At 40.3% G+C, this 142766-nt stretch overlaps 2 protein-coding genes across 5 annotated transcripts; one reads left to right on the forward strand and one right to left on the reverse strand.

The window, feature by feature from the left end:
- Positions 1-23030: 23030 nt before the first annotated feature.
- Ndufaf5 (NADH:ubiquinone oxidoreductase complex assembly factor 5) lies at positions 23031-56034 on the reverse strand. 4 transcript variants are annotated; one of them, XM_041670895.1, is made up of 11 exons: positions 55782-56034; positions 52656-52696; positions 48569-48632; positions 44073-44120; positions 42004-42107; positions 39945-39984; positions 38622-38732; positions 34448-34508; positions 24530-24613; positions 24130-24212; positions 23031-23974 (listed from the first exon to the last, which is right to left on the reverse strand). In XM_041670895.1, the coding sequence occupies exons 1-11, from the start codon at positions 55998-56000 to the stop codon at positions 23885-23887; spliced, it is 945 nt and encodes a 314-aa protein (XP_041526829.1). In that variant the 5' UTR covers positions 56001-56034; the 3' UTR covers positions 23031-23884. The 4 variants fall into 4 exon arrangements, 3 of the variants coding, with proteins under 3 accessions (XP_041526829.1, XP_041526828.1, XP_041526830.1); XM_041670894.1 differs by having other exon boundaries at positions 38622-38819; XR_005976055.1 differs by lacking the exon at positions 23031-23974 and adding an exon at positions 27796-27891 and having other exon boundaries at positions 24166-24212; positions 38622-38819.
- A 154-nt stretch (positions 56035-56188) lies between these two features.
- On the forward strand, positions 56189-100690 carry Esf1 (ESF1 nucleolar pre-rRNA processing protein homolog). The gene is made up of 14 exons (XM_041670449.1): positions 56189-56256; positions 57596-58276; positions 60733-61064; positions 64830-64943; positions 65484-65584; positions 66337-66489; positions 67463-67577; positions 68277-68424; positions 73681-73839; positions 82854-82975; positions 88588-88675; positions 96272-96348; positions 97898-98044; positions 100208-100690. The coding sequence occupies exons 2-14, from the start codon at positions 57637-57639 to the stop codon at positions 100499-100501; spliced, it is 2490 nt and encodes an 829-aa protein (XP_041526383.1). The 5' UTR covers positions 56189-56256; positions 57596-57636; the 3' UTR covers positions 100502-100690.
- The last annotated feature ends 42076 nt before the right edge of the window (positions 100691-142766 follow it).

Below are 142766 nucleotides of genomic sequence, written 5' to 3' on the forward strand. Positions count from 1 at the left end.
GGATCCCAACAGGCAAGTCGGGAACCTAAGACTAGGCAGGGGGATTGGTGGATGAGGAGAAGCCAATAGGCCCATGACCTCTGTTGAAGGCTAGGCTTGAATCCTAGCTTTATACCTTTCTAGCTGTTTTTGAAATCTTTTAGCTTCAGTTTCCTGATGTGCAAGACAAGAGGGCAAAAATACCTATCTTAGACAGTTGACATGAGACTTAAATGAAATAAGGAATGCAAACAAAGTAGCAAAAGTCTTGCACCTAGGAGGTACATCATAAATGATAGGGGAGCTGGTTCAGCAATTAAGAGCACTCACCTGCTCTTCTGGAGGACCCTGGTTCAATTTCCAGCACCTACATGGAAGCTCACAATTATCTGTAACTGCAGTCCCAGGGGTTGTGACACCCTCTTTTGACCTCCATGGGCACTGCTTGAACACAATGCACAGACATACAAGCAGGCAAAACACCCACATACTTAAAAATAAAGGTAATTTAAAAAAACAAACAAGTAAGTGGTAGCTTTGAATATCCTTTTGAAACTCAAACGTGAAGAAGCAAGGTACAGTGTGTACTTCTGTGGTCACAGCACTTGGAAGTTGCAGCCAATCTGGTATGAATAGTGAGAGCAAGGCCATCGTAGACAACATAAAGGGAGCCTATTTAAAGCACAAAAGCAAACACAAACAAAACCTCAGATGACTCAGAATGGGGTGAGGGAAGACGAGTTGGTAATCACCATGGCCTCTGTGCCGTGACTGTCCAGCCAAAGTGCTGAGAACCAGTAAGAAAAAATCCGTTTGGGTCCTTTATAATTCAACACAGTCACAAGAGTTTGTTGTTATAAATGGTGTGGAGAAAAATACAGATAAGAGAACCTAGGAAAAACATGAAAAGCAGGCTTAAAAACTAGCAGTTTACAAGTCATCAAAATGTCCATTTCTGGGCCTTTTTTCTGGTTCTACCACTGGAGAGAGGGCAGCTTCAAGATGACTGACCAAGGGAGAAAGAGCCTCTCTCTGGAAAGCCACTGACATTTCCCCACCATGGCAAAGTAGCATTTTGTACTCTTCAGTTCATTATTTAGCAGAGAGCATACAGACTCACAAGCAAGGATACAGAGACTCTTAATAGAATCCAAGAGAAATGTAACAATGTTCAGTCACTGTCTTCTTGACAGCAGGCAAATCGGATCAGGATTATAAGCCCTGAGCAAGCCCAGGTCATCTTAGAACCAAGAAAAGCCACGATTTGCTTAGCCACATCAGTCACAGGACTGCTATGGGGCCTGGAAATCAGCAAGCTAAAATAGAGTCACCACAGCCAGCACAAAGGCAGCTGAGACTTGGCAAATGTGCTGGCCTAGGGTGAACGAGAGTAAGGACAATCAGCTTATACAAAGATCTCAAACCAAATGAGAGGAGGGATGGATGTGGTAAGAGGGGAATGGCCTCACTCCTGAGAGCCTCATGTGGCACAAACATTTCAAATTTACTTAGTCTCCCATCATTTAGCTTCCCCAACGTGTCGACCAGGGATTTCTGTGTTAAGTAGTTTATCTGGAGGGGATGTCAAGAGAAACAGGCAAGAAGGAAACACCAGAGTGGGTATCAAGGGGACCACATCTGGCCACTGGAGTTCAGGGCAGCTTTCTGGTAGGTTGGGTAGAGCATGTACTTTCTAGCTATTCCTGCCGAAGGAGCAAGGAAGGTAAGTTTTTATAGACAAGATGTCATTATTGATGGGTCTTTTGGAGAACAGTAATTGCCTGAACTCCCACATGGACGGTAGTGCCCTAGACACAGCTCTTGGGCCAGTGGTTCTCAACCTTCCCATTGCTGCCACTCTTTAGCACAGCCCCTCATGTTGCCGTGACCCCCAACCATTAAATTATTTTGTTGATACTTCATAACTGTAATTTTGCTACTGTGATGAATCATAATGTAAATCTCTGATATGCAGGGTATCTGATAGGTGACCCCTGTGAAAGGGTCATTCTACCCCTCCCCCAAAGAAGATCTTGACCCGCAGGTTGAGGATCCCTGCCTTGGACCAACAGGATGCAAGTAGTCAAATTATCAGTTTCACTTTCAAAGCACTGTGAGGCCTGGGAGGATGGAGACGGGACAACTGCTTTCTGCTCTTCTCACTCCTCCAATCCAATGATCCACTGAGCATTTCCTGTGTCCCAGATTCCCTGCCAAGAACCTGAGAAATCGGTATGAGTCCTATCTGGTCTTCATCCTCGGGAAGCTTGCAATGTATGTTGTAGGAGAGAGAAAACCCAACGGTCAGCACATCCACCATGCGACAAGCATTTTCTCGAGTTAGCCACCTTCATCCTTCGGACAGTCTGTGAAGTGAGCTTTTTTTCTTCCTGTTCTATGGACACGTGGAACGATGATCAGCTTTCTGTTTTCAGATAGCGCAAATCAGATCAGCAGCTGTAGGGTCTGGGACACAGCTCTATGCTGCTGCCACCTGCAGCCTGAGGAGTTATTTTAAGAGCCCTCCATTCAGAAGCTGTCAGGAATCCCAACTTCACAGAAAAGAATTTCAGGAGTCAGTATGAAGCAGAGTTAGAACTTATTCAAACAGATTTTTAACATGAATTTAAGTTCAAGTGTTAAGAGTGTAGATGTGAGCTCCCTCTGGGGTTGCCTCTCATTGTTTTTACACAGCCACATATGTGATTTTGTGGATTCTGAATCCCTGTCTTCAAAGTAACTAAGGACTTGAATGGGGTCATGGGATCCTTGTTGGGGTGTGCTGAATAGGATTAGAGCTGATAAGGATATCATAGATCACAGGGTTCATAGGAAAAGGTGTTTTATTGTAAACAAAAGTCTTATGAGATCCCTTGAAAATACCAGAAAAAGGAAAAAAAAAAAAGTCACACATTCTAAGGCCTTAGCATGGTTTACTGCTATTTTAACATTATTAACTTGAAATTATCTCTGTATAATAATATCATCCACACATAGAAAAGCTTCAGAGGAAATGCTGCTAATTGTGCTGATATGCTTGATTTCCAAATGATGAGAGCTCTCCTTCCCTTCCTGTGATTCCTTAGTTTCCCCTTTTTTCTATCCTCACAGCCACTAGCAGAGGGTGTTTAAAGCAGAATTCTTGTATTCCAGTGCTACCCAGTGAATGAGTTCTGCCCCTGGGAGAAACGCTGGGCCCAGCAGAATGGACTGACCAATGTAAACAAGATGTCTAGAGAAAACACAGCTAGTCGTTTGTAGCCTGGAACCTTGACAGAGGGGGACAGGGGTGTGGCGAATAGCCAGTCCTACCCTGTTAGCTTCCATTCCCCATTTCTCCCATCCCTAGCTCTTTCATGGTTGAAGGAAACAGGGACAGAGAAAGGATGGCTTAAGGACAGGAACTATTTTCCTAAACTGGCACAGGAACTTCTAAGCATAGATTCACCATGTAGGCTCTCATGATTCTCCACTGGGAACCTAGTGTCTAGGATTTTCTCAAAGCAAAGACCAAGGAAAAGATTTGACTAATAGAGGTCTCTCACCCCCATGGTTAGGCTTAGTCCTGTTTTAATCATTTATGGACACTGTGAATGGAAGTGTTTTCCCAATTTCTTCCTTAGCACAATTGTTACTAGTATTTGGGGAAAAAAAAAATGCTGACCTTTCCATGTTGTTATCCGCCCTGCTTCTCTGCTGAAAGGAGAAGTTTGCATCCTTACCCCGGTGCTGGTAGAAAGGCATCTGGCTCCACGGGCAGTCTGGTCTCTCTGGCTTTCATTTGCTTTTGTTCTGTCCTCTGGCACATGGCCTCACCCTCCCTGCTATTAGGCTGTGCCACACGCAAATCCATTATGACCTCTGTTCCAAACGTTATATCGCTGATCCAGATCCCCCACCACCTCAAGAAAGCTTCTTCCAAAGGGGAACTTTATCAGCTCCTTTCTACAGACTGCTAAGCAGTTTTCTTTCTTGTATTTGTTTTCTAGCAGAAAGGTGGCAGATTAAGCGCTCTCAACTGCTCCCGTAGAACCTTTCTTAGACCCTTCAGGGGAGAGCTGTCTGTCTTTTTACAGTGGAAAATGCAACAGTGATCAGAAACTTCTAAAAACATTTGCTGTCACCCTCCCACTTCAGGACTTCACACCTGTCACTCATAAGCAACTCTAGCCCAGGACATCCAGACTCCCAGATTACAAAGAGGGGGCATCTGGCTCCTTTCCTTAACTCTGACTTAGGTCTCAACCAAACTAAGACCCGAGTTGTCCTGTTGCACTGCCCAGAAGTCCTTGACAGTTTCAGGCTGAGGTGTGAGCTGTGGCTGAGCAGCACTGAATGACTCTGACCTTAGAAACAAGAGCAGCACTATGGTTTTGGTCACGTAACCGCTCCATTTTCTAGTTCACTTAGGAAGTTGAGAGTGTTGGATGAGTTTACAAAGCCACAAACACTGTGCAAGTACACAGCTTCACCTCTGAACGAAGAAGGGCCTCCCTGCTCAAAGTAGGCTGAAGAGAAAATTCTATTGGAGCCCAAAGAACTTGTGCTTATGTCCCAACTGAAAACCTAACTGTAGGTTTATAGTGGCTCACAAATATAGAACTAGACTACTTTGTTCACAAAAGGAATGTAAGGTATTTGAGAATTTAATTTACTTGTTTGTTTGTTTTGAAATTTAGAAGTAACCCACTGGAGATGGGGAGAGGTCAGAAATAAAATGGAGGCAGAGTGGGGGAGGAACACTTGGGTATCATGCTGAGTTTTGCTTCCTGAGGAGCCATATGCTTCCCCACCAATTGTCTTCCCTTCAATCCTTGCTTGACCAGAACAAATTATTTTTCCCACAGAGTTATTTTGCTTATACATGATTGACACAGGAAAATTATCCACCTCCTCTAGACACATCTTTTTTTGAAGTAAAAGTATCAACCCACATTAAAAATAAATGTGCCATTCTAACAATAGTAGGTTACTAACGAAAAAAAGCATGAAACTAAAAATAGTGATTCCAGCAGAGGCAACAAGAGAAACAGGTGGTGCTGGCTGGCCTTTCTAGAAGGAAAACACAACTGAAGCCTGCAGTTTCCAGATTTTGAGCCTCAATAGCTTCTCTGGAGAAACCAGAATTAAACAACATGAACAACCTCCAGTTAAGGACTCCATAGCTCAGAGAGTAGATTAGCAACTTTACCACCAGCCTTTCTCATTCTCTTTTGTCTTTCTTTTTTCCCTTTTTAAGATAGGATATAGCTGTAGATCCCAAGTTGTCTTAGTGTTCTGTGCCTCAGCCTCTAAAGGGCTGAGTTTACAGGAACACGTACATCACCATTTCCTGCTCTTCGTCTATCCTGCTATCATGTTACCATCAAAAATAATTTTCACTGTTATGGCGTCTGTTTTCACTTTTGCACGTTTTGTTTCCTTGTTTGTTTGTTTTGTTTTTAGAGACAGGCTTTCTCTGTGTTGCTTTGGAGACTGTCCTGGAACTCGACTGTAGACCAAGCTGGCCTTGACATACAGAGATCCACCTGCCTCTGCTTCCCAAGTGCTGGGATTAAAGGTGTGTTCTACCACTGCCTGGCTCACTTTTGCACTTTCAAAAGTATTAAAATGAGCAAAAATTAAACTTTACAATTTTCTTTAGAAAAATCTTTCTTAAAAAAAACACATTTTGAGTCATTGTAGTATAAATAACTAAATATAAAAGAAGAAAAATAAAGAGAGGAAGGGAGAAAGAAAGGCATCATTTTTCCACTTTATTTGTTCATTATTTAGAATGGAATGTGCATTCTTGATTGTGATCTGTAAGCAGAGTTTTCCTGTCCCAGCAGTCACCTCCAAATAACAGACATGGAGACTTAATATGAATTATAAATGCTCAGTCAATGGCTCAGACTTGTTACTAGCTAACTCTTACATTGAAATTAACCCACAATTCTTATTTATGCTTTGCCACATAGGTTGATACCTTTTCTCAGTACAGCTTGTCCATCTTGCTTCTCTTGGCATCTGCTGGCTACTCCATCTGACTCCACCTTTCTTCCCAGCATTCTGTTTGGCTCTCCCCCTAACCTTATCTTGTCCAGCAATTGTTCAGTCTTCATTAAACCAATCATAGTAACATATATTCACACAGTGTAAAGGACTATTGCCCATTTCTCCCTTTTGTCTAATTAAAAAGAAAGGTTTTAACATTATCATAATAATATTATATACCAAAAAAACAGCTATCAAGTAAAAATTACAGTAACAATATTCAGACCATTTGTATTTGTGAAACTTATAGAAAATACTCTATTACTTATCTCACCTTTGTGATTCTAAAGGGGTTGTCTTTTCCTTCTCTTTGTTTTGTTCTATTTCAATGTGTTTGTTTTTGTTTTATCTCATTACATTTTGTTATTATCCCTTAGATTCTTGTTTGCTTTCTAATAAAAGGCAGAAAGGGGGTGGACTCAGATGGGAAGGGAGGTGGGAAGGAACTGGGAGGAGTCGAGGGAGGAAAATTGTGATGAGAATATACTGTATGAAAAAAAACCTATTTCAATTTCTGGGAAAGAAAGACAATATCGAGGAAATAAACAAACCGATAGAAATATAAGGCTATTGATAACTACACCATTTACATAAGTTATAATAGAATAAGCCCTCTAAAGACCCAATATATACTGTATAACGGGTGTTTCAAATCAATGAAGAATTAGGATTTTTTTTTTGTTTGTATTGGGTAGCTTGCTAGGAAAAAAAAATCAAAGCTTTACCTCATAAACTACATTAAATTCTAGAGAGGCAAAGATGTAAACATGATAAACTTTAGCAAAGAGACATACATTAAGTTCAAAGATACAAAATATTAAAAGAAAATACGATTATTCTAACAGTAACCAAAGCAGCAAAAATAGTGGTACTGATGCCAGGCAAAATATTTTACATTAAGAAAAAGGAATAGAGGTGTAGTTCAGGGATAAAGCAATTGTCCAGCGCATACAAGGTCCTGGCTTGACCCCAGCACTGAACAAAAAGTGACACAGAGAAAGAAGGGCTTTTAGAGTGAAAGGAACAACTTCTCAGGAAGCTAAGATTATAACATACAATACCAAATACATGAAGAAACATCTGGCAGGATTAAAGGGAGAGACAATCCACCAATAATAACCACTTTCAGTAGCTGATCATAATTGGACTAACACTACAAACCAACTAGACACAGCAGGTATCTATTAGGACATCCCTCCCAACAACAGAACTGTGGGAAATGCTCTGTCAATTTCTCAAAATATTTAAGAATATTTTATATGTATGGGCATTATGAGGCCATGAAATACTCTAATATTTCATATTATTAATGGTTCTACAGCTCTGTGAATATATTAAAATCCACTCAATCTTTTCTTACAAAGGGAAAATTTATGTTATGGAAATTAAAGCTGTTATAAAATAAACAGATGGGGACAATATTACAGTCCTCACATTTGTTAGGGCTGGTGGAATATGACTTATTTTATTGTTAAATTTTAATTTTTTTATTATAGTCAAAGAAAAGGGATGTTGAGACAACATGGAAGGAACATGCTAGCTCCTTACTCTCTGTAGTACAGATTAATGGTGTTCAATAAAACATTGCCCATGCTCCCCTAAGCTTCTCCTTGATGAGTGTATTGATCTCATGTGACTAATTCAGGCCAATGAACTGTGAAAGTGATTTCTGGCACTTCTAGGAGGCCAGGGCAGTCCAAAGCTGTTTATGGTTCCTTAATCTTCCTTTCCCTGACAAGAAGGCCTTGGAAACCAAAGGGAAAGATGGCTATAGTACTGGACAAAGGGAGTGAGGCACCAAAGGAAAAAAACAATATTAATTACTCTAATTTGATAGAATGTGTTGGCATAGAACTATCAGGAATAGCCAGTGGGCTTGCTTGTTGGCACACACCTACACTCTCAGCACACTGACTGTGGAGGAAGGGCATGATCAGGTTTAAGATCAGCTTGGGCTACACAAGAGTTCAAGGCCTGCCTGAGCTAGCTAGCATGCTCCTGCCTAAAGAAAACCTAAAGGCTAAGGATTTCCTCACCTCAGCATGTGCTAGGTCCTGGCTTCAAACCTGAGCATGGGGTGGTGGTAGAAAAACTGGGAAAAAAAATAAAATAATGTTTAAGATCCTAGAATGGGGTAATAATTTGTAAGTACAAATCAGTAGAAGTCATTGCTAGGACAAAGTGAGTAGCAACAAAGTGAAGAACGCTATAACCTAAAAAACAAGAAACAAGGAGGAAAACATCTGGAATAGATGTGCCCAATACTTAAGGTCTATTCTACCTCAAATCACCACAGGGGGAAAAAATGGTGTAGGGTCTACTTAAAACCTAGCCAACAGTTATTTATTCTACTATTTATAGGCCCTGTGCATATACCACTCACCCTCTCCTTGATCATGCAAGCGACATCATGTTTCTTTGTACAAGGGGGCAGGTGGTGGAGGGCTGGAGTGATAGTGACTTCTGGACAACTGCTAAAACCATGAGCTCGGGGCAACCGTGACAAGACAGTCAGTAGTCCAGCACCTGAGCCCCCACCCTTAGCTGGGGGACTACTGACAGAGCAGAGAGTAAACGTCCTTTTTCTTTAGGATCTGGACCCTGGTCGGGTGACCATGCCCCAGTGGATGGTCCCACACCCACGCACTCATAGGACTCGGTGGTTAATAGATAAAAAACAAAAAACAAAGGACATGAAGCTGGGAGGGAATCAGGATGAGGAGAACTGGGGAGAGCTGGAGGGAAAATAGGGATAAACATGATCAAAAGATATTATATGCATGTCCTAGTTAGGGTTCTAGTGCAATGAAACACCAGGACCAAAAGCAAGTTCATCGTTGAAGGAAGCTAAAACAGGAATCTGGAGCAGCAGTTGATACAGAGAGGCCAGGGAGAGGTGCTGCTTATTGGTTTGCTCATCATGACTTGCTCAACCTGCTTTCTTATAGAATTACTCAGGCTATCAAGAGACTTGATGCCCATCACAGACCTGAAACTATTTAGTAATGGAATGATAAAGTCACAACTACCTTGAGTCAGTTTTCTTGTGAATTAGGAATATCGTGTCTCACCTTCACCACAGATTCAAATGGGGTACACCTGAGTATCACTTTCACGGAGACATGGCAATTCAAGATGCTGCAGAGAGGCCCATGAGTTGATGGGTGGCTATGTCGCACCGCAGGAGGAGCAGAGTCTGCATGTCTGACTAACATCCTGACACTGGCTAGAATCTCCCTTTCTCATAATTGTCAATACACCACGAATACTATTTATTTTAGCAAAGATTCCCAATAGCTTCATATCTGCTGCAAACTCAAGCTCACAGTTGTGCGAAACTAAGCTAACTATGCCCAGGGGCATCCAAGACAACTGTCTCTCCCAAGTGGTTCCACTAAAAGCTCTTTGTTTAGGGTATCTACAGCCTAGTTTCCTCCTCTCAAAAATGAAAATATTTGTGGGGGATGACTCAGCAGGCAACGTGCTAACCACACAATAGTGGGGATCCAAGTCTGGATCCTTAGAACCTCTGAAAGCTGAGTGAGTGTGGCCCTCAGCACACTGGGAGATGGAAACAAACGGGACTCCCAGGAAGCTGGCTGGCTAGACAAATCAGCAAGCCCTGGCACCAGGAAGACACTCAGCCTTAATATATGAAGTGGAGAGGGATGGAGGAGATCCAGAGTCAGCCCCTTGCCTCCACATGCGCACATACACAGCCGTACACACATACGCCAACAGAAACAGAATCAAAGCCGGCCGACGGTGATGTAAGCCTTTAATCCCAGGATTTGGGAGGCTTAGGTTGGTGGATCTCTTGAGTTCAAGGTCCTTCTGGTCTCCTAAACTAGTTCCAGGACAACCAGGGCTACACAGAGAAACCTTGTCTAGAAAAATCAAAACAAAACAAACAAACAATAAGAAACAAACATATGCGAATACACCTCAGACACATGTCGATTTAATCTCTGTATTTATCACCTTTTGTTCCTGTGACCAAAACAAAACAAAACTAAAACCCAAAACAACAAGAAAACTTGAGATAAGCAATAGAGAAGATGATTTTCTCACACAGTTTCAGTTTTTGTCTGAAGCAGAGAGCAGAGCACAGCAACGTGACAAAGGAAAGAGAAGAAGAGGCCAGGAACAAGGTTCATCTCAACCCCTCCCTCTCTAGGTAGGCCCTAGAGAGCCACAGCCTGCACCCACCCCCCAGCCAGTCAGGATCCAGTCACTTCCCCGAAGCCCCATTGCTGACAGTCAAGCCTCAGGAGACAGCACATTTCAGATTCAAATCATAACATAAAACTTTAATGTCAATTAACCTGACGACCCGTCAGGAGCAAGTCACACTTTGAGCAGAAATGAGCAGAAATTCATGACTTCAAGAAGAGGTCCAAAGCACACCAACTTCCCTAACATGGTGGGAAGGGGGGAATGGGCCTGGGGCAGGGTCTAATGGCTTAGGGAAAGCTCTAAAACTGGGAGGTGCCAACAAGGAAAGAAAAGCCCAAGGGGCACTGTTCACACTCCAGCAATATCCCAAGCAGACAGAACAATATTGCTGCATACAAAATGCAGAGAAATGAACAGGGCTTGGGAAGCCCCTGTGGGCTGGAGATGTGCTCAAGTGGTAGAGTGCTTGCCTAGCATGTTGGGAGTCCTGAATCCTTATCCTCAACCAGGTGTGGTACGGCATGCTTGTAATACCAACACTCACGAAGCCAGAGAATCAGAAACTCAAAGTCATTCTCAACTGCCTATTGAGTTTGACACCCATGTTCCACAAACATATCGCAGAGTGGACTTCCCATGTCTGGGTGAGTCCTTCCCTGTGCATCTGATAAAGTATGCGGAGGGAAAACTAGACGTTTTTGGTCCCAAATAACTTTTTCAAGCAGTTGTCCCATTAAGCAATGATGGGCACCCTTTCCAGAAGGATCGAGATCGTCTAGGATGATCCGTGGGGATTAGTAGGAAATGGTACAAAGCCAGAACTCACACCCTAGACTCCCCAATCAGTAACTGAGATGGATACCAGAAAGACAACCCCCGCCCCTCTCTGGTTTTTCGAAATAGGGTTTCTCTGTGTACCAGTCCTAGCTGTCCTGTATGGTGAGCCCACAAGTATTACACAGCCATTGTACAGCTGACAGACCAATAGGCAGACCCATGGGATGTCCATATGTACACATTCACATGGAGAACCTGTTCAGCAGAGCTGCGGAAACACTTGTCTTTTGGATAAGTCACTGTCAGTTCTGTAGAAATCTTGTGAAATCATGACATTTCTCCCTTCTATAAATAATATCCCAGCAGTGAAAACCTGACTTTTTCTGTAGGGCGACCGGATACCTTTCCCCACACCATGATGCCTGGTGTGAAAGCATTCACGCAGTCAAATTTTTATTTTCATAGCCAACATCTACATAAATCTAGTCCCCCACAACTTGTCGTTATTGACAGTCTCAAACAGCAGACTCAGGAAGGTGTAATCTACTGGTCTTCTGCTCTGTCTTAACGTTAAAACTGCTAATATTATGTATTTACCCTTAGTTTCAATTAACATAGGATCATAGCCCAGGAAATGAACTGTTTATACAGGGAAAAGGCCTGAGTCACTAAAACTAGTTTTAGAGAGAAAAATTCTCACTTGGGCACCCTACTGGAGTCAAAAGTCCCCAATAGAGATTTCTTTTAACTCCATCAGCTAGACGCTAATGCAAATCAAGCCCACAAGTTGCTATGGCTACCAATGCTGTGTTCCCATCTGCCAGGGAGCTTCACAGCCATGCCTCTGAGACGTAAGGCACCTCCCTGCGGGTTTTTTTCTTGTGATTCTGTGAAATGTGTATTTGATATTATTGTTACCACCTATGGGAATGCTAACTTGTCTGCATGCCTATATAACCTGAAAGCTATGTGGAGAACGGCCCTTCTTTTTTCCTTCCCTTTCCCATTTTTCTTCATCGTCCAAGGAATAAAAAAACATACAGAAAGAACGTCAGTAAGTTTGTTCTACCCCTCAGATTCCTTTCCTCAACCAGTTTTCGACTGCCAAAGAGAATCTTAGCTGGACCCCGAGGGGGTGCTGAGGCTGGAACTCAAGGCTCTCCATAGCCCTGGAACTCACTTTGTAGACCACGCTGGTCTCGAACTCACTGAGATCAGCCTGCCGTTGCCTCCCAAGTGCTGCAGTTAAAGTCATGGGCCACCACCGCCCAGCTAAAAGACAACTTCTTGAGAAAGAGAAGCTGGGTTTGGGGTTCACACATGTAAACAGGAGTCTGGGTTCTTTTTCAAGTCAATCAATAAAAGGCAACCTCAATGATACCCAAAGGTTTCTTGACTCTAAGTCTATTTTGGGGAAGGAGTATATTTCTTTGCAACAAGAAAAAATTAGAACTAGTCACAGGAATATGAAAAGGGAATTGTTGAGCGCCATGGAAGCTTCTCAGCATTTTTTCCTGTGGAAATCACCAATCCCCTATACCCTGGCATAGGGTATATATATACTCTCTCTTCCCTACCCTGGCAACCAGAACATGACACAGGTCACCCAGATCTCAACAAGAGCTCGCTGTCACTCTGTTGAGAAGGAATGCATGACCAGCAACTTCCAACTTTTTTTTCTGGTTTTTTGATGCAGGGTCTCTTTGTAGCTTTGGTGCCTGTCCTGGACAGGCATGGACAAAGCGTGAACAGCTTACTGAGGGCAGAGGGTGGGGGGACCAATGTTCTTCCACACCTCAGAAAACTGGGTGTCCCAGTCCAGAGAAACTGGGACTACCCTGAATGTCCCAGAGCCAGGGCAGGATTGTGATGGATTAAGGACTCCTGCAACCCTGAATAGGAAGGTGACCATAGAGGAGGGGTCTAAAGGTCTCAGATACCCCATTGAGCAGTAAATCACATCCCAGCTGAGGGGCTAAGGAATGGGGCCTTCCCAGCAGGTAGCATGGATACTGCACCTAGATCCACTCAGGGACAGACACCTGCAGCAGGCAGCCAAGATGGATTTTATTTTTGTGTTTTGTTTTGATACAGGATCTCACAGTATAGCCCAGACTGCTCTAGAATCCCACTATATAGTCCAAGCAGCACTGAACTCATGGCACTCCTCCTGCCTTAGCTTCCTTGGTGCTGGAATAGCTCACACCTGGCTTGAACTTGGTTCTTAATCAAATGTCAAGCTACTGTTCCATAGGAAAACAGGTAGGTTCGTTTTTCATATAATTAAAGATATTAAAACAGCAATAGTATGCTAAATATAAACTGTAATAAACATAAGTGTATAGTGAGACATATATGTGCTTCCCATTTATTCATTGTGTATAGTATATACACATGTTCATGGTTCATGTAGGAGTGTGTGTGTGTGTGTGTGTGTGTGTGTGTGTGTGTGCATGCGCACATGCGTATGTGCATATGTGCCCATGTGCATGTGCCAGAGGAGCTCTTTGATTCTGATAGGCTGGCTGGCGAGCAAGCCTCAGTGACCTCCTGTCTCCATGCTTCTCCCACAGTGCTGGGTTACAGAAGACATGAGAGCTAGGGATCCGAACTCAGGTCTTCGTGTTTGCATACTGACTATCAAGAAGCCATCTCCTCAAGCCCTGTTCGGTTTTTGAACACTCAGCAGTTACTATACACATGCCAGCTTTTTACTACTGTGCTGAAGAAGGTGAGATAAGCAACTTCTGGGGAAGATTTGTTGGCGCACCTTTTGGAAGTTTCACACTATGCTTGATTGGAGCTATGGTTTGGGGGTCTACGGTGAGACAGCATCAGGTGAGGAGTCTGCAGTGAAGACAGCTATTCATTTCACAGCAACCAGGAAGCAAATGACAGGAAGGTGTGTAAGAGCCCAATATGTCCTTAAGGACATGTCCCAAGTGACCTTAATTCCTTACATTAAACTATGCTTCCTAAAGGTTACATACCATCCAAGAGTGCCATTATCTAGAGACCAAGCTTTCAACCCAAGAGCCTCTGGGACACATTTAAGATCAATCTTTGTGCTCCTTTATGTTGCAGTTGGGAATTTAATCAATTACTAAATGACAAACTTGTCCATACCCACTTTTCCTCTCTCAATGCAGTGTAAACGCCTCTTTCATAGTAAGCCCCCTCACATAACACACATCACAGAGCACGCAGTTCATCTCACTGACTGCTGTGCGCACACCACACAAACACGGCAATGCTAGAGGACAGCTTTGTAGAGCTGGTTCTCTACCTTTCTATGCCATGAGGCTCCAACCCAGGTCACCAGGCTTTCATAGCACAAAGGGCCATCTCGCCAGCACAACACACATACCTTATTACCAACCCAGCAGCAGCTAGTCCTTCAAGATTCCCAGATGTAGGCTGTGGGGGCAGCCAGTGATAGAGTGCTTGCCTAGCAGGAGAACTGGGGTTCCAACCCCAGCACTGTTTTACCAAGCAACTGATTGAAGTTTCTAACACCTTAAATAAAGGAGTCAAAACTAGGTTTTTGTGATTCTGTTTCCCTTCTCGAAGAAACCTTATTCTTCTGTAAGGTCTGTATCTTTTAAAACTCCTGGAAGCCAAAGTAACCAATATTTCTGGGCATAGGTGACAGGCAAGAGTTTTGGTATTGGGTTGTGTCCTTTGCAACACACACCAGTCTATCATGACCTGCAACATGAACACTTGAATGAACACGTGCAGCGTGAGAGGTGACCCTGGGTTTATGAACTCTATCTTGAGAGGTCTGAAATGAGCACCCCCTAGGGACCCCAACAAAGTTCACTTACCATTCCTTTCCCCACTCTGCCGTTGAGCTGGGTAAATGTGCCAAGGTTGTGCCAAGGGAGCTAAAGCACCTGCCTTTCCACTTCTGTACTACCAGCTCAGTACTGCCAACAGCAAGTCCCTTTCTGGAGGACACGGCTTTCTCAACTGCAAAGTGCAACTGCTCTAGTATCTTATGACTCAAATTTCAAATGCTTGCAGGGTAGCTTCTCAGATGAGAAATTAAGGTCTACAAAATACGGGGAAAATACTTTTAAGACCCACTTGTGGCAAGAATAGCACTGTTTGAATTCTTACCTTTTTTTCTATTTGGTACTCAGTGAATTTCATCTAGCATGTATGCCTGTTTTGATACAATATCTGCTTCCTATTTTGTGTGTTGGGTGTGTGCTTGTGTAAAAAAGACTATTCTAATTTTTATTTCATTCATCAGAAAATATTTGCTAAAGATGAAAATGATTCATCATCACCTTATTAAAGCATTTCTGCAATATGCAAGCCTTGTTTAGATTTTGCAGAGAAGCAAAAGAAATGTCTGAGGTCATGTGATTTAGTCTTCTCATAAAAGGAAGCAGGAAAGGGAAGTGTGTATCTGGTGAGAATTGTGTATCTGCAGGTAGATGACCTTGCAGCCAAACCCAACAAACCTGAATCCCATAAGGTGGCAGGAGAAAACCAACTTGCAAAAGCTGTCCTCTGAGCACTAACCACACCTGTGCCCCACTTACCTAACTTTTATATAAAAATGAAGCCAGGTAGAATGGTGTAAGACTCTAATCCCAGCACCAGAGGTATAAGCAGGAGGATCAAGAGTTTAAGGCTTCCTTAGCTACGCAGTGAGATGGTGGCTAGCCTGGGCTATATCAATATATCAAAATCACAATACTTCAAAAATAAATAACTCAGTGATTCACATAGTACCTAACTACTTATTAACCGGGCATCTAGCATGAACAGGAAGCAATTTCATGGAAGACCAATGGGCATCATAAGAACAATCAATTTATTTTTGAAAATATCTTTAAAACTTTCTAGATGAGAGCTAACATGTCACAATTACTACATGCCAGGCACTGTTCTAACTAGACAGACTCACTCATTTGATCCTCACAAGTCTTCCTAGGAGAACACCGTGCCACTATCCTGATTTTACAGAAGAGGAAACTGAGGTCAGGTCACTCACTCGAGACCCAGGTCTTAGCAATTGTGCTGTCTTATGGAAGGATCAAGTCTGTAGGTGGAGATTCTAACAACTGAACATTGAATCTCCCAGAATGATTCAAATTATTTAACAAGCCTCTACAACACCTGACACCACTGTGCTGAGTGAGGATTTCCTAAAGCAAATTTATGGTTTTGATAAGAGTATGGAAGACTGGGTGTGGCAAAGGGAGGGCTTTCTTGAGACTTACAGAGGTTCTATGAAACAGTCACAGGTAAGGTAGCCACTAAATTTTGCTTAACTCAAATGTGCCAACCATACTTACCTCTGAGAATCCTCTCACCCTCATGCCAATCCACACCTTTCTTTATAGTGCTTACTACTAGCCTATGTTAAGGCAGGCAGAGCATTTAATGAGCCTGGGCTTTCTAGGCTAGAAATGACAAACATCATGCTATTCTCTGCTATGTTGTGCACTAACATTTCTAAAGTTTGTTTCAGTGTTATGTAACTTATCGGTGTCAACTACATAATGATAGAAGGGAATTCAGTGGGAAGGCCTGACTTCAGAAGCCAGACTAATCTTAACTGCCATTCTGCAAGGGCATTTGGTGTAGAATGACAGCTAGATACCTTCCTGGACTTGAGATGTACACTATCCTATAATGTGATGCTCCTTCAGTTTGGCTACAAATTCTGCTTTGACCTCAAAATCCTACTATCTTGATCTCTAGGGTGAGTCCCCTCACCTCAGCATACGTCTCCTCCTAGTCCCAACAACTGTGTTGTAACCATGCACATCCAACTACTGTTTTCCTCGATACTCAGATTTCTGAGGCAACAGTCCATCTTTAATTCCAGCTGAGTGGCTGATCTTAGAACTCACAGCTAAATGTGCCTGATACTGCTGTGTTCATTTGAGTTCCAGTGTTTGTATTCATTCTATCTCTGTGCTACTAGAACTACGGGTGTGATAGCAATGTCGGTGTAGGAGGTGAACATTTAGCTGAAGATGTCAGACTAACTTTACAAACAGGAAACTATGCAGAAAGGACAAAGTAACACAACTTCAAATCAGGGTAGGAAAATCGAAAAGAAATTGGGTTGGATTGAAAAAACAATTGAGCTGAGAGTACATGGGACCTAGAAAGTGGCAGGCAGAAAAATATGCAGGGACCAAGATTCTGAAACAGGATGGCCAGGTGTATGCCAAGGACACAATCCTCTCCCTAGTTCTTAACTCATAACTGGCTAGGGTGCACAGAGTCTTTGCCACCAAGACCTAAACCAAAGAAAAACCAGGAGAAAAATGAACTTACCACAACAATTTTATTTTGGCCTGTGGTTTTAGAGGCTTTAGTTCCATGGATGCATGGCCCTGCTGCTTTAGGCAGCCTCACATGGAAAAGGCAATCAGAAACCTATGTTGAAAGGGGCCGCTTGTTTGTCCTGACTGCCCAGTCCGAAAATAATCACACAGAAACTGTATTCATTAAATCACTGCTTGGCCTATTAGCTCTAGCTTATTGGCTAACTTTTACATCTTAATTTAACCCATTTCTATTAATCTGTATATCACCACTAGGTGGTGGCCTACCAGTGAAGTTTCAGCACATCTACCTCCGGCCACGGATCCATGGCATCTAGAGGCCTTTCTTCTAGCATTCTGTTTAGTTTTCCCCATTTAGCTCTGTTCCCCTATTAACCAATGAAAGAAACACATAGACAGAACCTCCTACACCAACCTTATGCTGACAGAAATCAAAAAAGATTCCAATGTGCTTTTCAAAGCCACACCCCTAATGACTTATGTTCTTTCCATAGGGTCCCACATTCTAAATGTCCCATCACCAACTAAGAGAACCATAAATAGGACTAAGCCTTCAACATATTTACCTGTAGAGGTCATTCAAGATCCAAACTGTAGCAGGTGGGTAGGAAGATATAAAGAGTCTGGAGGCTCATGTTCTTGTCCTCCACAAGGTGGCAGACGTGACTTATTGTGAACTTGACTGGATTTAGAATCACCTAGGAGACATAATTCTAGGCATGTGTATGTTGGGTAAGACAAGATCCACTGGTTAGTTAGGGTTTCTCTTGTTGAGAAGAGACACCATAACCACAACAATTCTTATTTTAAGAAAACAAACATTTAATTAGGGTGATGGCCAATTATCATCATGGTGGGGAGCATGGTAGTATGCACAGCGATATACTTCCTCCAACAAAGTCACACCTCCTTATAGTACCATTTCCTTTGGGGGCCATTTTCTTTCAAACTACCACACCCACCCTTAACATAGACTGGGTTCCCACACTGCATTAAAAAAACAAAAACAAAACCAGGGCAAGAGAACATGGTGTGCAACAACATTCATCCTTGCTTCTAAACTGTACATGCCTTTCCCAACAAAAAAAGGGAAGCCCTTCCGGAATTTACTTCTGTCAAGTATTTTGTTATTAGCAATGAGAAAAGTAACGAATGCTATGAGGTAATTAACACACTCCACCCCACCCCTATTCAAATCCAACTCAGGAAACATCACTCACACCTGGTAGGCAAATGCTTTACCACCAAACTATACCCTTAGCATTAAAACTGCTTTGTTCTGCCTCATCACACACAGCAATGAGGTCAGATACTACTGTCTCTGCTATTTATGTGAACTTGCAAAACTCACAATCTCCACACCTGTTTCCTCATCTGAAAAGTGGGATAATGGTACTAGTATTTCATAGGAGCTACAGATAATTATGATGCTTATCAACAGACTAACTATCTGCCAAGAGAATAATACTCAGAGCTTTTTTGCTGTTTGTTATTTGAGATGGGGCCTCTCTGTGTAGTTCTGGCACTCACTCTGTAGACCAGCGTGGCCTTGAATTCAGAGATCTGCCTGCCTCTGCCTCCCAAGTGCGGGGATCAAAGGTGTGTGACACCACCGCCCATCAATACTTACAGCTTTAAAAAAAAAAAAAAAAAAACCATGGCACTGTGGAGGATAAAGGAAGTTACTTTGGACCATGTGTTTAGCTGACTTTTCAAGAAGCCAGCAGACAATCTGACCTGACTACAGATGCCTCTAGTTGGTCCTACACAGAACTGCCACTGCCACCCGAGGCCCAAACATCTTCAGTGCTTGAGTGATTTGCAGCTATGACCTAGTCATCTGGGTAAGGAACTAGGAACTTCTGTAGAGTCCAGAGCACTGTCCAAATGTCTATTTCTTTAGGACTAGAGAAAATGTGTTCTGCAGAAAATACAGGCCATCCATACTGAGTGCAAGAGACTGAAACTCTCCTTTACAGCTCAGAAAATTGTTCAAAAAATGCATTTTGTATCTGGAGATATAGGTCATTTTTTAAGAATGCTTGTCTAGCATGCAGTCCTGGGTCCAATCATATCATTTGGGAAGTTGAGGCAGGAGTATTAGAGGTTCAAGGTCATTCTCAATTACATAGCAAGTTACATGTTTGAGGCCAAACTGGGGTACATGGGACACCACCAGGATCTAAAAAGGAAAAGGAGAAAAGGGAAAAGTGGAAGAACCTAAGGTAAGAACAAAGTATTTCTGTACTTCTTTCCCAGTTTATCATCAGATAAAAATCAAACTTAACTTTAAAGGGAAAAGGACTACCCAAGTTAGAGGAAGATCAGCATGATGGAGGAAAATGTGAACCAAGTCAGTGATACAGATCTGTGAAAATACCAGACTGCAACCCATTAAACAGGGCATCACCAACAAAAATGTCAAGTAAACAAAGGTCCAAGAAACTGTAAGCATAGGAAGGAATCCCTGGTCAATTTGTCTTGGGTTCCAGGTCCTGGGGTCAGACTGGATGTTCTTCTCATTTCAGTCTGTCCAATGGCTCATAACCACTTCCTTACCTCAGTGATAGGTTTGCTTAGGCCATGATTCTCAACAAAAGGGAAGTATATGGAAATGCTTGAAAAAGTCAGTGTTGTAGAAAGCCATCCTGGGAGCTCAACATGCATTACTATCTTTATCAGAATTGCTGAGGCTACTCGAAAGTGACCTTCATCTGAGATTCTAGTCATTCCTTCCTATACCTTTCTCCCAGTTGTATTTCTATACCAGGGTTATTCTCCTGGCTAGGCTTATGCTATACAGTTTATATAGTGTGGAAGTTGTCTTCTATGCTGAGACTTTGTAGTAGTGTGGCAGCTTTCAGTCACCCACAAACCTTTGAGTAAGCCCAATGAACTCATTGGCTCATCAAGCTTGACTTTGGGGCTGAATCATTTCTTTAGTCCATTGCTGGTGCCTTCTCCAGGATAAGATGACTTTCACATCTCTACAGTAAAAGTTCACTTGACACTCAGAAACTTGCAAGGTGGGCTGGGAGCCTCTCCTAAGACTGAACCAAACATGTAGTCTTATGTATGAAGATCCTAAGGCTAGACAAAATTGCTAGAAACAGGGTCAGGGCTAACCCCAGACCACCTGATTCCCAGGCCCCTTTCTTGTATTTCTAGGCTTTAGCTAAAAAGGCAGCCAAGTTCTCACATGGAATTTCTCTCTTCTCATTCTCCCATTCATAGGTAAATCTTGTAACTGTTCTTGATTCTATGATTCTGACATGCTGAAAACAATCCCCATACTTACAGACTAGAAACAGGCTGGGTTAAGCATGCTACTTTGGAAGAGTATTTAAGAGGCTGGTGAAATGACTCATCCCCAGTACCTGTGTAGGAAAGGTTACACTCACCTGTAATTGCAGCTCCAGGGAATCCAATGTTCTCTTCTGGATTCCATAAGCACCTGCACTCTTGTGCATATGTTTACACAATATACATATAACTACAAAAATAAATCTTAATGGGAGGGTGGAGCAGGCTCACAGAGCATGATCAAATCTGGGTTTTAAAAAGCACATACAGTTGTTTTGTCTTATCCTATTTTATTTCGTTAAAAAGAAAACCCATACTATTTCCATACACTCTGTTCCTTTAACAGCCTCCTAAGTGTGGGGTACCATCGCGCCATCTTATTAGAAGCTGTCAGCAACTCAACAGACAATCAAAAGGGAACCAATTAAAGAGTCCATGAATGTACCCATAGTTCACTGAATTTTCAAAGTCAGTTTTCACAAATTCTCCCATTTCACTTTGGAAACTGCCCCAATCACACTTCCAGAAAACTGTCTTTAATACTCCTAGGAAACGAAATTTGAGTCTCACTAAATGAACCCTGGGAGGCTTACTTGTTTTCTGAGATATCATGAAATCAAATCTACAGGCAAAATTATCTTGGGCCTTGTGATCTCTGAGAATAAATGCAATAGGGTACTTCATATGACTTTTACCTAATTTTAATAACAGGATGTTTACCCTAGGTACCTAACTTTTCCCAAATTGAGTACATTAGTTACTACTTTGTAAAAATTACTATAAGGCACAGTGCTTAAATGACAAACATTTATGATCTCAGTTTCTGTGGCTTTGCTGGATAATTTTAACTCAAGGTCTCATGAGGTTGTGTAATCAATGTTAGCAAGGGTTGCAGTCATTTAAGACGTCCCTAGTACCAGAGGACCTGCTTCCAGGCAGGTTCCCTAACGTATCAGTAGGCAGGCACCTTCTGCTTTTGACCCCTATATCCTCTCCATGGAAATGCCTGGGAAGCCTCAAAAATTCAACAGCTGGCTTGCCTCAAAGTGAGTGATTGAGGAGAGACAGGAAAGAGCAATGCCTTTCAATACCCCTGAATGTCTTTATTCGTTCAATGTCTCAGATTCAGGGTACTCAGGGAAGAAACTGAAGCTCCATGTATTCATGCTCCATGCTATATGTGTAGCAATGTAAAACCACAGGCTAGCAAGAGCATTAGCTTTTCATTTGCTATAACGCACCAGGGCCCAATGCACTATTATCTTCTCCTTCCTTTTGTTTCTCTCCCACACCAAATATCTACCCCACCCCCAGATGTGTACTCCTATTTCTTTCTTTCCTAGACAGAGGCCAATCTAAGGCAAAATAATATTTACTATTCTATCCCCACCTAAGAACTACATAATCAGAATAAAAATTGTAACATGTCTGCAATATGTATATACAATGTATATACAATGTGTATATATACATATATAATACACATATACAATAATAGCCTTTATTATTGGTGTTTCCACCTAGTGGATGAAAATATTTTGAAAGGGGATCAAAAACATAAAAATGTTTACTTCAAAGCTAGAAAGATGGCTCAGTAGGTAAAGTGTTTGCACCAAGCCTGATAACCTTAGTTGGATCCCAGAAACCCATATGCTAAAAAGAAAAAACTATCTCCTGCAAATTGTCTTCTGACTACAACAGGTGTGGCCCCCTTCAACACAAAAGAATAAATAAATAAGTGTAAATAATAAATTTTTTTAAATGTTATTTTAGGCTGGAAAGCTGGCTTAGTGGTTAAGGGTACTTATTACTCTTATAGAGGGCCTAGGTTCTGTTCCTAGCACTCATGCGGCTGCTCACAACCACTTTTAACTCCAGTTCCACATACACGTGTGCACGCACAAACACACACACAGGGCTCCTATCATCCGCTTCCTCTACGTAGGCCCCATCTCCTAAGGTTCCACAAACTCCCTAAACGGAAGCAGTAGTTAGAGACCAAAAGCTCCAACACAAAGCCCTGTGGGCACATTTCACTGCTTCCAAATTTTCTGACCCTGAGAGGATGAGACAGTGGACTTGGATTAGGATAGCAACGGATCTAAAATTAACAAGGGAAGCCTGACTGTAAACAGATTTTTTAATCACTACACCAGGATGTTTACATGAGATTTTGCCTCTGCAATTCTTTAAAATATTCCTTCTCTTAAGATAAAGTAGTGTAGAAATCATGGTGATCCTACCTAGACCACAGAAGTAAAAAAAAAAAAAAAAAAAGAAGCAGAATTCAGTTGCTCTTATAATAAGAGAGGAGGAGCTGGGGAGGTGGCTCAATGTTTAGAGCACTGGCTGCTCTTGCAGAGGATCCAGGTTTGGCTCCCAGCACTTACACGTGGTGGCTCACAATCACCCTGAACATTGTTCCAGGAGATCCAACGCCCTCTTCTGGTCTCTGAAGATACCAAGCATACACATGGTACAAACATGTAGGCAAAATACACATACACATAAAACTTTAAAACCTTAAAAACAACATCAAAACTAACAGCAACAAAAATAACACACTCAGGGAAAGGAGGTGGATCTCGTAAAGAGATGTTCTTTCAAAATCCATAATCATATAGTAGTTTTGTAGAATGTTCTGAATCCTCTGGCCATCTAGACAAGACAAACGTGTGACAAACACCTACATGTGGTACAGCATGCCTGTAATCTGAACACTAAAGGCAGTTTGAGTCCAGCCTAGTCTACATAGTGAGTAACAGCCCAGATAAGGTTACACAGTAAGACCAGTCTCCAAAATCAAATAAACAAAAAGAAGTGTAAGAAATAATTTTGGCCTCAGTGTCTACGGCAGTCACTATGAAAAGTGCTTCCACTGAACAGCACAGAAATCTAGCATTCCCCTCCTCTCACCTCCAGAGCTGTGATCCGCCCACAGAGATAACAAAAGACAAGAAGGCAGAAAGGTACAGAATGCTAGTGTGAGTAATGTTTTCCTATCAAATGCACATATTTCTAGTTTTACCTCAAGCCACTCCCTCCCCTCCGCCACAGGAAAACATTTCCTTTGCTTTCAGGCTGAATCTGCAAAGATGCCTAAAACACTAGGTAACAACATCCTCATATAAATAGAAACAATGAGAACCTGGAATAGTTACTAAGTACTGATCAGTATTAGGTTGCTAGGAAATAGCTTAATACATTGCTTCTTGCTTCAAATTGCAATAATTTAGATGTGAACGTTATTCATTTCTGATGAAAATTCTAAAATTCATTATAATTGAATAAATTATTTATTCTTTTTTTCCCTGTGACATGACATCATTTAGTTTTGCTAGTTCTCCAAATGACACAGTTGCAGAGCCTCTTTCAGCTGGCCTTGCCTGAAAACAATAAAAATGAAAGATATTAGATATAGATAAGCCCAGAGTAATTCCAATCATGTTATGCATAATAAAACATATCCTAAGTCAATCAACAATGGGAAACAAAGAGAAACATAAACCCTCTAGGAAAAGACAGACCTTAATAATGTTACCTGAGAGTCATGGTATTTCCATCCTATCATGTGGTAGATTTGGTAAGTGGCAGGTATGGAGCCATCCTCATTTCTGTACATTTCTAAAAAGACACATATGGTTAAATTCTGGAAACAATCAGGTCAGAAAAAGTATCTGCTCAATAAAATAAAATCACGTATTTTAAAGAGAAATGGGCACTAAGATGACTGCAGGGCTGAGAAAGAATGCCTTACAGAAGAAGTCTAACACAGAGAAGCTGACACTTTGGAAACAGATACAGAGCTAGGATCTGTGTTTAGAGAGAATAAAACCCACGAAGTCTGACAATATCTTACAAGAAGGAAACAGCACTGTGGAGCCAACAGCACACAGTACAAACCCCTCCGTAAGCGCAGGTAGAAAGGGTGGGCAGCTCACCTCTGTAAACCGCTGCAGCTGCCAGCATTGTGTCTCGGTGCAGCAGGGCTTTTCTGTTCCAAGAACAGTTGCTCTCACCCATACCTAAAAATAGACTACAGTTTGAGAAAATACTGCAAATACCCTTGCAGCTGAGGATAAAGACATGATCCATCTTATCCAACAGTGTACCTATCATCAGTCTCATCTATCTTCAGATGATAGCTAGCCTGCTTTCTGACTGCAGCAAACCTGCTTGAAGCTTCTTCATTATTAAGTCAGGTATGAAACTCTCAGAAGGGAAGCCCCAGGATGCTTCTTCCCACAACAGCCACTGTCTATTGTAAGACAGCTTTAGACTCCAGATGGGTCACAAACATTGACAAGTGCCTTTCAAAGAAAACCACATCTTACACCCCTTCTTGTGATGCTGTGACAATGTCCTCCTCCTTCTAAGCAGCATATATAATTACAAGCTCAAAACTTGGAAAAGGACTCATTAGACAAGACCAACGCCATGTCTTCAAATTTTGTGATATTTTACTAACAATAGATTTAAAAATTATGTGTATTTCCTACAGAGGCACTATCTTAGCATTTTAAAATTAATCTTCAGACCTCTTCCCTTATTTTAAAATTTCAAACTGTTTCCCTAAGTTGATGTAACAAGCCATTTTTACTGACAATTATTATTGTATAGCTAGAGAGATAGGTGGTACAGTGGTTGCCTAACATGTGTTCAAGAGGCTGGGGATATGAGTTAATGGGTAACGTGCTTGCTGTATAACTATGATGTCCAGGATCTAACATAAAAAGCCAGGTGTGCCAGGCAGTGGTGGCACATGCCTTTAACCCAGCTTGAGGCAGAGACAGACGCAGAGGGCACGGGCAAGGGCAGAGGCAGATCTCTGTGAGTTTTAGTCCAGCCAGTTCTACAGAGTGAGTTCCAGGGCAGCCAGGACTGCAAAGAGAAATCCTGTCTTGAAAAAAAAGGGAAGAAAAGAAAAAAGGAAAAAGCTAGGTGTGGTGTCGCCTGCCTGTGATCATAGGGCTGGAAAGGGAGACAAGGGAATCCTTGAGGCAGTTCGTTCTAAAAATTAGTGAGCTCCAGGTTCAGTGAGAGAAAGTGAGAGAGCAACAGATGATACTGACAAAGACCTCTGACAACCACATGTGCACACATCTGGAGGCTGCACACACACTCATATGCACACATAAGAACATCACACACATACACACACACACACACACACACACACACAGTCCTGGGTTCATTTCCCAGTACCACAAAAAATAAAGATAAATTAATATAATATCAAATTAATGGTATATATCTTTCTTTACATATACATTCATTCGTTTGTTTGTTTATTTATCTATTGGTTTTTCGATGCACAGTTTCTCTGTGTAACAGCCCTAGATGTCATGGAACTCACAGAAATCCACCTGCATCTGCCTGCCTCTGCCTCCTGAGTGCAGGGATTAAAGGCACTCGCTACCACCACCTGGTTCTTTATGTACACATACAAATGTAAAGTTATTTGGAAAGGTCATGTTTAAGATCATTCTACAAAATAACTAAAGGAACTTTAAAATGTCATAATTATTAACACTAAAATTTATTACATGTCGGGCAGTGGCAGCACATGCCTTTAATCCCAGCACTCCAGAGACAGAGTCAAGCAGATCTCTGAGGCCAGCCTGATCTACATGGGACAGTCAGGGCTTCACAAAGAAACTCTATCTCCAAAAAAAAAAAAAAATCAAAAACCAAAAACAAAAACTTGAGCAGTGTCTACTATTTACTTTTACTAATCAAGAAATGATTTATTTTCTTCAAGAGTTAAAAATAAGTGATTTAAAATTTTTATTTAAATAAAATTTTAGTAATAAAATTAAATGCACACACTGCTTTTGCTAAGGGCCTGAGTTTGGCTTCCAAAACACATCAGGCAGCACACAACAACCTAGAACCCCAGCTCCACAGATCTGACAGCTTCTTCTGGCTTCTGAGGCCACTGCTTCAGTAAGTAATGAAACTGACTGTACTAATATAACGCCCTGTGTTTATGAGTTTAATGGCCCAATTCATAAAGATTATTAATAGCTACAAACTAGAAAGTTAATGAAAATTGTGGCTGGGTGTAAACTGTAAATACATGTTTACCATCCCAGCACTTATGGTACAGAGGAGGAGGACCGTGATTAGAGGAGAGAGGTCATCCTCAGCTGTGAGACCCCTTTTCAAGTACACAAACAAACAACCTCCAATCAAAACAAAAAACACTGGGGGCTGGAGAGGTGGCTCAGTGGTTAAAAGCATGCACTGCTCTTCCAGAGGACCTGAGTTCAATTCCCATTAGAGGCTCATAATGTCCAGTAACTCCAGTTTTGGAGGATCCACTGTCCTTTTCTGGTCTCTATGGGCATCTACACGTGTGGTATATGTTCTGAGACACGAGAGAGAGAGAGAAAGAGAGAGAGAGAGAAGGGGGGAGGGACAGAGGAAGGGAGGGACGGAGGGACAGAGGGAGAGAGAGGGAGAGAAAGAGAGAGAGAAAGTGAGAAAGAGAGAGAGAGAGAGAGAGAGAGAGAGAAACAGAAAGAGAGAGGAGGGACACAGTCACCTTAGTTTCTGTTCAGCTTTCCATGGCCCTGGCTTCCTTACACATCACATGCAGTAATTACACATACAGCACAGAATGGACTACGAAACGTTCTAAAATGCTTTCCAATCACTGCTTGCATATTCTAAATAAGATCATTAGGCACATGCCACCTCTGTGGGTCTGACCCAGCTCAGTTATAGAAGATTCAAGAGCACACTCCAAAGCATCAGCAGCAACTCCACCGCCTCAGGAGTCCACTCTTCCTCGGGGACGCGCACTGTCTCACTGAACACCCCCCTCTCTTTCCTTGTGAAGTACTGAAGAGAACCTGAACCCTGGGAGCACAACTTTATGTAACCTAGGACAAGAATGGTTCTATCTTTAGTAAAACCAGTTTTTCATCTTTAAAATGGAGTATCTTATAGTACACTGTGGGGAAGCTTGACTGTCAACCAACTAGAAAGTCATCCACGACAGCAGACTCGACCTGAGCTTGTGATAAGACCAGACAGCAGGGAACTGTTTAAGACTCTCAGTGTTTTCACATTTGATCTTGGCCAAAAGGCTGAGGTTTCTCACAGTGTTTTTAAGGTTAAGTTCAACTGCTTATTAAAAACAAACTTTAATATGTTATTACTAGAGCAATGATGAATATTGCCTTAAAAAAACTGAACTTACCTTAAAACCACTGTGAAAGCCTTGAAAATTTCTCATGTATTCATCAGCTGGTAATGCAACTTGTTTGTAAAATTATGTCAACATTCTGGACTTTTTCTGTGAATTAATAATAATGGCAGCTAAAATGAGACAGGCCTCAACTATTCGGAAAACAACCACAACAGATGTAGAATACAAAAGCCAACTGGGGAGATAACCACCTTCCAGGCAGCACAGCAGCACCCCTGCAAGCACCCAAGCTCATGCAAGTCTCATAGCCCTTGGCCTTTTCCTACAGAGTAAATAGCTGTGATTTCAGGCTATGAATGAATGAAGTTGTCTGCCTCCACTAACTACAACTTTGGCAAGTTCCTTACCTGTCTGTGTCTTGGTTCCTCATGTATCAGGGCAGACTGGTCATGCTAGTTCCAGTCTTAACCTTCCTATAAGCCATGCCTTATAAGCATGCAGTGTGCTTCTATTATTCCCAAATCTGACTCATCTCTGCGGGCAATTCTCAAGATAAACCTGCTTCTTCTATACACTTAAGCAATATTATTACCGTAGTTGCCCCAACACAAGCTTAGGATACACATGGCCTTTTATATCTCCCCACCCATGCTTTATACACACCGTTCTCTGTGTCATCCCTCCAAATTTTCCCTACACTTCATCCTCCTGGACAGCTAACTTTAGCTTAGGTCCAGCCTTTTCTACAAAAGACTCCCTGACATCATAAGCAGATTTAAGGCCAAATCCCTTCTGCTTCTCTCACTTTACAGATTTGTCTGTCTATCTTGGAAGTCCTTTTACCTAAAATATTAACAACTTGAGGTCAGAAACGATGTGTCTCTCCCACTGGCTAAGGAGTTGGCACACGGCAACTGCTCGATAAATAGTAAGTGAAAAATATAAAATCCAGCAGTTAACATTTTGTCTAGTTTCTCAAATAGCATGTTTACACATATAACTCTTCTTAATCTAGGGTTAGGGTTAGGGTTAGGGTTCACTGACAGATAAAAAACATCAGAGACAAGTGACTTTCGTAAAAGGCCTCACAGTAGAGATAAAGTATCAATGGAAAGGGTAAGTGTGAGGAACACAGCCTCAAAATGCAAGATGACTTAAGATCCCCATGGAACAGGCATCACCAACTGGAAAGGGGCTGAGGGACCAGAAAGGTTTTAAAACTTGGTCTAGAAGGTGATTAAAAATGCAAACAGCCTGAAGACCATGTATGGTGATTTGAAGAGAATAGCCCTTGAATGAGAATGATCCCCATAGCTGTATCTGAATGTTTGGTACCCAGTAAGTGGAACTGTTAAGGAAGGATTAGGAGGTATGGCCTTGTTGGAGTAGGTGTGGGCTTTGTTGGAGGAGGTGTGTCTCTCCCTGCCTGCTTGCCAGTGGATCAGGAGGTAAACTCTCAGCTTCATGCCTGCCTGCATACCACCAAATTCCCTGACATGATGATAATGAACTAAGCCTCTGAAATCATAACTCGAGTGGCAGCATGTACCAGACCTGGCAAGCCCAAGCCAAATCAAGTCCTGGCAAAGGAGGGTGGTGCTGGATACAATGCTCCACCTCTATCTGAAGAGCTATTAGCCATTGTGAGCTGCTGGGAGAGGAAGGCTCGGTTTTTTTTCTAAGAATGTAGCCACTGATAAGCTAACCACAATCCAGCAGAAGGCCACAGATCCAAGTAGCACAAACTGGCCTTTGGGGCGGGGGGGGGGGGGGGGGGGGTAAGCAAGGAGAACAGGGACACAAAACTGGGAGGCAAGGGAAGGTGGGTGGATCTTAAAAGGAGTTTGGGGAGAGTGAATATGATCAAAATATATTGTATGAAAACCTCAAATAATAAAAATATGTACAACAAGTAGCTATAGCATTGAGGTTATAGCACTTAACAGGACAAAAAGACTAATTTCACTGTTTTATTTATTTATTTATTATGTATACAATATTCTGTCTGTATGCCTGAAGGCCAGAAGAGGGCACCAGACGTCTTTACAGATGGTTGTGAGCCACCATGTGGTTGCTGGGAATTGAACTCAGAACCTTTGGAAGAGCAGGCAATGCTCTTAACCACTGAGCCATCTCTCCAGCCCAGTTTCACTGTTTTAAAGATATATCTGTATTTAGTATATAGTATGTAGATTCAAGCAACTAATTCTAGGTTTAGTATGACTACAGATAAAGTACTTATGCCTTGATGTGTTTACCTATAAATCAATGTATTAGAAAAATCTAAGCCAGATACAATGGTACATACTTATAACTCCAGCACTTAGGAGGTAGAGGCAGGCAGACAAGGAGTCTGGAGTCAGTCTGTGATCCAAAGCAAGATCAAGGTTAGCCTGAGGTACATAACCAGACCATCTCAAAAACATCAGAAGCTGAAGATATAGCACTTTCTTTATATGTGCAAGGCTAACGATTTTTGATCCTTAGAAACACACAGCTGTATGGGGCAGGGTAGCACCCACACGTGGGAAGAAAAAGCCTCAGAGAACTGCAGAGTAATTACTGTATTTTTAAAGTAGGCAGTAACCTTTCCCAACTGATAGGTCTAATTTCTTGTCTCTCTCTATTTTTTCTTGAAATGAATCATGAGCACTGCATTTAATGTAGACCAGTACAAAATAAACACTCCATTTGATGAATTATCATTGAAGCCTAAATGAGAAATAAGTTCATTACCATGTCTCAAGCTTTTAGATAAATGAGCTCCATGACTCTATCAGTGTGTTTAATACTTGGGGAAGTGTTCAAAATTGGTTGCTGTCATTTAATATCTTTATCATCTTGAGTATACATCTAGAGCCTACCAACCCTATAGTTCATAATGAAAAGGGACCATAATGGTAAGTTTTGGGCTATGTGTATTTCCCTGTGTGAACATGACAGTGTAACTACACACTCAGAAGTGTGCTAAACATGTGAAATGGGCCTTGTGACAAACAGGAAAGTGATGGAAGCAAACATGCAGAACCTTATCACTAATAAACAACTACAACAAGCAACAGGGTTCACTTAGAAGCCAGGGCAGGAAACAAGAGTTTGGCACCTAATTCTGCCACTTAGATTCAAGTGTTCTTTTTAGCCCTAATATTTATCACTTAACACAGGGGCAACACAGTTACCAAGAGGACTACTGAAATAAGCAAGTGCAACCATAAATCTATAAATAAAAGAACAGGCAAGCAATTTTATAAATTTCATTATTTCAAAACATTACAACTTTCAGAACCACATAAAGGCTTTTTTAGGTAAGCATAATTCTATCTCACAGACCCCCAACTTTAACTCCACCAGCAATCAAAACTATGCTACTAATGAAATGTGATGTGTGTGTGTGTGTGTGTGTGTGTGAGAGAGAGAGAGAGAGAGAGAGAGAGAGAGAGAGAGAGACAGAAACAGAGAGAGACAGAAACAGAGAGAGACAGAAAAAGAAAGTATGTGTGTGTGAGCGAGAGGGAGAGAGCATGATCAAGTAGTTCACAAAGGAGAACAGTTGGAAGTCTCCCAATAGAAGGTATCTATTTACTGTTTATAAGTCACATTCTTCTTAAGTTGGGAGGTAGGGTCTGTGTCACTGTTGTTCCTCAGTGTCTTCCCAGATATTACTTCCTCCGCCTGTGTAAACCCTCACCCTGTAGGGGCTTGTCCACTGAGCCATAACCTTCTCCTGCTCCTGTCTGCTGGCAGATTAGTCCCCTCCTTTGCAAGCTTTGGCACCTGGCTCAGTTTTCCTGTGTGCCTCTGCTCAAGCCACCATTCTGAGAGGAAGGGTTTTCAGAGCTAGTGTCTATCAAATTTCATTCTCTCACCTCATATCCAATGAGCTCCGTCTCTCTGCCTCATCTGTGAGCTATGCCCCAGAAGGAGTTCTCACTTGTAACTGCTTTACCTTCCATCATTCACCTGGCATCTCATTTTCTGACTTTCAGCAGGATTACATACCTCAGCCATAACAATTTTCTGATTACTCTGAGATGCTTAGCTACAGCCACTTTCACCCAACTTCCCAACTTACTTTTGCCTTCTACTTCCTATTCTTCCAGGCCACTATTTCAATTATATTTATGGGTTACCTTTCACTTTTGGATTTCTGCCATTTAAATAGCAAAACCCCACCCCTAACTGACCCAACTACCTTTCTGTATGTAGTCAACCACACTGAAAGTCTGATTGACTTTAAATGGACCCTTCCAACTCTAACTTTTCCCTAGTCAGTTCACCTTTCTCTTCAATGACTATTTCCCAGTGTTTCAACATAATTCTCAAGCTTTGCACCTCTATATTGTATTACTTCCTTTGTAACAAGGAAGACAGCTTCATTAGCTGGGAACTTACTGCTATCGAAAACAAACATCTATGTCTACTAGGACTATTCTCTTGCATGCACACACACACACACACACACACACACACACACACACACACACACGCCTCCCCATCCCTTAATCAGTTCTGCTGCAGTGATACGGGAAACTCAAGTTCCTACAGCGGGTAAGAGGCTCATCAGCAAAGACACACAGATAGTCCAAATTTGTAAGACTGCATCTACTCTTCACAAAGGCCACATTTGATCTACCTAAAACTGTCAATTTCCCTCTTAAATATCTGAAATACACTTACCCAAATCCAAAACACCACTATCTCTTAGCAAACTTTATTGCAAGAAGCTTCTTTTGCTACTTTACTCTTAAATATACAAATCTTGGACTGGAGAGATGTTTAGTGGTTTGGAATACTTGTGTTAGCAGAGGACCAGAGCTTGATCCCAGGAACCGCATTCATAAGCTTAAATTCAGGGGATCCAACACCCTCTTCTAGCCTCCTCTGGACCAGGCACACATATGGCATACATACATACATGCAGGCAAAATACACATACCTATAAAATAAATTTTTAAAAAATTTAAAATATTAATGACATTTTAACTTCCAATTAAAATGCTTGACAAGAACAATCTTTGTTTTTTTAATTAATTATTTAATGAAGATCTGCAGTGATGTGGGATACTCAAATTACTACAGGAGTAAAAGGATGATCAGCAAAGTCACACAGGTAACCCAAATTTATACGACTGCATTCACCAAATACTTATTTCACAAAGGCCACTGCATCAGGTTGGGGATTAAAAAGTGAAAAAGAAAAACCAAACCCTTGAGGACTTTTGTCAGATGAAGTAGACTAAGGAATTTAGCCTCAACATGGGCATGACCACAAGTAGAGACAAATCAAGAGCTCTCTATTGACACTTGGACCACTTTGCAGGTGTGGTATACATCAGGATGCTACAAATGAACCGTGAAAAAAGCAATTATAGAGACTTTTGAAGGTCTAAGTGACAAGCCTGGTACAGTTACATTTATGCAACTTTCAAAGTCAAGCTAAAGCTCTGGATCTGAACTAATGGTAAGGGCCTTCCCTAATTCTGAGGAGACAGTAAACATGTACGTAGAAAAAAATGCATTACAACATATTAATTTGGGTAGCCCAAGCCTGTAAACCAAGCTGAAACAGCACAGCCCTGTGTTCGAGGCCAGCCTGGGGCCGAACCATGAGACACAGTCTCACAAAACCAAACCCACCCCAAATTTCAAGAATTTGGGAAGTCAAATTGTCCATTTATTTTGGGTACTGGAGATCAAACCCAGGGAAGGGAAAACAATATTAAGAGGGTGTGTTATTGTTTAAACATGGAACCCCACCACTACCACCACTGCCAAAAAGCCTGTAAGACTTTTTGTGTTTGAAATCTCAGTTCTCAGCTGGTGGCACCATTCTGGAAAACTGTGGAAGAGGGAAGGCCTAGCTGAGGAAAGAGAGCAACTGGGAAGCTAAGCCTTGAGGACTATAGGCTGGTTCTGTCACTTCTGGCCTCCTGCTGTGGTATTTCAGCTGCCTTTCTCCCAGAACACAGCCGTCCCTGCTATGACAGACCGCATAACCCGAGCCAACACAGACTTCGCCCTTAATTTGCCTCTGTCAGGTATTCGGTCATAAAGACAAAACTAAGTAATTCGGGGACTGTAAAGTTTTGTGCAGGACCTGATTCTCACTTGCTAACAATCCCATCATTAAACACTCCATCTCACTGTCCTCTGCCAAATGCCATTTATCCAGGTCCAGCTATGTTCTCTTGCTATTCTTTGTGCTTGAGACACTTCTCTCACCTTTTCATCCAGTTAACTCATCTTTATCTCTTTAGAACATGGCTCAAATGCCAGCTTCTCAAACAAAATTTCTTTACTCTCACAGATCAGGATCTATTCTAACTAAACCCTCAATCTCAAACTCATTAAACTACCTAAGGTGAAATGTGTTTAAATGTGTGTGTGTGTGTGTGTGTGTGTGTGTAGAAATGCATGTGTGCACGCTTAGACCTGAGATACGAACTTCTACTAATGGAAGTCACTAAAGTATTTTATAACAAGTGTACCCTTCAGCAAATTCCTCCTATGTTATTCCAGAAGCAGCCGCAGTGCTGCAAGCCTCAGTTTCACAGCACTGACCACAACTCTGATTTAACCCTTCTTTGTGACACGCCTACTTTCTGCCTCCTCCATTTTAGACCATGGTGTGCTTTCTCTACAGGAATGGATTCCAAATGCCTAGAGTACAGTGTCAAATGGAGTCTACAAATGCCTTTCTTACCTTTTAAGTCTTCCATCAATTCAAACATTCCAGGATAGTTAACTTGAATTTCATCAGTATCCTATTTTTAAAAGAAAAACATAATATTCATGGGACTATCAGAAACAAACAAACAAAAATCAAGCTTTGGAAAGGAGTTATAACTATTTCTCTCAAGGTAAGCAGGAAATGTCCCTTACCAGAGCCTCACGAGTACAAAGTAAATGTCCACCACTGAGCTCTATCTCCACCAAGAATTGTCTTGTTTTGAATATTCTTTGCAATGTTATATTACCAGAATTCTAACAACTGTGCCAGTTTCTTCTCCAAAAGCAAAATGAAGTCACTCTCCTTTATACTGTGATGGTCACTTTTATCTATTTTTCGAGACAGCCTAGACTGTTCTGGAATTCACTATGCTGGCCTCAAACTCAATTATCTGCCTACCTCTGCCTCTATGGAGATTAAAGGCCTTTGCCACCATGTGCGGCTTCTTCTTGTTTTTTGTAAAATATTGCCCCAAAAGGGTGTCATTCTTGGTACTACAAGACCAAGTTAGGCATGGAGTGGACAGAGCAAGTTCCTATTCAATCTCCCAACTCCAAGCATCAATTTAACATACTGTGGTCAGATAAAGGACACATTAGCTATTAAACTGAAAAGAAAATATGTGTCACAGTGTCACAATGGAGAACTGTGTGGGAAGAGAGCATCAGTGAGGGATTGTCTGTATTAGGTGTGCCTGTGGGGCTATCTTGATAGGGGAAGACCTGGCCCACTGTGGGCAGTACTATTCCCTGGGGCTTGGGAATGGATTGTAAAAGAATGGGAAAAGTTTTAAAAACATTTAAAAAGTGGAAAATGTTAGCTTAGTAATAAGCATCCATGCATTTATTCTCTTTCTGTATGAGTGTATTGCTTCAAGTTCCTGTCTTGGGTAGAAGGATGAAGTAGCAGATATCAGAGGAGACTTATTTATACTTCAAAATTTGTTCTATCTTGTCTCACTATATTTACATTTCATTATTATATATTTTAAATATGCATGGTGTGTGTGTGTGTGTGTGTGTGTGTGTGTGTGTGTGTGTGTGTGAAAAAGAGAGAGAGAGAGAAATCATTTTATATAACAGTACTGGGAATTGCACTCAGAGCCTCATACCAGCTAGGTAAAGGGTTCTACCAATGAGCAGACATGGGAACCTAACCCTCTTTAACTAAGTACAAACGAAAGCAATTTATAAAACAGTCAAGTCTGACACTGTACTTTGGAAACACGGTTCATCAACCTATTCTGGCCTCATGATCCCTTTGCCTTTGCGTGCCAAGTGCTGGGATTATATACATCACCACAGTTGGCTAAAGAAGCTTTTACTTCGTTTTTATTCTTATTGTCTAGTGGTAGTGGAGACAGAATCTAGGTAAGAACTCTTTACTGGGCTATATCCTCAGTCCAATGTAGTTCTTTTTTATAAAAATGCAGAGTTTATATTAACAAGTAGTACATATTATCTTTAGTCTTAAAAGAGTAAGTTCTGGGGTTGGAGAGATAGCTCAGCAGTTAGGAGCACTGACTGCTCTTCCAGAGAACCCGAGTTTAATTCCCTGCACCCCACGTGGTAGCTCTGTAACTCCAGTTCCAGGGGACCTGACATCCTCACACAGATATATATGCAGGGAAAACACCAACACACATAAAATTAAAATAAATTGTTAAAAAGAGATATCAACAACAAAAAGAATGAGTTCTAATAAGTTAAGATTTTCTTCTTTTTTTTTCTTTTCTTTACAGGGTTTGCCTGTGTAGCTCTGGCTGTCCAGGAACTTACTCTGTAGACCAGGCTAGCCTTGAATTCAGAGATCCATCAGGCTCTGCCTCCCAAGTGTTGGGATTAAACAAAAGTCTGAAATTCTGAAAACCAAAGTCTAAAATTTTGAGAAATGTTGTTCTCAGAAGAGAGCTAAGATTTGAAGGATTAAAGTCAAATGACAGATTTTTCAGTTTATCTGTAGTTTTAAATTTATAAGAATTACTTGTGAATTACTACTATAATTTTTAAAAATCTTGAAAATATAATAACCCCTCAATGCATAACTTCTTATATCAGTTAATGTTGGTTCTTCAACATGAAGCTATGCTTTCCAATTTTCAGATGTTCAACATCTCAATACCACTTTTTATTGACTTAGACAATTTAAAAATTTATAGACGTCAACACAGACACAGGCAAGACATATCAAGGTAGCTTTCAGCTCGACAAAGCCTTGCCTATTCTCCCAGTCTGTTTTTATTCCCTTCCCCCCTGGAGGTATGTATGTATGTATTTATTTATTTTATATTAGGGTTTCTGCACATTAATCCCTCTTGCATTCTACCACTACACAGGTGGGTATGATATATTAAAATGGATGATCTTACAAAATGCATTTACAATAAGTTAGCTCAAATAGTTTATCATCTCTAGTTATGCAAATGGAGGTTTTCTTCAACAAGAAATTTCAATCACCTCCAATCACATTTAGTTATGTTTCTATGTCAGAAGGATTTGGGAATCATAGTAAATCTATTCAACTCATCTCAAGAGAGAATGAGTCCTGGAGAGCAACTGTGACTGGAGAGGTGGAAAGGAGATGCCTTTCTTCTGGGAAGTTACCCTTAGAAGTTCTAGGAGTAGAAGGAGAGGGGCAGAGAAAGTAGTAGGTATTTCATACCAACAGTCAGGGCACCTCATGCCCTCTGACCACTTAATATCAGGGGCCTCTCGAGGGAAAAAATCATTTACATATTTTTAAGAAATGCTGAGAAACTGAAGTACCTCTCCTAAATTCCCTTAAGTAGTACAAAGATAGTACAGTCACAGAAGCCAGGTGTGTACACCTGTGATCCAAGTACACTGGGTAGAGGCAGAAAGTTCAGTTCAAAGTCACAGTGACTTCCTTATCAACTTAGGGGTGTAACAGACCCACTCTCAAAAACACCTCCCCAAAATAAATTAAGTTATATCCAGTGCGCTATCCCATCAGTCTATGTACGATCTGTTTCTTCTATCCTCGCTGTAAAACTCTCCACCCTGACTTGTAGTGGCATTTCAATTGTATCTTAATAAATAAAGCTTGCCTGAAGGTGAGAGAGTGAAACAGCCCCACTGGTCAGTCTTACAGACCAGGTAATGGCAACACACACCTTTCATCCCAGTAGCCACACTAGTTTGCCACAGAAACAGATGTTGCATGATTTTAATCCTAGTGGTGCACCCCTTTTAATCCCAGTCCTAGAAAGGATTATAAAACGAGAGGAGACAGCTCTCAGTCAGTCTCATTCTGAGGTTTCCTGGAAGCAGGATCACCATTTCAGACTGAGGTGGAGGCAAGAGCCAGTGGCTGGCTGCTTTGGTTTTTGGATCTTCAAGTTGAACCCCAAATTCTCTGAGTGTTTATTAATCATGCACTGACGGAAACAGAGCATGTTCTAACTCAACTAAGCCTAGACTTAGGAGAATGTAGGCATTTGTGTATGCTTGAATTAAGAGCTGGTGGTGGGGACAGTACCACAGATGCCCCTATAATGGATACCTAGTATCACATCTGTAGTGGTCTCATCCCATATTACACCTAACTTGGATATGAAGATCCTAATGGAGTAGAATTTTTTTTAAATATTTATTTATTTATTATGTATACAATATTCTGTCTATATGCCTGCAGGCCAGAAGAGGGCACCAGACCCCATTACAGATGGTTGTGAGCCACCATGTGGTTGCCGGGAATTGAACTCAGGACCTTTGGAAGAGTAGGCAATGCTCTTAACCTCTGAGCCATCTCTCCAGCCTCCTGGAGTAGACTTTTTAAAAGTCTCTCTCAAAGGTATTGGCAACACGACTCAGCAGGTTCAGTCCTGAAGCCCACAGTAGAACTGACTCCGAAACGTTGTCCTCTGACCATGCCATACCTTCCTCTTTCACAAGATAAATACGTATTATTTAAAGGGAAGTCTCTTCATAAACTGTGATCATTTTTTTGGAGCTACTTATCCTGAAATATAAATACTGAAGAGTTTCTGTTCCTGGCATTTCAGTCAGGCTGTGTTTATGCGCACTAAAGACAGTAAGGACACACTCTCAAAAAAAAGGTAAAACAAGGAGAACTGGCCCAAGCAATACAATTGATTAGTGGGTTACTCGGGTCTCCGGATACTCACCACAGTCAGGGTATTGAAACCAGCTCTCCCAAGCAGATGTCCTAGGTCATTGACAGCAGTGAAGGGAGAAATGTGTGGGGAAAACCCTCCTTCTCGTTCTGTTTCTGCTAACTGTAATGAACACCGAAGTTCATAGAGCGTGTCACCACCAAACATCGCGCCAACAAACACCCCATCTGGTTTTAAGACATAATGAATCTGTAATAAATATAACAAAACTATTCAAATTTTACAGACAGCAATATCAAATGCATCCAAGTTAGTATTTATGACTACCAACCTTATTTTGCCAAATAAATGAGAAAGTAAATAACTTCAGACAAGAAACCCAGACTCACTGCTGTATGGTATGTAGTAATGTTGTATAGTAATGACAAAGACATTCACTAATGATACTAGTATCTATAAGATGCCTTATGTTTTCAAATTTTATAGATACAACTTGCTTTTTACAGTAACAGAATACTACAAGAAAAAAACATTTAAAGAATGATAGCTAATCAAAATTATAATTCTTCCTTCCTGTTCATGCTCTCTGAAAAGCAATTCTATAAGATGTCCCACCAATGGATGTCATTTATTTCCCAATCCTTTAATCTGGGCTGAACTTGTGGTTTATTTTGACTAAAGAAATGCAGTACAAGTGACAGCTCATGACTTTCAGCCTAGTGGAGACCAGTCCTCACACAGTCCTGTATGTTCTCTCGGAACACCCCATCATCTACCCAGTACCCTCTGTTCACTTACTGACAAACACCAATCTACAGGCATTCACCTAACACTTCCTGAGAGTAATACAAAGGAGAGACACAACATAAACAAGTTCCTATGCAGAAAATATTTACAAGCAATAAAGGAAGAGAAGAAATTTTAATATAGAATATGCTTTGTAGCCAGGCAGTGGTAGTGCACACCTTTAATCCTAGCACTCAGGAGGCCAAGGCAGGCAGATCTCTGAGCTTGAGGCAGGCCTGGTCTACAAAGTGAGTTCTGGGATAGTCACGGCTACATGGAGAAACCCTGTCTCAAAAAACAAAAACAAACAAAAGAACACACCTTGTGATACCAATATTATTCTACACAGTAATTAATTAAGTCTTTTATAAACATCTCTACAATCAACTATTCTTAAAGTTCTCAAGGAATGCCACCTAATGTATATATTTGTGGGTCAAAGAGAGTACCAAGGATACCCAGCCCATAGAACATTATAAACACTTGGTTTCATTCCACACTGTCAGACTTTTGAACGTGAAAACAACAACATTTGTCAATCTGTGATAATAAGCTAACACAGAACTGAGTCAACACAAGTTTTCTCACCTGTTCAAGTGCTCTAGGAAGGTCATTCACCCAGTGCAAACTAAAATAGAAACACATAGTTGCTTAGCCTTCATTAATATAATTATCACTAGGCTAAAACCACAAAAAGGAATTGAATTTTGAAATCTGAAATTAAATTCTACACTTCCACAACTCTGACCTTTTTAACTGTCTCCATACTTTTGTCCTTTCCAGAATGTCATACAGTTGGAACCAGCATACACAGCTTTTTGAATAACCTTTCATTTGGTAACATGTCTAAGTTTCCTGCATTCTTTTCATGTTTTGACAGCTTATTTCTTTTTAGTGCTAAATAACTGCATTGTCGAGATGTACAATTCAACCACTTAGTACTGAAGGGCATCTGTGCTGGATAGTGTTACGTTAACTTGACACAAGCTAAAATCATCTGAGTGGAAAAAAACAATTAAGAAAATGGCTGTAGGAAATAATACTGGGCTGTAGACAAGTCTGTAGGGCATTTTTTTAATTAGTGATCAGTGGGAGAGTGTCCAGCACATTATGAGTGGTACCACCTCTGGGCAGGTGGTCCTGAGTTCTGAAAGAGAGCAGGCTGAGCAAGGCAGGGGAGGCAAGGCAGGAAGTAGCACTCCGCCATGGCCCCTGCATCAGCTCCTGCCTCCAGGTTGCTGCTCTGCTTGAGTTCCTGCCCTCACTGCCTTTGATGATGAGCTTTACATGGAACTGTGAGTGAAATAAACCCTTTCCTTCTTAAGTTGCTTTGGTCAAGGTTTTTCATCACAGCAATAGTAATCCTAAGACAACATCTTAGTTGCTTCCACGTTCTGCAGCGGTGAAAAGTACTTGTTAATCTTGCAGAGGACCGAGTACAGTATTTAACGCCCAATCGGTGGCTCACAACTATCTGTAACTCCAGATCCAGAAGACTCTACATCCACTTCTGGCCTCCACAACTACCAGACACACATGTAGTGCACATACATACCCGCAGTTAAAATACTCACATGCATAAAACAAAATAAATCTAAAACTTTTTTAAAAGAACAATTTATTATTCATGTTAACGATTTTGTATATATATATAAGTTTTCATTTCTTTGGGTAAATACCAATGAGTATAAATGCTGGAAGCTAACAAAGTATGTTCAAGTTTCAGGAAATCATGAAACAGTCTTTCAAAGTGTCTATCATTTTGCATTCCCACCAGAGTTCCTGGTGCTCTACACCCTTGCCAGTAGCTGGAGAAGCCAGTGTCTGAATTTTTTTCTGTTTTAAAAGGTAGATAGTAGATCCATCACCTTTTAAGACAATGGAAATCAAAGCAAAGTGTTCTAAACTTATACATAAGAAACTTTTTAAATCTCATGTTTATTCTCTCACGTGTGACAGGAAAAGAGTGTTAGCAAATTGTATGTAGAAACTTGAGAATAAAAATAAATTTACGACACTACATCATATTTCCACTAGGATGTCCTGAATCCTTAATTGTTAAACAGAAGAATCTTAAAGATTACAAATTAAGATAACCAGTTTGTAACTAAAAAGAAATTATTCTATCATGGTGAAGATTATATAGCTCAGTAACAGAGTGCTTGTCTTTAACCCAAGGCCTTAGGTTTAATTCCAGGCGGGGTGGGGGTAGGGAGTTAAATTAATCCATTATCCACTGCTATCCTAAACTATTACAATGTAAATTAGACCTATTTATAACATACATATATACCCACACGTATGTGTGCATATACACATGTACATGCCTGCACATGCATGCACATGGAAGTCGGAGGCTAACCTCATGCTTGCTTCTCAGGTTCTCACCATATTGTTTAAATAGTCTCTCACTGGTCTGGAACTCATCAAGTAAGACTGAGCTGCTGCTGGCCATGGAGCCCCAGGGAGCTGCCTGTCACGGCCTCTCCAGAGTTGGAACTACAAGTATGTGCCACCATGCCTGCCTTTATGTGGGTTTTGTAATTCAAACTTCCATCTTCATGCTTATGCAGCAAGCACTTTACCAAACAAGGTATCTCTCCAGCCTCTTTAACATACTTTTTAAAAGTTCAAATGGATTACTAACCTTAAGCTGCTAACCACCAGGTCAAATGTGTTTTCTTGAAAGGGAAGGAATTCTTCATCAGCTAAAATATTCACAGTAGGTATATCTGTTTCTGAGGAATTTTTCTAATGGTAAAAAAAACAAGTTCAACATATTTAAATAGAGTTTCAATTACTAAGACAATCACTGTTAAATACTGTTAATGTTATATTCACTCAGTAGTGTCTACCAAAAAACAAAACACAGCACAAAATGTGGTACACAAAAGGCACTCAAGAATTAAGTAACATCTAGTTGTTCCAAAAAAATGTAAGAAATACATCCATTCACACTAAAACAAATCTCAGCAACTGAACATTTCAGTGCAACAAATGAAGCCACAAAGTACTAGAAGTAAATCTGGGTGACCCTTTATACTTTTAAGATTTTTTTTTTAAAACCTATATAAACATGACTAAAATGTTAGAAAGTGTAAATGAAAATATTGATGTTTTATGACAAACTAATTTTTAAAAGCTTCTAAAAAGCAATAAACAGCCGGGCGGTGGTGGCGCACGCCTTTAATCCCAGCACTCGGGAGGCAGAGGCAGGCGGATCTCTGTGAGTTCGAGACCAGCCTGGTCTACAAGAGCTAGTGCCAGGACAGGCTCCAAAGCCACAGAGAAACCCTGTCTCGAAAAACCAAAAAAAAAAAAAAAAAAAAGCAATAAACAATGTGAAAGTAGGTGTATTATAAATTATGAAGAGTTAACATCTCTAAAATATAAACTTTTACAAATGACCTAGAAAAAAAAATACATGTATAAGCTCAAGTCAATGAAGGTCAGAGGAAAGGCTCGTCAAAAAGTTATTTTAAAAATTCAAAGTCAAGGAATACCAATGAGTGTCAGGTGTGGTGCTGCACACCTTTAATCCCAGCATTTGATGGCAGAGGCAGGAAGACCTCTGTGAGTTCAAGGCTAACCTAGTCTACACAGCTGTTCCCGGACAGCCAGAGCTGTTATACAGAGAGAAACCCTGTCTTAAAAAAACAAAAAGAGAAAGAAAGAAAGAAAGGAAGGAAGGAAGGAAGGAAGGAAAGAAGACAGACAGACTGATTGGCAGGCAGTTAGTTTGTATTCTTTGCAGAGGACCCAGGTTGAATTTCCAGCACCCAAAAAGGCTCACAACCATCTGTAACTCCAGTTTCAAGGCACCCGATGCCCCCTTCTTGTTTTCACAAGCAACAGGCATGCACATGATACACATACATACAACCAGGCAAAACACTCACAAATACAAACTAAAAATAAACTTTGAAAAAGAAACACACCCATGCCCAGAGAGAAAGACAAAGACAGACAGAAAGACTCTGACTGACTGATAAATGGCCGAAATCCAATAATCAAGTTATTTTACTGAACTAGTAATCAAAAACAGAAAAAATTAAAAAGGCAATTTTAACTTTTTACTTGTCTGAGTAACAAAAACAAAAGGGGCTGGACCAGGGTTACCAAAGAAAAGAAGAAAAAAAGCACTTTCACGGAAAATCCTCATTCATCTTTCTAGGGACAATCTGGAGACATATACTGAACATGAAAAATAAATGAACAAATATATTTTATCAAGAATTTATCTACAGGCAAAAGTAAATAACCAAACACACAGTCACTTCCCAGGTGATGTTAACAGCAGGATGCTACCGAGAAACCAGAACTGCAGCAGGGTTCTAGACCTGCTCAGAGAAATCTGCTATGTGATGCTCACATACTGGCAGGCTATGTGGTCATTTTAAAAAGAGGTACACACATATAAACAATATTCAAACAGAGTAACATCCCATAAAACCATGGAATGTTAATGTGCTACTGTTCACATGAACTTGGGCAATGGAGGTAGTTACACGTTTATAAAGGTGGGAGGCCAAACGGCCCCAACAGCTGTCTCTGGGAAGTAAGATTAGGAATCTCTTCCTTATGTATTCCTGTATTGCTTGAGTCTTCCTCATGTGTACATATTTATAATTACACTTACATTACATTGTGAAAGAAATAAAGAACGAAAAATTAAGCCAGGTGGTCAGAAACAAAGAGTATTAAAAAGCTACCTACCAAAGCATGTTCTGCAATGTCTGTTTGGAAAATCTTTCCCACAATCTCCTGCAATAGGATAATCAGAGAAAAACAATTACCAAAATTTCCAAAGGAGTAAATTATAATTTTCAGTTTTGTAATGTTATTTTCTGATCAAGTCCAGTATGATATGCAAATTTAGAAGACATAATGAATACCACAGATTTAATGCATGAAATTAATTATATTAATACATTTAACTTATTTAAGAAAATAAAGAATACATCCTGCTCTACTCAACTACGTGAACTTGTCTTGGTTTAACACGCTACAAGCTAGACTGCACACTCCTGTGACAAAGGACTGGAACAGATTCCTGCTTTCAGTCTCCATTCAAAGAGTTTACAGAAAAAGCAAGAAAGGAGCTAAGGGACTCATTTCCGTTTCAATGATCCTCTCTTCTTCCGAGAGTAAAAGGGTTCGGACGACTTCTGTCCCACACTAAATTCCCCATGCTGCTCTTTTCTCCAGGATCCTGATCCCTCCATCATTACTTCCTCTAATCTTTAATCTGGATCTTCTGGTCTCTTCTTCTCACCTAACAAGAACCATTATCTTCCCAGTCTTGAGAAAATTCTTACCTCTGAGCACCTTTTTGGTTTTATCCAGTTTTATTTGTGTATTAGAAACGTACACTTGATAGTTTTTTGCTTATAATTAAGGACTCTACTCATGAGGTCCACAATTCTTGGTGCCTACCATGTCACTGTTCACTAAATCGCCCCCTAGTGGCGGCTCACGGTCTAAGCATGAGCACAGCAGTCTGTTCTCACTGGGTCAGTCCTGGTAAGTCTATCTCTTCATCTATAGCACCATGAGACCTCCAGGAAACATCTTCAGTGATTTCTATTGCAGTTTCACAGTTAGAGAAACCACTACTTTTCAGCTCACAGCACATTCACTTTTTTGGCTCAGTACTTAGCAAGCGTATATCCTACCAATACTTTGTTAGGCAGCGGGAAGGGTAAAGAGAGCACTGAAAGTTGAACTGTTTGCTGATTTCCATGGCATAGCTACTCCGGCAAGGTGGATTACATGCTACTTGATGCACGCTTGGTAAGAGAGGTACGGAACTGGTTCTCAGATGCCAGTTCCAAGACACTACTGTGGAGAGCAAAGAAAGAAGCTAATCAATCTGATTATCTATCAGCCTCTCTCTTGAAAATCTGAACAAAGATACATATAGACAGGAGCAAAGGTCTCTGAACTAGATAGTACAGACACTTAAGGTTAGAGAGGTTGCTAAAAACTAACTCTTGGCAGGGTTACAAAATAGTAGTACTTGACAGTTTCCTTGGTGTGACTATTTCTGCCATAGCTGATTTCAAGTTATCGATACAATGCCATTAAACAGAGTTGGAGAGATATAACAATTAGCTCTTATGAGCTGGAAAAAGCTAGATTGGGACCACATACATCAAAAATACTAGGGATAGTCTACAAGAGAGAAAGACAGAAGATAACATGTAGCATCCATGTAACCCCAGAAAGCATGTAAACATGGGTATCCTTCATACTTCGGTTTCTACGTCCCAATATCTTGTGAGAGACAGCTCTACTGCAAAATCTGAGTTGCATGAGAACTTCCAAAAAAATATCTCTATTTAAATTGACTTCTGCTTCTTTAAAATCAAAAGATGGGCCAGAGACACAGCTTAGTAGTAGAGTCCACATTAGGCAAGTATTCTATCACTGAGTTATACACCTACTGAGTTGAAGTTACCTTAACATTCGTACATTTATCATGTCAAGATTATTCATTGAGGGTTATAGGAACTACGATTTTGGTAATAAACAAAAATTAGCAAGTCTAGTACAAGAAGAAAGACACTAAAGAAACACCATGGACTATTAAGTGCTATGGAACTTAGGGTCGGCAAAAGTGGAGCACTATTTTAGAAAGTAACCGTAAGACTGTTGAGATGGCTCTGTGAGTAAAGATGCCAGACGCCAGCCAATCTGATGACCTAAGTTCAGTCACCAGAACTGACATGGTAGATGGATATAATCAGCTTTCTATATCCTCTGATCTCCATGAGTGTGGTGTAACAGGCATGCACTTGCACACATACAAACATACACGAGATACATTATTATGAAGAAGTTAGAAGAGAATCCAACAGTCTGAGAAGATGGAGTATTACTTGGCTTCTACTTTAAAATGATCACCCTGAAGTGAGAACAGATTGTTGGGGCCAAAGACAGAAGCAGGGAGACCAATGTGGAAGTAATTGCAACAGTTTAGGCAAGAGGCGCAGACAGCCAGGGTCAATGTGGTGAGACAAAGGCAGAAAGGAGTGGAGCTGCAGATATATATGAAATCCAAAAGAGAATTCCAGACCCAATCACTCATCAAGTTCTGCTGGGTTTATTAGCTTTTTCATACATTACAGCTTTTAAATCTGTTCATCTCCTAAGACTACACTGCCTTTAACACTGCCTCCTAACGAATCTGTCTTTCTCTCTTCTTTACTAATTTATACATGACATACCAAATTAATAGTCCCTAAGCATCACTATATCATACTCCACAGCACTCTCCCTGACGTTCTGCCATGCTGACTTTCAATGCTATGAACCACCAACCCAGATCCTGTGCCTCTAAAACTGCATCAAAGTTTCTCCTAGCATTTAACTTTCACTGCACTTCAGTAAATGTTTTATTTCCTATGGCATTTCTTATTGTCAGTAGTAGCAATTGCAGAGTCTCACAATTCCCCTGCACCCCTGCTCAAATATATGCTTTATCAAAACAGATTTTTCTGAAGACATTTCAGGAGCTTTGGAATGGCTCAGAAGTTAAAGAGTATCTTCTGCTCTTTCAGAGAATTCAAGTTCATTTCCTACCCACGTCAGGTGGCTCACAACCCCAGGGGATCCAATGTCTCTCGTCCCTGTGGGCACCTGCACTCAGGTGCACATATTCACATGCCAACATATCTGCACATAACTAAAAATAAGACAAATATTTTTTAAATCCCATTTTCATGTTTGTGTCTAGCACAGTGTCTTATGCACAAAGGATAAAAGAATAAGTGAATAAATGAATGTATTTATGATTTGGGGGGATATGAATAAGAATGGCCCCCAGAGGCTCACAGATTTCAATGTTTGGTCATTGGGGAATGCCCCTACTTAGGGTTTAGGTGTGAACTTGTTGGAGGAAGTGTGTCACTGGGGGTAAGCTTTAAAAGCTTTAAAGTTTCAAATGCTCAAGTCAGGCCCAGTGTCTCTTCCTGCTGCCTGCAGATCCAGATGTAGAACTCTTTCTCTAGTACCATGTCTGCCTGCGTGCCACTATACTTCCCGTGATGACAATAATGGACTAAACCTGTAAGCCAGCCCCAATTAAATGTTTTCCTTTATAAGATTTGCTGAGGTCAGAGGCTAGAGATGGTTCAGGAGTTAAGAGCACTGGCTTCTTCCAGAGGTCCTAAATTCAATTCCCAGTAACCACATGGTGGTTCAAAATCATCTGGCACCCACTTCTGGCATGCAGGCAGAACAGTGTACACAATAAATTAAAAAAAAAATCAAAAGGCTCCTCACAATAGAAATCCTAAGACATGGCTTGTGTTAGAAAATGTGAAATAAACTATTACGAGTACTATTAAATGCTATCTATATTTTATACAGCTTCTAACTAATAAAATTAATTTTTCTTTTCTTTTTTTTTTTAAATATTTATTTATTTGTTATGTATACAATATTCTGTCTGTGTGTATGCCTGCAGACCAGAAGAGGGCACCAGACCCCATTACAGATGGTTGTGAGCCACCATGTGGTTGCTGGGAATTGAACTCAGGACCTTTGAAAGAGCAGGCAATGCTCTTAACCTCTGAGCCATTTCTCCAGCCCCTAAAATTAATTTTTCTTGATTATGAATGTATGTATTCTGCATTGCCAAGAGTCAAATCCAGAGCTTCACATACGATGAACAAGCGTTCCGCCATTGCACTACACACCAGCTAATTATCAAAAATGCTTAAACAAAATGAAAACAAAGAGAAAAATATATAGGTTTAAAGAAATTATTGAATTTCTTTAGAATACTTAAATTCCTTTAAAATTATTATATTAGAAGCACTAAATAAATGTTTAGCAATTTTAACATAATCGAAATCTAAATAACTAAAGTGATAAGGGAAGTCTTTTCTTAAAATAAACTAAATTAGGGGCTGAGGAGACGACTCAGTTGCCTTCAAAGCACTGTGAGTTCAATTCCCTGAACCCACATTTAAGAAAGCTGATCACAGTGGTTCCTGCAATGCTTGCAAAGGGGTAGAAGAGACAGGCAGCTCCCAGGGCTTCCTGGCCCCCTAGTACAGCCTACTTGGCAAGAAGATGGCCTACAAGAGACTTGTCTTAAAAACCACATGTACCTGCACACACAAACAAATGCTCTAGGGATACTTATGTATGTATGCACACACAATTTTATTTTTTAAAATTGATTAAGCCAGTGTATAAAATACCTTATTTAAATGTTGTGCTATGTAGCCTCTTCCACATCCCACATCCAGTGCAAGGGGAAAATCTCTGAAAAAAACAGACATAAAAGCTAAGCTTTGCAATACAGTCCATAAAATAATCAAGAACTAATCTTCAGTAAAAACATTTTACTAACTACACCTTTCAGGAGCCTTGACGCACCAGCTCTATCTAGCAGAAGATATAACGTTCTACTTTCCATATGAAATGTCATCAAGCGTTTTTAAACTTGGGCTGGGGCTACAGCTCAGTGGGAGAGTTCCTGCTTAGCATGTGCAAGACACTCAATTCAACCTCCAGCACCACAGGGGAAAAAAAACAACTAAAAACACGCCCTCTAAAAACTTCAAGAATTATTGAAAACTTAGGAGTACAGTAAGTTCCAAGTGTCCAGGTCTAAGTAAGTCAATTCAAATACCTTCTTTCCCTTTAAATACATATTTTTAATTCTTATTTTATATATCTCAATGTTTTGATGGCAATGTATTGTATGTATATCATGTGCACGCCTGGTGACCATGGAAACCAAAAGTGGGCATTCGATTCCTTAGAACTGAAGTTACAGATGGCTGTGAACCTTCACGTGGGTACTGAGTACAGAACCAAGTCCTCTGGAAGCACAACCAGTTCTCTTAACTACTGAGCTGTCTTCCAGGTCCCAACTCAAACATCTCATATAAGCAGCAATCAATACTTGAATTGAGTCAATCTGAACCCAGAGACAGAAGAGTAAAGCTCTGTATCAGACTAGCTCCTCTAAATTGGAACACACATCAACTGTTTCTATAAACAAAAGAACAGAAAGAACTGCAGTTTAATTTTTCTTAAGAATGGCTGCCAAGGGAGATGCAGGGGAGGAGGACTGTGGTTGGAATGTAAAATGAAATTTTAAAAAATAAATTAATTAAAAAAAAGAATGGTTGCCAAAACTGGGCTGAGGAGATGGCCTACTTAATAAAGTGCTTTCCATGTGAGCATGATGACTTCCAAGCACCAGCACCCACATAGAAGTGAAGCTTAAGTGTGGCAGCACGTGCCTATAATCCCAGAGCTGGAAAGGAAGAGACAGATGGAGCTCTGGGGCTTGCTAGGCAGCACGAAAGAAACTGCCCCCAAAGGGAGTGGCGCTACTAGGAGGTGTGGCCTTGTTAGAGGAAGTGTGTCACTGTGGGAGCAGGCTGAGATTTCTTATGCTCAGGATACCACCCAGTGTCTCAGTTAACTCCCTGTTGCCTGCAAGATGTAGGATTCCCAGCTACTTCTCCAGCATCATGTATGCCTGTATACCGCCATGTTCTACAACATGTGATAAAGGATTGAACCTCTGAACTGTAAAATGTAGTGGTGTTTCATTTATATTTTAATAAATAAAGCTTGCCTGAAATCAGAAAAGTAAAACTGTCACACTGGCCAGCCTTACGGACCAGGCAGTAATGGCACACACCTGTAATCCAAATAGCCACAATAACACACACCTTTAATCCCAGTAGCTTGCCATAGAAACCAGGCCATAGTGGTGCACGCCTTTAATCCCAGCCCTAGAGAAGATTATAAAATGGGAAGAGACAGCTCTCAGTCTCAATCTCATCTGAGGTTTCCCAGGGGCAGGATCACCATTTTTGAACTGAGGTTAATGTAAGAGCCAGTAAATGGCTGCTTTGCTTTTCTGGTCTTCCAGATGAAACCCAATATATGTCTCTGAGTTTTTATTGATTATATATCAGTAAGCAGGACACCCCAATTAATTGTTTTCCTTTATAAGAGTTGCCCTGGTCATCGTGTATCCTCACAGCACAGAAACCCTATCTGAGACACCAGTCTAGTACAATCAGCAAGGTCCAGGCAAGACTCTGTCTCAAAAAATATGGGAAAACGTGACAAGGAAGACACCCAACATCAACCTCTGGTTTCAGTATGCGTTAAGTACATATGCACACTCATACCTGCAACACATGTATGCACACATGTTCATGCATACACATAAAAAAATGATAAAAAGATAATGTCAAATTATAAAATACCAGATGGAAAAACACTACTGACATTTTATTTTACTTAATGTTTTATGTCTGGATTATGAAGGAACAATAAATAATACTTTTAGAATTAGAAAAACATGTATTCAAATTTTGGACCTGTACATGTGACTAAACGTGATTAAGCCTGGCTACATCTGTTTCCTCATCAATAAAATGAAAAAGTGTGGGGTCAGGGAGAGAGCTCCATGAATAAGAGCACTTGCTGCATTTGCAGAGGACCCAGACTCAGTTTCCAACACTCATATCAAGTGGCTAATGACTACCTGCAACCCTAGTTTTTCCAGACTCTGTAGGTACCTGCATTTACATATGCTCAGGTGCACATATATACAGATAAAATTAAAAACAAAGTCTTCAGAAAACAAAAGAAATTACTGCTTTTACTATGTATAAAATATTTAGCTCAGTTTAACTGTTTAAGAAAAATGAGTTATCTCACTGTTTAACAGTACTAAAAGGCCCCAACTCTTAAAAATTGTAATAAAAATCTGTGTAGTTTTTTAAATTAATAAAGCAGAGCACTGATAATACAAACTTCTCAGCTGTTTATTTGTTTATCCTTATGATACAAAGGATGGAAGCTGTAGGCTTGTGCATAGTAAGCACAAATCTAAGCTTGTTAAGTACTAATAATGGACAGGATGTCAACACAAGAACATTTAAAGGTATTTTAAAGAATTTAATTCCAAACATTTAATGTTTAAATTAAAATTTCAGTCACAATCACAACAATCTTCATGGATTTAGCTTTATTATCCTTATAGCTGTGACATAGTTTGTGAACTCCAAACTGAAAAGCAAAACTTAATGATTCATTCATTAAATCACAAACAAAGTATAATTCAGGGAAATGGTAACAGTAAGCTATTTTTGTCTTTAAAATAATTAGTGACAAAAATGAAAGGAGGGGGCCTTTTGCCATAAGGAAGTATTTTCTACCTTACAAAATTATAGACTCCTTTTCATTTGTAAAGGTGTATCTAAAATACAGTCGGAGAGCCTGTGATTTTATAAAACTCTCCCTGCTTTTAACAGAAAACTGTGATAAATTTATCCTATTTGGTATAATTCAATGAAGGTCATGTAAAGAAAAGTCAACAAAAAGGAGTGATTTGCTAATGTCAGAGACCAACAGTTCCACTACATGGTGACAAGCCGGAATCAATAAAGCTTTCATTACGCCCAGAGCATGGAGCAACAGATACATCAAGATTTTTATACTACTTAATGAAAGTGTTCTTTCTCAAGTCATTCCCCAGAGAATCGTCATAAAATCTGTACTACCATTAGCAATGTATAAGATAAAATGGGCAAGGCCTTACCGACATAAACTGGGAAACAAATCTAGCTACACTTTCTCCCTCACTCAAATGGCAAAAGATTCTATTGCTCATTTCAGTAAAACCTATATGTAGGTTTAATAAATCTTAAGATTTCACATGTAGTCAACATTTTAGTTCTATATTTGAGCAATCTCTCTATTACTAAATTTGGTCTAAACCAAAGAGATCAGCCATTCAGGCTTGAAGAAAGGCAAAAGTTTTACATCCATACTATTTTTTAAAAAAGAAAATAACAATGAAGAAAATGTCATTTGCTTTCCCAGACAAGAAAAAAGACAGCCAGGTGGGGCCATGCATACTCATCATCTCAGCACTCAGGAGGCAGAGGCAAGAGGAGTGCCATGAGCTGGAAGCCAGCAAGCCTGGGCTACATCGTGAGACCCTATCCCAAGCATCTGAAAAGGAAAGAAGATGTTTAGAGTTATTTATATCGCCAATTCTGGTAATAAAATTCTCACATATCAAGTTCTCATCATTTAGTTTCAAGTCTCCACTCAAGGACAGACTTTGTTGCTCACCAGGAGTAGTGGAGCACGTCTGTATTCCCAGATGCTCAGGTCAAGGCCAGGCCTAGGGGTTAGAGCAAGATGCTGTTCAGGGAAAGAGAGACAGAGAAACTAAGAGGAAAGACAAGCGGGGAGAGAGAGAGAAAAAGAGGGACTGCATCTCATTATAACATCATCTCCTACCTGGCTATGTCATACACACGGTCTGCAATCCGACTGCCAACCTGAAAGATTTCAAATCAGTGGGTTAAATACACAGAGAAGGTTTAACAGAGAACATTCTTTTTTTAAACCTAAGAGTCAACTTACATTTCAAAATGAAAAGTACTTTGTAATCCCATTTTCTATTTTCCTACAGCAACTTTCTTTACAAATACTGGATATAGATAAAATATTATAAAACATATCCCTGGAAACAAAGTGAAGCAAATTACTTTAGAGCCAATTTAATAAAATCAAGATTAAATAATCTGCTAAGTGTGGCAGCTATATATGTCTATATATGTTTATAGACCTAGCAGTCAGGAGGCTGAGGCAGGAGGATTGCCACAAATCTGAGTGGTCTGTAATAAATGGTGACATGTTGAGTTCCAAGCTAGCAAATACTATAAAGACCCTTGTCTCAAAACCACAAAAACAACATAAGGACGAGGACGCTGAGACAGGTGGATCTCTTGTGAGTTTGAGGCCAGACTGGTCTATATTACATAGTGAATTCCAGGACAACCAGAGAGATTCTGCCTCAAAAAAAAAGGGGGGGGGGGCTGGAGAGATGGCTCAGAGGTTAAGAGCACTGATTGTTCTTCCAGAGGTCCTGAGTTCAATTCCCAGCAACCACATGGTGGCTCACAACCATCTGTAATGAGATCTGGTGCCCTCTTCTGGCCTGCAGGCACACATGCAGACAGACCACTGTAAACTAACTAAATAAATAAATAAATAAATCTTAAAAACAATATTAAAAAAAAAAACTTGCTCTAAATAATCTTAAAAAATGGTATACATACTTGGCCTTTGTATTCCATGTGATGCAAGATAAGAATGAAAAGGAAAGAAACATTATCCTGATTGGTTTTTTTGTCAGCTCAACACAAATCCAGACATACCTGGAAGAGAGAATTCTTTCTTTCCTTCTTCCCCCCAATCCCTTTGGTTTCTCAAGGCAGGATATCTCTGTGTAGCCTTGGCTGTCCTGGAACTCGTTTTGTAGACCAGGCTGGCCTCAAACTCACAGAGATCGCCTACCTCTGCCTCCTGAATGCTGGAATTCTAAGTGTGGGCCAAAAAGGCCACATGAAAGAGGGAAATCTTAGTTGAGAAAATGTTTCCATAAGAGCAGCCTATAGGCCAGGTTGTAGGGCACTTTCTTGATTACTGATGGATGTGGGAAGATCCAGTTCATCCTGGGTCGTGCCGCCCCTAGGGCAGGTGGCCCTGGATGGTATAAGAAAGCAGGATAAGCAAGGCATGAGGAGCAAGCCAGCAAGGAGCATGATTTCATAGCCTTTGTTTCAGTTCCTGCCTCCAGGTTCCTGGCCTGACTTCCCTCAGAAATGAAGTGTAACTTGGGAGTTGTAAGATAAATCCTTTCTTCCTCAAGTTGTTTTTGATCATAGTGTTTTATCACAATAGAAACCCCAACTAAGACCAAGACAACTGTAATGTTAAATTGAGAGCATCACCCCAGTCCCTGGCATCCATCCCAGCCTCCTGGCCTGAGAGTTTGCATTGGTCTGGACTCCAAATCCCAGAGCATGCCAGGTCCTGACCCCTCCCACAGGGTATTTAAGTGGGAGCCCAGAAGAGGAAGACATGGTCCTGGGTTTTACATATGCTCCCCGGTTCCCCTGCCAAGCTCTAGGCCAATAGAAAGTGTTGCATTTAATAAAACATGGTCTAATTGGATTTCTTTGCGCCGGCGGAGCGGCTCGTCTTGGGATTTTTCCTAACAACAACTGAAATGTTAGTGTTCACAGACATTGGCATGAAATACATTAAATTAAAAATTATTCACCTTGGCTCAGGATTATAAATCAGTATATAAATGATCACTTAATAAAAACTTAGTACAAACTTTGTGTAGTAGCTTCTAAATGAATTAACTATGTTTTTGCTTTGTCTGAGAAAGGACACCCAGGCTGGCTTTGAACTCATAACAACCCTCTAATCCCCAGCTTCAGCCTCCTGAATGCCAGGATCACAGACGTGTGTTACCACACTCACCCGATCTACATTAACTGCTTTTTTTGTCCCTTTAGTAACTTTTGCAAATTAGTGAACATCAAGTCTGGAAAAATACAGTTGACCAGCTCTCCCAGCACAATATAAAAGAAATTCGTCCGGGTGGTGGTGGTGCACGCCTTTAATCCCAGCACGGGAGGCAGAGGCAGGCGGATCTCTGTGAATTCGAGGACAGCCTGGTCTACAAGAGCTAGTTCCAGAACAGGCTCCAAAGCTACAAAGAAACCCTGCCTATAAATAAATAAATAAATAGAAAGAACGAAAGAAAGAAAGAAAGGAAGAAAAGAAAGCTGAATGGCAAGTACCACACTGCACTGGGCTAGTGACATCTGGCGTTGAAGTCTACTATTCCTTCACACACTTCACTCAGCCTCTTATAAACATTCTGGAGCTGTGATTACTATTTGAGAACTCGGAATATAGTTGTTTTTGTTTTGAGAGGGTGATGGGCAAGGGTTAGGTACATCGAAGTCTTTTCCCTTCATATACTTTACTGAATATATTCTAGTTCTGCATTCACGCGGCTTCAGTCGGGCTGTAATCCGGGTGCTTTTCTTGAACAGAAAGAGGTGCTTGTTGAAAGGCCCCTACAGGGCCTTTCCGCCTCAGGAGTTCGGGACTTATTTCTTCCTTTTCCTAGGTGACTCGTCCTATCTCCCATCTCAGCTCGACTGATTTCTCACATCTTTCTCCACAGCAGCCGCTCTTGACCATCCGTGCCATCAATCAGGCTATTTCACTTCTTCTTCACCTCATTTGGCTGAAATTACATACCATGTCTACGTGTGTCTCGCGCTCTCTCCTTAATGCTATCCTACAAAAGCGGGGGTCTGGAGTGTGTGTGTTTGGGGGCGGGAGGAGGTTATTGCTTTGCCCTGGAACTCAAGCAGAAGCAGTACTTGCTAAGCGAATGAGTGACTGCCGTGCCGTGCACACTACCCGAGCCCCGGACTTTAAGAATACAAAGGCCTGGAAAGGTGAAGCTTCTTCTCAAGGTCACAGGGCCGGGTGGGTCTGCCTGCCGTGCCGGGCTCCGCGCCTCCCTCCGTCGCTGTCCCGCGGTCTCACCTCCTCCTTCAGGTAGTCAAATTTCATGGGCTCAGGCTGTCGAGCTGCCCAGTTTTTCTGCTTCCTCTTCAATTCCCTGTCGAAGATGTTTAGGGCTCTGGGCGAGGTGCTGCCCGAAGGAGGAACACCGGAAGCTACCTCCCTGCGACCACCGTTCCCTGCGGAGACCGCCGGGCCCCGGAGCCGCGTTAGCCGCCAAAGCAAGACCGGTCGCAGCATCTCCGGCCACGGGGCCACAGCAGGGCATAGTTTTCTATTGTGCGCATGCGCTGGTGGGAGTACGGCTAGCACAACGACACAAAATTGTTCCAAGAGGAAAAAGGCAAAGTTGAAGTAGTTTGGCCTAGCTCGCCTGCCGTTACGGGTGAGCGTCACGCAAAGGATTATAGGTGTGCGCTCCATGTGAACTCAGACCGGGATCCGAAAAGACGAGTGAGGAGCTGCGTGGGTCTCCGACGGGATCTCCTTGGGGTTTGTGAGTAGTGCGCCCGTTGTTGGTCCCTTTCAGGGCTGCTCTCGAGCGACCTCAGCCTAGGAACTTTCCCCGAAAGTTTGTGAAGCGGCAGGATGGTTCCTGAACCAGCTAGCTTGGAGCTCCCAGGCCAGAGGAGGAGTGGACTGGAGGGATGAGAGGAATTTATCAGCGCATCCGTGACGTTTTATGTTTTTCCCGTTAGAATGTAAAGGGTTTTGAAGTACAGCAGCCCAGTTGAGAATATGAAGATTAACAAAAGAGAATGGAACCAGAGTATAAAAAACAAATGAGACCAGCTGAGATTGGAGAATCTTATTTTGTTTTTCTCTCTCTCTGTTGCATATACAGTTGGTCACACCAGGCCACATGTCCATGCCCTTGTGTGCTCATATGTTTGGGAGGGTGCTTGCTTATGGGTGCCAAAGGAGGCGGCTGCCTTAATTGCTCTCCACCTTATTTTTTGAGATAGGAGCTCTCATTGGAACCTGAAGCTCCTCAAATAAGCTAAGTTGGATGACCTCCTCCTGCCTCTGCCCACCCCAGCCACCAGCTGTAGGATTATAGGCATGCAGGGTTTTTAATGTGTGCATTTTTTGTTTGTTTGGTTGGTTAGTTATTGTTTTTTTGCGGGGGAGGGGTGGGTTCTTGATTTTTCCAGGCAGGGTTTCTTTGTGTAGCCCCCTGCCTGTCCTGTAACTCACTCTGTAGACCAGGCTGGCCTCGAACTGAGATCCCCCTGCTGCCTCTGCCTCCCAAGTGCTGGGATTAAAGGCGTGGGCCACCACTGTCCAGCTTTTTTCTTTTTTCTAGAGGATCAAATCCGTGTCACACTTAAGCAAGAAGCACTTCGTTGACTAGGCCTTCTCCCAAATGTCAGGCTTTGGTTTCTTGAAACAGTCTCACTGTGTAGCCCAGGCTGACCACCGGTTCCCTCTGTAACTATATAAGGTCTAGCCTCAAACTGATAATCATGTCTCTGCCTTCAGTACCCTGGCTTTACATGTATGTGACTCCGTGCCCTACTAATCTTTTAATTGATGACAAATACAGCCTAGAAATACAGAAATAATGAAGGCAATCAGCTACTAAACATTACCCTAGGATTCTGTTTGCTTTGTCTTAAATTCATTTCAAGTAAGCTGTAATGTAAGGATTATATTTTACTATGTTTTTCTTTTTTTTATGTTTGACCCAGAATAGGTTGGGTAGCTGAAATTAAGTTTAAGCTGTCTTAATTTGGGGAGAGAGAGAGAGAGAACACGGTGAACAAATGTAGTTTTTTTCTTATATTTTAATGGTGTTAACCATTTATCATTGTAATATTTATTTTATTTTCCAGTGTTTGGTTTTTCTGGATATTTCTTCAGTAAGACCGTAAAAATGTCATCCAAACAAGAAATAATGAATGACCAGCGGTTTAGGCGGGTTTCAAAGGATCCCAGATTTTGGGAAATGCCAGAGAAGGAACGAAAAGTCAAAATTGACAAGAGATTTCGAGCCATGTTTCATGACAAAAAGTTTAAATTGAACTATGCTGTTGACAAAAGAGGGCGCCCTATCACCCACAGCACAACGGAAGACCTGAAACGCTTCTATGACCTGTCAGACTCTGATTCTGATCTCTCTGATGAAGAAAGCAAAGTGCTGGACCAAAAGAAAGTAAAGCAGAAAAAGAAACAGACGGAAAAGGAAGTGAAGTCAAAAATGCTGATTGAGGAGAAAAAGAAAGAAACCAAAAAAGTTGATCAGAAGGATCCTATAAACAAAAATAATTTAGATAATTCTGAAAGAATTCAAAAAATGAAAAACGTGTGTAAATCTCAAAGGGTAAATTTAGAAATAAGTCCCAAAAAGGATAGTGAAGAATTTCCACAAGATACAAAAAAGAAAAGGAACATCACCGACCACAGTACAAATTCTTTGCCCAAAGGAAAACCAAGGACCAAAGATTCCAGTACCCCTGAAATCGTGAAATCTCCAACAATTACTTGTTCTAAGGCCAAAAGAGAAAAGCAATCAGGTTGGTTTGGAGTACTGATTCTTCTGTATTACACTCTTTAAAAAACATAAACAATAATTATTTTGTAGTATGATGAGAACAGACGAGTGTTTTATTTTAAAATATATAACCATGAAAGAAACAATATGCAATGATTTCTTCTTGTTTTGATACCAGAAGACAAGCAGGAAAGCTTGGGTAAGTGATGCTGGTTCTAGTGAACATTGCTGAGAGCTCCTATATGTTGTTACATAGGAAGAAGGTAAGTAGAATTGGGTACTCTTCATTTAGTTCATTCAGCTACGTGACAACTACTGTAAGGCATGGTCCCCTCCTTAGGGTTATCGCGAGTCTATTTCATTTAGAAAACGGCATATCCTGTGACCATACAGACACAGTGCTCTGGGGTTCATAGTTTGGTGAGAGGATGACAATTTTGACTGAAGCAGCGTGTTGATTTCCCTTGAGCAAGCGCAGCATCTGCAGAGTGTATGACTTGAATGGAGATTAGATTTGGTCTTAGCTCTTCTTTCCCTCTTGTAGATGCTTTTAGGCAGATAACAGCCTGCTTAACTGTGTATGATGACCCTGGTCTACTGGCACCATCCACTACAAATACATTGTAATAGTATTTCCTAATAGTGGTATTAAAAAGGAAAAATAAAGAGATGAAATAATTTTATTTATTTATATCCAGTAAATCAAAATTTCATTTCTATGTAATTAATGATAACAAAGTTGTACTTTTATAGTCTTGTTTAGTATTAATCTCAAATTGAAAGAGTCATATTTCAAATACTAAATTGTCTCTTTTGACTGTTACCTTCCACATTGGACAGCATAGAGCAAAAGTAGAAATGTCAAACCTGTAATACAAAATATTGTAGCAGCAAGGGCCATAAGTGAGATTAAAAAATGTCAAAAGTGACTAATCAAAATATAATCAAAGAAAAAATTCATAAGAGATGCATTATTTGTTTATTTTTTGTATTGGGTTTTGGGGGTGGTAGCAGTTGGGATTAAGTTTGAGGACCAAAGAAGTTGTTGAGCAAATTTGGATTGGATGTATGTAGATCAGTGGTCCTATTCTGTTAGACAGTAAAATCTTAAAGACTTTAGTAGTTTTCAGCCAAACAGTATCTGCAAAATCGTACTTTAAATACCTCCCTGTATTCTGCAAAATCTTCTTACTTTAAATAACTTCCTGTGTCCTGGCATGCTGATAATGCCTGTAATCCTGACAATTGTTAAGATGAGTCACAAGGATCAGTTCTAGGCCATCCTCAGCTTTATAGTGGTTTTGAGGCTAGTGTGGACTAAATAAGACCCTGTTTTAAATTAAAAACAGGCAAGATGGCTCAGCAGGTAAAGGTGCTTGCTGCTCAAGCCCTGCAACCTGGTCTTCAGTATCCATGTAAAGGAGGAAGTAGAGAACTAACTGCACAAAATTGTGCTGGCCTCCACATATGACATATGTCCCTCCTCCCCCCCCATGCATAAGCATATCATGCACAGATATGCAAACAAAAATAGTTTTTGAAGTTGTTCTGTATGTATGTATATGTACTATGGAGGTCAAAGAAGAGGGCATTGGATCCCTTGGAATTGGAGTTACAGATGGCTGTGAACCACCATGTGGGTGTTGGGAACCAAACCAGATTTTCTACATGGTCATAACCACTGAACCATCTCTCTAACTCCCTCAATCTAGTGCATTAACTATAAATGATTCGTTGATTAGTAATTAAGGACTTGAGAGCATATAAACTTTCTCTTTGCTTTCTTTTAGTTCAATGTAGGCAATAAATATTGGATTAATGAATCAATATTATAAAAACATAGAATTAAGAACAAATTTCACTTTTTACCTTAAGTTTTAAAATTTACTTTTCATTCTCCAAACTTAAAGCCTTTTGAGTAAGCAGAAACAGAAATACCAGCTTAAAAGCAGTACATAAGATACTCACACATGCAGAGGTGATTGTATTCAGAAGTAAAGTACGAACTCCTTCAGAGGTGTGAAAGAAAAATGAGATCCTATTTTAAACAAAATATCTTGGTATGTGGTTAGCTAACACTTATAAAATGTTAGCAGAAAATTTTTAGTTACCATTGCTGTTTGGTAATTTCATTCATAATGCAAGTTTTGTCAGTTATGTATGAATGAGTTATAAATTTAATCACCAGCTCACACTTTACTTAGCATATTTCTTAGAGTAAACAGCTCTATTGATGTTTTCTGCTATGTGACTCAAAGGTGCTTTGTTTCATTTCAAGGATCAAACCTAGTGCTTTGGGCATGCTAGGCAAGCACGCTGCTGTTAACATTGAAGACTCTTTGAATTCAAATATCCAGAACTCAACTAAAATATGTTCCTTTTGTTTTGTAGGAGTTATACTGGATCTAATATCAATTATTTGGATTTAACTTAATTCAGTATACACGTCTCCTTTCTCCCTCCCCCAATATGCTGTAGTGCTTCCAGTCGTTCTGGCAAGAGACAAAGATGCCCTGGAAGAAGATTCAGACAGTGCTAGTGAAATAGGAAGTGATGAGGACTCTGAAGATGAAGTCACAAGTGATGATAGAACTTCAGCTGATGATGATGAAGAGGAGGAAGAAGAGGAGGAGGAGGAAGACAGTGAGGAGGAGGATGAAAGTGACAGTGGTCCTGATCTGGCAAGGGGTAAAGGAAATATAGAAACTAGTTCTGAAGATGAAGACGATTTTGCAGATCTATTTCCAGAAGAACCTGGTTTTGAACATGCTTGGAGAGAATTAGATAAAGATGCTCCTCGGGCTGATGAGGTAACATTTTCAGTAAATTATTTATGAATAACAGGGCAGTTAGCTTTTATGGGTTATTGGTTGATGTTATTTAATTAAGTAGGAAGGAACTGGACATCTATCTAATTCAGTGATGGAATTCTTGACCATTTCTAGGCTGAATAAAGAAGAGCATGGTGGCGCTCACCTGTAGTAGCATCACTTAGGAAGCAGGAAAATTGTTGTAAACTTAAGAGTAGCCTGGAATGCATAGTGAGTTCTAAGCTAACTTGGATTATAAGCTGGTCAGTAAAACCCTATCTCTTTTCAGAAAAGAAAACTAAACAAAAGAAAGCATTAAGTGATAAAAGTTTTACTGGTAAAATGTAGGACTTGTTTGTTGTTGATTGAACCCAGGGTCTCCTGTCTGCCAGGTAGGATACTACCAGTGAATCACATCTCTAGACCCTGGTGGTATCAATGATGATTTAAGATTTTGTTTTAAGGACTGGAGATGAACTCAGTTTTACAGTGCTTACCTAGCATGTGCAAGGCTCTAAGTTCAGTCCCAACATTAGAAAGAGTAAACACCTTGAAATGGAGCTAGTGTATATAGATTAGATGCATGTCCAAGCACATGAAATGGGAAAGTTCTTTTCCATCCTTTTATCTTTTGTTTTTGTTGCTTAAAGATAGAATGAAAAGCCGGGCGGTGGTGGCGCACGCCTTTAATCCCAACACTTGGGAGGCAGAGGCAGGAGGATCTTTGTGAGTTCGAGACCAGCCTGGTCTACAAGAGCTAGTTCCAGGACAGGCTCCAAAACCACAGAGAAACCCTGTCTCGAAAAACCAAAAAAAAAAAAAAAAAAAAGATAGAATGAAAAGTAATATACTTTGCTGTGGTCTTTTCGTACATTTATGCCAGTATACTTTGTTCCTGCCCATCTTCCTTCCATCCTGCCCTCTGCATCCTTCCTGCCCTGCTCTTGCTCATTGCCCATCCCTTTCCTCACCCCAAATAGTTCCCTCTTCTGTTTTTATATACCATGTATTCCTTCATTCTCTCTTCTCCAGCTTCCATCTCTCCCTCTACTATTATGGACCCTTTGTAATTTCTTGATGTATATACACACAAATTTAAATCTGGATTTAGCAGAGTGGGGAGATGGTTCCATCCATAAAGTGCTTGCTATACAAACATAAGGACTTGAGTTTCAGTGAAACAAAAGTAGTAGGATCCTAAAGCTCATTGCCAACCAATCTAACCAACCAGTAAGCTCCAGATTTGGTGAGAGACCAGGTGTAGTGGCACACAATTTAATCCCAGCACTTGGGAGGCAGAGGCAGGTGAATCTCTATGAGTTTAAGGCCAGCCTGGTCTACATAGTTTCAGGGCAGCCAGAGATACATAGTGAAACCTGTCTTTAAAAATACTGCTGCTACTACTACTACCACCACCATTACACTAACACTACCAATACACTACACTAACACGACCAACACACTAACACTACACTACACTAACATTACACTAACATTACCCTAACACTACAATACCACTACAAATACACTACCACTACACTAGCACTACCAATACACTGCCAACACACTACCACTACACTACACTAACATTACACTAACACTACAATACCACTACCAATACACTACCACTAAACTAACACTACCACTACACTAACGTTACAGTAACACTACACTATACTGCCACTACACTAACACTACCACTACACTACACTAACATTACACTAACACTACAATACCACTACACTACACTACCGCCACCAATACACTACACTAACACTACCAACACACTAACACTACACTACCAATAATAACAGTAATATAATAAAAACACGTAGAGTGATTGAAGAAGACACAATAGTGTCGACCTCTGACTTCTGCACGTAAGTGTGCAAACACATATAGCAAAAATTTTAAAACCCAGCAAAAAAGAAAACGAAGTATTTGTTTTCTGAGACTGGTATATCTCATTTAACAGTTTTTAATATCATTCCTTTTTCTACAAAGGTCATAATTTCCTTTTTTTTCCTTTTTTATTTCATTTGTGTTGTATGTGTGGGTATATAGACCTTCTTGCTCAATTATTCTCTACCTTCTTTGGTTGGTTTGGTTTGGTTCTAGGTGGATTTTTTTTGTTGTTGTTGTTTATTATTTTTTGTTTTTGAGACCAAGGTTAACATCCTTGTCTATCCTGGAACTCATTCTGAGAACCAAGCTAGCCTTTAATTCATAGAGATTCCTGCCTCTATCTCCCAAGTACTGGATTAAAGGCTATGCGCCACCCTTTCCAGCTCCACCTTATTTCTAAGTCAGAGTCTGTCACTGGAGCCAAAGCTCACTGATCAAGCTGAACTGGCTGGTCAGCGAGCCTGAGGGATTCTCCTGCATGCATGTACCCTCACACCCTCCAAGTCTGGAAGAACATTGTAAGAGATAAGGTGGAAGGTCTAAGAATTTCCAGGTAGAGTCTTTTAAAATTTTAAGTGTGTGATCGTGTTGAAAATGGGGTTGTTTGATCTCTTCCTTTCCTGTATGTATCCCTTAAGTCAGTGGTTTTCAACTTTCCTAGTACTGCGACACTTTAATAAGTTCCTCATGTTGTGATGACCCCCCAACCGTAAAGTTATTTTCATTGCAACTTCATAACTATAGTTTTGCTACTATTATGAATCATAATATAAATATTTTTAGAAATAGAGAGTTGCCAAAGGGGTAGTGACTCACAGGTTGGGAACCTCTGGCTTAAGTACTGTTTTGAATCAGAGTAGAGAAACTGGACACTGTTATCTCCTTCCTGATTTTAGAGGAAATGCTCTTTATTTTTCCCTATTTAGTATAATGCTAGGTATATATTTGTCTTATATAGACTTTATTATGTTGAGAAATGTTCCTCCTATTCCTAGTTTGTTTAGAAATTTTATCTTGAATTTGTGTTGATATTTATCAAAGGCCTTTTAGGACAGAACCTTTCTACAAATACTTCGCTGGCCTTGAGCTTTCAGTGGTCCTTCTGCCTCTCTGGAATGCTGGGGTTTAAAGTATGTGTCATTGTGCTCAACAAGAATTTCTACACAAGTAATTTAAAGTACACAAAAGCTTTATGCTTGTTTGTGCTAGCAGTTTGTATTTATGTTCTTATTGCACCAGAAGTACATGCTTTGTGGTAACCCATTTCCTTACTCCCTATCTTTAACACCGTTTTGGTTAAAACATCAGTTTGTGATCACATCCTGGTTCAAGAACTCTAAAAGTCGGGGGCTGGAGAGATGGCTCAGTGGTTAAGAGCACCGCCTGCCCTTCCAAAGGTCCTGAGTTCAATTCCCAGCAACCACATGGTGACTCATAACCATCTGTAATGAGATCTGGTGCCCTCTTCTGGCCTGCAGGCAGAGCACTGAGAATACTGTATACATAATAAATAAATAGATCTAAAAAAAAAAAAAGAACTCTAAAAATCAATTTATAGATAATGCTTATCTCTTGTGGTTCTACTATTGTTTGCCTCACATTAAGCTCTCTCAGCATGTTAAATCAGTTAAATAACAGGTGCTGAGAAAGACTATACTACATTGTTTATCTTTCTGATTTCAAGCATTGAAAATGATACAGATCCCAGCCCTTGGGAGGCAGAAGCAGGTGGATCTCTGTGAGTTAAAGGCCACCCTAGACTGTATAGTGAATTCCAGGACAGCCCTGGACTACTTAGTGAGACTGTGTCACAAAAAAGTCCAGATTCTATAATAATTAATAATACTTTAATGTTCTCAGATTACACGCCGACTAGCAGTTTGCAACATGGACTGGGATAGATTAAAGGCAAAAGATTTGCTGGCTCTGTTCAATTCTTTTAAGCCCAAAGGAGGAGTTGTATTTTCTGTAAAGGTGAGAATTGATTTCATTTAAAGTAAATATTTTTAGGTGTTTTAACTTAAATCTGACTTTGTTTCTAATTAAACTGACTTAATTTTCCTCTTCAAAAAAATATTTTATTAATCTGGAAATTGTCATACATTTAAGTATAAAACTGATGTAACAGGTATTTAAAGGGGGGAAGCAAATTACTATTTTTTGCTTTATATTTTAGTTTTGTGTGTATGCACAGATGTGTGATGGGAGTTAGAGGATCCCTTTCAAAAGTAGGTTATTTCCATTCGACATGGGTTCTAGGGACAGAGTGCAGGTGTTTATTATGCTTTGTTTTTATCCCCATTTATTATATTCTGGCTAAAATTACTAAAGAAAATTCTTCAATATCCTTTATCTTTATGTAGTTAGAAATGAGTTTTCTTTTTTGCAGGGAGTTTGAAGTGAGTTGTTTTTATTGAGCTGAATCATGATTCTTGATGCCTTAGCCTTGACAGCTCTTCATATTATATATAAAAGAATGTATGAATTATATCAGCCCTATTTTTTTGTGTTCAGATATATCCTTCGGAGTTTGGAAAGGAGAGGATGAAAGAAGAGCAAATTCAAGGACCAGTAGAGTTATTGAGTATTCCTGAGGATGCCCCCGAAAAAGACTGGTACTGCGTCACTCCAGAATATAAAACTAACTCTAGTAAAGTCGTGTACTTCACTCAGACTAACACTTAGGATTCAGACAACTTGATGACTGATTATAGTTGACGGCACATTATGCCAGCATTTTGTGTGTATGCTTGGAAATGATGATTGCCGTATTTGAGAAAAAAGTTCATAATTATCTTCATTGCTATGAATTAGTTTTGTTTTTACCTTCATATTATATTTTTTGAGTGTTAAATAGAAAAATAAAGGAATAAAAAATGGTTTTATCGGATCTCTGTGAGTTCGAGACCAGCCTGGTCTACAGAGCTAGTTCCAGGACAGGCTCCAAAGCCACAGCGAAACCCTGTCTCGAAAAACCAAAAAATAAAAAAAATTTTTAAAAAATGGTTTTATGTTATAGAAAACGACTGAAGTAGTTTTAAACCACTAGGTGGAGCTACATGTGCACTTAATAAAAATGTTGGTTACCTGGATGGTAACAAAAGTGGCAGAGGAAGACCTTCAAGGAACAGAGTATAGTTAAGTAAAATTAAGCTTATAAAGTTCAGGTCTTGGCCAGCGAGATAGCTCAATGGGTAAAAGTACTTGTCGTCTAGTCTGACAACCTAAGGACCTGAATTCAACCCCCAGAATCCACCCACATGGTAGAAAGAGAACACTAACTCTTGAAAAAGTTGTTTTCTGACCTTTTAATGGAGAAGTTTCTGTGTTTTTGTATACATATGTTCAACTTATTTTTCCCCATTAGGGCCTCTAGAGAGAAGCTGAGAGACTATCAGTTCAAACGATTGAAATATTATTATGCAGTAGTGGATTGTGATTCTCCTGAAACAGCAAGTAAGATTTATGAAGATTGTGATGGCCTGGAATTTGAAAGCAGTTGTTCTTTTATAGACCTAAGGTAACTCAATTCATGTCTTAACAGATGAATCTTACAATATAGCAAGATCATATGTAGTAAAATATTTGAATGAGTAGTACTTTCTTACATTCTAGAAAATGTACAAGAAAAAGCTAATATAATGAAGGAAAAGTAATTTATGAACCATTTCATTATTTATGTCCTTGAAATAATAATTCCTTCAAAAATATTTTTAAGATCTATTTATTTTTACTTCATGTGCTGAGATCCCCTGAAATTGAAGTTGCAGATGGTTATGAGCCACCAGGTAGGAGGTGCCAGGATTCAAACCTAGATCCTCTGCATGAACCAACAGGTGCTCGTACCTGCTAAGCCGTGTCTCTACCACCTCTCCCAGTAGTTCTTGATACATTATATAGCAGTGCATTTTATATATGTGTGAGAAGAATCTCCTGTGTAAATTATAAAAGCCTGATTATAATAATCATAGATTATTTACTTTTCATCCCACATTCCCTAGCTTGATGCCTAAAATTAGTCATCTTGACTGATTTACATGTAAAGATTAATTACTTGTGAAATGAAGGCTTTGACTGAGATTATTCTTAATCAGCCTTAAACTTTCTTTATTTTTAGTGAATTTTCCTGATTATGGTACTCCATATTGAGACTACTTACCTAGTAGTAATTCTATTTGATCTTTGAACTCTAAAATGAGTGAATGACTGTGTTATTGCATCTGGGTCTTTGGAAGATAGCTTATATTAACTAGTTCTTAATGCAGTCTCTCTATATATAAAATTCTCTCAAATATAATGATATTTTAGATATATAGTTTACAAATTTCAGAGATATGCCAAGGTTGTTTCTAACCTTTTAGAAATTTTTATATTTGTGCTGTATGGAAACTATTATGTAGTGTATAAACTATATAAACTATCACTAATGAATAGAAAATCTATAACTCTAATAATCACTACAGTTTTTTTAGATAGATTTTACTTTTTTTTAGGTTTATACCAGATGATATTACTTTTGATGATGAGCCCAAGGATGTGGCCTCAGAAGTTGATCTAACAGCATATAAACCAAAATATTTCACATCCGCTGCAATGGGAACATCAACGGTATTTCTTAACTCTTAAAAGTGTATAGATGGGCCAAACATGGTAGCACATGGCTGTAATCCCAGCACTTGGGAAGTTGGACAAGGGTACCAGGAGCTCAAGAGTCAGCCTGCGATACATGAAACCCTGTATAAAAACAAAATTAAATGTGTAGCTAGACTCTTGTTATTTTCCCTCTATTTATCCATATACTTTAAACTAAATTCTTAAGACCTGAAAATGTATTTCAGTAGTAGAGAATTTGTCTAGCACATTTGGAAGCCCTGCGTTTTATCTTATATTCTTTTAATAGGCTTTGTGTCAGTTATTAAATTCCTAGGGAATAGGAAGGACATAACTTTACCACAAATGAGAGCTACACAGAATTATTGACCATTTGAAATAGGAGTACATTTTTCTGCAGATGTGATTTTAAAAGTTTTGTCATCAAAGGAAATAGACTAATTCAGTACTACTAGTTTTCATATTACTAAGAAGTAGATTGCTGGCCGGTTGGTGGTGGCGCACACCTTTAATCCCAGACGATTGTACTCTTCCAAGAAAGCTGGTGTCATATCTGCTTGCTCCTTGCTGTGGAAGGGTATTCTGGTATTTGATTAGTTACAAATTATAGTAAAACCCCAGAGTTAACAATGTGCTTTAGTATTAGTTTACCTTTGTGCTTTTGTTTGTTGTTTTATTTTCACTCTTTGGTTCAAGGTGGAGATCACTTGGGATGAGACTGATCATGAAAGAATCACAACACTTAACAGAAAGTTTAAAAAGGAGGAGCTTTTGGACATGGACTTCCAGGCCTACTTAGCTTCCTCTAGTGAGGATGAAGAAGAAGAGGAAGAAGCACCACAAGGTACTTGCTAATTCTTTTACGGGGTGATTAATGGAACTATGTCTTTGGCAAAACTTAAAAAGATCTCCAAACTGTATAGCATACTTATATGCATAGAATTATAAGCATGTATATGCATAGATACATGTTTGAAGGATCAGCAAGATTCTCGTTGGATGAAAGCACTTGTGCACACCTAATGACCTGACTGTGATCCCCAGAACCTATGATAGAGGAGAGCTGGCCACCACATGCATGCTTTGGTATAGTTATGTCCACCTACTTACATGTGCATACACATATACAGTAATAGTTAGAATAAATAAAAATGTTTTTAAATCCTAAATACTTTGCCAGGCTAATTTTCTATAGCCACAAAATTTATTTAAGCTCTAACATAATAAAAGTGCCTAACCTGTTAGACTTATAAATATATAAAATGCTGTTATGTTTCTCCAACACCTTATTTAGTTTTGAAATGATCTCTCTGTGTAGACTAGGCTCACATTGAAGTCACAGATTACAAAGATCCTCCTACCTCTGCTTCCTAAGGTCTGTGATTCATTTATAGGCATAGCCTATCACATTCAGTTTTTGCAGTGCTGGGAACTGAGCTCGGGTTGTTGTAAATGCTAGGCAAGGCCTCTGCTGACTGAGATCCATTCCCAACCCCACTCTAATGATCCTAAATAACTTTTGTGCTTTTTTATGTAACACTATCTTATACTGCTCTTATTTTACATTTCCCTGGCTTCCATTGCTCTTTTTTTTTTTCTAAATCTCTTTCCTTCAGCTTTAAGTATTCATTAAGAAATACCTTTACTAGGGCTGGAGAGATGGCTCAGAGGTTAAGAGCATTGCCTGTTCTTCCAAAGGTCCTGAGTTCAATTCCCAGCAACCACATGGTGGCTCACAACCATCTGTAATGGGGTCTGGTGCCCTCTTCTGGCCTGTAGACATACACACAGAAATAATATTGTATACATAATAAATAAATATTTAAAAAAAAAAAAAGAAATACCTTTACTAAGAACTAGCTACTGTCAAAACTCTCTTGATGTTTGTTTTGTCTGAAAATGCCAGAAAATTTTGCTTTTGCTTGCAAAGGATTCTAAAATTGAATTCGCAAAGGCTTCTCTGAACCCACACTGATAATAACACCCCTCTGACTTCTGATTTGATTGGTGTTTATGAAGGTTGTCTGGAGATTTTCTTTATTCTAAGAGTAGATTTATATGGGTGTATGTGTGGGTGGGTGGGTGGATGGATGGATGTTGAATTTGGGGTTTTTTTGGGTCCATTCAATTCACAGTGATATCTTTTTTTTCAGTATTGATGTTCTCAGTCATTTGATTTTTCTCCTGCCCTTCTAGAACTCTATTTAAATATGCATTAAATCTTTCCATTGTATCTTCTCTCTTTAGATGTTTTTGATTTGGGGCTTTATGTGTACTAGGCAAGCACTCTACTACTGAGATAAATCCCTAAGACATTTCTGTTCTCTTACATTTTCCCCGGTACTTCATTTAGAGTGTGTGTGTGTGTGTGTGTGTGTGTGTGTGTGTGTATTGAGAGTGTCATTTCAGCAGTATACCTACCCACTTAATTCTTTTTTTTAAAAAAAAAAAAACTTTTTTTATTTATTTACTTAACTTTATTATGTTTGTTGGTGTGAAGGTGTCAGATCTCATGGAACTGCATTTTCAGACAGTTGTTAGCTGCCATGTGGGTGCTGGGAATCGAACCCGGGTCCTCTGGAAGAGCAGTCAGTGCTCTTAACCGCTGAGCCATCTCTCCAGCCCCCCCACTTAATTCTTTATCCTGGTTATTATCTATTTTACTTCTAGAATTCCTCTGTGCCTATTTGTCAAGACAACAATGCACTTTTTGGTAGTTCAGTCTTTTAAGTTTGATATTTGTCTGGTACTCCCTCTGGACCTCTGCTTAATTCCAGAGGATTAGTTTAACTTCCTCCTCCTGTGAATTTTCACTTGTGTCCTTTGTATTCTTAATAGTCTTCCATTGAGTTCACAGCTATAGATCAGTCAATGGGAAGTTCTCAGAAATAATGTAGATCTTAAAACACTTGGATAATCCTTATGATAGTCCATTCTCTATTTTTGATTTTGACATAGTAATTCTTCATTAACTTTTCAATTCTTTCAAGCTTCAATTTCATTTTGTAATCCCTTTGAAATTTTTAGAAAGATTTTAAAAATACTTATCTAGCTGGGTGGTGGTGGCACACGCCTTTCATCCAGTACTAGGGAGGCAGAGACAAGGCTGGTGGATCTCTGTGAGTTCGAGGCCAGCCTGGTCTACAAAGCAAGTTCCAGGACACCCAGAGCTGTTACAGGGAAACCCTGTCTTGAAAAACCAAGAGAGACAGAGACAGAGAAAGACTGATAGTATCTGCTGTTACATCTTTGCTATTCTCATCTAATAGAATTACTAAACAGTAAAAATTATGAGTTTGGTGCTGACAGAAAATGAAAAACCAGAAATGTTAAACGTAAGTATAAATATTTTAAATCAACAAGAAAGAATATAATTTATAGTTTAACATTTTTCTTTTTTGTTATTTTTGTTTGTTTTTTTTTTGTTTGTTTGTTTTTTGAGATGGGGTTTCACTGTGCAGCTCTGGCTATCCTGGAACTCGTCTTGTAGACCAGGTTGGCCTTAAACTGACAGATCTGCCTGCCTCTGCCTTCCATTGCTGGCTTAAAGATGTGCACCACCACCGCCTAGCAGTTTAACATTTTCCTTTTACATAGTGTATTATTTCTATAAAGGCATATGAAAGAATAGATACTTTTCTAGTTTAAACATAGGGTTATTAAGCCTTGACTGTCTTAGATTCTGAATGATCTGTTGTTTGTTTTCATGTCACTGAAAGTAGTTCTTTATCCTTAGAAGTTTGCCATAAAATACTGTTTTACAGTATTAATGTAAGGTAAAGAAAATTGTGTTTAATAGCTTCTGTTAATAAAATTATGTAATTCTTTAAAAATTCTTAGCTTTTGAAAATGAATAGTTTTCAGGCTAGTGAGATGGTTCAATGGCTCCTGAGTGTGATCCCTGGAACCCACCCACATAGCAGAAGGAGAGGACAACTCCTAAAAGTTCTCTTGGTACATACATACACACAATAAATAAATGTAATGAAAGCTTAATAAAGAGCTTACATAATTTGCTGTGGTACTTATTGGATATTACATTTTAGGGTCTTGGTGACTGGTGCTTCTTAATCTTTTTCATGAATCTGAATGTTATATTTCTTAATGTCTATAGCATACCCTTCTCACAGACCTTTATAACCTTTCCGCCATAAATAAGAAGGATGAAGTCTCTTCGTCTCCCATAGGCATGGAAAAGGTACATTTATTTGCCTATGTGGACATTTTGTGCTTTTCTGATAAGCATTACTTTTCCAATATATTTAATATCTTGGACTCTGTTGGAGATATAACTCAATGGCAGAGTGCTAAGCTTCATAAAAACCAGTGTTCAACCGTCAGTATTGTAAAATAGGAAATAAGCCAAACTTAGACCCTGCTGGTTTCAGAACTTGACTTAAGCTCAGTGAAAACAAAGTCAAGTTTTCTTAGCACCTGGTTCCTTCCTTCTGTAGCTGTGAAACAAGAATTATAATGATACCTGGTTCATAGACTGAAATGATGTCTATAAAGTATTTAGCATAGTATTTTATATCAGCTATTTTAGTTTTAACCCTTAAAACTAGACATTAATATCTTTCACTTTGAAATATACTAATTGTTTTTCCAAAAGCATCCTTTTTCTTCAGTATTTAAATTGATTACAAACCTACTTTAATCTGTAACTTAGTGCCTCTGACTAGTAAATTTGGACACTAAATGTTCCTGATAGTTGTCTATAAGAGTAGCTCACTGTTTGAATTTAGTTTTTTTAAATGTTATGTACTGTTAAGGTGCTCATAAAATGTCCTTGAGTTAGGAAAACAGAGCTGCATGAATTACCCACACTCTAGAGCTTCAGAAAGTACAGTTTTAGTACTGGAGAAAATCAATTTAAAGTGAGCATCAGAGACTCACCTCTAAAATTCCAACCTGGAAGGAGCTTGCTTCTAGTTATGTTTTCAGAAGTAAGTTTTTAATAGAATGAAATACATTGCCATTTTGTTAATGTGTTCCTCATGTTTTATCCATTGAATACATGACAAATTTCCATCCACCATTATTATTGTGGCACAAACAGCAAAATATGAGCTTCAGCTGTTGGAGTGAAAATATGAAAGTGTGTTAGGATGATGGAAAGAAAGCCCACAGCCGTTCATTCGCTTAGAAAGAAAAGTAACTTTTAAATGTTTACTTAGTCAACTTTTTGTTTTCCTTTTGAAAATAATCTTTTTGAAGATGTAAAAGCAAGGTGTTAGCACTGCTGCGTGCGTATATCACAGTTTTGGTGACCAGAGGTTACAAAGACAGGAACGTCACTGTTTCACTTCCAAACTTTCCTCCGCTGGTGATGTTTAATGAATTTGATAAGTTTGTGTGTTTTATATTAAAACCCAGATTTCTAATTTATGTTACTGACTTGAAGAATTTGCAATGAAACTGTAGAAAAACAAACTTTATGGTTTGATTTTTCTCTGATGTTTGTTACCCATGAATTTTACCATGACTGTTTCTTCACATTTTAATTTTTATGAAACTAGAATTCAGAAATATTAGTTGTCTTTCCACATGGTGAAAGTAGTTGAATTAGCTCCTAGTGTTTTTGTCTTTATCATTGGTTGTTGAGCAACAGTCTAAGAGTAAATGTGCTTATTCACAGTCAAATGGAAAGGACTTCGTAGTCTCAGGTTTGTGCTCTAAATGACTTCCTTAGCTGCTCTGTGCGGCCTGAGAAGCTCAGCCCATCTGTCGGGCTCAATCCAGCAACACTCAGGCTCCTTCTGCTGAACAGAGCCTTTTTAAAGCCACTGTGCTAAAGGCAAATGACAAAGAGGGGACTGAGATGTCACTCTTAATGCTCTTGCAGTTTACACAGAAGGGAATGTTGTGTAGTACTCTACAATGCTATGACTAACTTCACTGCCTCTGGGTCTTATTGAGTACAAGACTGAAGTCCTTTTCATTTTCACAAGTTGAAGACTGATTTTATGTTCTGTGGTTGCAGGGTTTCTTTGACAACACTTTTTTAGCTGTATCCTGAAGAGGCCAAGAGACCTAAACACTAAAGTTGGAAAATACGTATTTCTCTTTTTTTAAATAAGATTAATTTTGTTTTATTTAGGTGAGGATGGAGTCAGTGTCGAAGATGGGAAAACAAAGAAATATCAGAAGGATGATGAAGAACAAATTGCTAAATATAGAGAGCTCTTGCAAGTTATTAAAGAAAAGGAGAAAAAAGGAAAAGAAAATGATATGGAAATGGAGATCAAGTGGGTTCCAGGTGAGATCTGATTTTAAGTAAAAGTTTTTTAAAAGTTCTGTTTTTCAAAAATGTTTTGGTAAGGAAATGGTATTTAATTCACCTCATAATTAATGTTTTATGTTCTTTTTCCATTTTTATCCTAAATTTTCTCATATTTTGATTATATTCTTTCCCTTCTCCCTACTCTTCCCAAGGTCTCCCTACCCACTCAACATCATGTTCTTTTTCAGAAAAAGGAAAGAAAAAAAATATTTTAAAAAAGATAAAAATCAAAACAAACTAAAAAGAAAATATATAAGATAAAAAAAAAACCCAAAATGACAAAATGCATACACAAACACACACACAAAAGAAAACAAAAAGGCATCTGTTTTATATTGGCCTACTACTTCTGAGCATGGGGCCTACACTAGCATGTGGTTGATATGCCCAGTGTCGTTCCATTACAGAAGGCTGATTTTTCCCTTTCCTAGTAGGTGCCAATTGCAAATCTCTTCGTGGTTAGGGATAGGGCTGTCTCAGTGATGGGATTTTGTCCGACGTGAACTTGTGATTCCTTCTAAAGACTACACCAGTGGTAAAGCTGTAAGTGTCATAGGCCTTTCTTGTTAGAGACACTTGGAATTGTGATCCTTACTCTTTTTTTTTTTTAAGTTTATTTATTTATTATGTATACAGTAGTCTCAGTATTCTGTCTGCATGTATGCCTGCGGGCCAGAAGGGGGCACCAGATCTCATTACAGATGGTTGTGAGCTACCATCTGGTTGCTGGGAACTAAACTCAGGACTCTCTGAAGGGCAGGCAATGCTCTTAACCACTGAGCCATCTCTCCAGCCCCTGTGATCCTTACTCTTGAGAAGGAGGAATGGGGTCCAGAGAAGCATCAGCAAGAGCACTCTATCTCCCCCAGCCAGAGAGTTCCCCTTTCTTCCTGTCTTGGGCCTGAGTGTTCCCATTTTATTCTAGTGTCTGCTCTTTAGCCTTGTCCTTTTCCCTGTCTTTCTTTGATCTCTGTACTTTTCATGTCTTCCACTGGGAAGCGTACACAAGAAGCAGGGACAAGCATATATGACTATTGAATTATTCATTCTTTATTCAGAAACAAAATGTTTCGAATCAGTTGTGCATTCATTTTGTTAGTATCCCTTATCCAAACATTTCATTTTCAAACATCTTAAAACCTGTTCAGTATTTATTTTTGGCTATTTCTTTATTTCCATTTATTGCCAATGTATTCATTATTTGAAATATATTCACAAAATGGTTTTTGCTCATAACTTTTTTAAAAGCCAGCTGTTTTAAATTTTGAGTTGAAGTCCAGGGATATGACTCAGTAATAGCGTAGTTGTCTAGCAAGACCCTGGGTTAAGTCCCTAGTGCCACAGTGGGGTTGTAGGGTAGTTAAAGGATGGGGTGTAACTCAGTGGCTGAGTACTTGTCTAACTTGAATGAGTTCCCAAGTTTGATCTTTAGAACCACAAACCCAAAGAAACTCTCCAAATGCCATACCCAAAACAGCTAGCCTTGGGCTGAAAATAAAAAGGGGAGTGAGTTGAGAGGAGAGCATCAAATGGAAACCTGAGCTTAAACATGAGCTAAAAGATTTGCAGTTTGCCTCCTAGTGTGATGATGGAAAAGAAAGTTTATATGGTAACTACAGATTCTCACAGCTGTTAGGTGCTTAGAATTTTAAAGCTTAATCAACCTTGACTCATCCACTTAACGGGTTGGCTAAGGAAGCTTTGTAAGGTAATAAACTGAATACTGTGTAAATATCATTTGAATCATTTGTGAACTGTATAATTAAAAAGAGAAGCAGGAGCTAGAGAGAGATGGTTCAGCAGTTAAGAGCACTTACGCTTCTTACAGAGGACCTGGGTTTGGTTTTCAACACCCATGTGATGGCTCACAACTTTCTGTAACTCCAGTTCCTGTGGCCTTGACACCCTCTTCTGTCCTCCAGGGGCTTTTGCCTAAATGTGTTGCAAGCACACACACATGCATAAAAATAAATAACTTAATAAATAAAATTTAATGGTAAGTTTAATAAAAAAATAATTTTAAAATGAGAAGCTGCTCAAGTTATCTAAAAGTGTTCCTAGCCCATTTTCTCTATAGCGTTGCTAGTCACTTTCTCGGTTTCCTGGATTATTGAAAGACAATTTTCTTCCTTAATAATATTAAAGTAAAAACTAGGGATGCTTTCTATGCTGGTTATATTACATTTTGTTTCTGTTTCACTTATAGTTTTATATTTTTCTAGTGTTTATAATAAGACCTAGGTTTGGGTTTTTTAAGATTTTTAATTTTTTTTTTTATTTCTTGAGATTATAATACAGTTACATAACTTTCCTCATCCCTTCCTCCTTCCAAGCCCATATATGCTGCCTTGCTCTCTTTCAAATTCATGTCCTGTTTTCACATCAATTGTTGTTGCATAAATGTGAGTGTGTATGTGTGTGCATAATTTTTAAATACAAAAATACAGTCTGTTCATTCAGTAGAATGTTACTAGTATGTGTATGTTTTCTTCAGGGCTGACCATTTAGTTTTATATAACCAATTTGTGTGCTTTTCCTTGGGGAGAACTATTTCTACTGCTCTTAGCGTTCTTTAATTGCCTGTACTTTCTTTGTGAACTTACGCCTTGTGAGCATTGATGTCATCCTTGTTTAGGTGGTCCTATTGATAAGACTTTCTAGATATAGCTTCTGACATTCCTAGGAGGCATAGTGTCGCAGTAAATCCCAATTCCTCTGGCAGTTAACAGCCTTTCTGTCCCTCTTCCACAATGATCCTTTGCTCCTTAGGCCTGGGAGTTGTACTGTAGATGTATCCTTTGGAACTAGGCTCTGCAACTGCATTTTGATTGGTTGTGGTTTTCTGTGATGGCCTCCATGTGTTGCAACAAGAAATTTCCTTGATGAGAGGTGAGGACTACACTTATTTGTAGGTATAATGACTAATATTCAGAATATAGTTAGGGATTCTGCTGGCTTAGGTTCTCCTAAGATACATGATTCACTAGCCCTATGTAGTTGCCTAGGTTTCTAGTACCAGATATGATTTCCCTCTTGTTGGGTTAGTTTTTTGGATTTTTTAAAAGATTTTTATTTATTTTTATTTTATGTATATTGATGTTTTTGTGATAACCAAAATGAATCATGAAAAAGAAAAGATAGAGTTTCTGATGGTCTGTCCTCAGAGCTAACTATGCTGGTGAGACTGTGAGTGTTGCAGGTTAGAGCAGGGAGAGCACCTGCTGTTGTGGATAGGCCAGGTCAGTCTACATCTTACCCCCTTCCCGGAAGAAGAAAATGTATGTGTGTTGAGGAAGCCAGTTCAGAAAGTGCTATATTGGGTTCCTGGCTTTTAAAGTGTGTTTACCCTCTTTGCCATATTAGACTTTAGTATGGTATGGTTGTTTTGCTTATTTTTAACTCTTGCCTGTAATTAATTGAATACCGTAGTCCTGAATAATATCTCTCATCAACTGAAAATTACTCTGCCATTTTCCTCTTAAAGTCCTAAGTTTTCTTCTTCTCTGATTTCTCTTATAGAAATCATGTTTGGTGTATGTCTGATAACTCTTGGCTTCTGTGCCTTTGGATCTACACGACTTGCTGGGTAATTTCTTTAGTTCTGCTTTTATTTCATTAATTCTCTCTGTAATATATATGTATTTTAACTTAGACACTGACTTGATGTTTATCTCTGGGAGTTGCTTTTTTCTTTTTTCCTATAAACTTGTCTCATCTGTTTGAAAATCTTTTTTTTTTAATTTCCTCTTTTGCTTTTTTAAGTGCTGATTTGTATTTTGTGATCTCAGTTTTCAAATCCATAGTCCGTGGTTCTGTCTTACTGGTTTTTATTTCTACTTTCTTTAGCTCGTAGGGAATTTTAATTAGAATCTTCCTGTCTCGGATCTTTCTCTTCTTACAGGAACTCTGTATCAGAAGGTCTACTTTTAGAGAGTGTTTGTCAGGTGCCTGGAGGCATTTCTAATCCAAGACCTATCAAATTTTTAAGTTGGTGTATTTAGGACCACACAAGTAGTGTGACTTCCAACCACAAGTCCATGGGTTTGTGGGCTGTGGTTACAGAGTCTCTGAGGGGAACTGTATTTTTACTCCCCCTGAACTGTAGGGGGAGGCTCACCATCTACTGGGGGCACATTTAAGGATCCTGGGACCTCCCACTATGATCAGACTCCAAACGTCCCCTGCCTCCTTGGCTAGCAGCCCATAACGACCCCAGATCCATACTAGACCATATTAGCTTAGTTTGTATCCCCAAGGAAAACTTCCTGCTTCTGAACTGGTTTAATATTTCTATTTGAGCTTTTCTTTTTGAGACTTGACTCAGGAATTTTTTTCTTTGTACCTTAGGCATTCATGTAAAAGATTTCATTCATTTCCTACCTGGCCTATAAATGTATAAAAGTAACAATAGTCCATATAATTTCTCATTCTTTGCTGTAAGTTCCCAGACTTGACCAGATGTCAGTCTGCTAATATGAGGATATCTTGGTATTATGTTACTATGCTTACAAACTGCTTGAGAGGCAAAGAAAACATACAGATAAACTTGAGAGAAATACAAGAAACAATAGCTCCCTAATGAGGCCCACATGTCTTGTATTTGAAGTCAGTGTTTTAGGACACTGAACTTTAAGAAGCAGGCATTGAGGACTGCTTGATGTGTAGTAAAATTAATGCCCTTGAAAGTGGAAGCCGTCATTGTTTTAAGGGTGACTGGAAGGGGATTTAGAAGAGTTAGACAAATAACTGAAATTCTAGACAAACATAAAGCATTTATTTACTTTAGGCAATAACAACAAAAAGTAGCACCTATTCAGTGAGTACTTAGGCCACATCTTTCGTGGGTATTTATTAAATGTTTGGGGAGATGCACAATTAGTTATGTGTGCAGAAATTCCCAGTCTGGGCATCTTTCTTAGACTTAGTATTCTCTTAACTCTTGTTTTCACATGGTAAATGTAACAGGATTCTAATAGTGTTGAGTGCAACATTTGTTGACTCTGACTGACTGACAGCTTTAGCTATTTGCTGTTGTTACAGCAACTAGTTTTTATTTTCCTCTCCAATTCCATGTGTTGCTCCCAGTCAGTTGGACGGAACAGACTTGGGTCACTTTTCCTTTCTCTTGCTTCCTTATTCTATAGCCGTTTATAAGATGTGTGCTGTAGGACCCTCACTGGTCACTAATCTGGACCTAGTGTCCCTTTGACACTTGTCATGTGGGTAAATGTATCCTTCCTTGTCCTCATGCCTTCAGGAGTAATCCGCTGTTTTAAAGAGGTGCCTTGATGGCAGTGCTCATCAGGACGTGACTGGTGGTTTTCCTCTATAAAACCTAGGACCCAGAATGGATTCCACATTGGAGTTTTGGTGTTAGTGATGTGGTTGCTAACATTTTTTAAGTGTTTGGAATTGAGTGCTACATAGTCTAATTTTTAACACACACAAGAATTTTAAGAGATTGATATGTTAAGTGTTCATAAATACTCCCAGTAAATCCTAAGCCCTTAATTAGGTAAAAGAAAAAAAAGTGGCAGTTTTGACCTATATGAAAATTCTTAAAACATGCATTTTGTTTTTATAAACAAAGCCTGTAATAGTATCTAGTTGAGTTATTTTAAATCATTCATACTCTGTCCTTTGAAGACTTTTCAAATATTTTGTGTGGATAAGGTCAGAAGGAATGTATATTCTTGTAGATTTTATAGAAATATTTATGAGTTTTTATATGCACAGAAACTGCCAAAATCATTCTGGATAGGTTATGCTTGTTAAATTATTATTGTCATCTTGAATCATCTGCATTCATGGCTCACTTTAGAAGGAACTTTACCCTTAGTTGTGGTATTATTGATATCTTTAATTTATTAGTCCATGAATATATGCATAAAGATTTTTTAAACCAATTTGTACAAAACTAAAAGCAGTAAAATGAAGTTGTTTTTCAGTCACAAAGTGGCTTCTCTTAAATGAGGCTAAACTGGCTCCGAAGAATGTTCTTGTGCATTTGCCAAAAGACTTCTGGGATGGGCATATTTTTAAGAACTCAGAACATAAACAACTGTGATCTGTGGCAAGAGATTTCAGTGACCTCATGATGACAACAAGAACAAAGCATTTTTAAGTATTGTGGTGGTGTTAACTCATTGCAATGTGTTTGTTCTTCTATTTTGGTATATTAGGGAAAACCAGGCAAAGAGAACTACAGACTGACGTGAATTTAAGATACTGTTTCTTTATTGCTAGAAACAGACTAAGTTCCAAAGAAGTATTATTTCCTAAGGATAAATATTGCATGCATGAACCAGTTAGAGACAGAATCCATTTAGACCTTGGAGTTTTGATTCATTTTTTTTTTTGTTGGAAATAATATGTTCTAAACATCAAAGATCAAACACTTGGCAGGAAATAAGAATCCTTCCTTCAAATGGATCAAGACAGACATGTTTATTAAGTATTTACTGTGTGTTTGGGACCATGCTAAAGATTATGGAATGTGAAAGAAAGTGAGTCCACATTGATTTTAGTATACAGAACTGACATATGCCGGTGGGACTTAGAAAGCAGAGCTATAGAATCTAGTACCAAATAAATGACATTTCACTTAGATAATGCAAAAATAATCACATAATCCCTTTTCAGTAATTACCTCTACCCAAGCGTGGTGGCACATGCCTTTTCTTCCCAGCTCTTGAGAGGCAAAGGCAAGTGGATCTTTGTGAGTTCACATCGTGAGTTCTAGACCAAACCTTGTCTCAAAAAACTAAAATGAAAAGATATTAAAGATTTAACTATTATCTAATAATATAATAGTATGTTTTTGAAAGTTGAGATAGACTGATTATATGCTGAACTATATGCATTATATATGTCACTTTATCTTGTTATGTGAAATCAACATTTTTTTTTTCAGAATTTAGTGTATTCTATGTGAGGATCTCACCTTAAATTCCCTAGGTACATTACTGGTTCGTTTGAGTATCTGTATATGACTTTGTATCACTCATATACCTCCTGAAAACTATGTACTAATATGAAATGTTTTTCTCATAAAGAATGGGTTTTAATGATTCATTTTATGTGCTTGTATATTAAGCACTCGGTGGTATGCTTGGTGCCTTCAGAAGACAAGAGGGCTTTGGATCCCTAAAACTGGAGTTACAGGTGGTTTTGTGGTGTAAGGACTTCCTACACCAGTTTTGAGCCACCATGTGGGTGTTGGGAATCAAACGTGGGTCCCCTAAAAGAGCAACCAGTGCTGTTAGCTTCTGAGCTATCTCTCCAACCCCAGATACATTTTTTTTTAATTGACGATTGTATTTCTGTTTTGGTATCTAACAAATCAGAGTTCCTACCATCAGTATTTCATAAAAAAATATAAAAACTTGAGAATACATGTAATTTAATACTTTTCTAGGTCCTAGGAATTTGGAGACTAAATCTTTACCTAACAGCCAGGAAATAGACCTTAGAACTCAGCTGTTTCAACCTGGATTTTCATCCCCCACAGCCTAAAGCACTGTTGTTAGTAGTTCTGTATATTTGTACGTCTACCGAGTATTTTGAAGTTGAAAGCGGGTGATGTACATGTGGAAGGGAGGGTTTGCATACATCTCATCTCTGCCCAGTTTATTTTGTTTGCATCCTGAGATCAAAGGTAAAGTGAGTGAGTAGGCAGAGGAGAGGGTGAAGCCTAAGCTGACAAAGGTCATCACTACGACCAGAGTAAGAAATAAATTTTTGGTTGTGAGCCTAGCCTTTAATGGCTGAGCCATCTCTCCAGCCCAGCCAGAGTAAGAAATATATAACTACTTTTCTGTCTTCTTTGAAGATGATGGTATTTATTTATTCATCTATCTTTGTTAGAAATTTTGAAGGACTTATTTGGATATGGAACTTTAAATATTTATGTGACACAAAATCCATCTTTTAAAAATAGCAAATGGCTTGGCGTGGTGGCACACACTTATAATCCAGTCTATCAGGAGGCAGGGCCAAGAGGATCACCACAAGTTCAAGGCCTGTCTGGCGTACGTAGTTAGTTGGGGACCAGCCCAGTCTGCGAGGTCTGCATAGTGCGACCCTGTCTCCATACAAACAAAATAAAATGTGACAGTGGATGGAATGGTCAAAGTGGTCCTCTGAGAAAGGAGGTGACTGGTCCAATTCATCCTCCCAAACACGTTCAGAATGCTGTAAGTGCAAAAACAGTCCTGGAAATGGTTCTGGCTTACTGGTAAATACATTAAAAATGTATTTTAATTTAATTTTAATGGCTGAAGAATACATGAGTCTAGAGTAGTCTAGGAACAAAAGCTTTAGAGATGAACCATTAGAACAAACTGCAGCTGTATAGAATAGAGTGAAGCTGGTGGCCTCTGCATCTCAACTCCATAGCCTTGGAGAGTGCCTGAGCGGTGACTCAAGGATTTGTTCTCAGAGACAGGAAAAACTAAATATGATTTTGCTTAATTAGCTATTAGTTGTAGTTTGAGTTTTTACTCTAAAATTTCTCTTCACTCAGTCTTCACCAAAAAGCCGAGAATCAGCAATTATCCTTGGAAGCTCAAAGCAAATAGAGAGAGAGGAGGGTTAGACCTAAGTAAATATTTGGGTTTCTTATCCCTTTATTTTTTAAGTTTTGTTTTTTTCGAGACAATATTTCTATTGTATAGCCCGATTGAACTTAAACTTAACCTTGAAGTACTAGGCTTGTAGGTAAATCAGCATGTCTGACTAATAATAGGTTTTTCATTAATGTCCATATGATCATATATTGTTGATCTTTTTTATTTCTTTTGGCCAGTTAGATCTCTCGCTCGCTCTCTCTCTCTCTCTCTCTCTCTCTCTCTCTGGAAATAGGATTTATTTTGTGGTCTTGATTGTTAGATATACCTACGTACATAAACTGTGTTTGTTCTCTTGCTTTTGTAACCCTTTAACAGAGCAAAGATATACTATTTTAAGCTAAACTATTTTTCCATTTTTAGGCCTTAAGGAGAGTGCAGAAGAAATGGTCAAAAACAAGTTGGAGGGAAAGGACAAGCTGACCCCTTGGGAACAATTTTTAGAGAAGAAGAAAGAGAAGAAAAGACTGAAAAAGAAACAGAAGGTATCCATGTTAATTGGTCAGGTATTTATTGAATGCCGGTTGTGTCCCTCACACCCACCTGTAATTTTGAAATGCATGTCTCTATGACAGAATCTTGTTGTCTGGCCCACACTCCATCCCAGTCCTGGGACTGTAGGTGTGGACCACCACACCCATCTACAAGGAAGTAACTGTTTGATCTTTATTGTAATAGTGGCAAAGTAGGATAAAAGCCCTGCCCCCTTGATATGGTACCTCCTTTTACTAAGCTTTCTTCAAAACTTAAATAGGCAGTTAAATGCCATTTGTAGAATGATTCCACAAGTACTAAAGCTAGCAGTTTTGGGGAAAATTTTCTAAGTGAGTCTTGATGGAGTCAATAAAATACTCACTCTGAGACTTTCCCCTACACTTGTACTTTATCCTTTTTCTGATTTTGTTTGGTTTGTTTGTTGTTTTTCAAGACAGTTTCTCTGAGTAGCTCTGGCTGTCATGGAACTCACTTTGTAGATCAGGCTGATTGCAAACTCTGACATCCACCTGGCTCTTCCTCCTGAATGCTGGGATTAAAGACAAGCACCACCAACACCAACACCACCACACTAATGTTCTCCTTTTCTTATTTGTATCCCTTTAATTTCCTTCTCTTGCCTTATTGCTCAGGTAATGAATGCATCAAGCTCACTATTGAAAAAATGTAGGGATTATGGACAGACTTGTCTTGTTTCTTATTTCAATAGAGTTGCTTTAAGTTTTTCTCCATTTAGGATGGTGTTGGCTGTGTGTTTGTCACAGAGAGCTTTTATTATATTGAGATATATTCCCTCTATCACCACTCTCTTGGATTTTTATCATGATGGCATGTTGGATTTTTGTCAAAGGCTTTCCTGTACTTAATCATATGATTTTTCTTTTTAAGTATATTTATGTTATTTGTTACATTATTGGCTTGCATGTGTTGAGCCATACCTGTATCTAGGATAAAGCCAACTTGGTTATAGTGGATAATCTTTTTGATATATGTCTGTCTTCGGCTTGTAAATATTTTATTGAGTATTTTTTTTAATCTATGTTCATCAGGGATATTGGCCCGTAAATTTTTTTTTATGTTGTATCTTTACCTGGCATTGGGATTAGAGCAATACCAGCATGCATCATAGTAGGAGTTTGGGAGTATTCCTATTGCTGTTATTCTTTTAAAAAGCTTTTTTTCAAGATTTAAATTGTTCTGCCTGCCTGTACACCTCCATGCCAGAAGAGGCACTAGATCTCATTATAGATGGTTGTGAGCCACCTTTTGGTTGCTAGGAATTGAACTCAGGACCTCTGGAAGAGCAACCAGTGCTTAATCACTGAGTCATCTCATTTTATCAAAATTTGAAGAAGACTGGCTCAGATCTTTGAAAGTGGTAAAATTCTTCTGGGCTTTTTTTTTCCCAACAGAAGCCTTATTGCTTTTTCAATCTCATTTGTTATGCGTCTGTTGAGATTGTTATAACTTTGATAGTCTGGATAAATCTACAAATTCAAGTTCTTTTTTTTTTTTTTTAGATTGTTCAATTTAATAGCATTGGGGTGTTTTAAATATTGCCTTATCTGAATTTCTGTCTGTTGTAATGTTTCCCTGTTTATTTCTGATTTTGTTATTTGGGTTCTCTATCATTCTTTTGGTTAGTTAGGCCAGAGCATCTGTCAACTTGTTTATCTTCTCATAGAAGCAGCTCTTAGATTTGTTGATTCTTCATATTGCTTTCTTTGTTTTGGTTTCATTGGTTTCTGATCTGGTTTTTATTATGTCTTGCCATCTACTGGATTTGTTATCATTTTGTCCAAAATTTTTAGTTGCATCATTAAGTCATTTATTTGTGCTCTTTATAATTTTGGTATGTAGGCACTTAGGGCTATAAATCTCCATTGCAGAACTGTTTTTAATGTCTCCCAAAGATTTTGTTGCATTGTAGTTTTATTTTCTTTTAGTTCCAGAAAATTTTTTTTTCTTTCTTGATTTTTTTCTTTGACTCATTAATCATTTTAATAATGACTTGTTTACTCTCCTTGAGTTTGTATACTTGAGATTTATCTGGTATTGATTTTAGCTTTTACTTAACTATGGTCAGGTAAGATACATGGAGTTATTTGATTTTAATTGTTTTGTGTTCCATGATACATTCTATTATAGAGAAGCTTCCATGGGCTGTTGAGTAAAATGCATATTCTTTGATGTTTGGGTGGAATAAGTTCATTGGATGTATATCATTTGTTTCTGATTTGTTTCCCTGTTTATCTTTTATCCAAATGATCTTTCTACTGGAGGAAGGTGGATATTGAAATCACCTACTTTTAGTGGGTTGATATTAATCTATGTTTTTAACTATAGTAGTATACATGAAATTAGGTGACCAGTTTCTGTACATGTAACATGTATATGTTAAGATAGTAGTATCTTCTTGGTTAACTATGCCCTTGATTAAAATGAAGTACCTTAAGTAGTTTGAATGTAATTGACCCCTATAAGCTCATTGGGAGTGGCACTATTAGGAGTTGTGGCTTTGTTGGAGTAGGTATGGCCTTGTTTTAGGAAGTTTGTCACTGTGCTTTGAGATCTCCTGTGCTCAAGATACCCCCAGTGTCTCAGTTTACTTCCTGTTGCCTGTGGGTCACGGACTCTTAGCTTCTCCAGCACCATGTTTGCTAGAATGTAACTTTGTTGCATTATGATGATAAGGGGCTAAATTTCTGAAAATGTAAGTCACTCCAGTTAAATGTTTTCCTGTACAAAAGTTGCTGTGGTCATGGTGTCTTTTCACTGCAATAGAAACCCTAACTGAGACGGTGCCCTTTATCTCTTTTGATTAGTTTCTGATTAAGGTCTATCTGTCAGATGTTAGGACAATAACACCTACTTGCTTCCTGTCCCTGTTTGTTGGAATACTTCTTTTCATCCTTTCTGTTTAAGATGGTGCCTATCTTTAACGCTGAGTTTCTTGTAGACAACAGAGAGATGAACTTTGTATCTTAATTCATTTAACCAGCCTGTGTCTTTTAATTGGAGAGTTGAGGCGATTAATATTTAAATTATTGAAAGGTGTGTGTTGATTGCTGACATTTTTATTGGGTTTTTGTTGTTGTTTGGTTGGTTGTTGTTTTTGTTTGATTTGGTATTTATGTTCTTAGTTGTATTAGTATTCATTAATTACATCTTCATTTGTCTTCTTTCTAGGGTCTCTTGGCTATGCTTATTCTTCACTAAGTACTGTTTCCAGTATTCTCTTGAGGCTTGGTCTTTCTGGACATTAACTCTTTTAGCCTATTTGCGTCGTGGAAAGTTTTTCTTTCTCCTTCAACTATAGCAGATGACTTTGCTTGGTACAGTAGTCTACATAGGTGGTGTTGTAGAACTTGAAGTGCCTTGCACTCTGGTTTTCAAAGTTTCCATTGTGAAACTAGCTGTTATTCTGATGGATTTTCCTTTTTATGTGATTTAGGATTTTCCTCTTAGAGCTTTCAGTATTTTCTTTGTTCTTTTTAAGTGTTTTTATGTTGTGGGAAGTTTTGCTTTTGGCATTATCTTTTTGGTATTAACAACTGTGCTTCTTAGATCATCTGGGTTTATCTTTCCTTAGTTTGAAAGTTTTTTTTCTATGATTCTTTTGAACATCTGGTCTTTGCCATTGATCTGGGATCATCTATGCCTGTAATTAAAGATTTGGTCTTGCCATGAAATCCCCGTTTCTATACTATGTTTTGTTTTGTGTTTCTGCTTTTTTTTTTCATATTTTTCTTGTCATACTCCCCTAGTTTGTCTTAAGATTCTGATAGTATATCTTATATTTGATCAATTTTACTTATAAGATTTTTCTCTTGAGTTTTCTGATTGTGCTGTTTTTCAATTCCATCTTCATTTTAACTTAAGATCTCTTCAATATCCCTATGCCTGTTGAATTCCTTTCTCAAATCTTATATTGTCTTTGTCATGGTATTTCAGCCTTGTTTGTGTTTTCTTGGACACCACTCTTTGAGTTCATTGAGCTATTCAGTTGTATCTTTAAACTCTGAATCTGTGTATGATTCTTCTGTTCGGTGTCCCTGGGGTTCATCTTGACAATACTCGCTAGAGAACATTTCTATAGAACTGGTGGATTTGGGAGGACATACTGTCTTGTCTTACATAGTTTTTGTGCAATGAGACCTGAAAGTGTGGGCTTCTTGTGTTGGTCATGTATTTGATGTGAGCACAGCAGGCTCATTTGATGCTTGGAGATTAGGGCAGGCATGAGTGGGGTAAGCCTGGGAATTAGGAAGGGTGCAGTCATGGTAGGGTCAGGTGGGATCACCAGACTGAGCCAGAGCCCATGATGTACAGGCTTAGCTGGGCCTTGAAGCTGCATCTGGCACAAACCCTCCAGGGCCAGAGTTGGGAGGAATTGTGCCATGCACCAGTTTCTCACCACCTGGGCTTGGCTAGAGGGTCCCTCTGAATGAAGGCTCCCAAGTTTGGCAAGTGCCAGAGGGAGGAAAAGCAGCAAAGAAGAAATCTGGACTTACTAACATTTAAAATACATACAGTAAATAATCAATGTCTCGGTGCCTGCACCAGTCTTGATAACAGCCTTCGGACTCCTTGGTGCCTTTAAAGCTTAGGGGATCATTTTTGCATTCAGGATGAATAGAGATTCTAAGCATATTTACTAAAATGACGGATGTTTTACATTCTTAGAAAAAACCCAGTCTGGTTAGTCTTAATCTAGATTTACTCTATGGTTTTATTTGTTAGTTAAATAGACCAATACAATGTAGGAAGTCTGTTCAAATTATATTAGGGAAATGTCTATGTCTGAGTCCTACTTTGGTTTCTGTTGCTATGATAAAATATTCTGACCTGAAGTAACTTGGGGAAAGAAGGGGTTTATTTCATCTTACACTTCCAGGTCATATGCTGTCTGTGGGAAAGGTCAGTGTAGGAGCTAAAACAGGAGTGCTTCTTTCTGGTGTGTTTTCTCTCAGCTACATTCTTTATGCAACCCAGGACTAAAGATGGCATCATCCACAGTGGACTAGGCCCAACTTCATCAATTAGCCGTTTAATTAGTACCCCCACAAACATGACCACAGGGCAGTCTAATGGAGGCAATTCTTCAAGTTTCTGTCAAGTTTACAAAAACTGAACAGCACAGTATGCACCTTACAACTTTCTGAGGACAGGGATCCCATATTTGATAATATTCTTTTCTTACAAAAATCATAGTTTCGGGCTGGAGAGATGGCTCAGAGGTTAAGAGCATTGCCTGCTCTTCCAAAGGTCCTGAGTTCAATTCCCAGCAACCACATGTGGCTCACAACCATCTGTAATGCCCTCTTCTGGCCTGCAGGCATACACACAGACAGAATATTGTGTACATAATAAATAAATATTTTTAAAAAAGATCATAGTTTGCTTTAATTATTTTCCATGCATATGTAAACATAGAGCTACAGACAGTTTGAGCTGCCATGTGGGTGGTGCTCTTAACCTCTAAGCCATCTCTTCAGCCTCTATATTGAATTTCTTGACTTCAAAAATGTTTATCATTTTCTTTATATTCACATACTTCAGTCTTTATAATGTTGCAATTCTTTTTACATTCATCTTTAAGGCTCTTTCTGAAGAAGCCAGTGAAGATGAGCTTCCCTCTGATGTTGATTTGAATGATCCCTACTTTGCTGAAGAAGTTAAAAAAATAGGTAAGCCAGCCTATACTTGTGATTTTTCAGTTGGAATCCAAAGAAAAGGATAATATGGGTTGAAAAAAAATAGTTGAAACTAGCCATTCTCTCAAATATGCTAGAATTTGGATAGCTTAATTAATGATTTATACCATGTCTGTCCTGAAGAGTTCAATCATAAGTCATATTGAGAAGACCCAACATGCCTCTTGTATATAGAAGATATAAAGTAATTCCATTATAAAGGACTTTTTAAAAAGATTTCTTTATTTTTATGTTCTGTGTATGACTCTTTTGCCTGCATGTATGTGGACTACATGCATGCAGTGTTCAAAGAGGCCAGAAGAGGATGTCAAAACACCTAAAACTAGAGTTGCAGATGGTTATGAGCTGCCATGTAGTCTGGAAACCTAACCTGGGACCTCTACAAGAGCAGGTCTCTGCAAAGGCAGTGAAGAATTTGTCTAGCATGTATATAGTTTTTAAATGTAAGCATAAAATGATAGTATAATAGCCTTTTCTATTCAAATATACAAAGGCATCTATGCTTAATATTTAGTCCCTTTTTCATTTACCCTTGTTAAATACAGTTTAAAAGTCAGCTTTTCTCATAGCTCCAATTTTCTTCAAATCCCTAGGCTAAGATGACTTAGCAGCTTCCTATGTCTAAAGAGTCTTGTCTCCATGGTTTTTATATCACTTATGCTTCCCAGATATTTTCATTTGTATCTTTTGGGTGTATGTGTTTGGTAAGGTTGAGGCCATACTTGACAAGTTTGTGCAGAAAGCACTGTAAGTATTCATTGCTCTTTTGTGCTTTGCCTTCCCCTCATCCTTATTTCACACACACATGAACTCCCAGTACTTATTCTTGAGAGCGCCAAGCTGGCCTTGTAAAGAGAAGTAGTTTATGAGATCTCCCTGCTTCTTGTCCCTCCTGACCAGCGGGCCAGAACAGTTCTCAACAGGAAAAATCAAAGTGCTTAAAATTCTTTACTGGTTTTTACGGCCCTTTAGCGCTGACATTTTATTGGTGAAAGGAGATTACGTTGAATAAATTCTATTATATGCTATGAGATTCTTAGGAATTGAAAAGGGAAATGGAAACCTAGCATATTCTGCTTTTTCTCATACCTTTGTGATCATTTCTAAAAGATGATGAATTTTAGCCTTGTCCCTTGACTGAAACAAAATTATTGAGAACTGTGAAGCATTAAAGCTTCCTTGTTCTGTGTCCAAAGTGCTTCATTTGACATATATAATCTGGTCAGATTGCAGAGCTCAGAGCAGCATTCAGAGAATAACTTAAATAGTTCAGTAGTGTAGGGTAGCAGCTAAATTGCATGTAAGCTTTCCCTAGCATTAGTATCAAACATTTTGAGTAAGGCAAAATTTGTTTTCAATGTGTTTTTTCAGAATGCTCCATAAGAATTGTTTCTATCATCTGGATTTTTTGTTTGTTTGTTTGTTTGTTTTTCAAAGCAGGGTTTCTCTGTGTAGCTTTGGAGCCTGTCCTGGAACTCACTCTGTAGACCAGACTAGCCTCAAACTCAGAGATCCACCTGCCTCTGCCTCCTGAGTGCTGGGATTAAAAGCATGCACCACCACCGCCGACTTCTATCTTGTTTTAAAAGTTAGTGGTACTTCGTTGCTTTAAAGGAAAATAGAATGAGAACTTTTTACATGAAATGTATGACTAAAATGGGTGTCTTGCCAAGTTTGTTCACTCTGTCATTAAATATTGTGATTGTCAAATGCAGTGCAGTCTGATAAACTAGAGCTATAGCTGTAGCAATAAAGACAAGACGGTATCTTTTGTACAGTCTGGTTTCAGGGAAGATGTACCAAAAGTAGAAGCAAGATTATATGAGTGTGGTGTTTAAAAGAGTGGTACAGAGAAGATAATGAGGGAGAGAATGAGAAAATGGTGTGTCTTGTAAATAGAATAGGTAAAGAAGGCTCCCTTGAGGTGTTGAGATTTGAGTTGGGACCTTGGGCACAGACTGCCAGAGGAAGAGCATTGCACAGGAAGGAAAAGGATGTAAAGTGAGAAAGGACATGTTGTACATTGTTGAAGGAATTGAAGGTCATCGTATGGCTGGGGCACCCTCAGAGAGGGAGTTCTGTGTGGAGCTAGGGTGGATTTCTAATAGGAAGGGACCTGCAGAGCTTTGTTGTCTTGACAGAAAGTTAGGATTTTATTGTTGACCGTAGAAAGCCATCAAATAGCTTTAAAGCAGGAAAGTGACGTCATCTGGTGTGTCTCTTAACATATTGCTGATTCCTGCAAAGAAAACATGTTGAAAGAGATACTAGTGAGAGCTAGAAAACTCAATTTTAACAGAAAAAAAGTCCATTGTTGGCCAAAAAAAACAGATCATTTTGAGGGGAGTTATTGCCAAAGGAAATCAATTAAATGAGTTCTCAAGTTTAAAGAGGTTGCTTTGGCCAGGATAACCAAGAGTGGATAAAGACGAGACATAAATCTGAAGGCCAGACAAGAGGCAAAAGTATAGAATGTGCAGCAAGGCCACAGGAAAGGAGACCAAGACAGGAGAGAACCAGCTGAACCTCACAGGGTGTTTCACAAAAAGAATATGCCCCTTTTAAGTAGTAGTGTAAACAGAGTGCAAAGCCATTTGCATACCTGGTATCCATTCAGTGAGCAAGCACTCATTTTCAGAGACTTTCAGCACTTGTTAGAAGATACTTCCATAAAGCCTCACACCATATTATAATACAGACTACATATCTGACGTATGGTGGTTCAGTAACCTGATATCTAGAGACCAAGCCAACTTAGCTTGGGTAAGAATACTCTATAATGTTCACATAGTGGCAGAATTTACTAATGGCATATTTCTTAGACCACAAGCCAACTTACTACATGACCCATGACTTCTGTCACCATGAAGTCTTCTCCCATACTTTATGCATCAGTACAATTACTTACAGGACAACTGGACTTTGAAATAAATGTTTGATATATATTGTATATATGTATAAACAGATGGACTTAATGAATAATTTTCAGTTAATTTCTGTAGTTGGAGACTACTCTTTCATTTCCTGGCTGTCCAGACCTAAATAATCACAGAAACTGTGTTATTACAATACTGCTTGGACAATAGCTTAGGTGTATTCCTACCTAGCTCTTACATAATAAATTGACCCATTTCTATTGATCCGTGTATCACCACGAGACTGTGGCCTGTCGATAAGTTCTGGCGTCTGTCTCCTTGACTCTGCCTACTCTCCATATCTCTGTTCAGATTTCCTGCCTGGCTTTATTCTGCCCTGCTATAGGCTGAAGCAGTTTTTGTTTTTTGTTTGTTTGTTTGGTTGGTTGGTTTTTTTATTAATCAATGATGTGGGATTCCCCTCTGTTAATAAAGAAGCTATTTCCGCCAATGGCTTAGCAGAGTAAAGTCAGGCATGAAATGAGAACAGAGAGAGAGTGTGTGAGTAGGTGGAGTCAAGGAGACACGTAGCTGCCGAAGGAGAAAGACAGACACAAGAACAGATGTCAGAACCTTACCCCATAAGCCATACATACCTCGTGGCGATACACAGAATAATAGAAATGGGTTAATTTAAGATATAAGAGATAGCTAGGAATATGCCTAAGTCATTGGTCAAACAGTGTTATAATTAATATAGTTACTGTGTGGTCTGAGCAGCTGGGAAATGAACAAGCAGTCTCCGTTTACAAACCAATTGGTAATAAAACATTCACAGCATACAGAGGGGAATTCCATATCAGATTTCAAATTTGTTCTTTCCAGGATAAACGACTTTTTCTTTACCAGTGTATATACAAAGTATAGCAAAGAACAAAGATTGATGTAATGTTCTGTGCTCATGATCCAACAGGGTGTAGGAAGACAGTGTCCTAGTTTAGTTTCTGTTGCTGTGATAAAACACTGGCTACTACCAACTTGGGAAAGGACATATGTCTTAGTTGGGATTTTTATTGTTGTGAAGAGACATAAGCATGGCAACTCTTAATAAGGAAAACATTTAATTTGAGGCTGGATTCCAGTGTCAGTGGTTTAGTCCATTATCATAGTGGCAAGCATGGCAGCAAGCAGGCCCGTGTGGTGCTGGGAAAGGAGTGGAGAGTTCTGATCTTGATCTACAAGTAGCAGCAGGAAACTGCCACACTAGGACTAGCTTGAGCTTACGAGACCACAAAGCCCACTTCATAGTGACAGACTTCCTCCAACAAGGCCACACCTCCCAGGAGTGCCACTCCCCATGGCCAGGCATTCAGACACGTAAGCCTATGGGGGCCATTCCTATTCAAACCACTGGTCTGACATTTTCACAACCATCCGTCATCTCAAGGTGATGTCCCTTCCTAGAGGAAGAGGTTTGTTCTGGAGGAAGGAACAGACTGAAGCAGAGACTGTAGAAGAGTACTGCTTTTTGGCTTGCACAGCTTCCTTTCTTATACCACCCAGAATCATTTGCCCAAGGGTGGCATGGACCACAGTGGCTGGATCCTCCCACATCAACCATTAATCAAGAAAATGCTCCACAGACATGCCCACAGGCAGTCTGATGAAAGCAGTTCCTCAATTACGATTCCCTTTCCCAAATATGTCTTGGTTTCTGTCAAGTTGACAAAACCAACTAGAATGTATGGAAGCCTACTTGTAGTCTTAGAGAAGTCAGTTCCTGTAAGGAAGTAAATAAGAGCTTTTGTATTTTCGTTTGTGCCTCCAGGAGTAAGGCTTGATGGTGGGTTCTTTTTTTTCTCTTCAGTAGTGGTTAGACAATAGGTATTCTTAGATGGAGCTGGTGTTAGCTCAAAATTCATTGTCTTGGGGTTTTTTTTGTTTGTTTGTTTTATTTGGTTTGTCTTTACTCAGGTAGCTTAAATTGATATATAAATGTATTGCCACAATATTGCCTTCATTGTTAATTTGTTAAAATAAATTTTGGAGATTAGTACTATAGAAGTAAAATGCAGTCATTACTTAAGGATATATACCTAGTTTCCAAAAATATTCAAGACATAATGATTAGCAGTATGATATGCCATGTTTTGTTGATAATCATGGGAACCCTTCCCTTTCCTAAACAGAAACTGAGGGGGAATGTATGTGGGGATGGGAACAGAGTGGGCCTTAGAGGGAAGAACTAGAAAGAAAGGAGAGAAGAGAAAGTGTAGCCAGGAAGTAAAATAAATAAGTAAATGAGTTTTTTTAAAACAAAAAAAAAGTATGTAGTTAAGAGTGTACATAACCAGAACAGTAGTATAAGAAGGTGAGCTTGAGTATATTTATAACATACTTGCCCTTGGGCATCCTGTAGAGCTAAACTTATACACCTTATAAAATTGTATAAACTTTCAATATGTGAAAAAATTGATTTTGATTGATGCCAGATGTGGTATTTGGGTTGGGTTAGGAGCCAGTATGAGCACCAGAGATTTGTTACAATTTTTCCCCTAAACTGCAATTGGTTATCAAAAGAGTTAGGAGAATTTTGAAAATATACTTCTAAGATGAAAGTTAATTTTTTCTTTTGGAAATGAAATATTTGAAATGATGTTTTGTTTGTGTTTCAACAAATAAAACTAATCTGAAGATCAGAGCACCGAGCTAAGCCACTAGAAGCCAGGGAGTGGTGGCACACACCTTTAGTCCCAGGACAGAGGGCTCTTTGTTGGTTTTAGGCTACCCTGGGCTATACAAGATTGAATCTGTCTAAACAAGAACCAGAGCTCACATAAAGGTGATCCTAGCACTTGAAATCTCATGCTTTCAATCCCAGCACCAGGGAGGTGGAGACAGGAGTGATATGGCTGTCGGACAGAGAGGGGACTGTATGGCAGGAGGAGACAAGAGTTCAGTGCAGTTTGAGGCTTTTTGGAGACAAATGCAGTCTGAGGATGGATTGCCCCTTGTGTCTGAGCATTGATAGAAGTAAAAAGAACTCTAGTGGCTGGTCACCCTGCTTCTCTGATCTTCAGCATTAACGCCAATGTCTAACTCTGGGTTTTTAGTATTAATACCAATTAGAATTTGTGCTACAGACATTGGAATTATTTTCTTATTGCCAATTTGTAACTTTCCTCTTTTTTAGTGCTAAGGATAGACGGAAGGCCTCATTTATATGAGGCAAGCACTTGACCCCTAAGCCTTACCCAGCCCTAATTGTATAAACTCTATAAAGATTTTGCTTGGGGGCTGGAGAGATGGCTCAGCAGTTAGAGCATCGCCTGCTCTTCCAAAGGTCCTGAGTTCAATTCCCGGCAACCACATGGTGGCTCACAACCATCTGTAATGAGGTCTGGTGCCCTCTTCTGGCCTGCAGACACACATGTAGAAAGAATATTGTATACATAATAAATAAATAAATAAATATTTTAAAAAAAGATTTTGGGGGGCTGGAGAGATGGCTCAGTGGTTAAGAGCATTGCCTGCTCTTCCAAAGGTCCTGAGTTCAATTCCCAGCAACCACATGGTGGCTCACAACCATCTGTAAAGAGGTCTGGCGCCCTCCTCTGGCCTTCAGGCATACAGACAGAATATTGTATACATAATAAAATAAATAAAAATAAAATAAAATAAAAAAAGATTTTGCTTTTGAAAAAGTAGGACTAAAGTGTATAGTACATCCCTTTAAAAAAGAAAGAAAAAAAGTCATAGTATCAGCACAATTACTAAGAAACTTAAAAGATGTATAATCAGACAATAATGGCAATAATTTCAGGTACCATATAATAGTATGTGCCAAACAGTAACTATATTCTTACAGTTTACTAATCCATGGAGTCCCTAGACTAACACTACAGGTAGTTGCCTTTATTAAATTCCATGTTTGGGGCTGGAGAGATGGCTCAGTAACTAAAAGCACCTACTTCTTTTGCAGAGAATTCCATTTTAGTCTTCAGCACCCACATGGCAGTTCAATTATAACTGTAATTCCAAGGGATCTGATACCCTCTTCTGACTTCCACGGGTACCAGGCATACACTTGGTACACACACATACATGCAGGATATAGCTCAGGGTGTAAAGGGGCTTGCTGCCATGTCCAGGACCTCAGATTCCCAGGACACACATGATAGGAAGGGAAAACCAACTCCCACAAGTTGTCCCTTGGCCTTCACACTTGATGTGTTGCATGCATAGCTAGCTGCATACAGACACACCAAAATAGATTTAAAAATAAAAAAAACAAACCTGTTTTACAGATAAGGGCATAACCAATTCTTTTTTTTCTAGGATGAAGCAAATTGTTCATCCTTTTAAATAACCTGTGTGGGATTTTTGTTTTCTCTTCAAAAGAACTAAGCCATTTTGTTCAGTACATGGTCTAGTGATTCTCTTTATTAATTACTGGTGTTTTGCTTTGGTTTTGAGGTGGTCTCACTATATACAGACTCACAACTCACAACCCTTTGTCCTCTGCTGAGTGCTAGTGTTACAGAAATGTGCCACACACCAACAGAAATACCTTCCTTGCAGTACTTAGTCACCTTTCAGAAGGCTTGTGTACGCCGTTTATGCCCATGGCCTTCTTCATTTTGTTTATAGTATAAACAGATTTTGCCTGTTAATCTTGTCATTTTAACCCTCCTCTGTTGGTTTGTTGTACCAGGTATAAAGAAAAAATCAACGAAATGTGCAAAGGGCAGCACATCTTCAGAGGAAGAAACTGAACTAGAAAAACAAAAGGTAGAAAGTGGTCATTGTTGAGTATTTATCGATGCTTGGTCTGAGGAGTTGGAATGATGTGGTTCATGTGGGTTTTCAGTGTCTCTAATTTTAAAACTGATTTTTCCAGTGGGTTTTGTAAATACATTATAAGATACATAAATATTCTAGTCACATATTTTTAAATGTTACCTTTAACCAAACACTATTTCTCCAGTTAATATGGAGTAAAAGTTTCTCAAGCCCTTTATGAATAAGGAGATATTCTCATTCTCACCCTTTAATATGACTGAAACAGAAGATATTGTTGTTGGAACATAAAGTAGTGTTTGCATATCCTTTGAATCTATTGATCCTGTTACAGTTTCTGTTACAGATTGTCAAATGCTAATTTCTCTTTTATTAGTAGTAAATACAAGTTTAATGTACAATGCTAAATCTTCATGAGAAATGCTGTGAAGCTTATGCATAACACAGGGGCACAGGCTTTGGGCCTTGACTGACCGCCCAAACTGCTCAGTCTAATACATTCTTCTGTTCTCTCCCCCATTGCATGTTAAGTAGTCCTCATAAGACATTGGACATGATTCAGTAAGGAAGCTTGATGTGAGTGCCAGTGGTGGAAGGAAAAGAAATTAAAGTGTTCATATGTGTAAGGGTCACAAAGCATTGCTTGTGGTTGTTTGCTTGACTCGTGAGGTGTCTCTCTGATGTCATGGTCAGGAGAAACAGAATACTTGTTCTCAGAAGCAAATGCTGAGTCTGCTCATGAAAGTCTATCAGTATTGAAAGAGACAAGAAAAAAAAAAACCGAGCAAAAGAATTTTCATAGTTGCTAAAGTGCACATCTGGAAGCTGTAATTTGAATCACAAAGTAAATTTCCTGTCCTTAGAGAGAACAGGGTGGAAATGAAATGTATTTGAAAGACCCAGGGCTCTCGTTCCCTTGCTTGCTAATCGGATTACTCTACAAGGATGGACATCTATCCTTTGCATAAAGACTATTCCTTTCCTCCTTTCTTGTAGCTAGTCCTCACATCACAGCCTCGAATGGACCTATACTGTGTATCGTGGGCCTCTTTCTACTCTCCACTCATTGACTGTGATGGAGGAAGGTCATTGGTTAATTATAATAAAGAAACTGCTTGGCCCTCATAGGTTAAAACATAGGTGGGAGGAGTAAACAGAACAGAATGCTGGGAGGAAGAGGAAGTGAGCTCAGAGGCCATGCTCCCCTCTCCCAGGCAGGCGCTATTAAGCTCTGACCCAGGATGGACGTAGGCTAGAATCTTCCCGGTAAGCGCACCTTGGGGTGCTACACACATTATTAGAAATGGGCTAGTCCAGATGTGAGAATTAGCCAGTAAGGGCTAGAGCTAATGGGCCAAGCAGTGTTTAAAAGAATACAATTTGTTTGTTGTTATTTTGGGTAAAGCTAGCAGGTGGTGGGAGCCGGGCAGGACGAAAAGCAGGCCCGCAGCTCCCACAACATAACTGTAAGCAGTCCTCAGAGTAGCAGTGCAGGAAAACTCTGCTGTACGTTTGAAGTTTTGTCTGTTTCTTTCCATAGGCTGAAATGGCCTTGCTTGTAATGGATGAGGAAGAAGACAGCAAGAAACACTTCAATTATGACAAGATTGTGGAACACCAGAATCTGAGCAAAAAGAAGAAGAAAAAGCTTATGAAAAAGAAGGAGTTGCTTGAGGATGACTTTGAGGTAACTGGCAGCACAAGTCATTATTAGCTCCTTGAAGGTGGAATTAAATCTAAAGGCAGTTCTGGGTATAGAAATTAGACATGAAGTTACCCTTGAAAAACCCTTAAAGATCCCTTAATGGTAATAGAGCAACTATTCTTTAATCTAACACAGTTCATCCCAGAGTGATGAGCTCTAAGTGAAATTGTTACCTTTAATTTGGTAGCTGTGTTAAACAAAAATCTGTGGCCTTTAAATGTTAAAACCAGAAGCAGTGATATTCATGCAATGAGAGGTAGCTGAGCATGGAGGGTTCACATGATATTGGGCTCACTCGCACTGTGTACAGTAACCAACATAGTGGACAAGCTTTTTTAATTTCTTTGTATCATATTTCTGTTCCTCTTCAGTTTTCTTCTTATGATAAGTGCCTGGTCCTAATGGCCATATTTTACTAGGACTTACTTAACATTTTCCACTAGTGAACTTGGAAAAAGAGATGGTTGAATGTTGAATTTGGCCAAAGTGGAGGGAAGGACATCAGCTTCTTCATAGTATGTAGAAAGATCACAAGGCCACTGTTGCTTGCTCTACCTGTCCATGTATGCTTCTGTCCCCATGAAGTTTCTGATGAACTGTTTTTTTTCTAATTAAAAAGCAAAGAATAATTTCTTATTATGAGTTCTGCCTTCACACATAACTGTGGAGCTGTGATATGGTCCAGCAGGTAGTAGCTCTTGGCCTCTGAGACTGACAGCCAAGTTCAGGCCCTGTCTTCCACATGGTGCAGAAGAGAACTGACACCCTCATGTTGTTCTCTAACTTCTACACACCACACGAACTTTTTTTTCATGAGGGCTGTGGAGATGGTTCAGTGAATAAAGAACCTGCTGGACCTTCATGAGACCTAAGTTTGGATCCTAGAACCCCACTAAAAGCTAGGAACAGTAGCATATGTGTATAACCCAGGGCTGTAGGGGATAGGGACAGACTGATCTTGGGGACCTGCTGACAGCCAGCCTTCCCAGGTGATAAAGCTCCAGCTTCATTGAGAGAAACTATCTTAAAATATAAGGCAGACAATGTTAAAGAAGACACCTGTCATCAACCTCTTATCTCTGCATGCAGGCACAGACACCTGTACACACACACAGAATTTTCATGAGAGTTCCTTTGTTACTCTTGGTATCATGTCTGTCGTCTTCACTATAACTAAATAAAGCTGTAATCCATCTCCAGTACACTCAGGTTTTTCCTTTGTTGTTCGGTGCTAAGCCTGACTGGATTGACAGGTATACTTTTCAAGGTACAACCATAGTGCTTTTTGTAGAAACATCTAGAGGATAAGTTTGGGGTTTATATCTTACAAATCTTGGACTGGAGAGTGGATTTCTTTGCCCTCACCCAATAACTGCTTGTGATTCCAGGGCGATTAAACCTAGCACTTCACACAGGTTTAGGCTAGCACTACCATTGAGCAACATCTGCAGCTACCATTTTGCATTATATTTTCAAGCAGTGTTTTGCTAAGATGCCCAAGGTGGTCTTAAATCTGTAGTTAGCCTCCTGAGTAGCTGGGATTACTGCCCCATACTACCTGACCTAGCTAGTAACTACTTTTGCTTAACACCAAGTTTAAAATTTCTTAAAATTACACATACTGCAGTGACTGGTTAAACTCCAAGCAGTTAAGCAGTGTCCAACTAGACTTATTTATGATGGACAGAAGTCAGTATTATGCTAAGTGAGGAGGAGAAGCCCTGCCTTGGGAACCACTTCCCTGACAGTGAAACTAATGATCCAAGTTACATACCACTATACACATGGACCACTATTCTTCCCTTTCAAGTAGATTGGTTTTAGGGGAAGAGAACAGCGTATCCTTCACATTGTGATTGAAGGGCAGGCCTTAAGAGTCCATTGAGTCTACCCTGGACGTGGTGGCACATGCCTATAATCCGAGTTCTTAGGGCGCCAAGACCTGGAGGATCCTGTGTTCAAGAGCAGCAAGTTATAGTCTAGCCTAGACTTAAAGACAGACCTTGTCTCAAATAACAAAGTAGAAGACTTTTTTTGGTTGTAGAACATGGTTCTGATGCCTCATTGCACAGTGCACACACTTGTATACTAAGAACCAGCAGCTCTTTGCCTTTATTTACTTATTTGTTCTCTTTGAATTCACAGGTAAATGTTAGCGACGCACGGTTTCAGGCAATGTACACTTCCCACTTATTCAATTTGGATCCTTCTGATCCTAATTTCAAGAAGACAAAAGCTATGGAAAAAATTCTTGAAGAGAAAGCTCGGCAACGAGAACGAAAAGAAGAACTCCTTACTCAAGCAGTGGAGAGAGCTCAGCAGGACACGGGAAAGGCAGCACAGAAGCAGCACTCAGATCCTGCCTTGTCTTTGCTGATTAAATCCGTGAAAAATAAAACAGAGCAATTCCAAGCCAGAAAAAAACAGAGAGTCAAATAACTGGACACTGTCTCTGTGATCTCAAGTACACAGAAATAGTTTAAGGGTTAATGGGAATGTAGCTATCTTAACCCCAGCACTCGGGAGGCAGAAGCAGAAGGATCTCTGTGAGTTCGAGGCCAGTTTGGTCTACAAAACGAGATCCAGGACAGGCTCCAAAGCCAAACAGAAACCCTGTCTCAAAAATTAAAAAACAAACAAAAATATATGTAAAAAAAAATGGTGTCCATTTTTTGTGTATAGATTAAAAACAAATTTTTTAAAAGTATATATGGATATGTACATATATATTTATGTTTATATAGTACCTTAATCTCTCAAAACTCAGGAAGCAGAGCTAAATAGCTATTAAGATAATTTATTTTCATAGCATAAAGGATGAAGCTGTAAACTTTTTTCCATGCTTAGTAATTTGCATGGAGAGCTATTGGATGAGCAGAAGTGCACAGTGTCTACTAGTTTGCATTTTTACTAGTTTTTATAGTGTCGGTTTGCCTCATATATGTACTTCAAGCAGACTATTCTGAAAAAACTGAAACAAGACTTTAACTGATGAAAAAACAGTTCCTCAGAAAGAGTTTCATTTTTATATTGCGCATAATTTTATTTGAAAGGCTCGTGGGCTCTGCAGTCATGTTTCTATTTGTAGCAACAACAACAAAAATCCTTCTGTTCTTTAGATTTTTTAGAATGTTTTGGAAGGGTAAGTATACTAGAATAAAGAGAATGCCACTTCTTTGTAAAATTAAAGGACATCTTCAAGACTAATGCCCTTTGGTTTATCTGGTATAGATTTTAAGAGCTATTAAATGTTTTCTTTGTAAGAGTTGCCATGGTTGTGGTGCCTCTTCACAGCAATAAAAACCCAAACTAAAACAGCAGTTGGTACCAGTGATTGGGGTAGTGTGATCGGCCTAACCATGATATTGTTTGGGGTTAATGGGGACTTTGATACCTTGGGTTTGGAAAGCAGTGAAATGCTTTAATCACTGCTTAATGGGCCATATAGTAAGAGCATGGAAGACATAAATAATTTTTTCAATTAGATCAGATAAGGGCAAAGGTTATGGTCTTTGACTTCATTTTTTGAAAAAGTTTGACATACTATAAAAAGACTATTTGATGCTCACATATGTCTTAATTGGCACGGTGCTATTGTTAGTCCTTATTCTTTTTAAATGTCTCCTGCAGCATATTTACAGCAGCGGGCAGCAACTGAGGTGACTCTTCAGGTGTTACTGACTCTTAGGCATCCCTCTTACATTTCTGCAGAGGAGGTTATGTGTGCCTGTTTATCTGAAAGTCAAAAGGCTACTTATTGCCTAGTCCTCCCACATTGGCAGCTCTCCAGGAATGAATGTTCTTCGAGGGCTAGTAGTCAATGACAGGTAAGAGCTTGTTCAGCAGGTCAGTCTAAAACAGGCACAGTCCAGTTGCTGAGCCCACACCCACACAGCTTTAACCTAACACTTAGGAGGTAATGGAAAATAGATCCATCAGTTGGAGACCAGCCTGGTATAGAAAGTAAGTTCCAGGTCAGCTGGGGCTACACGATGAAAACAAAAATAGCAGCTAAATATCACGTTCCTTAGGTCACTATTGCTTGATCTTTCACCTTTAGCTCATTTAATACAAATACCAGTATAGTGACAGTCAAAACTTTGTGGCTCATATTGCCCCCTTCCCCTTTCTTGAGGCAGGGTTTCACATAGTCCAGACTATAGAACCTTGAGCCTCTGATCCTCCTGCCTCTACCTTTCAACTCCTGGAATTATACATGTGTCCCATCATGCACAAGACATGCAGCACTAGGAAATCAAACTCCAGGGCTCCTGCATGCTAGGCAAACACTGCTAATTGAGCTGCATCCCCAACCCCATTTCTCCATATTATCAAAACAACTGTTTCTACTACATTGTGATAAAATTGTCTGCAAATTGCTGTAACAGAATGCTTAGAAACTGGGGAGTTTCCAGATTTCTGGATGTGGACCCAAGTCAAGGGAAGTGAGATAAACTCCCCTAGAAAGCCACTGAGCCTCTGTTGTGCTGGTGTCCCTAGCATTTTGATTCCAAGCTGTTCTCATCATCTCTGGGTTCACATCATCACATCATCACCTTCCTCCAAACATACAGAACCAGTGCCAGACTCAGGCACAAGGGAAAATGGAGTCGTGTGTGAGAGAGTCTATGCCAAGCCTTAAATGTGAGTTCTACATTACCCGAAATCTGCCAAGTAGCAGAGACAACATCTCTACATGGTGTGACAGTGCCAAAGCAAACAGACTGTCTTGGAAGTGTGTACTAGGGAGGCAGAGAAGTGTCTGCTTGGGACTTATGAAGTGTTTTCATTAATTTTTAAAATAAAATTTCCCCATCACTTTTGTCTTGATAACATGTCTTTTTTTTCTTGAAAAAAAATTCTTAATTATGAGTATTTTTTTCTCTTGGGTCAGTAACAAAAAATGTAACTTGTCGTATTGCAAAGAGTTCATTTGAGGGCTATGGTGATTCATGCCTATAATCCCAGATCTCAGAAGGCTCAGGCAGGAGGATTGCCGTGAGTTCCATCTAAATCAAGCCTTGGTAACAGAGTGAGACCTTGTCTCAAAAAAAAAAAAATTGTACATTACATTTTGGGGGGGAATTATCAAATTAAGAAAGAAAAGTGCTTTCTTCGTAAATGTATTTTAAGATGTATTTTATGTGATTTAAGGAAGAATCACTATTTTCTTAGACTGGTTTTGAATTCTTGGTCACAAATCTGCCTCAGCCTCCTGAATATTGTGGCCATAGGCATGTGTGGCTATGCCTGGCTGAAAACAGACTTATTCCAAGCCAGGCAGTGGTGGTACGCCTTTAATCCCAGCATTCAGGAGGCACAGGTAGGCAGATGTCTGTGAGTTCAAGGCCAGCCTAGTCTATAAAGAGCTAGTTTCAAGGCAGGCCCCAAAGAGAAACCCTGTCTCCAAAACAAAAACAAGAATAAAACCAAATCAAACAAAAAGGGCTTATTTCAACAGCAACTCATTAAGTATAAACTCTGAAAACAATTATTGATTCCATATGTTCCTCCTTTTGAATAAATAACCTAGACTTTACTTTCTTTTTTTTTTTTTTTTTTTTTTTTTTTTTTTTTTTTTTTGGTTTTTTTCGAGACAGGGTTTCTCTGTGGTTTTGGAGCCTGTCCTGGAACTCACTCGGTAGACCAGGCTGGTCTCGAACTCACAGAGATCCGCCTGCCTCTGCCTCCCGAGTGCTGGGATTAAAGGCATGCGCCACCACCGCCCAGCTAGACTTTACTTTCTGCAACAGTTATAGGGTTCTACTAGGAAACTCAAAAAAATTATCTGAGACCACACAGGAAATGCACTCCAGATTTCTTTGTATGTCAATGCACCTCAGTTTCTCTATCTGTGGCATTAGGGATGTAGCACATTAAACAAACCAACAATACTAGTTTATTTCCTATTCTTAGAATACTTGAAGCCAAGTACTTTATAAAGTAAAAAGAAAAGTATGTTAATCACAGATTTGGAGGCTGAAGATTCCAGATCAGAGGTAGGTAGTTCAGGTCTGGGATCTCAGTACTTGGGAGGTGGAGGTGAGGGGAACAAGAGTTCAAAGTCAGCCTCACCTACTTAACAATTTCAAGGCCAGCCTGAGATAGAGGAGAACTTATCTGAAAAATAAAAGTAGTCCAAGGTCAAGTGGCCTTGTCCACTCAGCATTGAGGGACTTTTTGCTTGGGTCACAACATAATAGAAAAAAACAAATACCAGAAGGTTGATTGCTTACAGATGAAGTAGATTACATGAGGTGGCCTTATTTCCAGGAGAGCCACATAAACTCTGAAGACCAACCAACCTCTTTAGATAGTGATACCTGCATTGACTTAATTAATTCCAGCATTGGTCCACCTCTGTAGGGTCCTCCTAGGTGAACAATCTCAGACTGGGAACCAAGCTGCCAGGATGTGATCCTCCATGTGATACAACCAAACCATATACAAACCATGGAATCAACTCAAACTATCTTAAGTAAAAGTCACAAGAACCAGGTATAGTGACATATGCTTTTAGTGTCAGTACTTGGAAGTCAGAGGCAGGAGGATATCTGTAAATTTAAGACCAGCCTGGTTTACATAGTAAGTTCTAGCCAGGGCTACATAGTGAGACCCTGTTTGAAAGACGAAAAAGAAAATGTCACAAGAGTGAGAATACTAGAGTCTTGTAGCCCAGAATCCAAGACAGAAATAAAGCAGTGCCTGGAAAGGACAGTGGCCACCCAAGGAATGGATCCTCTTTTAGCCTGCTTTGCTCATATCATGGTCTTCTTAGCCTGATGTGGGACTCCCCTCTGCATGCTGTAAATATGTTTTATTACCATTGGTTAATAAAGAAGTTGCTTTGGTCTATGGCAGGGCAGAATAAAGCCAGGGAGAAAATCCGAACAGAGATATAGAGAGAAAGTAGGCAGAGTCAAAGAGATACCATGTAGCTGCCAAAGGAGACAGATGCTGGAACTTTACCCGGAAAGCCACAGTCTTGTGGCGATACACAGAATAATAGAAATGGGTTAATTTAAGCTGTAAGAGTTAGTTAATAAAAAGCCTGAGCTAATAGGCTAAGTAGTGTTCTAATTAGTATAGTTTCTGTGCAATTATTTCGGGTCTGAGAAGCCAGGAATGAACAAGCAGCCACCACCTACATTAACCCACTGGGGTTAAAATGATGAGAAAATCATATGCCAGTTTCCACTAGATTCTAGGTCCAGGTTTTATGTTATTTAAGATTGTTTTCATTGCATTTAAGATTCAAGAATAAATTTTGAGGGACTAAAAAGATGACTCAGCAGTTAATAGCACTTGTTATTCTTGCAGACTACCTGGACTTAGTTTCCAGCACACACAAGTTGGCTCACAACCACCCATAAGCACATAGGTGGTGCATATTCATACATGCAGGCATAGCACGCATACATGTAAAAGAAATTATTTTTTTTAAATATTTATTTATTTATTATGTATACAACATTCCTTCCATGCCTGCCTGCATACCAGAAGAGGGCACCAGATCTCATTATAGATGGTTGTTAGCCATCTATGTGGTTGCTGGGAATTGAACTCAGAACCTTTGGAAGAGCAGTCAATGCTCTTAAGCTCTGAGCCATCTCTCCAGCCCCCAGAAATTATTTTTTTTAAAGAATAAGTTTTGTTTGAATTTTCACCTTGATGCCATTTAGATAAGACTATATTTTAAAAGAAAGTTAATATTATTATATACAATACATTAAGAATGTATTAAGCTTACTGGTATTACATATCAATATGATTTTTTAAAGCAATTTTATACTATTATTCAATGATTTAGAAATAGCAATCCGGAAGACAATCCAAGCGTTTAAAACAACTAAGTATCTAATGTCCTTGATGTCTAAAGAGAGAAGTGCAAGTGTTACAGCTCTGCGAGGGGTTGGGGCTGACATTTTTCTCTTTTTTGTTTACTGTTGATAAACAAGCAGGGGTCAGAAAAAGGGGGTGACATTATCATTAGACTGCTTTCTGCTAAATGGGGCCTCAAATGTCTTTACTCGTTTTCTTTTCTTTCTTTAGTATCTAAGCACATTTTTAAACCTACTGTATGTTTTCAGAGGTTTTTTCAGTCTGGACCTGGCTTTCTGTGTGCCCACAACATGAACCAAGCTTGAAGGGCCAGGACCTGACAGAAAAGGGTACTTTCACATAGCTAGTACTTACAAGGTTGCTTGAGAGACTGCAGCGTTTGTGCACTGTGGCTTCAAGAACATGTCCTCCCTTTGCTCTTCTGTGTATCTGCAGGCTGCTTTGCTCTTCTGTGTATCTGCAGGCTGCTTTGCTCTTCTGTGTATCTGCAGGCTGCTTTGCTCTTCTGTGTATCTGCAGGCTGCTTCTGCAGTTTTGCTTAACACACGGTGTTGTCAGGTTGGTCTGTCTTGCTTGGGTCAGTCCACTAGGCTACCCCAATGGTTTGGGGCTGCAGTCTCTGCTTGCCCTTTTGTTGGAGCCAAGACTCATACCTGTGGGCACCAGCCAGGATCCATGTCTATGCACTCTAGCTCTGGGAAATTGCTGGGCTGAGCTGCAGTGGGCATTCCTACCGAGTCTCTGACAGATAAGTGCATCAGCTGCTCACCATGTTGTACGCCAAGAGCAATAGGTCTTTGGACTGCCAGCTCCCAAATAATGACATAGAGACTTCTTATTAGTTATGAAAGCTGACCAAAGTTTAGACTTGTTCCCAACTAGACATTAAAACTTAAATGAACTCATTTATATTAATCTGCATTCTTCTATGTGGCTCATTTCCTCTCCTCCATACTGTACATCCAACTTCTTCCATATCACACTGATGAATCTCCACCTCTCCGATTCCTTCCCAGAGTTTCTATCTCTGTCTGTAAGTCCCACATATCTCCTGCCTAGCTATTGGTCATCCAACTCTTTATTAAACCAATCAGATGGCGCCTTAGGCAGGTAAGGAAGGAGTGTGGTCAAATATCCTACAATGGTCTGACATCCTGTCCTTCTAATTATGTCGTGATGGTGAAGATCAAGTTCGCCCAAAGACCATCGCCTGGCCGAGTCTGTATTTTTAAAGATGTCTTAACTTCAGATTGGAAGTCAGGAAATGTGCTGCATTGGAGGTGAGGTTATGCTTTTGTTTTTTACAGGAAATGAAAAGCTACAGATTACTTCAAAAATGGATAAAGATTGCCGAGCGGTGGTGGCGCACGCCTTTAATCCCAGCACTCAGGAGGCAGAGGCAGGCGGATCTCTGTGAGTTCGAGGCCAGCCTGGTGTAGAAGAGCTAGTTCCAGGACAGGAACCAAAAAGCTACAGAGAAACCCTGTTTCGAAAATCCAAAAAAAAAAAAAAAAAAAAAAAAAAAAAAAGGATAAAGATCAGTTTTGACTGGGGAAGACATCCTGAGGTTCTTTGTTACATACATGAAGAAACAAACAAAAACAAAAAAAAAAGATCCTATAAGACAGATGATGAATATGGTGATCCCTCTACATGGGTAGCTCTGAGACTAGATGAGGCATGATAAACCTTGTTGGCTGAAGAGTCCTCGTGACTTATTATTACATGCCATCTTTCATACGGCATGGTTGGAAATTTATATTAGTTTGGCTATATAGTCCAAGTGGACTTATATTATTGACAGATGTCTTTTGTCTGCTGAAAAATGGAACAGAAAGTCATTGTTAGCTAACTTATGCACACCACACATTCCATACTTGTGTTAATGCAGATATGTATGCTACCTTTAAGAGTTTGTGGTTTTCAGAACAAAAGGATGAGACATTAGTAAATAGAAGACCAGTAGCTCGGGTGGTCCAGCATCCCAGAATTCTCCACTGTCATTTCCTCAAAAATCTGCATCCATAACAGCATCAAAGTGGGTAACTCAGATGGTCCAGCCTCACAGACCACTCCAGGCAAGATTTCAGCTACACCCTGCACTTTCTCTTCACATGGAGAATGGGCAACAAATGATACAGCTAACTTTTCTGGAACTTGATTGTATCCCTATTTTCTCAGCATTTTCTAAATATGCCATCACCCCCTGACAGCAGAAAGTAATTTTAAAAACAAGATGGCTCCAAACTCCCTACGATCCTACCTCTCGGCCTCCTGTCTCCTGAAATAACAGACACACAGTACCAAGCCTAACCCACTGGACTCATAAAAAAAAAAAGTATGCAGAACTAAAAACAGGACAAATACACTTTCTAATTTTTAGGATGAGAAACAACTTACCAGAAGACAGGTGAGGGTGGGGCCATAAAGTCAGACCTGACATCTAGGTGGACAAGCTAACTCTCCCTCCACTTTGGTGTATGTCATAATTCTAATTTGTCATTCGAAATACTTTACTTGGAAAGTTTAGGTATCCTTTTGTTGGTTTGAAAGAAAATGGCCTCCAAAGGGAGTGGCACTATTAGGAGGTGTGGCCTTGTTGGAGGAAGTAAGTGTGTTATTGTAGGGCAGGCTTTGAGGTCTCCTATGCTCAAGCTTCTCTCAGTGCCACTTTTTTTGTTTTGTTTTGATTTTTTGGGGGAGGGGGGATTTTTTCGAGACAGGGTTTCTCCGTAGCTTTTTGGTTCCTGTCCTGGAACTAGCTCTTGTACACCAGGCTGGCCTCGAACTCACAGAGATCCGCCTGCCTCTGCCTCCTGAGTGCTGGGATTAAAGGCGTGCGCCACCGCCACCCGGCTTTGATTTTTTTTTAAATTCATTTTTCCATTCAAAAATTTACACTTCTTCCCCTCCTCCCATTCCCCTCCCACTCCCCCACTCCCCCTCCTCCCTCCCATCCCTCTTAAGAGAGGGCAGGGAACCCTGTCCTGTGGGAAGTCCAAGGCCCTCCCCCTACATCCAGGCCTAGGAAGCTGTGCATCCAAATAGACTAGGGTCCCAAAAATCCAGTACATGCAGTAGAAACAAGTCCCAGTGCCTTTATCAATGGCTTCTCAGTCAGGTCCCATTGTCAGTCACATTCAGAGAGTCCGGTTTGATCACAAGCTCGTTCAGTCCTGGTCCAGCTGGATTTGGTGAGCTCCCATTAGAACCAGCACACTGCAGCCAGGCGGTGGTGGCGCACGCCTTTAATCCCAGCACTCGGGAGGCAGAGGCAGGCGGATCTCTGTGAGTTCGAGACCAGCCTGGTCTACAAGAGCTAGTTCCAGGACAGGCTCCAAAACCACAGAGAAACCCTGTCTCGAAAAACCAAAAAAAAAAAAAAAAAACCAAAGAAAACAAAGCTTATTTTTTGTAGTGTGGATTTCTCTTGAGCTTTTGATTTAAAGATCATAGCTGGGAGCTGTTCACACATAGAATAAAACGTATTACTATCTCCACTAGTACTACTTTGGGGTTCTGAAGAATCTATACTTCTTGCTGGCTTGAAATCTTTCACTTGATGTACAAAATGTACACTGTACAAGGGTATGCTATGCAGGACAAATTACTCACCAAATTTCCCTAGAGGCGCCGACATTTTTTTTCCATATGAATATTTTTCATTCTGCCTTGAAAAACATCAAGCTACTGCTTAAAAGAACTCAAGCCACATCTTTTTAATAACTTTGAAAAATAAGTAGGGTAAGCATTTTTTCCTCCTGTTTCACCAGTGTAGAAACCTGATACTCGGAGGAATTATGTAACTTTTCCCAGACTGAACAAATAGTTCATAGTTTAAAAGCTAGGAGACATTCTGACACCTCTCACTGTCCACCAAACCGCTGAAATATCCCAGACAACATTCCAGCAAATGGGGTACTTTGTCCCAATCAACCATATTAATTTTACAGTATCTGCTATGATCAAGCAATGCATCAAGACCCATTTCAAACCCTGATCAGTACAAACTTGTCTGACTCAGGATAATAGTGACAATCCACCCATCAGCTTTCTTAGCTTCTCATTGATGATAGTTACCAACCTGATGAATCTCATCAATCAGTCTTATTAACCAGCAAAGCGTCCATCAGATGCCTTTTAGGAAAACAATGCTGAAAAGTTATCTTAACAACACGTACATCCAGAAACATACAGGATTCTAAAACAACTGCTTGGTCAGCTCCCTTTCAACTAGTCTTCTTGGTTTTTTGTTTTTGCTTTTGTTGAATAAAGCAGTGATTGCTGAGGAACCATCTTTTATGACATGTAGACTAGAATCATATTCTAGTTGGCAAATTGCTCACACTACCAGAATGAAAGTTTGGCTGGGGAAGAGTGGCTGACATGTACTATCTCAGATGGAAAGCAGAACATTGCATAAGGGACCAGCCCACTGTGAGCAGCACCATTCCCTGGACACGGAGTTTTGACAAGGACAAAAATCGTGAGCCTGTGAGTGAGTCAGCACCAGCATTCCACCAGGATTTCTGTTTCTAGCTCCTGTTTGTAGCTCCTGCCCTAACTCCCCTCAATGATGGACGATAACTTGCAAGCCGAAATAAAACCTTTCCTCCCTAAATTGCTTTAAAATTTTTCCCTTTATTTTACGTGTATTGGTGTTTTTGCCTGCTCATCAGTCTATGCAACATGTACATGAAGTACCGGTGGAAGCCAGAAGAAAGTGTCAGATTTCCCGGAACTGGAGTTGTGGGTGGTTATGTGTGCCCTGGTATATGTGCTAGGGACCAAACTCACGTCCCCTGGAAGAGTAGCCAGTGCTCTTAACTGCTGAGCCATCTCTCCAGCTTCCACTGTCATTTTTAGTCAAGGTGTTTTATCAGAGGAACAGAAAGGAAGCTAAGATATCAACCATAAAAATGTGGGCAAAATAGAAATAATGAAGGTACAGAGGTGTCCAGTCCCTGGAGATGACATGAGCATTTGTTGGTTCCCTTCCTAGTAACCATTTCCCTTATCAAAGCTCAAGTTTTCTTTTTGGGAATCTGGTGGTCCCGGGGTTGGGGTAGGGAGCATGGGTCCAGTTCTGACTCATGGTATGGACACGTAGCCGAGTTCCATCCAGTCACCACGATCCATCCTACTCCTCACCCATGGCTACATGACTGCTGAGAACAAGCATGTGCCCCGTGACAGATAATTCAGGTATCTTAGTGGAAATTCTGAACCCTTTTCTTTTTTGTGTGACACGAAGCCAGCATGAAGCTCTGAGGTCTAGTAGTGTTAGAGCAGCCATTTTGATCTTGCCAGTGTGGAGAGATGGGTAGAGGTCAGGGCAAGAGATTAGAGAAACAGAAAAAGCAGACAGCTGCAAATTCTGTTGTGGACTCAGCACAGCAGATGCTGGGGGCGGGGAGCCGGAAGGATCTCAGATCCAGTCTGTGTTCTCATTATACAGGTAAGTCAAGGACTTCAAGATCAAAATGAACCAATGGCAGTGGTTTTTCTTTTCTTTCTTTCTTTTTTTTTTTTTTTTTTTTTAGTGAGTTGTCAGCAATTATGTTCTCTCACTATTCAGGTTTTCTTTTAGCAGAAATAAGACACAATGTCCGTTTGCAGAAGTATGCGCAGTAGAGAATTTAGCCAAGCAAACTGAAGGCAATTCTTAGAAGTCGTTTGTAAAGAAAACACTGGCATTCCTGTGACCACGAGAGTGACAGATGAATGGCAGGAAGCAAAGGGTGGAAGCAAAGAGAGCTTGAGTGGCCGGGGACGTCTGAGCCGAGTACTAGAAGAGATTGCCTGCTGGTTTAGCGAAGATCTGCCTGTCAGACTTCTAACTCAGAGCTCCTCGGGTCTCTTCCCTCTGACTGTGCAGAAGCTTCTAAGGTTCCGGCCTCTGTTATGATTTCTCAGTGCGGTGCTGAGACACAGCTCAGGAATGTTCTCGGCTTAGCTGAGCTCATTCCGGTAGTTCAGAAATGTTTCGAATTCTTATTCAAGTTTCTTTGAGGACAGGAGAACCTTTAACCAGAGAAATTTACATGGTTTCAAAACGTTTGCTTAACGAGCAGGTTGTTTTCCATAGATCCAAAAGACTGCGCTTTCAAAGATGTGTGAACGTTTTGTAGTCGTCGTCAGCGTTCTTTCAAGTCGACCAAAACCGGGTCCAAACTAGCTCCCGCGGAGGAATTTACTCGTGGAGCCGACGTGTGCTTCAGGTGTGAATTTATTTTAAGCCATCAATGGCCATTAAGATGGCATGAGCTCGGGCTTACAGAGTGGCTCAGTGGATAAAAGGGCCTGCCACACAAGCCTGATGATTTGAGTTTGATTGTCAGAATCCATGTAAAAAAAAAAAAAAAACCGGATGTGGTTCACAGCTGTGATTCCCGCATTCCTAAGGCAAGGTGGGAATGAAAGGCAGGGAAGTCGCCCAGTAGTCCGAGGTCCAGCTAGACTGTAGTGAGAAGGAAAGAAATCAACCTCACATCAAGGAACTTGAAAAGAATCAACTTCTGGAAAGCTGTCCTCTGACCTCCACACACACACAAGTCTTACAGTAACAGACAAAGAAATATTTTGTGAGCTTTGCTGCCTGCATATCCATGCCTATTGCAATGATTTTGCAAGAGCCAAAAGCTGAAAACCACCACAGATACCTCCCTACTGCTGGGATTAAAGGCGTGTGATTCCCAAGTGCTGGGATCACCTTTGTGTGAGCTCTTTCTCTCTCTTTTTTCTTTTTCTTTTTTTTTTTTTTTTGGTTTTTCGAGACAGGGTTTCTCTGTGGTTTTGGAGCCTGTCCTGGAACTAGCTCTTGTAGACCAGGCTGGTCTCGAACTCACAGAGATCCGCCTGCCTCTGCCTCCCGAGTGCTGGGATTAAAGGCGTGCACCACCACCACCTGGCTTGAGCTCTTTCTCTTTTAAGACAGATTCAGTCTTGTAGCCCAGGGTGGCCTTGAACTCAAAGAGATCTCTCAGCCTCTGTCTTCTGAGTCCTCGGATAGATAGAAACAGATATTGTACACCATTGTGGAAGTTCTAAACCTCTGGCCACGGAATCATTTATATTTAAAATGGTTAATTTTATATTGCATAATTCTCACCTCAATGAAAATGAAAAGAATGGGAAAGCAAAAATCAAAGCAAAACACCCCAAACAGATAACCAAATAGAAACCTTTAAGTAGAGGTCTGTAGTAATATGAGCGGTGGGGCTGCATCCCTGGCACCCCAGCCGCCTGGCTAGCTTATGCCCCGAAATAACAACACACAAACTGTATTCATTTAAACACTGCTTGGTCCTTTAGCTCTAGCCCTTACAGGCTAATTCTCACATCCCGATCAACCCATCTCTAATAATCTGTGAGCACCGGTCTTACCGGGAAAGATTCAGCATGTCTAACCTGGCGGCTTGCTTCATCGCGTGCGTCTGCCCGGGAGAGCGGAGCATGGCATCTCTCTGAGGCGTCTGCTCCCGAGAGGAGAGCTGTGGAGTCTGAGCTCACTTCCTCTTCCTCCCAGCATTCTGTTCTGTTTACTCCTCCCACCTATCTTCTAACCAATGAGGGCCAAGCAGTTTCTTTTTATTTAACCAATGACCTTCCTCCATCAGAGGTCCCTGAAAAGAACTTGGTCTGCTACAGACAGCAGCTCAGAGCTGTGTCTCACGCTTCTGCTCTTGCTAACCTGTCTCCCTCCTTTCTTCCCTACTCCATTCCTTCTTTCTTTCCTTAGCATGTGTGCGTGCGTGACTCTTTTATATTTTAAGAAGGTGGTGTGTCTTGGGGCTCAGAAAACAACTTTGACATGTTTGTTCTAGTTTGCTTTCTATTGTCGTGACATACACCATGGTCCAAAACAAGTTGGGTAGGAAAAGGCTCATTTCAGTTTACAGTTCCCAAGTCACATTGCATCATTTAGGGAAATCAGGACAGGAACTCAAGGAAGGAACTTAGAGGCAAGTGCTGAAGCAGAGACACTGGAAGATAATCAGTTACTAACTTTCTTCTACTCATTTCACACACACACACACACACATGCACACAACACTTAAAAATAAGCAAATAAAACAAATCTTTTAAAACCCAATAAATATACCATCTACAAAGTAATTTTTTTGTCTCTTGGGTTTGTTTGTCTTTTCTACCCCTTAAATTTAACTCCCATTCCCCCTACCTGCCTCTGTCAGAAATACTATCAAGACCTAAACTTCATGGGATTATTGAATAGTCATACTCCTGGGATTTCCCCTGTTCTTGTTAAATGTGTGTGCCATTTCCTGTTATTAAACTGTTGCCAAGAAGGGTTGCTAAGCAGGAAATCAGAAGTCTGGGACCCATTGTCATTGCGGTGCTAAGTGCCCACCTCTTTATGGGTCCAAGGATGTTAAACTTGTTCTTAGTCTAATGTATCCAAAGTTCTTGGGACTGGTTTTCCTGATATGATTTTAATATGCCCATGTGCTTCTGCAGTCCCATTTCACTCTAACAAATTTATGAGGTAGAATTCCTTCCCCCCAAAATTAGTCATTTATCAGTCTATGCAGTGGGTGGTACTCGATTCCCAAAAGATGACCTCTGACCTTCATATTGAACCATGGCATATGGGGCATATACAGCCCTGCCCCCAGATATTATATATATACTCACATACACCATACTCAAAAAAATTACAAAAGAAAGAACTCGAATCAAAGGGGAACTGACTTCCTTGGTCAAACCATTGTCAGGGACTAGCCTAGACAAAAATACCTCTTGCCAGGGTAGAGGCATGGGGATTTAGAAAATATTAGTAAACAATATGAAGACGTGAAAGAAAATAATAAAATGGAGAAATATATAGGATAATTTTGGGAGGGTTTAATGGTCTGTCCTGTCCCTTTAAGAGACAAGCTCTGCCCACTCCCAGTTCTGCCAGGCAAGCAGATCTCCTTTCTTCCTCTTCCAGCCAGCACTCTCTCTGCCCCAGTCTCTTTGGAAGAGGTGGCTGCTCTCGTGGCTCCTCTCCTCTCCTGTACCCCGCCTCTCTCCCCTCTTCCCTTTTCTTCCATAACCCACTGAATAAGCTATATCTATCTCTGCATGGTGTGCCTATCCTTCTATCTCTCACCAGCCGCAGCTCCTTGTGGACTGGCTGCCCCACCAATACTCTATGAGGTCTCTCACCTTTTGCCCCCACACTTGCCTGGGACCTACAGAGACCTTGGGTGATGATATCCAGTTGCCCCTAATGGCCTACTGCGCCCCTCTGGAAACGGCTCCATTTTATCTAAACCATTACAGAGGGAATTCCAGTGAGTACTGAAATTTGCTTGTATTTAATTTCCAATTGCTTTAAATACCCCAACCCCAAAAACTAGGCATAAGACAAAAAAAAAACCTACATTAACATGATACAAGGAAATGAACATACCAATTGAAAGCCTCCATAGTTAAACACTCTGTTGCTAGAACAAAACAAGTAAAATGCTCACATCCTAGACCAAAACATTCTGTAGGCAAACCACTCCCTTGGTGGAATCTAAAGTTATCTCCTTAAGGGAACTGAAGCCTTTTGTTTGAGGTAGAAATATACCTACTTCTCTATTCCTGAAATACAAGGTTTGGATATTAGCCACACCTGTTGACAATGACCTTGAGAGAGCAGAATTCTTTGGTCTAAATCTAGGTAGGACCTTTGTTTGAGGCAGAAACACAATAATCCTGAAGGAATAGAGGTAAGTTCCAACTCTCTCACCTTTGGTCAATGTGGAAATAGGCTCACATTTTTGGACTTCCACAAACCATCCTATAAGATTGGCATTTCATCCTAGTTCATTCCAGGAGTCAGATAGCAGTCTGTATCTTTGAACCTTTGATCTCCTATGACTCTGTGAATAATGGCAGGATTTGGGGCAGAACAGTAATATGAGTTATGCTGAAATGTGCCCTCTCCCTAATGCCGCCCATGTGATAACATTAAGATCAACAATCTTTTTGTTGATTAAGACAGAATTTCTGTGTAGCCTTGGCTGTCCTGGGACTTGCTCTACTGACCAGGCTAGCCTTGAACTCATAGAGACTTCACCTGCCTCTGCTTCTGGAGTGCTGAGATTAAAGGTGTGTACCACCACTGTCCTAAGATCAACAGTCTTCATGGGACTTTTAAGTGGTGATGAGGCCATGAACTATTTGGAACGCTTATGACAAATTTATTCAATTTTCAGTCGACTTGCTCTCCTGTCTTCACACAGCAGCTGCAGCAGCACTGTGTGCAGCAAGGACTGGTACTTTGAGCTTGGACTTTTAGCCACATGAGAAATAAATTTCTGTATCTCAGAGATCTCTCAGTCTCAAGTGTTTTGTTATAGTAATAGATATAAAGAAATCACGACACTCCACTGCCTGAAGTCAACCCTAAATGCATGATTTAGAGGGAAAATGGCAGAAGGAGAGGGGGTGGAAGGTAGTGATCAGGGAGAAACTTTCCCAGTGGCATTACAAGTGACAGGCCACTGCCAAGATGACTGTTGGGGCCACCAACACAGGAAACAGACAATGGGATGCATTAGCCCAGCTCCCCAAACTCGAGGTCTTCTAAGCAAGCCACCAAACCATCTACTACGGTTCTAATTCTTCTTTATACCACTTGGTGTACTCTGCCTTTGAAAATAACACCCTAATAATATAATCCCACATAGACCACCAGGTCCAACAGACAACTTTGGAAAGACTCTCTGTTTCCTCTGTTTTATTTTTATTTATTTTTTTATTTTCGAGACAGGGTTTCTCTATAGCTTTTGGTTCCTGTCCTGGAACTAGCTCTTCTAGACCAGGCTGGCCTCGAACTCACAGAGATCCGCCTGCCTCTGCCTCCCGAGTGCTGGGATTAAAGGCGTGCGCCACCACCACCGGGCCTGTTTCCTCTGTTTTAGTGTTGGGCTTACCACTGGGTCTGGTGTCAAGTGCAGTTAATTTTCAGACTCACGGTTGGCTCATTAAGAGTTATCTCATTTCTCATCTTTCCTTGTGACAGATCTGCTCTAAGCCATGCTAAAAATGTCTTGATCTCAACCATCACCATTTGACTCTGTCATTGAGTACAAACATTCACATGTATTTATACTGAAGTTGAGTGTGTCGGTGATTCTATAACAAGCACTCTGTTTTAAAGATAACATGGTGTGTTTAGCAATGCGTTGTCCTTTTACCCACTGTTTTAGTTAGGGTTTGCTATTACTGTGAAGAGACACCACGATCACGGCAATTCACAAAGAAAACATTTAATTCAGGTTGCTTGCTTACGATTTCAGAAATCTAGTCCAATATCATCATGATGGGGAGCAAGGCAACAAGCAGGCAAACGTGATGCTGGAGGAAGAGCTGAGACTGCTGAAACTAACAGGCAACAGGAAGTCAACTGATAGTCACACTGAGGGAAGCTTGAACAAAAGAGACCTCAAAGCCCACCCCCACAGTGACACAGGTCCACATTTCCTAATAGTGAACTCCCTTTAGAGGTCATTTTCTTTTAAACTACCACATTCTACTCCCTGGCCCCTAAAGACTTGTAGCCATATCATGATGCAAAATTCCATCAATTCAACTTTGAAAGTCCCCATAGTCTATAACAATCTCAAACTTGTTCCAAAGCCCAAAGTTTCTTCTAAGACACATGGCAATCTCTTAACAGTAATCCCTCTGTAAAAATTGAAATCTAAAAGCAGATCACATACTTCCAACATAAAATGGCACAGGATATACATTACCATTCCAAAACACAGAGAAGAGAGTATAGCAAGAAAATACTGAACAAAAGCAACATCAAAACCCAACTGGCAAACTCCAAACTCTGCATCTCCACATCTGATGACAAAATGCTCTTCAGAGCTCCAACTCTGTTATGTTTGCTGACAGTATCACCCTTCTTGCCTTTGTGCTGGTTTCATTCCCTGTTACCATCTCTTTCAGCAGGTATCCCACAACTCTGGCATCTCTAACATCTTGGGATCTCTAAGGCAGCCCAGGTTTCGACTTCAAAGCTTCACACAATGGCCTTTCTACTGCACCTTCATTCAGAGACACCCCTGACACATACCTGGTGATTTTCTTTCAAACTACCACACTTACTGTCTTAGTTAGGGTTTTATTGCTGTGAAGAGACACCATGACCTCAGCAACCTATAAAGAAAAACATTTATTTGGGGCTGGCACACAGGTTCAGCGGTTTAGTCCATTATCGTCATGGTGGGAAGCATGGCGGTGTACAGGCAGACAGGGTGCTAGAGAAGGAGCTGAGAGTTCAACATTTTGGTCTGTAGGCCGAAGAAGGTGTTTGTGTCATACCGGGTGTGGCTGGAGCACAAGGAGACCTCAAAGCCTGCCTCTACAGTGACACACTTCCTCCAGCAACACCATACCTACTCCAAAAAGGTCACACCTCCTAAAAGTATCATTCTCTACGGCCAAGCATTCAAACACATGTGTCTATGAGAGCCATTCCTATCCAGACCACTACAGTGTGGATCTGGGGGAGGAACGTGCATTTCATGCTATATATGTGTGTGTATGTAGGTGAGAGCCCAATTTTGGAGTCAGTTCCATCTTTCAACCCTTACCTGGGTTCTGCGGGGTTACACTTGGGTCATCAGGCTGTCATGGCAAGTGTTGTTACTCACAGAGATGTTTGATAGACCCAATATTGATTTTCTTTTTTTTTTCTCTTTTTTTTTTCCAATATTGATTTTCAATGTGACCGGATCTAGAATCAGCTGAGAGATAGGCCTTTGGGTGATAGGGCTCTGGACTTGTTTACCTATCTTGGTGATGCTAATTAAGGAGGGCAACCCATCTTAATTTCAGGCAGGACCATTCCCTCTGCAGAGGATCCGGAGCCTTGTGAAATGGAGAAAGGAAGCTGTCCAGCTGCGTGCCTTCACTGCCCTCCCTTCCTGATTGTGGACATGATATGGAAGCTGTTTCAAGTTTCCCTTCGCGATGAAATCTACATCGAACTGGGAGTCAGCACTAAGCCTTCATTTGTTAAGTCACTTTGTCAGATGTTTTCTCAAGGCAACTGGAGAAGCAAATCAGAGCCCACCTAAATACAAGTTGAGTGGGGTCTGTGTTGGCAGAAAAGTCTGCAAAGAGATTGATAAGCCAGGTGTTCAATTTATATTGGCCTGTGCAATGATAGAACTGCTCAAAGGCCTAGGATTGCATTTTCTACATATGAGGTAGGCAGGGTGGTAGTTTTATTGTTTTTCTGCTTGGGAAACAGGTTTAGAGACATTTGGTGGCATTCCAGGATCTTGTGCAGCGGTTCCCAACCTAAGGATCACAATCCCCATAGAGACTGCATATGAGATATTCTTAAACATTTTTTGGCATATTTTGTTGCATATCAGATATTTATATTACAATTTATGACAATAGCAGAATTACAGTTAAGAGGTAGCAACAAAATAATTTTATGGTTGCGGATCATATGAGGAATTGTATTAAATGGTCACAGCATTAGGAAGGTTAAGAACCATTGGTCTTATAGTATACCAGAATTCAAAGAAAGTTTTCTGATATCATAGTCTTCTATCTAAAATCCATTTCAAACTGGCACACATACGCACAAGAGGACAATATATTATTTCGGCTGTCAGGACCGGCTCAACTTGTCCATACATTCCTGAGAAGGGGAGTGTGGATTGAGGAAAGAAATAGACAAGAGACAGAAGAAAGAGTCAGGAGGGCTTCCAGTGAATACTGTAACAAAAAGCTGATTAACAAAAATACTGAGGATTGAATTCAGAATCTAACATGTTACTTGTGAATGAGCTACCTCCACAGCACTCATGTAAACTAGATGTTAGTAAGAAAACATGTCATGCACCCTACAGAATTTTACCAATAAAATACCACATATACAGCAAAAGGTCCCATGAGTTATTTATTGGGCAGTGTCTTTGAATTAAAAGCACAAGGAAAGAAGAGATTTGGTGAGGATTTGGTAAAGCATATTACAATGCAAGGCTCATTACCAATTTGGCCAGTCTCAGGGAGATCGGAAACCAAAGGCCTTTCAGACTTGTGCTGGGTCCTTCCACAGGGATGGACTTTTGTACTGTATCACTGGTTAGTCACAGGCTACGGGACTCCTCAGTGCTATTTTTGTCTGTTTTACATTGCTGAAACAAAATACCAAGGTTGGAGACTTTTCAAGGGCAACACCTCCAGTCGTTCAATACCCGCATCTTAAAGTTTCCACCTCTCCCTCACATCGCTGCACTGGGAACCAGGGTTTTAACACATAACTCTTCTGGGCACAAATCAATCACATCCAAATCACAGCACGGACTGACCTCAGATGAGAGGGCGCCCCATGGCAGAGTCAATCTTCGAAGCACAATGACTTAGTAGTAAAGTTTCCGAGCTTCAGGTCTCCAGATAACTGCAAACTTGTCATTTCTATCACGTCAAAGACTGGAAAGAGATTGAGAGCCAACAGGGAGAGCATAGAGAACAAGATGATGATGGCTACAGAAAGGTCACAGAGGGACAGATTAGAGGTACCAGCAATGGTATTGCCCATTTACATTTTCACCAAAGGCTTTTCTGTGAATAGTTCTCTGAAGAATAGACCCCAGCTCTTCAAACCCTGGGGTCACCTAATGTCTTCTATTTAGTGACCCCCCCACCACCACCACACACTAAAGTGTTCCTCAAGTGTCACACACTTGAGTGGATGTTTTCTTTTTCCTTGTACTTTGAAAGCTGATTTTCCTCCTGTTCTTTTTCTTTTATTGCAGAGTTCTATGTTTATGAAAAGGCCTTTAGGAATTCATTCAAGTCCAATGTAATTTAAAGACCTCAGAGCCAAAAGACTTTAGAAGAAAATGTTTCAGGTCTTGGAAGTACAGACGGCAGCCAATGCCTTGAACTCTTGAGGTTTTCTGGGCAGGAAAATTCTGGAACACCAGAATGAGATTTTCTTCTCTCTCTTCTTTCTTCATCTTCAGAGTGTTCCATTGGTCAACTATTGAAATGGAGATTTAATATTTGATCTCCAAAACTACAATTCATCTCCAAAAGCTTAGAGAAAGGAAAAACAGAGAAAAACACCAGACAAGAGAAATTGCACATTTGTGTTCTGGAAGGACTGTGGGGTTGGGAGCCAAGAGGCTTTCGTTTCTGGTCCCAACTGTGCCACTGAAAGTAGCTGTGAGATTCTGGATAAAGAATTGACATTTTCTTGGACTCAACTATCAAAGGATGAAGCCTGGGCAAGCATCTTTCCTCACTGGCCCTCATTCCACCCTCTTCTTGTTTTGAACCTGTGAGTTAGTGTTTCCCTTGGTTCTGCAGCATCCTGTTATTATTCCTTTTCCTCATGAGACCGGGTGTGTCCTGTACTGGGGGGAAATTCAGGCAGCTAGAATGACTGTCCTATGTGTGTGTTTGAAGACATGGTCTCACATAGCCAAGGCTAGGTTTGAAACCCTGATCCTAACACTTTCACCTCGAGTGCTGTGATTGCTGACTTTCTGACTACTTAAAAGTAATGTAGTTTCTCGGTCTCTTTATTTTTTTTTTTTTTTTTTTTTTTTGGTTTTTCGAGACAGGGTTTCTCTGTGGTTTTGGAGCCTGTCCTGGAACTAGCTCTTGTAGACCAGGCTGGTCTCGAACTCACAGAGATCCGCCTGCCTCTGCCTCCCGAGTGCTGGGATTAAAGGCGTGCGCCACCACCGCCCGTCGGTCTCTTTATTTTAATGCCAACACTCATCCTAATAGTTGTAACACATTTAAAGAATTATGTTGAAGTCACAATGTGTACCTCCACACTGAGTAACTCATAAGCCTCCCAAATGTGATGAACCTGTTGAAGTAGGCTGTCAGATGGTAACAGATTTTTTGCTGCTTGAGATTTAGGTCCATAACATATCAGGGTTCTTCTAGTTGCAAATTCTTCCTAGAAATCCAACTCCAAACAGATCCTGTCAAAAACAGGAGCTTTGGGCTAAGAACATAGCTCAGTTGTTAAGTTTTTTTTTTTTTTTGTTAGTGTACTTGTCTAACACGTATGAAGCCTAGGTTTGGTCCCCAGCATCATGTCAGAGATGGTGTAAGGCAGATGACACCTATAATCACAGCACTAGGGAGGTGGAGGCAGAAGGAGGACCACAGGTCTAAGACTATCCTTGGCTACATAGTGAGTTTAGAGACAGCCTGGGATACATGAGACTAGACCAAACCAAATTCCAAGACCTTAATGGCTTAGGAAATTGCAGTGTTTGAAGGGTATGTCTTCAGGTTCAGCTTGATCAAGGAACTCAAATTATGAACTTCTTATCTTTTCTCTCTATATATTCTGCTACTCCTTTCTCTGTGTGTATCTACAAAAACAAATGTTTGCTGAACACTTGAAATGCATTTTTAAAAAAATCATGTTGGGCTTTATGATTCTAGATTTGTGTAGTACTTAATTTAACAAAATAGAATCTATTCCCACTTCTCATGTATAAGCACATGAAATAGGTTCTCATTCTGAGAACAGTGACTAGACACAGCTGTACCAAACATCTGTAATGTTTATATTTTTATATTAATACAAATGTTAATATGGAATAATCCTATACATTGTGTGAATATATGTCATTGTGGTTGATTTAATAAAGAAGCTGACTGGCCAATAGCTGAACAGAATAAGATTAGGTGGAAAAGTGAAACTGAGAATGCTGGGAAGGAAAAGGGCGGAGTCTGCAGTAACAAGCAGGTGCAGAGAGAAGCAAAATGGGTAAGCCATACTGAGAAAAGTTACAAAGACACATGACAAAGCATAGGTAAGAAATATGGGTTAACTTAAATGTAAGAGTTAGCTAGTAATGTGCCTGAACTATTGGTCAAGCATTTGTAGTATTTTTTTCTATTTCATAGAAAGAGAGAAGGACAGAAAAAACAAAGTCGGGTGCATAGGGAAGTGTGGAGGATCTGGGAGGAGTTGGGGAAGGGGAAGTGTGATCAAAATATATTGTATGGAAACATTACTAAAAAGTAAACAAAAATTAAAGTTAAAAGAACATACAAATCTGAGCACATGGTACACAGCATTTTAATCCTTCTCCTCTGAATGTCTTGAGAGTGCTAATCTCAAAGCCTGATCTGTATCACATTCTGGGATTTAAAATCCTCCAAACAAGTTTCCAGATAATTGCTTTTGATCGAGCTCACTTCCCAGAATTTGGTAGTGGCCTTTTCCAGTTACAGAATATGAATCAGAATCATAGCCGATGATTGTGAAAAGTAAAAATTAACATGATCCTTTGCACTTAGAGAGTGGAAGGCATATGCTGTGAAATGTTCATCTGATGTATTTCAGAGTAACCGCCATGCCCGTTCAGCAGGAAGTGATTAGATTTCCTCTAAAAGAGAGTATATCTCACATCACACACACATACACATACGTGCACACACACACACACACACACACACACACACACACACACACACACTCACACCGTGGATTCCACGGACAGCAGCTCCTACAAGTGTTCTTGTTTTTGAAGAGACTATTTTCTGACCTTATTTCTCAATTATTCAGCATATGTGGCTTGGATTTATTGTCCATTTGCCAATTACCAGTTCCTTGTCAGCAGTATTTATCATTATTATTATTATTGGTGAGTGAATCATCCTTTTCCAGAAAAGCTATTTTCCAGACTCACCCGCCTGAACGCTGGCTCATGGTCCACTCATGGGCGCCAAGACAAGCCTTTTGGATGAGTCTTCTCTGCGTTTGCCTGTCAAGTCCTTTCGCTATCCAATCTGAGACCGACAGTCTTCTTTGAACAACTGCCTGCTTTTACATCTTACAGGATTGATATTTGTCTTCCTCTCAAATGAGAACATTTTTTTCCATTCTTCTGAGGCGAGGTCAGATATACTTAATAAGACATCATGGAAGGAACAGGCTTGGCTTCTTACTAGTGGCTTCCAGGACAGATCTATGAACACTGAATCTATGAACACTGATCTATGAACAGTTTGCAAATAAAAGGATTACTGGGAAAGTTTTGAAGACCAATACCCTCCATGTACTCATAAAATAAGATGGCAAGGGAAATTGTAATCAGTGTACGAGCAAAGAGCCAATTCAAATATGTATTTGATTTTTTAAATTAAAAGCCTTTTCTTTTACTGCCTGGTTAGGAAACAAAAATAGAAATAAGAAAATCTCCCACAAAAGCACAAAATGAAAATCTAAACTAACCGGAAAAAGACAGGAAAAAAATTACCCAAACAAAGCAAAATGAAACAAAAAGTCCACAAAAGTACCATTGAGTTTGTTTTGTGTTAGCCAATTAATCCTGGACATGGGACCTGTTCTAGAGTGTGGTTGATATATCCAGTGACACTGTGTTGGAGAAAACTGATTTTCTATTTGCCAGTGGGTATAGGCAGAGTTTCTCTGCGTCTTGGCAACCACTCCAAAAATAATCACTCAGAGACTTGATATTAATTATAAATGATCATCCAATAGTTCAGGCTTGTTACTAGCTAACTTTTACATTTTAAATGAACGCCTATTTCTTATCTATGCTCTGCTTCATGGCAGTACCTTCTGTCAACACAGCACGTTCATCTTTCTTCACTGTCTGCACCTGCTCAAGACTCCCTAGACTCCAAACTTCTTCCTCCCAGTGTCCTCTGGGTCTTAATGCCCTGCCTATACCTCCTGCCTAGCTCTGGGTCAGTGAGCTCTTTTATTAAACAAATTAGAAAGACTCTTAGCAAAAACACATCTTCACAGTGTACAAAAAGATTATTTATTATATATACAATGTTCTACCTGCATGTATCCCTGCAGGCCAGAAGAGGGCACCAGATCTCATTACTGATGGTTGTGACGAAGTTGCTGGGAATTGAACTCAGGACTTTTGGATGAGCAGGCAGGCAGTGCTCTTAACCACTGAGCTATCTTTCCAGCCCAAAAAGATTATTCCATAGCAAGTGAGTAACAGATGAGGATAGTTTCTATGTTAGTTCTCAACCACGGCTCCTTCCTCTCTGATGACTCTAGCTTGTGTCAAGTTGACATAAAGCCAGCCAGTACAACTCACCCCTTGTCAACTTGGCACACAAACACATCACTATCAAGCCACAGCCCTTTCTTTCTTACTCATCCCCAAGATCTCATATTAAAAACATTAGAAGTAGCCGGGCGGTGGTGGCGCACGCCTTTAATCCCAGCACTCGGGAAGCAGGGGCAGGCGGATCTCTGTGAGTTTGAGGCCAGCCTCGTCTACAAGAGCTAGTTCCAGGACAGGAACCAAAAACTACAGAGAAACCCTGCCTCGAAAAATCAAAAAAAAAAAAAAAAAACAACAACAACAACAAAAAAAAAACATTAGAAGTCACACAGTCTTTACAAATCCAAACACATTAAAATTTCAGTCTCTTTAAAATAGCCAATCTCAAAAGATAAAAAAAGATAAATAGCCAATCTCTCAAAATCCAAAGACTTTTAAAATTCAGAGTTTCTCAACTGTGGGCTCCGTCCAGAAGAATACTTTCTTGCTTCAAGAGGGATAAATCAGCACAGTCACAATCAAGTCAAAATAAAAACAAACTCTGACATCCAATGTCTGGGTTCTATTCATGATCTTCTGAACTCCTCCAAAGGGCTCAGGTCACTTCTCCAGCTCTGCCCTCTGCAGCACACACAGCGTGTCTTCTAGTTACTGGCTGACTCCACTCCACTGCTGCTGTTCTTCATGGTCATCCCCTGGTACTGGCATCCCCAAAACTGCTGGAGTCCCTTGCTGCAACTGGGCTGTGCTTTCACCTATAGCCTCTCATTGGCTCTCTTCATGGTGCCATGCCTGAACCTCTCCGCATTACCACTTCAATCCTGGGCCTTCAGCTGCCACTGAGGCTGCACCTTTACCTCTCATAGATTCTCACAGTGCCAAGCCTCAGCTGTTCTCCATGACCCCTTCATGCCTTCAAAGCAAGTACCACCTGGTGACTCTTATACATTTCTAAGTCCAGCTACCAACACAAGGTATATACCTCAATCACCCCTAGAATACAGCTTCTCCATGCTCTCAGGAAACTCTTTCCAGTGTTTTCCATCACCTCAGTGATGCTGGTCTCATCGTAATGACTACTAATTTCTTAGCTCCAGCTAACCAGAATCAATTGTCCCAATAACATAAAGGTTTCACTTAAATGGTGCCGGTCTCTTATTAATCATAACTGACTCAACAGCCCCAGCAGATCAGAATGACAGAATCGTAATGCAAAATACCAAACATCCCTGCTGTCTAAATTCCCCTCTGAAATGTTACAAGCCAGGTCTCCAACCTCTGCATGCTTTCAATATTTCTATCTTCCAAGTTTCTGAAGAACATCTCACTGAGCTCTTCTAACCCAAAGTTCCAAAGACCTTCCACAATTCAACCTAAAACAGGATGTGTCTATGACCCACTACATTGGTACCAACTTGTCTTAGTCAGGGTTTCTATTGCTGTGACAAAACCATGACCAAAAAGCAAGTTGTGGGGGAAAGAGTTTATTTGGCTTATACTTCTACATTGCTGTTCATCACCAAAGGAAGTCAGGACAGGAACTCAAATAGAGCAGGAAACTGGAGGCAGGAGCTGATGCAGAAGCTATGGAGGAGAGGTTTTCTTTCTCTATGGCTAGCTCAACCTGCCTTCTTATAGAACCCACCACTACTAGCCCAGGGATGGCACCACTCACCATGGGCTGGGCCCTCCCCAACTGATCACTAAGAAAACGCCTTATAGCCAGATCTTAAGGAAGCATTTTCTCAGCTGAGGCTCCTTCCTCTCTGAGGACTCTACTTGTGTCAACTTGGACACAAACCAGCCAGTACACCATCTTCTTATCATTTGCTCCTCAGGCATGGTTTGAGTCCCTTTGTTTTGTCACCTGTCCCCTCCAATGTGCTGTTCTACCATAGACCCAATGATAGCAGGCTAACCAATCATAGGTGGAAACCTCTGAACTGGGAGCCAAAATCTTTTCTCTTTAGAAGCTAATTATTTCACACATTTATTATAGTGATAAAAGGCTGAATAAACTAGCCTTTTATAAACTAGCCAAATGTAACATGTCCATAAACTCTGGCTATTGAGACAGAAATCCTTGGGAGATCATTATTCTTTATACTTTTCAGGGCATCTGAATCATAGTAGATTTTTGTTTGTTTTTTAATAAATAAGTTCTAGAAAAGGAGGGCTCCCTTATCTCTGTTTCTCACTAGCAATTCAAAGTGTTGCTCATCTAAGGTGTGTGGGAGGTGAGGGTGGGAGGAGCTATGGACTAGAAACTAGGTGATGTCCCTAGCTAAGACTTGATAAATTGTTATTTATAATTCAAATAAGAAAGAGAACAGAGGTGTTTTTCCTGGCTGCTTTCCATAAGAGCATTTAGGATCCTCCTGAGGCAGATGAATCGAATTCCTACAAACAGTCTTGTCTCTGTTATTGTGCTTTGTATGATAGAAGTAAAAATAGAATATTAACATTCTAATAACGTTTGAGTTTATTAGTGAGCGCTTCTGGACTTGGCAAATGTGTGGCTATTTTTCTTTTGGCCTACTTTAATGAGTTTGGATGAATGATACAACTTTCCAACTGGTATTTATTAGTTTTCCTTATTTGCCTGCTTCCAGGGCTGGCTAGTAGGTTCTAAGTGAGCCCTAGGATGCACATTTGCCATTGGTAATGTCACGTTGGGAGCGTAGGTCCCAGCCCCTTGCATCTACCCCAACCCCCTGGCCTGGTCTGGACTCCAAATCCCAGCAGGCCAGGTCCTGACCCCTCCCTGGAGATGTGGTTAGGACCACTCCCTAGGGTACTTAAGTGATCTCCTGAAAGAGGAACACATGTGGTCGCCCTTTCTTCCTCCCAGGGGTCTCGTTTCTGTGGCTTCCCGGTTTCCCCCTCAGGTATTTGTTATAATAACTGGAGGCTAACACAGAAATAAACAATGGGATCCAAGGGGACCTAGGTTGAGCATCACAGTGTCCAACATACTTTTTTCCACATTTCTATAGCTGCTGTTATAGAAGGACAGCATATCAATATTTGCATGAGCCAATGATGTATTTTGACAAATCACAGAAATACTCTTGTACTTTAAATAATTAACTTTTAATAAAAATAACTTGGCTCCCAGGAAATATTTTTTCTTGTGGTAAATGTGTATTTAAACGGTCATTCCACAGAACAATTTCTGTTTTAAAATTCTGCTTAACTGCTTCTAGAAATATTTTGGATTTTCCTACTCCAATTGTACTATACTTGTAGAATGAGCTAGAAAAAAAGCACAGTTGACCACAGATTCAATCCAAACATTCTCCTGATCAGTTATGGTATTAATTTTGTTTAATATTGATGCTTTGGTATTATTCATGGCATGGTTTAAAAAAAACATAAAAATATAACTTGAAGCATGTGTTCTGCAGTTCACAACAAAAGGAAAAATTGACTGAAAATAAGGGGCCTATCTCACGATCTTGGAATCACCAAAGGCAGAATGGTCTCTCCGAAGATGAAGACGTCTCACTTATAGAGCTGCAAATTAATCTGGTTTCTACCGAAGGCAGGTCAAAAAGGCATTTGAAAGCAATGCAATGTGTTGGTTTTGGACCATTTTAACGCTAGAACACATATTTAAACCATTTACACAAGATAAACTAACATTTCTTTGGCCCCCAGCCTGCCAATTATGATGTTAAGAGAGAAGCATAAGAAACCACTGGTTGTTTTGGAAGGAACCCGAGCCTGTTCTTGGACTCGTGGAGTTTGTGAAAGATCAGCACACGCCAGTTTAGGACCTGCTTGTTTCTGCAGCCCTCTAGGGCTTCTGTGTGTCAAAACTGCTCTTAGAGATGTTTATCTTTTTTTAGAGGGTGACTGGCAAGGTCGCCGAAGCGCTACTTCCAGCAATCACAATCATGATGTAGGGATTCAATCGACCTAGAAACTATACTGGTTATTAAACAGGCCACAAAACTACCAACGATGGTAGTGACGATCATGAGGAAGAGAAGGCAGGAGATACTTTGCCGAGCTTCTCTCTGCCATGAGAGCTCCCTGGAACTTCTGGATTTGTTCTTTGTATCTGAATCTCCCTCTGTAGTGGGAGCTGTGGGGCTGCATTCTGCCACCCAGCTCCCGCCATCCGCTAGCTTATGCTCCGAAATAACAACACACAAACTGTATTCATTTAAACACTGCTTGGCCCTTTAGCTCTAGCCCTTACTGGCTAATTCTGATATCCCGATCAACCCATCTCTAATAATCTGTGAGCACCGGTCTTACTGGGAAGATTCTAGCCTACGTCCATCCTGGGTCGGAGCTTCATTGCGTGTGTCTGCCCAGGAGCAGGGCATGGCGTCTCTCTGAGGCGTCTGCCCCCGAGAGGAGAGCTGTTGAGTCTGAGCTCACTTTTTCTTCCTCTCAGCATTCTGTTCTGTTTACTCCTCCCACCTATGTTTTAACCTATGAGGGCTAAGCAGTTTCTTTATTGCTTAACCAATGAAATGAACAGATTGATATATGACACTCCCACATCATCCCTCCTCCAGGCCTTGACCTGGATGTTTTTCTTCATCTTTCTCTACCATCTGAGGCCAATAACAAAAGGTTTCCTCCACTTTTCTCTAATCCACATATCTGATGATGAAAAGTCTTCTGATTTATAATTCTTAGTCTGTTTTTACAAGGTATCTTGAACCTGTTACCACCTTGGAATGTGGTGTTTAAGGAAACCTAAACCTTTTCTTGGGTAATGGTCATTCATGCTTGGTTCTAGAATAAACTATTTCTCACTCCATTTGACATGAAAACTGTGTTCTTTTGCATCAACAACTTATCCTTCATTCTAAGTGTAAAGGCAAATGAGACCCAAAGATGTGAAATGCTGGTTCAGGGAGGATGGAAGCTGCTTCCATAACTCAAGCATCTGGGTTTCTTGTTGATCTTTCCAGTTTCCACGTGCTGAGATTATGGCCATGTACCACTATGATCAGTTTCTATGTGGCGCTGGAGTGGAGGGGTCAAATCCACAGATCTCTTCATTGTATTTTCATTTCATATAGATTTCCTTTGCTCCAACTTTCGGTGGATTAACCTTTGGTTAACTTTGCAGCAGTTACCCTGAAGGTGAAGAAATTAGAAGCTGAAAATTACAAAGTGAATGAAAAGGGGCACAAGGTGGGGGTGGGGAGGATCTCTGTATAATTGTTATTCTAATGAGTTAAACTATGGAATCAACACCGCCAGTCTCTCCTAACAGAAAAGAAGACATCTGTTGGTGGCTTCCAAAAGCTTACGGATAAAGATTTGTTTATACAGCTGGATAGTCTGAAAGGAACAGGACTGAAAACCTTAGGTGAGCAAGCAGATGGCAGGAGACAGTTGGAAGCATCTGGTTCCCATTAGAGACAGTAGGCTACAAAGGACTGTCCTCTGACCTCTGAGTCCAGCTTCCCTGGGGACCTAGATGTGTTCTCCCAAGGTGCTGACAGTCAATTCACCTGCCGAAATATGCCAGGAGTACCCATGGCCAGAACGGTGGCTGAAAAAGAATTTTGTTTTGTTTTGTTTCTTGAGAAAGGGTTTCTCTGTATAGCAGTTCTAACTGTCCTGGAACTCACTCTGTAGACCAGACTGGGCTTGAACTCACAGTGCTGTGACTAAACGCATGTGCCACTGACAGTTGTCAAAAAAAAAACCAAAAACAACCTACCCTTTTCCTGCTCCCATTTCCCTCTCCTCTTCCTTTTTAGCTAAACAGTGTTCAACTAAAATCCCTATATTTGAAATAAAAAGAGTTTATTATGTTATAGCATATGTTAGCCCAGAGAGAGACGAAAGGGAGGGAGGGAGAGAGAGAGAGAGAGAGAGAGAGAGAGAGAGAGAGAGACTGAGAGAGCAGGTCCTAGGATAAGTTTCTACAAATGAAAAACCAAAGCAAAAACAAAAAGAGCAAGGCTAGGCAGGGTGATAGTGGCGCACGCCTTTAATCCCAGCACTCGGGAGGCAGAGGCAGGCGGATCTCTGGGAGTTCAAGGCCAGCCTGGTCTACAAGAGCTAGTTCCAGGACAGGAACAAAAGCTACGGAGAAACCCTGTCTCGAAAATCAAAAAAAAAAAAAAAAAGAGCAACGCTAGACAGTTACGAAAATATTACTGGTTTCAAAACTAAGAGGTTTTGTTTGTTTTGTTTTTGATTTTTACAATGAAGATGCAGGAGGGAGGACATAGGTTACTTAAACGGAGCCTAGGTTGGCATCAGGTAAGAGCAATGGGAAGGCACAGGCAGTGAGGAAAGCAGGCCGCAGAGATAAGTGTTTTGTTTCTGAGCTGACTGGGGTGAACAGGATGCAAGGTTTTTCTATAAACTGTCCAGGTGGTACTGTGGCTGTCGAGAGGAAGTGATGTCACTGAGTCAAGCTTTTCGCTTTGGGAGCCTTTCTGTGTTGTTTTTTAGCTTTGTTTTGTGGGGTTATGAAGCCTCACAAAGCTCCATGAGCCAGGGTCTATCACAATCACATTATGCAAATGAATATTAAACTTTGTCGTCAAAAGCTATGGGAAGACAAACAATTAGTTTGGGTCCTCTCTTGAAATACAGACACCATAGGTGCAGGTACTATTTGGAAAGGTGGTTGTAGGAAGCACATATGAGAACTTTGAAAAATAAGACAGGGAGGAAGGAAAAACCTATATAAAAGATGCTTCTTTAACGGGGCAGGACTCGACATCCTGAGAACTGCGGGGAGTTTATATAAAACTTCTTGGAATTACCGAAAGGACAGACAGCAATTCATGTCCTTTGGACCGTAGATGGCCTTTGGGGAAATGTTTCCTTCCAGGCTCCTCCTGCCTGTGCTTAGGCACGGAGGGTGAGCAAGCTACTGCACACGTGGTGTGAGCCAGGAAACACACTGCGGTCACGCTGACGATGCAAGTTAGAATGGCCTGGAAAGCCTGGGAGCAGAGGCAGCCAAGGGGAGATCTGCGCAGCAGCAGCTTCTGTTAACCAAGTGTGAGCAGCAGAATAAACTGAGACAAAGTGCAGACTGACTGGCTGGGAGCATTCCAGCAAACTACCCTCACTGCTTTCTTCGAAAAGTTCTGCAATAATTAGGTTTTTAAAAATTAGTTAAATATGAAAACTATCCTTTCAATGACATCCCACACTCAAAAGAAACATTAAAATAAAAGCTAATACCCATAATTTTTTATCAGAACTCTCCCTTGTATTATAAAAGATGAACAAATGTTACTACTTTTAAAAAAAGTAACATTAGCCGGGCGGTGGTGGCGCACGCCTTTAATCCCAGCACTCTGGAGGCAGAGGCAGGCGGATCTCTGTGGTCTCTGTGAGACCAGCCTGGTCTACAGAGCTAGTTCCAGGACAGGCTCCAAAGCCACAGAGAAACCCTGTCTCGAAAAAAACAAAAACAAAAAAAAGTAACATTATTATTTATTGATTGTTTGGGAATTTCACATCATGTCCCCAGCCCTGCTCGCCTTCCAATCCTCTGTATCCTCCCCATACCCATGACATCAGAACCAGCTCTCCTACGCCCATGGCGAAGGGTGGGGTATCTCTCCCATGGGGGGGCAGGGCCAGCTCTCCACCAGCAGTGTCCAACAAGGGAGAGGGCCTGCCATCCTAGGGCCAACTCGGCACAGCCTTCTGATTTCAACATGCATTGTTCCCATAAGCCCTTGTGGTCACATGGATCATAGACATCATCACAGACCCCAGCTGTTGAGCACCATGGACCCAGACATGGCTCTCAGCAGCAGTTTTGAGCCCAAATGCCACCATGGCCTTGGTGGCAGCACAAGTCACCCAGACCAGTATGGTCCTGGTGGCAGCAAGGCTCTCAAACACCAACATGGTCTCAGGTGGCTGTCCAGACCCAGGGTATCAGCACAGCTCTCAATGGCAAGAGGAGGCATGAACAACCCCACCCCAGGCTGTTGCTGGGCCATGAACCTCAACATGGCTCTCTACAGCAGCCCTGGCCCAGACAACACCTTGGTTCCATGTGGCAGTGCAGGCAACGCAGGCTGGCATGGCCCTGGTGGCAACAAAGTCCACAGGTTATGGCCAACACCTTGGGCATCCGTGTGGCCTTTGGTGGCACCGCAGGCCACAGACATCAACACATACTCAGCTGCGACAGGATCATGAAGTGTTATTACTTTTAAATAAGAGTTAATTTCCAAACAAATGGTAAACTTGAAATTCGTTGAAAGTACACTGAATGCATAGAAATAACCGGGCGTGTAACCTTGTGATTGTAACTACAGGTGCTTGGGAGCTGAGGCAAGAGGGTTTCTGGGAGTTCAAGGGTCAGCATGGGCTACATAGAGAATTCCATGCCAACCAGGGCTAAAGAATGACTGGACAACATTACATATCAAACATTGTGGACAATGAGCATTTGCCTGCTGTGTATGGCAGTACAATTTTTTTTTTTTTACTTTACCCTAGGGAAGCAATTTTAGTGGGATCCCAAGGTCAAGGATTGTGTTCTCTTCTGATCAAATGGTGACTCCATCATTCAAGTTACACAGATTTTGTTCTTGGAATTTGAGCCTTGACTATAGATACTTAACTCCTGGGAGTAGATAAAACTGGTCCATCATATAATTGTGCCCTGAAAGGATGTCCACTAGTGTTTTCTACAGAACCAGAATGCGTATGGTTCAAATCTCATCGGACAGGTTTTCATTTGATTTTGTAAACTACCTCCATAATGAATGGACCAGAGACATAGCTCCAGGATGCTGCCTTTCACAACCTAAATTCTTTTTTTTAAAATATATATTTATTTATTAATTTATTATGTATACAATATTCTGTCTGTGTGTATGCCTGCAGGCCATTAGAGGGCACCAGATCTCGTTACAGATGGTTGTGAGCCACCATGTGGTTGCTGGGAATTGAACTCAGGACCTTTGGAAGAGCAGGCAATGCTCTTAACCGCTGAGCCATCTCTCCAGCCCACAACCTAAATTCTTTTTTCCCAGCCTGAGTTATTTCTAGAGACTTCTATGCAGATAAAGTTGGGAGTCTTGAATTTACTGGAGAAAAGAATTTCAAGATGAGTCAGTATGAGGCGAAGTTGGAGTTCATTTCTAAGATTTATCTATTTATTTTTACTTATGTGTATGCATTCATGAGGTTATATGCACCACACTCGCACAGGTAAAGGCAAGAGGGGTTCAGATCCCCTAGAATGGGAGTTATAGACAGTTGTGAGCGGCCTCATGTGGATGCCAAGTCCTCTGCAAGAGTCATAAGACTCTGAACTGCTGAGCCATCTCTTCAGCCTATAGTTGGTGTTTGGTTGGAAGTATCACCCCAACCCCTGGTACCCCTATATCCAAGGTGTCTGGGATGTTTGGTTGGAGGCTTCACCCCAGCCCCTGGCATCCATTCTGAAATGTTTGGGTGGAACTTTCCACCCCAAGATCCCTTGGAGTTGCCACAGTCCAAACCCCACCTCCAAAAAAGCCGGCCAGACAGTGACTCCTCCCCATAGAGGGTCAAGACCTCTCCCACAGGCTATTTAAACTACCCCCTAGAGAACAAATGCCTGGTATTCCTGGTTCTCATTTCCCCTAGGGTGGGGGAGGGGGCTGGAGGGCCACCCTGGAGCCCTGGCATCCATTAAACCTGGACTTTTTCTAATTCGGTTTGATTCGGTCTGATTTGGATTATTGCATGGGCAGAGAGGTTTGCTGAGCCGTAAAAACCTTTCACTTGGGAGTTTATTAGGAGAAAAAGTTTAATATCCACTTAAATAAAAAGAGGGGTGTTTGCTGGGTGGTGGTGGTGCATGCTTTTAATCCCAGCACTCAAGGAGGCAGAGGTGGGTGAATCTCTGTGAATTCGAGTTCAGCCTGGTCTACAGAGCAAGTTCCAGGACAGCCAGAACCACACAAAGAAACCCTGTATGGAGTAACCAAAGGCAAACAGGCAAACAAACAAAGTAAGAAAGAAGTAGAGGGGTGCTCAGGGAAAGGGTACATCCAAGAGTAGGGGTGTGTGCTCCTCAAGGGAGAATCCTACTGAAGTAACTTAGCATTAGCCATGGATACAATTTTGGTTGTAGAAAACTGTCTTTCTATTTTTTTATTCTTTTAATTTTTTTATTTTGTTCTAGAAAATGCTTTTCCACTGTTTTCATTTTTCTTTTAATTTTTATTTAAACTTTTCACACAATATATTTTAATTATATTCTTTTCCCTTCCCCAACTACTAGATTCTCGCCACCTCCCTACCTACTAAATTCATTCTCTCTCTCTCTCTCTCTCTCTCTCTTTTTTAAATATTTATTTATTATGTATACAATGTTCTGTCTGTGTGTATGTCTGCAGGACAGAAGAGGGCACCAGACCTCATTACAGATGGTTGTGAGCCACCATGTGGTTGCTGGGAATTGAACTCAGGACCTTTGGAAGAGCAGGCAATGCTCTTAACCACTGAGCCATCTCTCCAACGCCCCCCCTCTCTTTCTTAATACAACAAAAACTGAAAATAAAAACAGACAAACTAAAGAAAAAGAAGATCAGTAAGACAACAAAATACCAAAACAAAAGAAAAAGTATGCACATACGCAGACAGAAAGTCCTTTTTGGGTTAGTTACTACTCCTGGGCATGCCTCCTGGTCTGCAGTGTGGTTGCTATATCCAGTAACACTCCATGGGAGAGCCCCATCTCCCTTTTACCAGAAGGTGTCAATTGCAAATAGTTTCATGCTTAGTTGTGGAACTTTGTGTCCACCTCACTTTCTCCGTGCTAGAATTTTGTCTGGTTTGAATCTGTGCAAGTCTGTGTATGCTGTTACAGTCTCTGGCTCTCTTTTTTGGAAAAATGAAGAGACTTTAGGGTGTCTCTAGATGCGCTTTGTATAAGACTGCAATCTAAAAGAAACAAAACCATGGGTCAAAAGGGTTGCAAGACAAGAGGGCTAAGATGTGTCTTTTTCTATAAATGGTGTTCCTTGTGAAAGTCCTAAATAGTCGAGGAAGGGAAAAGGTCAGATGCATTTAGGCCTTAAAAATGATTCATTGCTAGTTTACTATCTGTCTTTGGAACATCTCTACACAAAAACCAGCAAATACTGTGAATTATTCTGGAGTTCTTGACCAGTTAGCAAATGAATTCAACCAGACTCAAGGATGAAGAAGCCCCTTTCTCCTCTCTCTGTTTTCCTTGCCTTTCTGTGCTTTGCCACCTGTTTCTGTTTGTTATAAAATTTCTTTCCTGGGTGTGGTAATGCACTCCTTTGATTCCTGCAGAAGGATTAAAGATCAGGAGGCAGACACAGGCCAGTCTCTGTTCCAGGCCAGATATATCTTATCCAATGCCCTCTTCTTGTCTTTGTGGGCCCCTGTGCACAAACTGCACGCACTCACAACAGACACTCACAGTAAAAATTAAAAATTTAAAAATGGAATTTGATATTATTTAAGAAAAAAATCTGTTCTCATGCAGCTCACTCCACAGAAATGGTAAATAACCAAAATAAATTAAAAACAATTATACAGGAGGATTCGCTGAGGCTGTATGCTACCAACAGAGCCGGAGTAGGGCGGGGAGAGGAGAAAGCGAGAAAGCGGGGTGTGCTGCAGTTTAAACTTAAGTATTTGAAGAAAAGCAGCTACTAAGCTCACATGGGTTTCAGATCAGTGAGTCCCGTGCAATAACTTGCTTTACGATGGAGTCTCATCTTCTGAAAGGGGAAAGCTGTTCATGAATTAGAGTGAAAAGTCCCTTTTAGAGACTCCAGAGAAAGATGTTAAGGTAAACCACAAACTGGTAAGACTGTTGCTCAGGAAATACATTTAGATTGCCCTGTAGATGAGGAAGAGAGGCAAAGCCAGCCACACAGCAGACAGGGCAGACAACAAGGAGGAAACAGAGACAGCGGCTAGACTGCTTTTAATTCCACTAGTCTTGGTCAGATTTCCAAGGCAATGCATTGTCGACAGGACTTAAAATGTGAGTCGAGTAATTTACCTCTGCTCTGTCTCGCTGGCAGTTCAAAAGGGTACTGAAGGAGAAAGGAATTTGTTGGGAGGTTGGGGGTAGCTTATATAACTGAAAGCAAAGAAATAAGCCAGGAAAGGAAAGGGCTAGGACAGCTGCAGGAAACCTGGTAGCTGATCTTTAATCCTTGCACTATCCCAAAAAGATTCCAATTCTGGAAAGGGCAATTTTGGATTAGTGTGAGTTATCTGTCTGTCTCTTAGCAAGGCAAGCTTGGATCATCCTGATTGATGCTCTCGTTAACCCTGGATGCAGGTGGTGAGGCACTGGAAAGGAAATGGACACCAGGGGATTTAGTACCACTTTTGCAGGGACAGCTCTTATAGATTAAAAAGAATTTAAAATAAAAAAGACTCAGAAAAAGAGATGGACTCAGAACTACAAAGACCATTTTAGAATCATCTATCTATCTATCTATCTATCTATCTATCTATCTATCTATCTATCTATCCTGCCGCCTTCTAGACCATGCATGAGCCAGGCAAGGGCTTGGAGACTGAAAGAACATACAAAAGACCTGGGTCATTCGAAAGGAGATCAGCCAAATGCCTTTTATTCAAGCTTAGGAAAATCATTATATACCTAGCTGCTGCACAATGGAATTCCCCCAGGCAGGTGGGAAATTACCATGTCCAGGGTGGAGTAAACAATGGAACTATAGCTAACCACCAGGCTAGGCAGAGAAAGCACAGGAACAAACAGGATGTTTGGTTGGCCAGAAACTGTCCTCAAGATGAACCCTAGGAGCAGGGGTAGACACAAACTCTGAGTCTGTTCTTCTCCACACTCCTTAATAAATTTACACACACACACACACACACACACACAGGATCTTACTGTGTAGTGTTGATTAACCTTGAACTCAAGAGATCTGCTTGCCTCTACCTCGGGAGCATCTAGATTAAAGGCATACATGTAGTGTCTGTCTCAAAGACAATTTTATTTGCATCTGAAAGAGAAAACAACAGGGCAGGCAAGCTGAGATCTCTTGGCAGGTGTCAGGAGAAGTGAGGAAAGAGAGGGAAAAATAAAGTCCTGCTTTCTCAAAGGTCAAGAAATGAGAAGGGACAGGGCAGTGGTGGTGCACGCCTTTAATCCCAGCACTCTGGAGGGGGGGGGGGGGCGGATCTCTAAGAGTTCAAGGTCAGCCTGGTCTACAAAGCTGGTTCCAGGACAACCAAGGCTACACAAAGAAACCCTGTTTAAGGAAAGAAAAGAAAAGAAAAGAAAAGAAAGAAAGAAAGAGGCCGGGTGGTGGTGGCGCACGCCTTTAATCCCAGCACTCGGGAGGCAGAGGCAGGGGGGTCTCTGTGAGTTCGAGGCCAGCCTGGTCTACAAGAGCTAGTTCCAGGACAGGCTCCAAAACCACAGAGAAACCCTGTCTCGAAAAACCAAAAAAAAAAAAAAAGAAAGAAAGAAAGAAAGGAAGGAAGGAAGAAAGAGAAAACAGGCAGACTTAGATATAGAAAATCTGTGGGTTTCTGAAAAGATGGTGGTGATGGTGGCAAATTTTAAAGAAATAGCGAGAATGCCCTGTAATGCCAGGGTGAGCGGGCTCACCTCACAATTTTGTCCAGTGTTTAGAAAAGAGAGATAGAAAAGGAAGAAATAAAAGTTTTATACTTTCTGAGTTTGAACTAAGAAAATGGACTGGCTTTGTCCTGAGGGTCTGTAAGCACAGCTGCACTGAGGGAGGGACTTGCGGGTATTTAATAGCATATCTTGCTAAAGGATACTTATTCCATTTCCTTACGTCTTCAGTTTTACCATATCGTATATCATACACGTACATGCATACATTCACACATATTTCTATCTTCTGGTGCTAGGCTGTTCTTCTTTGGGTTATAAACAGAGTCTACTACCTCTCCCTATCCCCCATTACAGAAGATCTCCAGTCTTGTCTGGGCAAGGAAAGTTCCTTCTGTGTGCATGAAACACAATACCAACCACTTACCAAACAATTTGTAAAACAGGTTACTGACCATCAACTCTGCTATTTCTATCTAAAGATGTCACCAGGTTATTATTTCTGTTTATCAAAGTGGTTCTCTGACATGCAAGAAATTTGTTGTCTGTATTAGAATGTTACAGGCTGTGGATGATGTCATTTCTATAAGAGGAAGCTGGGGTACAGTTGATTCTACTCAACTGGTATCTGGAAAGCAGCTGGTTGTATATGCCCTTTTCATTCCCATCAGAGACCTTCATGCTGGAAAGAAAAAAATACACCAAAATGCCAGTTTGGCAAGCAGAGTTGTAGTCCGCCCACTGCTGAAACTTTCTCTGACTCATAGGAGGAAGAATACTTTAAGATCTCCACTCCTGGTGGTATACATACCTTGCCTGGTCCTCTCTCCTTTAATGTACATAGAAAAGGATGTTTATCACTTTGGAAACTTTGTCATGTTATACCCAGTCTATTATGTGCCAGGAGGAAGGAGAGAGAGACAACACTTACAAGTTCCAAAGATTTTAATAAATCATCGCATAAGCAGGGGGTCACTGATCAGTCAGGGCTGCAGGACAAGGACGCTGGGAGCCCTGTTTCTCCCTGAAGTCCTGAACAAGGCCAGAAGCAGGCAGGGGTAATAAAGCAGAAAAACACAAACATTTGGCTGTCAAGTTACAGTTATGATTTTCACCAATCAGGAATCAAAGATTAGGGATTTTCCTTGAGTGTTAACTGACATACAATGCAGGCCTTTCAGATTCATTTGTTCTTTCTGTTGTTAAGAACAGTCATAATGTTTCTAGAGAACTAAAGATACACAACTATTTCTGCGGTTTAAGGGGGAGGTTGGTAAGCCATTGTAAAGTTCTCAGCTCCTGCAGAACTGCAAAACCGGAACTTTACTTCATCCTGTAGGTAAAATAGCTGTTCTCAGGCCAAGGTGCTTTGCCTGCTCCCTGCAGTTACCAATCATTGACTTTGTGTTCATTAAAATGAAAGTTGCCCTGGACTTAATTAGCTGTGTCCTTTAGAAAGTGGCAAAGTCAGAAAGGCTTGCTCCTGTTGACCTCCACTAAGGCGTTTCACAAGTGCAAGAATCTTTTTTTTTTTTTTTTTTTTTTTCAAGACAGGGTTTCTCTGTGGTTTTGGAGCCTGTCCTGGAACTAGCTCTTGTAGACCAGGGTGGTCTTGAACTCACAGAGATCCACCTGCCTCTGCCTCCCAAGTGCTGGGATTAAAGGCGTGCGCCACCACCGCCCGGCAAGTGCAAGAACCTTAAATCCACTCTAAACAGACATTTCCTGTCCTGACTGCCAGTTCCTAAATACTTGACAGATACCATACAGAGGCTTATATTAATTATAAATGCTCAACCGATAGCTCAGGGTTCTTACAACTTTAACCCATTTCTATTAATCTACTTGTTACCACGTGCCTCGTGGCTTTACCTGTCCTCTAGCATGTCCTGGGTGGCTAGCATCTCTCCTGACTCTGTCCTCCTTCTTTCCATCATTCTCAATTTGGTTTCCCACCTAACTTCCCACCCAGCTACTGGCCTGTCAGTTTTGTATAAACCAATGAGAGCAATACATCTTCTGAGTGTAGAAAAGGATTATTCCACAGCAATCTACTAAATGCTTGGAGAGAGACTGAGCACTTGAGACAGCAGTCCTGCCTGATACCTTGACTGAAGCCCTGTGGAGCCTGAGCAGAGACCTGGACTCCTGACAGTGAAAGATGAAACACAACTGAGTTTGTGGTAAGTTATTATGCAGTAACGAAAAACAAATACACTATACTACCATTGGGAACATGTCTGATCTGAGTGTTAAAGGGGATGTCCCTTGGCATCTGTGGGCACTTGCTTAAGGATAATGCCTACCCCTACCACAATCTAAGAATACTTAGGTCTCTTACAATGATGTAGCATTTGCATAAAACTCTTCAAATCCTCTCCTATAAAGTGTAAATAATATGTAACGTGTATAACTAATTATATATATAATTAGCGTGTAATTTATAACAAATACAATGTAAATGCTGTGTAGATAGCTGTCATACTATGTTGTTATGGCAATGTCAAGAAGAATGACAAATGAAATTGTGCTTTTCAGGGATAACGAATGCAGGGAGGCTCCCAGAGAAACCCAACAGAGGAGCTACCTAGGGTGTAAGGAGATGAGGGCAAGAATTTCAGCTGGCTCCTTTTGGGATTTGGAAGAGGTGCAAACAAGAAGGAAATTGTGACGGTCTGAAAAGGAATGGCGTCCAGAGGTTCACGTATTTGAATACTTGATCATCAGGGAGTGGTGGCACTTGAGAGGGATTAGGAGGTGTGACCTTGTTGGAGAAGATGTGGAGCAGTGTGTCACGGGGGGGGGGGGGGGGGGGGGGGGGGGCTTTGGGGTTTCCAAAGCTTAAGCCAGACCTAGTGTCTTTCTTTTCCTACTGCCTACAGATCCAGTTGTAGAACTCAGCTACTTCGCACCATGTCTGCCTATGTACTTCCAAGCTTCCTGTAATGAAAAATATGGAATGAACCTCTGGAAATGCAGAGCAAGTCCCAATTAAATGTTTTCTTTGAGTTGGGTAGTGGTGGTACACGCCTTTAATCCCAATTCTTGGGACGTAGAGGTAGGCAGATCTCTGTGAGGTGGAGGCCGGCCTGGTCTACAGAGTTCCAGGACAGCCAGGGCTATACAAAAACCTGTCTCAAAATACAAAACAAAAGATAAATGCTTTCTTTTATAGTAATTTTCATTGTCATGATGTCGCAGCAATGGAACAGAGGTAATTGGATTTTTTTTCTGAAAAATATTTGCTAATAAGAACTTTGCATATTTATTATTTTGAGCAAGTTTATTACATGGTCAACTGTTCATTTTTAATTTTAATCTCTTGGTGACTGGTGAATATCTGCAATTCCAGCACTCAGGAGGCAATGATTGGGAGTTTGAGGTCATCCTGGGTTACATTGTGAAACATCATATCAAAACAAACAAACCGCAAACCAACCAACTAACCAACCAACCAAACAAACAAAAACAGGCTGCAAAATGGCTAAAAGTGCTTGCAGTCAAGCCCCAGGATGTGAGTTAAATCCCAGGAACCCACATAAATATGGAAAAATAAAACCAGCCCTACAAAGTTACTCTGACTACCACCCAAGGACCATGGCATGTGTATAGAATGTCCACACACGCTAATGCCAGACCCCTCTATGAACATTTCACACCCTTGAATGAGAATTTTAAACAAATGTATACTATCATAAGCAGTTTGTTTATTTATTTATTTATTTTTGTTTTTCGAGACGGGGTTTCTCTGTGGTTTTGGAGCCTGTCCTGGAACTAGCTCTTGTAGACCAGGCTGGTCTCGAACTCACAGAGATCCGCCTGCCTCTGCCTCCCAAGTGCTGGGATTAAAGGCGTGCGCCACCACTGCCCGGTTTAGCAGTTTAAAATTAGTAAACATCTCACCATTGATATGATCTGGGGTTTCTCCCATGAAACCTGAACCACACTTGGTGAATTGCTATCTTACAGAGATCTGCCTGTCTCTGCCTCCCGAGTGCTGGGACTAAAGGCATGTGCCACTGACTGCCCAGGCAGTCAGCGCTCTTAATTGACGAGCCATCTTTCCAGCTGAAACTTCTTTATTTCTTTCAAAATTACTGTTTGGAGGTTGGTGAGATAGCTCAGTGCAAGCTTGAGGAGTTTGATTCCTAGGACCCACAGAGTAGAAACAGGGATTGAATTTCCACAAATTATCAACTCATTAATATATGAACATGATGTGGCATGCATGCTCCCATCA

This window comes from Microtus oregoni, unplaced genomic scaffold, assembly GCF_018167655.1.
Source record: "Microtus oregoni isolate MIOR12 unplaced genomic scaffold, Mior012 000020F_ref0000438, whole genome shotgun sequence".
NCBI lineage: Eukaryota > Metazoa > Chordata > Mammalia > Rodentia > Cricetidae > Microtus > Microtus oregoni.

Bases quoted from the DNA above. Each gene is read 5' to 3' on its own strand.
- Esf1 (XM_041670449.1), top strand. From the start codon at position 57,637: ATGTCATCCAAACAAGAAATAATGAATGACCAGCGGTTTAGGCGGGTT. The intron at 58,277-60,732 runs GTTGGTTTGGAG...AATATGCTGTAG, and splicing joins CAAAAGAGAAAAGCAATCAG to TGCTTCCAGTCGTTCTGGCA. The intron at 68,425-73,680 runs GTACTTGCTAAT...TGTTTTATTTAG, and splicing joins AGAGGAAGAAGCACCACAAG to GTGAGGATGGAGTCAGTGTC.
- Ndufaf5 (XM_041670894.1), bottom strand. From the start codon at position 56,000: ATGCTGCGACCGGTCTTGCTTTGGCGGCTAACGCGGCTCCGGGGCCCG. The intron at 38,820-39,944 runs GTGAGAAAACTT...TATTTATTACAG, and splicing joins TTCCTAGAGCACTTGAACAG to ATTCATTATGTCTTAAAACC. The intron at 24,213-24,529 runs GTGAGCTGCCCA...GTGTCTTTTTAG, and splicing joins AGCTGCAGCGGTTTACAGAG to AAATGTACAGAAATGAGGAT.